This window comes from Phocoena sinus, chromosome 14, assembly GCF_008692025.1.
Source record: "Phocoena sinus isolate mPhoSin1 chromosome 14, mPhoSin1.pri, whole genome shotgun sequence".
Lineage (NCBI taxonomy): Eukaryota > Metazoa > Chordata > Mammalia > Artiodactyla > Phocoenidae > Phocoena > Phocoena sinus.
The window spans coordinates 57,656,424-57,778,319 of NC_045776.1; the positions used below are offsets into that span (position 1 = coordinate 57,656,424).

The 121,896-nt window shown below is 39.1% G+C and overlaps 1 protein-coding gene and 1 long non-coding RNA gene across 7 annotated transcripts; one reads left to right on the forward strand and one right to left on the reverse strand.

Moving 5' to 3' along the window:
• Nucleotides 1-22,361: 22,361 nt before the first annotated feature.
• ARHGAP28 (Rho GTPase activating protein 28) lies at nt 22,362-92,393 on the forward strand. 4 transcript variants are annotated; one of them, XR_004345534.1, is made up of 19 exons: nt 22,386-22,559; nt 26,770-26,987; nt 32,417-32,509; nt 37,594-37,686; nt 45,277-45,366; nt 53,247-53,331; nt 55,363-55,505; nt 57,763-57,928; nt 58,056-58,147; nt 60,458-60,535; nt 65,342-65,504; nt 70,271-70,353; nt 73,121-73,318; nt 73,642-73,755; nt 80,889-80,945; nt 83,337-83,461; nt 86,445-86,509; nt 88,585-88,735; nt 89,719-92,393. XR_004345534.1 is itself a non-coding variant. In XM_032603660.1 (18 exons), exons 1-18 carry the CDS (start codon nt 22,391-22,393, stop codon nt 88,677-88,679), a joined length of 2,127 nt encoding a protein of 708 aa, XP_032459551.1. In that variant the 5' UTR covers nt 22,386-22,390; the 3' UTR covers nt 88,680-92,393. The 4 variants fall into 4 exon arrangements, 3 of the variants coding, with proteins under 3 accessions (XP_032459553.1, XP_032459551.1, XP_032459552.1); XM_032603660.1 differs by having other exon boundaries at nt 88,585-92,393; XM_032603662.1 differs by lacking the exon at nt 32,417-32,509 and having other exon boundaries at nt 22,362-22,559; nt 88,585-92,393.
• Nucleotides 92,394-94,306: 1,913 nt separating this feature from the next.
• On the reverse strand, nt 94,307-99,135 carry LOC116764900. Of its 3 annotated transcripts, XR_004353076.1 has the most exons (4): nt 98,934-99,135; nt 98,373-98,433; nt 95,549-95,704; nt 94,307-94,925 (listed from the first exon to the last, which is right to left on the reverse strand). It is a non-coding gene; the product is annotated as an uncharacterized LOC116764900 (long non-coding RNA). The 3 variants fall into 3 exon arrangements; XR_004353074.1 differs by having other exon boundaries at nt 94,307-95,704; XR_004353075.1 differs by having other exon boundaries at nt 94,307-95,704; nt 98,912-99,135.
• Between the last annotated feature and the right edge of the window lie 22,761 nt (nt 99,136-121,896).

Below are 121,896 nucleotides of genomic sequence, written 5' to 3' on the forward strand. Positions count from 1 at the left end.
CTCTCTCAGCTATAGGTTCTTAGGTTAATTCATTAGTTATACAAATATTGCAGTTCCCCTTAGCAATGGCTCTGATCAAGCAGTTTCCAGCCCACTTACAAACTAAATTTGTTCCTTAAATCTGCTTCCAGACCAATGCTTATAATTACCTGGTTCAAATTTGTATTTTAAACACTAAGCAGAACTTAATGAGGATCCTGAAAGAAACACCTCAGTTATTCTAGGTGATTTGTATGGCCTTTAATACTGATCATTTGGGTGTAAAAGCTTTCCTCATTTCTTCCCAAAAGACTATTCTGCTTTGTCCTGTGACCTTGGGCAAGTCACTTAACATCTGCAGCTTCCGTTTCTTTGTAATTAGAATACTTATGAGACATGATAAATGTGAAACTCTAAAATGCTGTAAAGTATAAGGTCCATAATTGGTATGGACCATGGCTGACTATAGAAGCCCTTGGCATGTGAGAGTAGGTAAGGTCTTCTTATGCTTAAAATAAGGACAAATGAAGAAACTTGCTCCTTCAATATTTCTTTGAAGTATTATTTTAAATATTCAGACCATGAATGTTCCTCTTACCTATACCTCTATTTCATTTCATGTTCAGTTTTTCCTCTTCTTTCTATCTTTTCATGCCCAAAGGGGACTGGCAAATTTGGGGTGGGTAGAAACAGTATGGAAGAAAAAAATTGAATTTAGGGCTCTGGTGGTTATGTGCTGAGTGGCAGAGAATAAAGAATTACAGTCTATTTTTAGGGAACTGTTTAAACATCTTCCCCTACTCTCCTTCCTTGTCCCACCTCAATTACACATGAAGCCATGCTGTGAATTGTAAAACACTGCAGTGTGTTTCCGGGCAGTGACATTGAAAAGATGGTAAGTTATCCTCTGTTTGCTTTCATCAGGAGAGGTTCTAAACTGGCTTCCAGTTTGTTCAGGGAGATCCATGAAGGTTCCGAGTAATCAGGAAGGGCATCAGAAAATATAATTCACAATACAAATACAAAATTTGACACCCAAATGCATTCGTCAATATGAGATTATCCTGGATTACTTGCCCAAGGCTCTATTAGATCATTCCTACAATGGGTATAAAGGGGAGAGAGGGGTTATACATTGTATATTCTGTACAATGATGAAATTAATTATATTAATTCTTTATTCATTTTCAGTTAAGAAAAATAAAAATATTAAATAACGAACACTGATCAGCTGTTTTCTTACTTCAATTCAACAATATTTCTCTTTAAGAGAATGTGTATACTGTGCAATCCTAGGCTTAAGGTGCTGCAAAATAGATACACAGAAAATTGATCTTGCTTCTGATAGCTGCCGGGTTGGTCCTGTATTTTCTATGGTATGTCTCACTGCACATGATGAATACTCCTCTCCCAGCCCCTTGGAACCTCCCCACAAACTAACTTTCATAATAGACTAGCAAGTTTTGTTAGAAGCCATCTTTTTTCCTTCATAACGTGGTAAGTAAACTGCAGTGGTTTTTGCTTGATGCTTTTGCCTGACTTCAAACACTAGAAAAATCGTCACTTTTAAAAACTGGCTCATTGGCCTTCGGCATGTAATAGGAAAATGAGGCCATGGTGCTGTGAATTGCAGAAGGGTCTTGGAACCAACCAGTCCTTCCAGGAGGAGCTTGACCCTCCACTGGTCAGTGACATTGTGTTGCTGTTCTATCTGTCAAAGGTCATACCTTCGCGCCAATAATTTTGTTCTGGAGTCATTGTCTAACTTGTGATATTAAAAATTCACGATTTTCAGTTTTCTTGTACATTCTTTAGATTCACTTTAAGGGCCTGAAGTCTTTATTTCCAGATCTTGCTGTTTGTTCATTCAACAGAATAATTCAAGCCTCTGAATTCTAATATCACATGATCGATTGAAGTTTTCAGTTATGGTTCTTCCTAGATGTACCAAGGAAGATTAAACAGGTTTAAACAGGCTTTCTGGAGAAATCAACTGAAGCATTGAAATTTTATTTTCTCAGATTGCCATTAGAGTATTTTTCTGCACATTTGGATTATTAAAAACTAACTTTCTAAATCCAAGAGTGGAATTTAGAGCACTTTTCTCTCTAGATAAGTGGACCTTTATACAAAGATTCAGAGTATGAAAAGAGCACAAGCGAGTTTTAGTTGCGCCTCCCATTCTTCCTGAAGTCCAGGGAGGAGAGTCATGTGTTAAGAGTTTGTCAGTGTGCCCGGAGGACACAGCCTGTGCTCCTGGGGAAGAAGTGGGGCAGGTATGCTAAGCGCCATGGCTCCTCAGCATACAGTCTGCTCTCTTAATCTGGAGGAGGGGACGGATGTCTCTACTCCTGTCTGAGGTGGCACACAGCAGCAGCCTGCACCAGCGAAAGCACATTTTCTTTTGCTCTGAGCCAGGAGTCAGCACACTTCCTGTAAAAAGTCAGATATAAATATTTTCAGCTTTGTGGTCCATAGCACCTCTATGGCAACTATTCAACTCTGCCACTGCAGCACGAATTGCAACCAAGGGCTACTTGGACAGTGGGAGAGGCTGGATGTCAATAAAGCTATGTTTTGTCCACGTGTGGTTTACTGAGCCTCCTTTTCATTGGGTGACCTGGGTGTAGTCCAACCTTTAAGGTGAGAGGAGACATTTAGGTGTCTGGTTCCCATCCACATAAAGGGTGACCAGACATTTAGAGGTTGGGCCTCCCAAAGCACTTGTGGTAACCAGGCCACTGCTTGGAGCATCCCAAGGAAATTTTTAAACAATAGCCAAGTAACATTTATACCCTTACATTTTCATGTGTAACACTGGAGTCTAAATTCAAACTATAACGTGCGGCACAAGGCAGACTGTCATATCTAAGGCCTGCAGACTTTTCCTGTGTTTGGGGACAGTATGGTAAATGGATGGATAGAAGTGCTTAACAAAATGTATGGAATATGTGAGGGTGAGATTCCAAGTATTAACTCTCAAGCCCAGGTACCAAGAGCAGCATGCCCTAGTGGTAGCCAGCAAGGATCTACTGGCAAGAACTAACTGGAAGGAAGTTCTCAATAAATAGAAACAGTCTGAACACGTGCATGTGCACACACCCATGCACATATCTACATACACATAGAGATACACACACATACTTTATCCATTACAGCTCTTTATCTCCCTTCCCTCTATACCTGATGGAGAAAAATAGGATTTTACTAAGCTTGAACCCTGCCTTCCTGCCTCCTTGGCAGCCTTGCTCAGTTCCCTCGGGCCCCTCCCTTACAGATCAATCTCTCCTTTTCTTTCTTTGTTTCTTTTTTTTCTTTAATTGAAGTATAGTTGGTTTACAATGTGTTAGTTTCTGGTGTACAGCAAAGTGATTCAGTTATACTTATATATGTATATACATATTCTTTTCCATTATGGTTTATTGCAGGATATTGAATATAGTTCCCTGTGCTATACAGTAGGACCATGTTATTTATCTATTTTATATTTAGTAGTTTGTATCTGCTAATCTCAAACTCCCAATTTATCCCCTCCTCATCCCTTTTCCCCTTCAGTAACCATGTTTGTTTTCCATGTTGGTGAGTCTGTTTTCTAGGTTCATTTGTGTCATATTTTAGATTCCACATATAAGTGATATCATATATTTGTCTTTCTCTGTCTTACTTAGTATGACAGTCTCTAGATCCATCCATGTTGCTGAAAATGACATTATTTCATTCTTTTTTTATGGCTAAATCTCTCCTTTTCTAAAAGCTTCCTGTTCTTGCCTTTAAAGATGCTCAGATCATCTTCATTCTAAATCAATAACCACTTATTTGAATACAACATTTTCTATCTGACATGTTAGTCATTTTCTTCAGAAAAGTTAGGTGGTCACACAGGCTCTAAGAAATTCAGTAGCAACCAATTCACTGCCCTCTTTTTAATCTCTGTCTCTTTTTCCCCTCTGAATTCTATGAAATTCTATGAAATTTGTTGTCATTTTTCAAAAACACCTAATTATAACATCCTATAGGTCTTATAAATGAGACTGGCGAAGTAACCTATTTAACGAAGTCCCATCAGACCTTTGGGGAATTAAAGAAGCAAAATCCCGGGTTAGTCTAAAACTGCCAATTTGCGCTTCTCCTTTTCATACACACACACACACACACACACACACACACACACACACACACTTCTGTGATTTTATGTTTCATTCAAAATTAATTTAAAAGTTAAATTTAACAAATGGAAAATGAGAAACAAACATGAGCCAGGGTGGCTGGTTGGTACAGAGCTCTGGAAACTGATGGTGGCAATAAAATAAGGTTTATCTAGGCAGGCTTCAGAGCTTACCAGAAGGGGGACAAGTTTGTATGTCTATGTCTGATAAATATTTATTGAAAGTAAATAGACTCAGGGGGCCTACTTGGTCCCCGCCTGTTTGTTTCTGTTCAGGCATTATGTGAGGCTGGCTTTCTGTGGTTAGCCGTATACACGTTCAAAATCTGTTCTGCTCTGTGGCAGATGGCCTTTATTTTATCTTTGGCATCAGTGTGCCCCACCTGAAGCGAGACTTTAGAAATGGAAAAACCTAGATCACTTTGATGCTTTTTGGAGTTTGTCACTGTGAGACTGGAAAAGAAAAGATGGCTGTCAACTCACAGATCCCTGCTCTCCTGAAGCTCTCATAGCTGAGGCATCTGCCTTTCTTCAGAATGTCATTTGAGGCCAGAAGCATCCTGGCAGTTGTCTCTGGGACAATACCTGCAACTTAAGGACACTGGATTTCCATGAAAGTTTGTGTGGTATTTCTTCCCCTCCCTCTCCCCAGTCTTCTGTTTCCTCTTTGCTTCCATAATAGCATAGCTTTGTTATCTTTTAGGAGCTGGCACTGCCTGGAACCGATTTCTACAACTTGGAGGTCTGTGAGAGAAAGGAAATTAGAGAATAGTGATTAACTTCAGATAATGGTTTTTAAAAACAAGTTGGTTTTTTTTTTTTTCTTAATGCAACCTTGAGTTTAAAGGAAAAGCCTTAAATTTGGAAGGAGGAAGAAGATACGTACTTATTTTCCTTAATGAAATTCAAAATTTTCTAGAACACATAAAAAATTATAAAATTATTAAACTTATAAAATAATTTTCCACAACGTGTTTCTTCAATAAAACAGTCACTTAGAAAAGGATTTCCATATATACCTACAATTCATCTATCTTTATGCACTTAACACTTGCATCAATGAAGCAGGCATCATGCCAGGACCTGTGATAGACGGAGAGATGTCAAAATCAATCTGATATAATTTCTAATTTCAAGTTTAAAATCTAATAGTTGAGGTGAGTCCTTTCTTCAAGTCAGTGTAATACAAGATTGTAAGTGGCATATGCTGGCAGATAATTTTCCTCTGGTAAGATCAGGGATAATATCAGAGACAGTGGTACTTCAATTCTTAGTCTGTAAAACATCTCATTTTTCTCTCAGTGATGTGTACAATTTTCTTCTTTGGTAAAGTGTTCAAATCTTCTTGCGACCTATCTTTGAAATCTTCACCTAACCCAAAGTCACAAGGATTTTCTCTTTACGTTTTCTTCTAGAAACATAAAGGTTTCTAAAGGTTTTAAAAGGTTTTAGGTTTTACATTTTAGCGCTATGACCCATTTTAAGTTAATTTTTGTATATAGAATAGAGGTAAAGATGGAAGTTGTTTCTGTTTTTGTTTTGATTATGGTTCTTTATTTGTTCCAGCACAACTTATTGAAAAGATTATTCTTTCCCCACTGAATCCCTTTGCACCTTTGTTGAAAATCAATTGATAACATGTTTGTGGGTATATTTTTGGACTCTGTTCTGTTTCATTGATCTGTGTATCTATTTGATGGCACTACTATATTTCTTCCTACTGTAGCTTTGTAAGTCTTGAATTTAGGTAACATAAGTATTCTGATTTCCTTTTCCCACAGTTGTTTTGGCTATTCTAGGTTTTCTATATTTCCATATGAACTTTAGAAAGCTTGTCAATTTCTACAAAGAAATCCGACTGGAATTTTGATTGAGATTGCATTAACTCTATAGATCAATTTGGGGAGAATTGACATCTTAAAGTATTTAATCTTCAAATCCATTTACAAGTCACGTCTCTCCCTTTATTTAGGGCTTTAATTTCTCTCAGCAGTATTTGTAGTTTTCAGTGTACAGGGCTTGCCCATCGTTTCTCAGATTTATTCTCCTAAGTAGTTCATATTTTTAATGCAATTATAAAAGATATTGTTTTAAAATATTGATTTTTAATTGCTCACTGTTAGTACATAGAAATACAACTGCTTTTTGTGTATTGATATTGATTTTTACCTTGTGACCTTGCTAAACTTATTTGTTAGTTTTAGTAGCTTTTTTTTCTGTATTCTATAGGATTTTCTACATAGACAATTATATCTGTATTTAAATATAGTCTACTTCTTTCTGCACTGGTTGAATCTCCAGTACAATCTTGAATAAAAGTGGTGAGAGCAGTCGTCCAGATCTTCTTCTTGATCTCAGAGGGAAAGCATTCAGTCTTTCATCGTTAAATATGCTATTAGCTGTTTTTCCTATCTCTGGATATATGCCTGGGAGTGGGATTGCTGGATCACATGGTAGCTCTATTTTCAGTTTTTTAAGGAACCTCCATACTGTTCTCCATAGTGGCTGTACCAATTTACATTCCCACCAACAGTGCAGGAGGGTTCCCTTTCCTCCACACCCTCTTCAGCATTTATTGTTTGTAGATTTTGTGATGATGACCATTCTGACCAGTGTGAGGTGATACCTCATTGTAGTTTTGATTTATATTTCTCTAATAATTAGTGATGTTGAGCATCTTTTCATGTGCTTTTTAGCAATCTGTATGTCTTCTTTGGAGAAATGTCATGTACATCTTCCCCCATTGTTTTGATTAGGTTGTTTGTTTTTTTGATATTGAGCTGCATGAGCTGTTTGTATATTTTTGAGTCTTACTTCTTCTTGATTGACTTTTCTGATATTTGAAAATGATTCCATTAACTTCTAGTGGTATTTTTTGCTCTGTAATCAAATTTTCCGATGTTAATATAGCCACTCAGCTCTCATTTGATTTTTTTTTTCAGCATGGTGTTTTTTCTGTCTGTTTGCTTTTAACCTATTTGTGTCTTTGCATATAAAGTGGACTCCTTGGCAACACTGGGTTTTGTGTGTGTGTGTGTGTGTGTGTGTGTGTGTGTGTGTGTGTCTTATTAATCTAATCTGACAATCTGCATTTAATTGGGAGGTTTAAACCATGTACACTTTAACGTGATATGATTGGGTGTAAATCTACTATTTTTATATATTTTTTGTGCTTTTGTTTTTTATCCTTTTTTTCCTTTTTGGGGGGCTTTTGGGTAAATCAAGTATTTTTTACTTAATTCTTCGTGTATTTTGGCAATTGCTTTAACTACATATTTTAATCTTTAACTTATCATAATCTACCTTCAATTAATGTATATTATCATTTGATTATATATTATATATTAATATTATTAACATGAAATGTTATTTTTGTTTCAAACAATCAATTAACCTTTAAGGAGATTTAAGTAATAAGTTAAAAAGTTTTGTGTTTATCCCTATAGGTACCATTTCTTATGCTCCTTATTCCTTTGCATAGATCCATATTTCCATCTGGTATTATTTTCCTTCTGCTTGAAGGATTTTCATTAACATTTCTTGCAGGAAAGTTCTACTGCTAATGAATCTTTCAACTTTATTATGTCTGAAATAAAAACTTAGTTTCCCTTGAATTTTTGAAGATATTTTCACTGAGTATGTAATTCTAGATTGATAGTTTTTTCTTCAAGTATTTTAAAGCTACTGCTCTGCTGTCTTTTGGATTGTATTGTTTTTAACATGAAATTTGCTGGTATCCTTTTCTTTGTTCCTCTTTACACTGATATTTTTCAGTGTCTAATCTGTCATTTATTCCACATATAATATGTGAATGTTTTATTTCACATATTATATGATTTATGTATAGAAATTTCATCTTTTATATTTTCTACTTCTTTCTGCATTATGTTCATCTTTTATTTTAGGTCCTTAAGTATTTTGAGTATTTTTATTATAGCTGTTTTAACATTTTTTTCTGCTAATTATATTATTTCTGTCTTCCTACTGACTGATTTTCTTCTGGTTATGAGTCACTTTTTCTTCCTTCTTCATATATCTTAATTTTCCTTAGATACTTGAACTTGTTAATTTTAGGTTGTATATTGGTATATTTTGTTGTATTTCTTTAAAGAGTGTACAGTTTTATTTTGGCAGACAGTTATTTGTTGATTTTGCAGAGGGGTGGTGAGTGCATTCTAGAGTAGCCTCTAGCTAGGGCAAACTTTACGACATGAGACTTCTAAGGTTTCTACTGTATGTCCTGCGGATTCTATCATATCCCTACTCTGCCTGGTGTGAAGTCTGAAACTTTGTCATGGTTGAAAGCAGAAGTTAACTTGATAACTTTTTAGTATACACACCAATGTACATACACACATTCCTGGCTTTGTTTGAACTCTGGAAATTTTTTGGGTTATAGCTCCCTGGTTCTTTCCTCAGGAGTCAATTTTTACCAGTTCTTGCAAAGTTTTAACTTATGCAGCCCTGATAGGTGTTTAACCAGAGTCAAGAAAACCTCTATGCCAATTCCTGGAGCATTTTCACTTTGTAGATCCTGCCATTCTGGATTTGCTGTCAGAGGTCAGATACTGAACTAGTAAAGCCATTCATCTCCAGTGCGGGGAGATCTTCAGAGCCCCACCACATGAAGTGTCAGCCAGTGTGAAACTAGTTATTTGATTCTCTTTTGGTGAAACTTACAGCTCTTTTCTTTGTCATGCTGTGAGAAGGACTTTGAGGACCCTAGTCCTGAAAGTTGTTTTTATGGCATTTAGAGAGTGTGAAGTGCTCTGACTGCTGGCTCTTTGATTTGCTCAAGGAATTTATCTGGTGATGAACAGTGTTTTGAGTAAATTGGAGAGGGTGAGGTAGAGTACTAATTTAAAATGACTTCACTTGGATGATGGTGATGATGATGATTACCAATAGCAACAGTAACAAAAATGTGAATTTAGGGCTATGACACCTGGGAATTGTCTCTATATGCCACAAGGAAAGCTGAGTAAAATGGGAGTCTTAGTTTCTACTACCTTGAATGGTTTTAAAATAGAATGAATTATTGACACTATTTCAATAAATTTTAATATATTCTAATATACCAAGCAATGGATAAATTAAAAATGTGATTTATGTTTTTGTTTTTTTTTTTTTGCGGTACGCGGGCCTCTCACTGCTGTGGCCTCTCCTGTTGCGGAGCACAGGCTCCGGACGCGCAGGCTCAGTGGCCATGGCTCACAGGTCCAGCCGCTCCACAGCATGTGGGATCTTCCCGGACCGGGGCACGAACCCGCGTCCCCTGCATCAGCAGGCGGACTCTCAACCACTGCGCCACCAGGGAAGCCCAGCAGTTGTTTTTTTAATGTGTGTTTTCTGTCTATATTTTATATACAGCTTAGATAATTGGTGTATTTGGTCTGCTATACTTGCCAATCTTATTAGTTCACTTTCAGATTTTCAGAGAACTTTGCTTTTTAAAAAATCTTTATTTTGTGGGACACTTCTGCATGTAGCGTTCTTGTTCTTTAATGAAAACTGACTGGGGACATAATTTCCAACATATTTTACGATAAAAATATTATCCACTTGATTTTTTTATCATGTGCTCTTTAAGAAATACATTAAGGGGACAAAGAGGATAATCTCTAACGTGAAAACGTGAATCTTTATTTATTTATTTATTTTGGTGAGTGGGTGAAGAATAAAGCATAAATGAATTACAAGACTGGTGGTCAGGGGAGAAAGAGCATGGAATAAGGCATCAGGAGGCCAAGTTTGCAGTTCTAGTTCTCAGTAATTAGCGGTGTGATTTTGGGTGAGTTGCTTGACCTCTCTGAGCTTCATTTTTCTTATCTTTAAAATGTGGTGTTTTATTTGGCATTTCTCAGATTCCCTCTTAGCTCTCCAATTCTAGGATCCTCTGTTTCATTGGAAATCCTAGTTATGGCTCTCCAATTCAAAGCTGTTTGTAGGGAAGTTAGGAAACAGCTGTCTTAAAGTTAGACAGTGAAAACAAATGGAATACAAAATGGTTATTGCTCAAATGGACCCTGTGGAATTAAAGCCATCATGGAGTGAGTCTGAGTGTGGAAAAGTATATTGTGAAAGAAGAGAAATCAGTTTGGATAATTATTCATCCAAATGGCCAACTCCTGTCAGAATATGATAAATTGGATTTATATTCTACTTTGGATTCTATACCAAATAGTTTAAAGCTGAGCTGATTCCAGTGCCCTGTGAGGAAGAAGGTCAGTCCCACCGCAGGGAAAGCCTTGTCGGGATGGACCGCAGAGCTCTTTAAGGCCACATGAAAGGTTCAATCCACATGAGAATGACCATGTGGGACTGCCTGAGACTCCCAGAGATCCTATTTGTGCTTCTGTCCTGCTATTATTGAATTTTTGGAGCTGGAGAGAGGCAACAGACAGAGGAAATTGAAAAACAGTACAAGGATGCAGTAGAAGAACATTTTCACATTGCGTGGCTGAGCATTAATGGCTGGGTAATAATGATAATAAATACAGACCAGAGATGTGAAGGAAACAGAGGTTGAGTGGTTGCATTCCAGCAAATCATCACAGCACCAGAGAGGCACACAGGTAGCTGGAAAACAAAGGCAGACCCTCAGTAGACATCAGAATGGGGGACTCATCTGTTTAATTACTTTGAAAGTCAGACATAGCAATACCAGCCACAGCAGGCTCCTCAAAACTACGTAATAAAAATATATACTGGGGCTTCCCTGGTGGCGCAGTGGTCGAGGGTCCGCCTGACGATGCAGGGGACGCGGGTTCGTGCCCCGGTCCAGGAGGATTCCACATGCCGCACAGCGGCTGGGCCCATGAGCCATGGCCGCTGAGCCTGCGTGTCCAGAGCCTGTGCTCCGCAATGGGAGAGGCCACAGCAGTGAGAGGCCCACGTACCGCAAAAAAAAAAAAAAAATATATATATATATATATATGTATATATACTGCTATTTGGTACTGAAAAATAGAGGGAATATGTAGCTTACATTTGATATTAAAAGACATCCTTTAAAAATTACTTATCCAGGTTACGTGGAGAAGAGTAATCTCAGAAGCACAAAACATAAATCACCAAGACTCTTATAGTGACATGTGTCGCTGAATGGATAAAGGATAGAATTCTATTAAAGAGCAAGGGAAAGCTGCTTTTTGCTCATATTCTGTTTTATATATTCTTTCCTGGGCATCTCCTAATTTAAATAAAAATATGAGCCTCTGAGCAATAATTAGGTGTCACCAAACTAGTCTTCCACTCATAATTTTAACTTATCTTTAAGGATAATGTGACAAGAGTCACTTGTGGGATTGACTGAGCTTCACCAAAATCAATATATACTTCAAGCTCATAGACTGCATACTAGTTTTAAAACAGACAGAACATAAAACATTCACACTCGGTGATTTCCTCTGCCTGCATAGCAGACATTTCATCCTGTCTCTTGTTTAGATGATTATTATTTGAGCAGATAGGACTATTTCCCATCTGTGATTGTTATTCTTTGCTCAAAGCAGCCAGTAGCTTTTCATAGAAGTATCTTTCCTTTCTTTCTAAACCCCTGGGTATTTTTGCAAATTTGATTCTTTTTTGCATTTTCCTAAGTTTGCCTTTACTTTGAAATTCCAAAGTACTTTTCTTTGAAAAAAAAAAAAAGGCTTTATCTTTTTAAAGAAGTTTTGGGTTCACAGCAAAATTGAGGGGAAGGACCAGAGATTTCCCATACGCCCCCAGCCCCACACGTGCACAGCCTCTTCCATTAACGACACCCCTCTACCAGAGTGGTACATTTGTTACAATTGATAAACCTATATTGACACATCATAATCACCCAAAGTCCATAGTTTACATTCTGGGGATTTGGACAAACGTGTAATATCATACAGAAAAGTTTCACTGCCCTAAAATTCCTCTATGTTCCACGTGTTCATCCTTCCTTTCCCCCTCCCACTTCCCCTGCTGCCCCCAAGCCCTGGTAACCACTGATCTTTTTACTGTCTTCATAGTTTTGCCTTTTCCAGAATGTCATGTAGCTGGAATCATACAGTATGTATGTAGTCTTCACAGATTATCTTCTTTCACTTAGTAATATGCATTTAAGATTCTCTCATGTCTTTACATGGCTTGATAGCTCATTTCTTTTTAGCATTGAATAATATTCCATTATCTGGATATACCACTGTTTATCCATTCGCTTACTAAAGGACATCTTGGTGGCTTCCACATTTTGTCAGTTATGAACATAGAACTCTTATGAATATCCATGTGCAGCTTTTTGTGTAAACATAAGTTTTCAACTCCTTTGGGTAAATACTGAGGAGAGAGCAATTGCTGGATTTACAGTAAGAGTGTGCTTAGTTTTAAGAAACCACCAAACTGTTTTCCAAAGTGGCTGCACCATTTTGCATTCCCACCCGCAGTGAATGAGAATTCTTCTGGCTCCACATCCTCGCCAGGGTTTTGTATTGTCAGTGTCAAAGCACTTGTAATTATCAAAATTAAAAGAAAGAAAGGTGGGGCTTCCCTGGTGGCGCAGTGGTTGACAGTTCGCCTGCCGATGCAGGAGACACGGGTTCGTGCCCCGGTCCGGGAAGATCCCACATGCCGCGGAGCGGCTGGGCCCGTGAGCCATGGCCGCTGAGCCTGCGCGTCCGGAGCCTGTGCTCCGTAACGGGAGAGGCCACAGCACTGAGAGGCCTGCGTACTGCAAAAAAATAAAATAAAATAAAAAATAAAAAATAAAGAAAGGTGATATTTTTCTCATACAATTAAAAAATTGAGATATAATTTATATAACATAAAATTCACCCTTTAAAGTGTACAGTTCAGTGGTTTTTAGTATATTCACAAGTTGTGATACCATCACCACTAATTCCAGAACATGTTCATCATTCCAAAAAGAAACCCCACACCCATTAGCAATCACTCTCTACTCCTCCCTCCCCTCCACCAAAGTAGGGAAAATTTAAGAACCATGCTATTTTGGTTTTGTCATGTGTATGTTTGTATGTATCCATATAAGTGATGTATTACACTTAAGTGGTAACTGTTACAAGCATTGATTTTAGTTAGTGGCTTTTCTTGGTAGAGCAGTAGACAGAACATAACAGGTTACTTTCCTTCAAAGTCAAGCATGTGGAGTTGCTTTGCAGTAGAAGTAGAAGTACAGAAAAACCTGCTGTCCTCCTCCCACCTCCAGGAAGAGGTTCTGTCATTCTCTCTTACAGAAGAGCTTGTGGCCCCATTTGAGCCCCCTCCTTTGTAAATACTGGAGTTCAGTGTATAATAGTTGGAAGTTATTATTTCCTCATTCTCACTTTTCCCATTTCTAGCCCAGTGCCTGTACTCAGAGGTGATACACGGCTGCATAAGGATTTAATTGCTGCTGTGAACCTCAATTGGTTAAAAAGAATTCTAGCTTTCAAAACCATTTCAGATATTCCCTGCTGAGCGACTGAGGTTTGTTTGCTGTTTTAAGCCTCCCCTTAATCTACAAACACATTTTTCTGTATCTTTTTCTGCCAACAGAGAGGTTCAGGCAGACCTGTTTACCTTTTGAAGGAAAAGCTTCATCAGCTTTCTCCTCATTCCCCTAGGAGGGCTGAGGAAGGCCAGGAACAGAAGAGAAAACTGGGCTGGCAGGATGCGAAGGAGAGGATGCCAGAATGATAGTGAAAGACCGAGTCAGGGAGCCTGAGAAAGAGCGGGAACCTCCTCTGTGTTCTTGCGTCTATTAATCTGAAACCATAGTTTCTTTTTTTTATCACCATTGCCTTTCAAGTGCTTTTTCCAAGACATCCAAGTTGAGCTTGTTTATAAGCATGTTAGAATCCAAAGATATTGAGAAGCCAGAGCCCGAAAACAAGGGATTTGTCCTCTTTCTTTCTCATGCTGAGTGGCCTCCCCAGGAAGCTAAGAGGGCAGACAGCAGCATTACTGGGACTGTACCCAGAGTCTGTTCCAGAGAGCCAGAGGTTTCTCTTGCAAGAACCCTGCTGCACAGGCCCACTGCGGTCAGGGTCCAAGATGATTTCTCTAGATGGTCATGCTGTGCCTCATTTAGTGATAATGACAGTGGGGAATGCAGTCTTATTCTTTCAGAAAGAGAAGGGGAAATCTTTGATTTTGATACATTCTTCCTAAAATGTTTGGAATATGTTTGATTTGAGAGCAGTGTGAATATATTCCCTGCATATTCAGGCAGGGAGATCTTTAGCAGGAATGAAGCTTAACTCCATAGTGTACTGATCAAGACCATACCAAGACTGGGGTTAGGCGAATAATTTGGTCACCTTTAAAATGGAAAATCATTACATTAGATCCCACCTTCCTTTAGGAGGCAGGTTACTGACTGTCTAATCTTACTTGAATAGTCTCCTTAGTGGGGTGGAGATGGTGTCGCATCTTACCCCACCCCAAATGACTTATTAAAGTATTTCTTCTAGGTATATCACTTAGGAATCATTTGGACTGCAAGTAGCAATAACAATAGCAACAGAGATTACTGTAGTTTTTAAAAATAGGAGTTTATTTTTCTCACATTTCTGGAAGTCCAGAGAATAGGCAGCATCTGATGTTATTTCTGAGACTCAATAATATCAAGGCTGATCACTACAATTTTCATGGCTTTTTCCTCATAGTTGCAAGATGGCTGCTGAGGCACCAGTCATCTTGTCTACATTCCAGTAAGGGAGAGGTAGGAAGAGAAAGGGGTAGCACCTATATGAGGAAAATAAAAGATTACACTGAAACCATGGAGAGGGATTTTTCTTATGTGAGTTGGCCAGAATTGTGTCAGATGGTCGCTTCTGGCCTAAGGGAGTTGGAGAAACAAGGCTTGGGAATGGGGTTGGATCAGAGATGAGTTCTGATAAATGCAGTTTTATTTATCTCATTATATTCCTAGTAAATTTTAGTGCTGCTGTGATATTTTACCACCCATTTTAGCCTGACCCTAAACCTAGCCATAGGCATGCCAACAAATTAGTTAAATTATAGTAATAACACATGGGATTACTATGTGCCATGCATTTTACATATATTTACTCAGTTAATCCTCATAATAACCCAGGGCATGTATGTGATTAATATTCCCATTTTACAGATTAGGAAATGGAGGCCCAAGGGTTCAATTCCTTTCCCAAGGTTGTAGATCTAGGAAGTGGCAGAGCCCACATTCAAATCTGGACCAGCTGTCTTCAGAGTTTTTCTCTAAATCACGATACTATATTCCTGGTATAAAAATATGTAGAGCTATACACAGATACGCAAATACCTGAGGAGACATTTGAAATTAAGAAGGATTACTGTAGGGAAAGCATTTGGAAAGAATTGAAAACGTGTGAATTCATATCCTGGCTTCACTGTCCCTAGTCATTCATTCAGCAAATATTTCTGAGTTCCTGCTATTGGCCAGATACTGTGTAAATAAGACAGACACGGTTCCTCTATATTCTAGTGGGGAAAATAGTTCCCAAAAATGAAGTAGGTGAATAGATAAAGTTATGTTGTTGATGAGTGAGAAGAAGGAAATGCAGAAAGCTGAGATGGTGGGTAATTGGAGGAATGCTATGTTAGGGTGGCCGGGAAAAGATCCCCTGAGGAGGCGACATTTACATTAGGAGCTGAATGATGAGAAGCATCTTGCCATGGAAATAGACAGAATGTTCCAGGCAGAAAAAAACGGTAAGAGAAAGGGAAGGAAGAGCTTGACTTTTTAGATAAACTGAGAAAAGATTAGCAGGCCTGGTGCTAGTGCTAGGGGAGAGTGATATAAGGTGAGACTGGATAAGATGTTTGAGGACAGAACATGCTGGGCTATGATGTCATAGAAAAGAATATGCATTTTATTGTAATTGTGGTGGGAAGTTAATGTGTCTTCACTTTACTCTTTGTAACTGTTTCCCTTACTGTATACTGAGATGTATACTACTTGCTTTGACTACTTCAGGAGGTTAAGAATCAAATGATGGAATGTGTATGATAGTAAATTGTTTCATGTGAAATTCTTTATAAAATAAGAAATAATAAAGACCACAGAATATTTCATAGCAAGAAGTATGTTTTTTTGAAATATTCTGTGGAATATACTCAGAACAATTGAACTTGTGGTTAGACAGAGCAAGCAGTTCATTAGTAGATGCAGCATTTTAAAAATATCTGATGTGTATACAGTGTTCTGTGGGAGTTCCATTTCCAGTTAGAACACAGACTAGGTTGCAGCCGATTATCTTTCTCACTGTTGCAACTAGAGAAGAGACGATGCGTGTAAAATCATATGTTTTAAAGCTGTTTATAATGGAGAGCTGTGGACACAAAGAAGTCTAAAGGAACTCAGTTCCAGGGAGGGAAGAGCTCTTCCTAGGTGGCCAGAGCCCAGCAGTCACTTCAGTGTGTGTCTCTCCCTGAGTCTGTGTACTGCTGGGCAGAAGATCACACCTCCCTTGGCAGAAGGACTGTATGGGGAGAGGAGACACCCATGGGGCTGCCTGCACTGGCACAAAAGGTTGGAATCTGTCGAAGCCCCAAATGCAGAGCTAGTTCTCCAAGTCTGACAACTCTACCCCTTGGGATTTTGCTGAGAGCCCAACAACACAGGAGGCTTGCGGCTAGGCTCTAAAGTAGAGAGCAATTTCTGTAGTCCTGTGGTGTTTATCCGAAAGCCCTGTTGAGGGAGGGACCTATAATACACTCAGGACGGATCAACCCCCTCAAAACATTTGGAATCAGAGGTAACCTAAAACTGATCAAAGTTGCAACTCAGCCCAGACCCACCTCAGCTCCTTAAATGGGTTGAAGTGATCTGTACCTCATTTCAACTACCAGACAGAAAGCTTACCCTTCTTGGGGAAATTACTATTTACTCCAGTTTTCTAGAGTTCTTTTAAAAACAAAGTCAACAAAAAATTGTGAGATTTGTAAAAGAAAAGGAAAATATGATCCATAGACAATTGACTGTTTTTTTTAATCAATATTAGCAGATGCACTGACAGCACAGATGTTGGCACTGAGACAAGAACTTTTAAATAACAATAATAAGTATGTTAAAAAGACAGATAAAAGGGATAAAAGATGAGTAATGTCAACAGAGAGATAGAATCTTTAAAAAGAACTAATAGGACATTCTTGATATGAAACAACATGGTATCAGAATTGAAGCATTCATTGGATGGTCTTAACTAGCACTGGGCACATAGAAGAAAAGAAAAGTGAACCTGAAGACAGGGTAGTAGAAATTCCCTAAACTGAAGTACAAGGGCTGAGGGTTGGAGGGGAAACAAACGTATCATGAAGGACATTTGGGACAATATTGGTTGTGTTATTGGAGTTCCAGAAGAAGAGGAGAGAGAGAGTTGGACAGAAGAAATACTTGGAGAGAAAATGGATGACTACCCTAAAGTTGATGAAATACATCTACCCACAGATTCAAGAAGCTCAGTAAACCTTAAGTAGAATAAATACAAATAAAACAATCTAGGCATTTTATAATTAAGCTTCTAAAATCAAAAGATAAGGGGAAAAATCTATTAAAAGCAGTTAGAGAGGAAGAACACTATATTTAGAAGTAAGAGTTATAATTGACTTTTCATCATAATCAAGAATACAGAAGACAATGGAATGCCGTCTTTAAAAGGATTATAAAAACAACAATAAATCTGCCAGCCTAGAGTCCTATGCCCAGGAAATATATTCATCAAAGATGAAGGTGAATTCAGGACATATTCAGAAAGAAATATGAGGGGATTTGTTGCCAGCAGATCCATAGTACAAGAAATGCTAAAGAAAAAGAGAGGAAATACCAAAGGAGGTTCTCAAAACCGATTAGAATGATCTGTTATGGATACATGGACATGCAGGAAGGATGAAGAGCACCAGAAAGGATAAACATAAAAGACTACTTATTTAATTTTTAAAAAGATTATTGACTTTTTAAAAGAAACAGAAATAATAACCATTGTGGGGTGTAAACATGTGAAGAAGCAACATGTATGACAATAGTAATATAATAAGGGGTGGAGGGAGAATTAAACTCTTATACGTTATTTGCATTGTTCTGAAGTTGTAGCATCTCCAGTAATCATTAAAATATAAGGTATTTCTAAAAACATTATGGAGGGGAAAATGGAATAGTAAAATCTTTAAAAATTTTTTTTTTATTAATGCCACTTTGAATTTATGGTAATTATCATCCACTTAAATCTAATTTTAAACCTAATGGTGTTTTGGGACTTCCCAGTGGTTAAGACTCCGTGCCTCCACTGCAGGGGACCCGGGTTCAATCCCTGGTCTCGGGAACTAAGATCCTGCATGCCGCATGGCGTGGCTAAAAAAACCCCACAAACCTAATGGTGTTTTCCCAACAAAAGTTGCTATATAATGCTGTGTAACAGTTGCATTCTGTTTTTCATGTAGTGTTTTCCTGGTATTGTTTTGGAATAAAAAGTAACAAACAGCTGATGAAGCTGAAGCTCTGTTTATCCTAATATGGTGAGGTTTGAAGCTGTGAGGCTCATCAAAGTGGTGGATGAGCCCAAGCATCACAATTATGTAATACTTTAAGACTGGAAGGTCACGGTCCCTACTCTACCCTGGGGTGAAGGGGGAAATATTTGGATCCCTAACTAAAAAAGTGAGAACTCTTCCAAATGCACTTATCCCAAAAATGCTGTTTGACTTACTTGCCAAAAAAAATAGTTGACCATTGCAATTAAAGGATTCTTTGGGTGGATTGTCTCAGATGAAACCAGTGTGTTACGCAGATGTTCATGACCTGTATTTCACCTCCAATCCTCCCATTCCCAGCAGAAGTTTATGAAGATCTCTTCTCTGAGATTCTACCAGTATTCCCTTTGCATGAGTAAGAAACCGTGCTGTAACTAAAAGGATCATTATTAGCCCTAAATATATATGCCCCTCATCTTCTAAGGTTCACTTAATATTTCCCAAATTTCTCACTTTTTCAAACATTTTCAGTTCTTAGGTATATCTGCATGTTTTCTTAATTTCTAAGAGAAATGGTGCTTTTCCATGCAGCCATTGAGGTGTTATCTCTGTATTGGCATGGAAGAGATACCTATGACATGTTTTTGTTTTCGTTTTTGTTTTTGTTTTTTGCGGTATGCGGGCCTCTCACTGTTGTGGCCTCTTCCATTGCAGAGCACAGGCTCCGGATGCACAAGCTCAGCGGCCATGGCTCACAGGCCCAGCCACTCCGCGGCATGTCGGATCTTCCCGGACTGGGGCACGAACCCGTGTCCCCTGCATCGTTAGGTGGACTCTCAAGCACTGTGCCACCAGGGAAGCCCTATGACATGTTTTTGAGTGGGGAAAGCAAAGCAGCTTATCGAACAATATGATATGATACAGATAGGAAGAAACCTTCAGCTTCCGCTTTATAAATTGTGTATTACTTAAACTTTTATGCTTATAATATACTGCCTTATAATTTTTAAAAACTTAGTCCATGTCTTCTGTTAAGACTGTTAATTTTTTACAAGTTATATTCATTTTAAGAATAAACCTAAAAAAAACCCCAAAACTGGAACTAGAGAAAGTTTTGGGCATCTATATACTTTTTCCTGAATATGGTACACGGAGGGCAGTAGGCTGTGTGAGCAGTGGTAATTGATTACAGTTTCACAGAAGTAGATGTTTATATACTATAATTCTATGCATTCATTAGTGGTTTTCAAAAGAGAAAAGGCTGAAGAGCCTAAAAATAGTAAAGAGAGCAGTAACTGCCTTCATGACCTGTGTTGATTTCCTATGTATTTCAACCACTAGAATGTGTCTGTCTTGTCAAACTGTAAAGAATTCAGTGAAGAACTCTCATCACCCATATCAAAGCATCATAAAATTATTTTTATCAGCAAAGAATAAAAAAAATAAAAGTGGATATCTAATATTTTCCTGAAATGCCCTGAGTTTTAAAAATAAGTTGGCTAACTCACTGCAAAACTAGAACTACTTACAGTCTGGTACATCTCAGGATCAATGATCAAATTCTAGAAATTTATACTAAAGATGATTGAGAAGTCTAGGATTCCTAGAGGTATAGACCATATGAGCACATGGAACTTTTTTCTTATTCCCCTTTCTTTTTGTACTGTTATACATATCAGTGTGCTTTACATATGCTCTAGGACACGGCTAAGTTTGGTAGTAATCCACTGCTGCTCTGAATGTCAAAATTGAATTGTCCTAAGCGAGTCAGAATGCCACGGTTGGACGTTACTATGTCATTGCTCTTTCTATCTGGATTTCTTGTTTTGGATAAAACAGCTCTGACCACACATTGGTTAAGTAGTCTCAACTTTTTGGTTCAATTCCACCTGGACCCAAGGAGAAGAAAGCAAGTGTGGAGTTCTTTGACAGGAGTTGCATACACACTCCAACTGGAAAATTAAAAAGAAAAAGAAATCATGTAAGAATAAGAACAGAAGATCACACTGCATAGAGTAATTCAGTCATTCTTTCTGGTTGAGGATTGAAGTGTTGTATGTAATCAAACATTCTGTTCCTAAGGAGTGTAATATTTGTCAATCATATATCATAGAGTCAAACATTAAAAAATTTTTCCAGCTTTATTGAGATAGAATTGACATATAACATGGGGTAAATTTCAGGAGTACGACCTGAAGATTTGATATGTGTATATATTGCTAAATGATTACCACAATAAGGTTAGTTAATGCATCCACCACCTCACATAAAATATTTTATTTTTATGTAAATCTCCAAACTCTCTCAGAATTCCAGCATTTTGGCATCTGTCTCCCCTACTGTGTCTCTTGTTTTTCAGACTAACATCTGTTGGATGTTTTATGTCCTAAATGCTTTACGTGTGCTAACTCACTTAGTCCTCGCAGCAATCCCACGAGGAAAGCATCCCATGGAGCTGCTCTGTGCCTTGTTCAGCTGTTGTCTGCTAGGCTAACAGTGGTCCTGCTGGGTGGCGATACCTGGAGCTTCGCTGCCCCCCTAAGCATTTGGGCCTTTCCCTTGGTGGTGATCTGGTTCTCCTTGAACTGAGTCAGTGCCCCACTTCCCCATCCTAATACAGAGTTTTTCCGTTTAGTGTCATGGATTATTTCCTCTCATTAGCTCATTTTCTCAACAGCCAACTTTTAAAAAATGTATCTTTAAATTTAAAAATATTTGTTTTTAAATTCTGGTACAATGTGCGACATAAAATTGACCATATTAACCCCTTTAAGCCTACAGCTCAGTGGCACGAAGCACATCCACACTGTTGTGCGACCGCCTCCACCTTCCAGCTCCAGAGCTTGCTCATCTTGTAAAACTGAAACTCTCTACCTGTTGAACAATAACTCGCCATGCCTCCTTCCCCGCAGACCCTTACAACCACCATTCTACTTTCTGTCTCTAGGCGTTTGACTCCTTTAGGTCCCTCACATAAGTGGAATCATACAGCATTTGTTTTTCTGTGACTGGCTTATTTCACTTAGCCTGATGTCCTCAAGGCTCATCCATGTTGTAGCATGTGTCAGAATTTCCTTTCTTTTTAAGGCTCAATAATATTTCGTTGTATGAATAGACCACATTTTGCTTATCCATTGGTCTGTCAGTGGATGTTTAAGTTGCTTCTGCCTTGTGGCTATCGTGAATCACTGTTATGAACATGGATGTACATGTATCTCTTCAAGACTCTGCTTTCAGTTCTTTTGTACGTAGAGTCAGTGGAATTGCTGGATATCACAGTAGTTCTGTTAGATTTTTTGAGGGACTGCCATGCTGTTTTCCACAGAGGCTGTACCATTTTACATTTCCACCAACAATGAACAAGGGTTCCAGTTTCTCTACATCCTCACCAATGCTTATTTTGTTTGCTTAATAGTACCCACCCCACTGGATGTGAGCAGCCAGCTTTTTTCACTCTTCTCTGACATCACCTTAGATACTTTACAGGGGCTAACTTTTACTATATATGTTTTGACTAACATGAACAGCTTCCCACTTTATGAGTGTGTGAAAGGTATAAAAAGTATTTTTGTGGTAATTTCTGCATGGCCACAAAGTCATTATGAATGATAGAGAATGAAAAGGATGGGGCCACCGCAGACTGGAGGTTATTCCCTCAAACCTCTCTCTTTCACACTAACTCCATCTCTCCATTGATATCACACCTAAATTTAATTTTGTGATTTGTAACATGAGACACTGATTTTCGTTAACAGATACTATTCTTTTCTCAGAAAATCCATTTCTCGCTGCCGAAGAATTAGCAGGATGCTCTCCAATGAATCCTTACAATCCCCGGCATTCAGCCGCTCCAACTCTCAAGCCTCCATAGACAGCGCCTCCATGGAGGATTTCTGGCGGGAAATAGAAAGTATCAAAGAGAACAGCCTGGGAGTTCAGGAAGAGCAGACACCAGCTGAGGCCAAGCCCCTGGATGGTGAGGTGCTAGATTGGTCTTCCCCTGTGCTGTCTTTCTTTGTATGCTCTCTTATTCTGTTGGCAGGTAGAAATCATTCCACTAGTAGTTTAACAAGTGAACCAGTAGAATTTGGCAAATCAGCTGCCTGCTCCCACTCATTTATATCTGCTGGTCTGGCTCAGGGTGGCTTCTGTGTAAGGTGACATGACCTGAAGGAGGGCTGTCAACACAATGCAAATTGATCCTTTACATATCACCACTTAGGGATGCTGTACCCGTCTGTTGACTTGATTCATAATCATCTAGCAGATTGAGTATTCTCATTTTGATGGCTTTTATATTTGTATACTTGACCATTAATTACCAAAAGAGAGAGACAGACAGAAAAAAAAATTACCAACATAATTCTGGACTAAAAATATTTAGCTATGAAGCATGTACTAGCATTAATGTATTTAGAGAACGGATAATCTAGTACTTCACCAAGTAAGAGCCGTGTCAGATATGTCAATTATACTAGTTTCCAGTGAAATTAAACAAGAAGGTTGAGGACCCAAAAAGTATAATTGTCCGTAATTGTCAAAAAGTACAAAATTACTCACCTGAGATTAAAAGCATAGGTTATCTTCTCCAGGTACTACCTATCGACAAGTAAATGCATAGGAAGGACTGAAGGTAGTTTAGCAAGTATCTAAGAATGTTTTCATTAGCCAGTGATTAACCTCAAGACAACTATCAAGATAAACTGAAACTTTAAAAAACTTTTTTTTCTTTATTCCCTTTCTACAAGCCTATCCTTCTTAGATCTGAAAAACAATAGTTCAGATGTACCACAATTAGTATATTTCACTTAGCATTAGAAATAAAAAGTCCCACCACAGATTTAATGAAAATCCATTCAAGGGAACTGTCCTGCATCAGAGAAGGATATTTTTATTCCTTCTCCTTACATACTTACATTTTGCCTTTTCAGATCCAGAAAGACACATAAAGGAAAATACCTCTTATTCTCCACTTCTTTTTTCTTACTAGCTAGCTAGCTATCTATATTAAAAATCATGAGTTCGTACTGATAACCTCCAATCCCAATCCAACGCCACAAAGTTTGTTGTCTTCCATTTTTCTGTATTTATAACCCCCTTCTCCAATAATGACAAACCTGTTCCTCAATGTACTTTTCCATTTGCTCAAGCCTAGAGTATACAGAAAATATTCTCAGGCTTGTTAACATAAACTTCTACAAAAAGCATACCTACTAACTGGAGTTCAAAATTTATTTGACTGATGTTATTTTCCTTGAAGCATATGCCTAGATCTTAAGTGTGCAATTCAGTGACATATGACAAATACTAACCCTGTAACCTCACACAAATCGACATAACATTTCAGTCAACTCAGAATTTCCTCATGGTTTTTCCCAATCTCATCATCCCCGTGACTTGCTGTCCCTAGCCAGAGACAACCAAGGTTCTGATGTTTTTGCAGCATATAGTTTTGGGTTTGGCTTCTTTCACTGAACATAATATTTTTGAGATTCATTTGGTGTATTACTATTTCATTGCTATTTATTATGGGATAGTTTGTATTAGTTTCCTAGCGCTGCTGTAACAAAGTACCACAGAACTAGGTGGCTTAAAACAACAGAAATCTGTTCTCTTGTGGTTCTGCAGACTAGAAGTCCAAAATCAAGGGGTCAGCAGGGCCCTCCTCTCTCTGAAGATGGTAGGGAAGAATCTGTTCCATGTCTTTCTCTTAGCTTCTGGTGTTGCCAGCAATCCTAGCTGTTCCTTGGCTTGTAGACAACACTTGCCATTCTCTGCCTCTGTAGTCACGTAGCCTACTCCCTGTGTTGCTGTCTGTGTCTCACCTCCTTTTCTTATAAGGACACTAGCTATATCGGATCAAGGGGCCTCTCTACTCCAGTATGACCTCACCTCAACTTAAATCCTAATTATACCTGCCAAGACCCTGTTTCCAAATAAGGTTACATTCACCTGTATTGGTGGTTAGAACTTCAGTGTATCTTTTTGGGGACCCAATTCAACCCATGACAGCAGGATTCTGTTGTATGAATATGCCATAATTTGTCTATACATTTAACTGTTAATGGTTGTTTGCAGTTTTGGCCATTATGAATAAGGCTGCTGTGAACAATCTTGTAGAAGTCTTTCGGTGGAGATATATTTTTATTTCTCTTGGATATATGTATTTTTCATAGAATATGTGTAATTACATGAGAAACTGCCAGCATTTTTCCAAAGTAGTTGTACCACTTCACACTCCTCCCAGCAGTATCTGACAGACAAGTCTAGCTGCTTCACATCCTTGCAACATTTGATGTTTTAAGACTTATTAACATGAATGATTCTAGGGATGTGTGGAGGTATCTCATTGTGGTTGTAATTATACTTCACCGATGACTAATGATGTCAAATGCTTTTTCCTGTGCTTATTGTCCATTCATATATCTTGCTTTGTGAAGTCTTTTCACTATTTCTTTTAATTGGGTGTCTCTCTCTTGTTCTCTCACCTCTCTCATTTTTTAATTGTTTGCAACTGGTGTGCAGTACAATTGATTTTTGTACTTGACCTTATATTTCATTACCTTTCTAAATTGACTTACCAGGAGTTGTCTACTACTAGATTTCTTAGAATTTTCTACATAAACAAAGAGATCATTTGTGAATAGAGACAGTTTTACTTTTTCCTTTGTGACTTCACTCCATCCCACAAATTTTGATATTTCATATTTTCATTATTATGCAGTTTAAAAAGTTTTCTCATTTTCTTGTAAAGCATGTGGGAAGGCTTTTGTTCATGTACCAGTGATAGAATAACATAAGCAGAGTCCAACACCTCTGGACTGATGATTTGATAGTGTACTTGCAAACCAGTCAATTCTGCTCTCTCAAAGAAACCTTATTCAGGTAATGCCTGTTTAGCATAGTTCCCAGAATGTTATAGTGTGTACAGTGGATTTTCTGTTACATGATGTTGTTATTCTGAATTCTTTAGTATTTCCACACATCTAATTTATAATAGCGATTGATCTTCATCATGATGAATTTTAAGTTTTTTAGCTGCCTTCTGAGAAAAGGAAAGATTACCTACTGTTCAAAATAAGGAGAAAAGTGAGAGAACGAATATCTGTTGAACACATACTCTGTTCTAGATTTTTGCCATCTGTCACAAATTCATTGATAAAATAATCCTCATAGCCACCTAATACTTTGGTGATTATTACCTCCATTTTGCCAAGAGGACACAAGATCTAGAGATACTTAAAACTCTCCAAAGTCATTCAGTTAGTAAATGGCGGTTGGGATTTGAACCTGAATTTGTGTGATTAAAAAATTCTTTTGTGTGCCATTAAACCACATTTTTTCTGTCATGGTTTTAGTTTAGATATTAATATTTTATCATTTTTTGAAATTGGCTGTTCAGATATGGCTTATATTTAACTCTCTGGTAAGGAAAATTACCTTCCCAAATCTGCCAAATAACCTTACTCTACTAGAAGATACTTTAAAAATTTGACTTACTTAAAAAAATACAATACAGACCTTTTATTCATTCCTATAGGCCATTCCCACAATTACTATGGGAAAAAGAATGGTCTTTTAAAGTTTTTTGAGGTTTAATTTACATACGATATTATATTAGTTTCAGGTATAAACATAATGATTAGATATTTGAATACATTGTGAAACAGTCACCAAAATAAGTGTAGTTAATACCCATCGTCACACATAGTTACAAAATGTTTTTTCTTGTGGTAAGAACTTTGAAGATCCTACTCTCTTAACAATTTTCAAATATGCAATAGAGCATTATCAACTATAGTTACCATGCTGTACATGACATCCCCATGACTTATTTATTTTATTTTATAACTGGAAGTTTGTACCTTTTGACCACCTTTACCCATTTCGCCCACCCTCCACCCCTGGCCTCTGGTAAGCACCAGTCCGTTCCCTATATTTATGAGCTCGGACATTTTGCTTTGTTTTGTTTTTAAACTCCACATATAATGAGATCATACGGTGTTTGGTGTTTTTCTTTCTCTGTCTGACTTATTTCATTTGGCATAATGTCCTCAAGGTTCAGGATGGTCTTAATATATTGTATAGTGATTATTTCTTACTTGCTGATGTGTACAGACTTACAGATATGCATGGCTTCCAGTCTCAGAATATTCTAACCTTCTCTTGGTAAATTCATCTTACAGAAGGAGAACTTGAAGCAGAGTGGTTGCAAGATGTAGGTTTATCAACCCTGATCTCGGGTGATGAAGAGGAGGGTGGCAAAGCCTTGCTCTCGACTTTGACTCGAACCCAAGCAGCTGCAGTGAAGAAGAGATATAATACTTACACTCAAACCATGAGAAAAAAGAACAAGCAATCCATCAGGGATGTCAGAGACATCTTTGGAGTCAGCGAATCTCCTGTAAGTAGTGAACAGGCCTCAAAAGGTTTGGTTTGCTTGAGGGGAGGGAAGGGGAATGTGGAAAAATTATCAGAAAAGGCCAATCATCTTCTAGCTTTAAGAGAAAAGTAAAGCAGACAGCAAACTGCAAAATTTTTGCAAATTTGAAACTTAAGTGATTATTTCTTATTCCCCATACAGCAGTCTCCCCGCACACAAAATTTATTCCTTTCTTTTGAAGTTGATCACTTCTTTGGTAATGGAGCAAGTCTTTGTGGATGAGATACACGGAGCCTTTACTTAAACCTCAGCACTGAATGGAAACTCTGTGGACAGGCAAAGGAGTCCCAGAGAAGTGGGCCCAAGTATTATGTGCAAGTCTGTGTAGTTTGTTTTAATTGGGGGTGGGGATGGGAGAGTGGTTAGGGTACCCTTTATGTTCAAAGAAATTAAAATGATGAAAAGTGAAAGATACAGCATTAATCAGATAGGCCAGAGAATGATTCAAAAAACCATGAGGGAAGCATCACACGTTTTCTGAGAAATGGCTTGTTGAAATGCCAGCATACCCTTGGCTATTCCACGGCCACAGTTTTACTTCTGAGGCTGAGTCATGTCCTCCTATTTCTGTGGTTGTTTTACTGGTAGCTCTGCTTTACAGTTCACTCATTCATCCATTTATTGCATCATTGCAGTGTTGCATTGAAATAATTGCGTCATTGATGCAACAGATAATTACTGGATACATTCTCTGTGCAATTCTTATATCAGGTTCTATGCCGATAGGATTCTTGGAACTTTGGGGTAATTCATATATAGGAAAAGGGGAACTTGATATTCTGCTGCAGTCACAGGTAAAGTTGCCTGGGGCAAGTTGGTTAATCACTTTGATTTAGGTTTCTCATCTGTTTAATTGTAATATCAATAGTGACATAAATTAAAACTTCAAGGATATTGGGTAGCTGGCATAACTGAAGACAGTCTCTAATTTGAGTTAGTTTAGGTTGTCTGTAAGTCAAATCTTCTCTTAGATACATTAATCACAGTGGGGTGTTGCCAGGGCAGCTCACATATACAAAGTTAAGCTTTGTATTTGTGTTTACAATGTCCTAGAAGAGCGCTGTCCTTTAGAACTTTCTACGGTGATGGAAATGATCTATTTCTGTGCTGTCCAATATGGAAGCCCCCATCACATGTGGCATTAGCACTTGAAACGTAGCTAGTATAAGTAAGGAACTAAAAATTTAATTGTATTTAATTGTAATTGATTTGAATCTAAAATGTCACATGTGGCTTGTAGCCAGTATAATGAACACAGTTCTAGAATCCTCTGCTGTATATAACAATATATACTCAAGGTAAGCCATTTTGAGTTCTACGCTGTTTGAACTTTCAGCCTAGTTGAAACCTGGGTCTTCTTGGAAGGTGAGATTGTCTCAAACTGTTAACTGAGTAAAGGTGATGCCCGCAGCTTGAGGCTAGGGCTCCAGCCACATGAGTCCTGGACAAGATGCCTATCAAAGAAAAGGTTTACCCTGCAGGTTTAAATTCCCTGGGTCATTTTCCAGTTATCTCCCAGATCATCTTGAGAGAATCCTAAGAACTTGGCCTACATGCATCCTTTCCCCATTTCTGTTTCCAGCTACTTCAGACTAAGATTTTTCCTCTTCCCTAGCAAACTGCAAAATATGGGTCTACAGCTTCTCCTGAATCCTCCAGTTACTCAAGAAAATGCATAACTAGTCTCTCTAGGTTTCCCAAAACATTGCGCTATAGTCACATAGAAGCAGTGCTTCTCCCATTTCTTTCACTCGGACCCCGAAGGGAATCGTAAGGTGGGCACTTAACACATTAGGGCTTAAGTATAAAATGAAATGAAGAGTCTTACTTTTCTGTAACATGTAAGTGCAATAAACTGGTGTTTAACTCCAGCAAAGGCAGAGAGAGGGCCGCATTCTTGGTGGGCAAGGGAAGTAGCCCCGGGGGCTCTTCCTCCTGTCTACCTTCCTCTTCTCCCACATACCCCCGAGTCTTGCTGCGGAAGCCCCAGTTCTAGAGAGAATGGGGAATGAGGCAGGGGGAGTGGTCACAGGTAAAAGAATGACCATATATTCCAGGGAGTAGAAGTCTTGTGCTGTCCTGAGAAGTGGGGCATCTGGAAGTCAGGGAAAGCCTGGCATTGTATTATGCTGCTTAAAAATTCACATTGTTCTTTGTCAAAAATGTAAAAAGCCATATAAAGCCAGCCTTTTAAAAATATGGTATATTTACAATATGTAAGTCCTAATAAACATTTCCACAAGATTGTTTTTTCCTAAAAACTTCAGGATCTGCTTCTGCAGGTAAATAGACTTGGAGGTTCTTAGAAATGTACCTAAACTTTTAAGTTTCCAATTTGAATTTGACGTCATGAATACCAGTTCCTCCCTCCTCCTCCTTCTTCTCTTCCCCGCTCTCCCTTCCTTATTCTCTCCTATTCTTTATTTCTGTCTTTGTCATCGTTTACCTACATTAATAGAACAATTACATAAAGTTTCCATTCCATTTTCTTAATGAAGTTTTAACATTACAAGTTGCATTAGGTAATTTTGCATTAATCTTAGAATTATGAATCTGACCCATTATACTCACCAAATGAAGATATAAATAATTTAAAAAATAAATATGTAGATTATCCTAGTTTTTTTCTTAATTTTTTGCATATAGAATCCCAGGTTCAAAATCATTTTTCTTCAGAATTTTGAAAATATTTGTCCGTTATCTTCTCTCACACACCATTGCTGTGGGGAAGCACAATATCTACATCAACTTCATTCCTTTATATACAAATGTGGAAGCTTTGTGAATTTCACTTTTTATTGTTGGAACCTTGAAATTTTAGCAGTTTTCCTTTTTAAAAAAATTCATCCTGGTCACTACCAAGTGAGCTCTTTCATTCTTCAGCTTGTTCATTCTGCATATTTTCTTCTAACGTTTAAAACAAATATTTATTCCCTTCATTTTCTCACTGTCTCCTTCTGGATGTTAGATGATTGTTGTTAGATGATTGTTGTTAGATGATTGTTTCATTGTTTTGATTGAATCTCAATATCTCTTAAATGTCCTATTTTCCAAGCTTTGTTTGTGTGTATGTTTGCTCTACATTCTTGGCTGGCCCTTCAACTTCATCTTTTATATCATTAATTTGGCCTTGGTTGTATTAACACTTTTACCTTTCATTAATTTTTAAAACTTTAATAGTCCTCTTATGAACTTGCTGAAGCCCCTCCTTTCCCCTAATTTTTCCTTTATTTTGTGATCTGTTCTTGTTTCTCAGCCGCAGTAGCCTCTCAGCACTCTGAAGGTATTAAATTAAACCTTAAATTCCAAGGTTCTCTTTTTTTCCTTGAATTATCTCTTTCCTTCAGGGTCATCTGTTTATTTTTGGCATCATTACATTGCTATTGTTCAATTAACTTTAATCTTTGGATATTGATTTATATTCATTAATGGAGAACTAGATTGACTGATTGATTAGTATAGGTAGTGGTCATATATTTCTTATGCAGTTATGTAGACCCGTTTTCTCCCAAAAACTCTCCCCCAGAACAGGAGTCTGGGCCTGTGTGAGTGGTGAAGTGTGTCAGTGTCAACTGTCACACTTCACTTTAAGAAATAAATATGGTATCAATGCCAAAGTAACAAGATCCTGCAGAATCATAATTTGTTTCCTTTTCAGGCAAACCCAACTTTCCTTTTTATACTCCTGTCTATATCCTTTTAGAAGGCCCCAATAAAGTGCAATTCAACATTCTTTCTATCCAGGACCACCGCACCCATACTAGGACAGCCACTACCACTCCCAAGGCAGGTGGTCACTCTGTCACCAAGGGGACACTTGGGTTTTATCCTGGAATTACATTTAGCTGCTGCCTGCTGTTCTTCTAAAGAGCTGTTGCCTTCTGAATTGGGCAATGCCTTCCTGCTGTTTTTATTTTCATTCTGGATATGTGCTTTTTCTGGATCAGCATTTACCTTCCACACATTTTTCTCTTATACCTTTTTTCAGGCCGAAGTTTTTCTCTACCCTTATCAAACCGCTCTTGCTTGCTGTTTATCTTCCAGAAGCATCCAACAATTTCTGTTCTGCTAATGGAAATGTTTAGTGGTTTCTAGATCTACTCTTTGAGAAAGGTATCTCTTTGACATTTTGAGTGATTTGCAGGGGGAGGAGAATGTGGTATGTGCATTGTGATATCTTGATCCAATTTTCCTATGTTGATTTTTCAGTAGTATTTGTTCCTTTCAAAAAATGTGTTTTTTCCCTTATTATAGAAGTAATACATCGTCTTTAATGGAAACTTAGAAAATATGGACAAGCGAGGTAAAAGATGAGAATTTCTATGGGCCCAAATAAAATTTTATGATTTAATTAAATATCCAATGAATATAATTTTCAGTGAAATTCTAACCATAAAAGAATAGAATATTTAACCCTTGTTTTGGTAGAGCTCTTATACACTAAATCACAGATATTAAATCACCCTTTGGATACATAATGCAAGGTCTACAATCCGTTTCATCTGAGCAGAAGTTCAGTGCTCAAACAGATTTTTTCTAATATTCAGAAGATGTGAATCAGTTATTACCTTCAGTAGCACATTTAATTGAGCAAAATAGTCAATCTAATATATTTCCAGTTTCATAATTGATAAACAGTTAAAGGTGGGACTAACTCATAATTAACTGTATAAATATAGGCATACAGTCCTTAAAAAAATGTTATATCACACATATACATTTGACTGCATGGCCCAGAAAACCCAAGAAATCATGAGTTTATACAAATATGAATTTGTTTTTTCTCTCTTTCAGAGGAAACTGATCTTTGCTTTAGCGTAGATCCAGCTTCCTTCCATCTTTCTATTTTATCTTTCACATGTGGCCTTCATTCTTTTGCTTGCCAAGGGGGCTGGGCCACTCCTGCCACCATGCCCATGTTCCTGGTGGTTCCTGGAGCTTGTACAAACTGACTCTATCTCTCTGACTTCAGTTTCCCAGAAATCTTACTTGGTAGAATTCCAGTTACCTCTCATTGCCTAGAAATGTTATACAATCATACTTAGCTGCAAGAGAGCCTGGGAAATTGATATTTTTTCATTGTATACAAAAGTTCCTGAAAAAAAAAAATCAGGATCCTATTAAGGAAGACAGGTGACTGGGTTTGGGGCAGGCGGTTGACAGGATCTTCCACACGTACCAGTGTCTGTCACCGGGCCTGGTGTGTGGTGAGCTCCCAGGACTGGCTGCTAAGTGGCCAAATGCAGTGATCAATGCATAGGCAGTCATGTCTATGGGTGTCTCAACATGTCTGTATGAATGTGCACATCGTATGCGTAACACGTGATTAAATGCAGTTACCCTTGGGAGAACATGCCTGAATAAAAATGCACTTTCATTTTTCTCAATAGCCAGATGATTTTTGTTGTATCCCAGCTCCTCTTTTGGATGTGAACCCAGATGAAGAAGGGATGCCAGCAGTTCCCTGCAGAAATGGTCAACTGGTAAGACAGAGCAAGGGGATCAGGAGAAGTGGTTAATTCAAGGCAGCCTGGAAAGTTTAAAAAAAAAAGAAAAGCCTACTTACCTTGTAACAATGAAGAAAAAAGGGGACTCAGACTCAGGAATGAATAATTAAATAGTTAAATCTGCAAATTCTATGGGGCCTGCTTGTACCTACAATAACAAAAACAATCACAGCTGCAGCTGCAGCCACAGCCAGAAGTCAGTACATGTGGGAGGTCATCAGCTAAACTATTGTTCTCTTTGCTGAGTGCATAGTGGAAAATTTTATGCTACCTTCTATAAATCTTTCAAAATTAGTTTAATTGTCACTGTAAGAAATATTTTGACATTTAAGTTACTTTCTAAATGTAAATATATTGTGAGACGCAGCACTATAGCATCTTGAACGTGTAACAATAAGTGGAAAAAGTGCACAATCTTGCACAGGAGGTAAACACGTTTTATTTAGAGCCCACCTCACCCAGTTTAGTGAAAATTTCAAAGAGTGATGATCTGAGTTCCAAACTGTCAGTGAAGCTATTTCAGTGAAAGAGATGAATCTCATGCTGTGATCTGTACCTCCTGGCATGAGGCCTGAGTCCTCTTACTGAAGTGGTGACCCTTCACCCTGAGAAGGACATGGGTTCCTGACATCTTCCTCCACCTGGACTCATGGCAGCAGAAAATTTACAGTAAGAGACCTTCCTCTATCATGCTTCTATGTGTTTCCTTCTCTTTAGCTCTTTATTTTCTTTCCTAGCAGAGGAAGAGGGATTCTTTGTTGTTCTAAGAGTAACCCCTGTACCATTCTTGATCTGATTGATGATGATGATAATGATGATGATGTTTAGATTCTCTACAGTTTACTTTCATCTTGCATATATTTTATGTGGGGCACTCTGTCCACATCTTGCAATTGTCTCGATACAGGCTAGCCCCTGGTCCCTTCCAAAATTCTGCTCAAGGGTTTGGATGTGGCCAGTTTCTGTTCTGGCTGCTCTTCTGTTGCCTGAGGGTAGGTCAAGGTCTGGAGGTGGAGGGTGGTCAGCTGGGGCTGTGAGCAATCCTATTTTCAGATTTTTGTCTCTAATTTTTTTCTAATTTCATTGCATTTCTCATAACAGTGTGAACTCTGTCTAGTCAGAGGTCTTTACATTTTCTGTTGAGTTGGAAGATTTTTCCCTCGGTTCAGGGAGTCTTCTGTACCATCCTTCCGGCCAGGACACTTGATCCAGGCATTTGTTCCTCTCTGCTCGCCCTCTCCCCTTCACAGCAGCCACTACCTCTTGTCTCAGCTAGAGGAGGGGCAAGTCAGAGTAGACATGGGGTGTTTTCAAAGAACGATTTCTATGAGCTTTTCACCTCACCTGCCTCTACCTACTGTTTTGATTGCCTCCTCTTCACCCTGGGGTTATAGGGATGGCTCAGCACATGACCCCTGACACTGGAAAAATGAGACAACAGCAATTTATTACATGTTCTCACAGCCCAGGGAGGGAGGACACCACACACCATACAGAGCCACATGTGGGGTGCACTTGGGAACAGAGTGAACAACCAGGCTTTGTAGTATCAAGAGGGGGAGTGCCCCCTTGGTTCTCACAGAGGATGGATTGGCTTGTTTGAATAATTCCATGGGTGGACAGGAAACTGAAACCCACTACTCAGGGATAAGCAAGAACTGTATCTGGCCCCCTGAGTAAGGAGTGTTGTCTTACTAGGGGACCTTATCTGAGGGAGCAAAGTGGGAGGGGAACTTGGGCTTAGACCACTTACGGCCCTCCCGCTTTTACCGGATGTCAAGGCAACGTGTAAGAGTGAGTCTTATTTTAGATCTTGTTGCCTCATTGACACTCCACGTCCAGCCATGGACTCTCATGATGAGTCTATGCTTATTTTGTTTCTTTTCTCTTTTATCACTATCCCTTTTATTTCAAGTCTTTGATGGTCTTGTCATCTTTTAAAGGTTAAAGGCAAGTGTGGTGACGAAACACATGAAGAAATCTCCCACTGAGGTGAACGAGAACGATTAAGTTGTATTCCAGCCACACCCCTGAACTACTCACCAGTCTATAGAATGAGAAAGCAGTACTGCTTTTATCCCTGGAGGAGGATGAGGGCTAACCCGCCAGAATGACCACAGAGAAGAGTAGAAATACTAATTTCCATAATCACATATATTACAAACTGTTACATCTTCTTAGCAGATTGCATCTCTTATCCTTTGAGCAAATCTGGCAAGAAATATCTCTGGATACTAAATTTTAATAACTAAAAAGCTTAAATCCTAAACTGATTAGTATCTGTGTGCTAGGCTGTTGATCATTTTCTTTCAGAAATTTGTAAATATTAATCTATTTGCTTTTCATATAGTGTTAATGTTGAGAAGCCTGATGCCTCTCTAAATCATTCCTTTATTTGCATCCTGCTCTCATTTTTATATTTCTGGAAGCTTTTAGGTTTATCTTTGTTGTTAGAGACCTGAACTGCCATCAAGATATGAAATCTTTTTTTTTTTTATCATGATCCAGCACTCAGCTTTTTGTTTCTGAAACATGTTTCCTTTCAGTTCTGAACATTCTTTTCCCATTATTTCTTTTACTTCATTATCTCCATTTTCTCTCTTCTTCTTTTCATTTCTTACATTAAACTCACACAGCTCTTAAGTTGTCTCTTATATTTCCCATGTCTTTGTTTTCCGTTTGTTCTGTATGCTAGCAGATTTTGTCTACATCATTTTGTGGAAACCTAATTCTCATTTTTGTCATGAGTGGTTATAATTGGGTCCCTGTTGATTTTTAAATTCAGCGATCATACTGTTAATTCATAAGAACTCCTCCTGTTTTCACTGATTTACCCTTTATTGTTATAGTTAGTCCTGATTTATGATTGCAATAGTCTCTCAGATCTCTCTGAAATTATTAAATCATTATAAGCCTTTTTCTCTTCCCTCAATTATCTTTCTCCCAGAATGTATATCGCTATACTTATTTTTCAAAATGTTGATTTTCTCCACAGCTGACTTTTTTATAGTGTTGATTTTTCTCCAGTGGCTGATGATCCTTAGTGATGGTCTGGATTGACTAGTTAACGACTTTTAGGATATGTCATTGCTGTATGATTTCTCTGCCATTATATAGATATTTTCCCAAAGGGCTCTTTATTGAATAAGAGGGCTGACTTTGGGTCCTGTGTAAGCAGTAAGGTATGTGAGCAGTCTGTGAATGGACGTTATTTTAATGGCACACATGGGTGAGTCCGTGCATGTGTGCATGCGTAGACACACGTACATACACACGTACACACACAAATACATGCATGCATGTACCTTCAATGCCAAAGGGAGAGTGGCAAATGACATCATTCCCAGACAAAACTCATGTTCTCCTTTTATTCTCCCATCCATGTCTTTCATGAAGGTCCAGAGTGACCTGATGTTGAGGTCTGTTTTGGTCCCAACCCAGGGCATCTTCCCAAGGCAGGTAGTTCACTTCATTCAGAGTGCTTTCCTTGGGTCCATACGTGGCTGCTGTCTGCTGTTCAGTGTAAAGGGAACTGTTGGGAGTTCGGTCAGGCCCTTCCATTAAGGAAACACTTTACAATAAATTATCCTAGCCATTGCCCTGGGGCCCCTTCTTGTCCTGTGTGGTTTTCACTCTAAGATTGGTTGTTTGTCTGTTTGCTTTTTTGTGGATTTGCCCTTTCTTTGTCTTATGCTATCCTTAGGCTGAGAATTTCTTTACAATTATGAAATAAATTGCTTACTTTTTATTTTCCAGGAATTTCTGACAATTTTTAATGTGTTATTAGAACACTTTGCTGGTTTTCAGTGCTCTTGGAGCTATACTTAAAAAATACGCCCTTTCTCTAATTCTGAGTGATTGAGAGTGGTACGCTCTCTGACCTCCATCCTGACCTAAGTTTTCTTGTACTGCCTTTTCAGCATTGTTTCCCCATCCAAAGAGATGTGTGTTCTTCATAGCAATATAATACATACACATTGGGGGAAAGTTAGAAAATATGGAAAAGCCAGATGAAAAATGTTTCTAAGATCTCATGTAAAAGTTTATTTCATTAATACCCAGTATGCTGAATTTTGCAAAAAGTTGCTTTAATCATGGAGTAGAATATTTGCATCTTATTCTGGGAAATGCCATTATATCACAAATGCTGCTAAAAATCTTAGAGCATATGCACAAGGCCTACAGTGCAGCACATCACAATTAGAATAGTCTCAAATTCATTTGCTGTGTAGTGAAAATCAGAGCTTTTCCAATACTCAGTGATGGGAATGAAATATTTGGTTCAGCCATATGTGTTTGTGAGATAATCAGTCTAATGTTTTTCCAGTTTCATAATGAAAAAAAACCCTGAATACTCTTGCTTTTGATTTTTAAATCACTCCAAAATACAGTCATAAAGTCTGATTTTGAAGTAGCATAGTTTAATCAGTAAGCTTCCTGACTTAGACAATTAGAGGTTTATTTTCCTTACAAAATAAGACGTCTGTGGCTGGCTTGACTAATATCCCTCTTTCCATTCTGTTTTTTATCTTTCCATTCTGTTCCACTCAGCATACAGGCTAGTATTTAATGCTTACAGGATGTCTGGGCATCACAGGTACCATGCCCATGTTCTGGGAGAAGCATCAACTAGCTGATTCCATGCACTTCAACAAGAAAACATTAGCCTTCCTGGGTACTCTACCAAGTAGGGTTTCACTCGAATCTCTTTGGACGGAACCATCACATGATCACACTTAGTCCTTTTAGATAGACACGCAGCATCTTGGAGCAAGATCATGATATTCATATGTTAAAGAAGAAAAGAAAAGTGGGTTTTGGCAGGCAGGTAGCAGTGTTTGCTTTTGAGACTCATTTCTATTGCAGTGCATGATATTTATGAGGCTCAATATCCTTTTGGAGGAATTGGTGAATGCTACCAATTGCACTGTAGTCATTAACTCTGTGTATGTCCACATGGCTGTGCATTTATACAGATTCTAGTGTAATGTATAATTGAGTAAACAATCACATAGTGAAAAATATGCCTGGATAAAAATGACTTTCATTTCTTTCATTAGCCAGGCGATACCTGTGACAACCATCCTAGTCAGTTGGACGACACCCAGGAGGAAAAAGAGCTGCCGGGAGTTATCAAAACAAGTGGTTCCTTGGTAAGTGATAGCAGGAGAACTGGAGGGATGAAAAAAGAAGCCATTCCTTCAAGACAATCATGCAAAACTTCAAAACAACGCAACATAATTCAGGTGGCTGGACAACTACAGCTGTCAACATGCCTATCTACTTTGATTTGATTTGTAGGAAGCCATTCAGCAGTAAATGAACCCGAGTTTAATAGTTAAAGCCACAAACAACTACATGCTCTATTAAAACAGATACAAACCCAGAAAACCAACGATGGTAGGCATTTCTTTATGACAGATTTAGTTCCTTTCCATTTTTCGTTTATTTTGAAAAATTCTCATAAGAGTGTTGGTTCCATTGAGTCACAGCTCCACCAGCTATGGACATCAGGTCACAGGACAGCAGTAGGTGTCCTCAGGTTGTCCAGTGCTTCCCTGGTGCAGGACGAACACCAGGCATCTTAGTTCTGACCACACTCTTCACCCTAGGTGTCTAGCACCCTCCCCTTCCCCATCCCCCTGCTTTTCCCCAGAGCCACTTCCACTCCCCACTTAACCAGAGGAGGGCAAAGTCAGGCAAACGTTGGGAGAAAGATCCAGCTTCTGTCAGTTTACAAACGGGAAAGATTGCTTTATTTATGGTTTAGCCAGAGCCTGTTCTCACGTCTGTTTTTACTTGCACTTCTATCCTAAGCTATCTTTTCTCTCCCTTGGTGGAGCTTATGTACTCTACCTTTCCTTTAATTTTTCCATCCTCATATTCCCTCCCCTAACTTCCTCCCAGGTAGAAAAAAGCAAAATGGTGAATCCAATAGGTTCCCTCCTCCCTACTGAGATGGTGTTGGGGAGGGACTGAGTTTCAAGGGCTCTGCTCATATTGACCCCAGATGTGGTTTCTCACACCTTCAGTTGTTTTCCCTCATGATTTGGAGGAGATAGTAATTGTCTATTTCAAAAGTGTCTCCATTTGATTAGGAGGGAGGCGGATTTTGGAAAAGAATTTACATTATTCCTGGAATATTTCTCTCTGACCACCACTCGTGTGAATGTTGCTGGGATTCTTTTTTCTTTTTTTCATTATGTTTTGTTGACTCTACTAGGTTTTAGGAGAGAAAGGCTTGGTCATTGACTTAACTCTCCCATTTTATTCCAGAATATAATCCCTATTGTTTACAGAAATAATACATAACTCTTTTTTTTTATTAATTTATTTTATTTATTTTTGTCTGTGTTGGGTCTTTGTTACTGTGCGCAGGCTTTCTCTAGTTGTGGCGAGCGGGGGCTACTCTTCATTGCGTTGCATGGGTTTCTCATTGCAGTGGCTCCTCTTGTTGCGGAGCACAGGCTCTAGGCACGCAGGCTTCAGTAGTTGTGGCTCATGGGCTCAGTAGTTGTGGCTCGCAGGCTCAATAGTTGTGGCTCATGGGCTCTAGAGCGCAGGCTTAGTAGTTGTGGTGTACGGGCTTAGTTGCTCCCTGGCATGTGGGATCTTCCCAGACCATGGCTTGAACCCGTGTCCCCTGCATTGGCAGGTGGATTCCTAACCACTACGCCACCAGGGAAGCCCCAACTCTTTCTTTTTATATTAAAATTATCCACAGTTTTTTCTCTGCTGGTATTTCCAAGCTTTAGTTCCCTCGCCTTTTTTTTAAAATAGCATTTATTTATTTGTTTGTATGTTTATTTATTTATTTGGCTGTGCCGGGTCTTACTTGTGGCACGTGGGATCTTCTTTGCGGCACGCAGGATCTTTTAGTTGCAGCATGCGAACTCTTAGTTGCGGCATGCATGTGGGATCTAGTTCCCTGAACAGGGATTGAAACCGGGCCCCCTGCGTTGGGAGTGCAGAGTCTTAGCCACTGGGCCACCAGGGAAGTCCTAGTTCCTTCGACTTTATCACACAAATCCTCTACTTTTGAAAACAAATCAACTTTCTGTTTCAAGAACATAGTTGGAGCTTTCCAGTGATAAAATTTTGTTTGGTCTTTTCTCATCTTTTAAAATGGGCAAAAGATTTGAATAGACACCTCTCCAAGAAAGAGATTTGGATGGTGAATCATCTTATGAAAAGTGCTCAGTATCATTAGTGATTATGGAAATGCACATAAAGCCATGATGAGATAGCTCTACATACCCTGTAGAATGGCTGAAATTTAAAAAGCTGACCGTATCGACTGGTGCTAAGGATGCAGAGCAACTGGAACTCTCATACATTGCTGGTAGGAATGTAAAATGGTCCATCCACTTTGGAAAATAATTTGGTAGTTTCTTAAAATATTAAGCACATGCCTTCCATATAGACCCAGCCATTCTACTCATAGATAATATATATTCATACGAAGACTTATCCACAAAAGTTTATAGCTTAATAGCCCCAAACTGGAAAGAACCCAGTTTTACCTGCAGCTAAATATATGAACAAATTGTGATATATCCATACAATAGAATATTTCTCAGCAATAAAAAGCAATGAACATTTGATATACAAAGCATGGATGGATCTTAAAATAATTATGTCATGTGAAAGAAGCCAGACAAAAAAGATTCAATTTATATGAAATTACAGAAAATGTAAATAACCTATAGTGAGGGAAAGAAGATCAGTGATTGCCTAGGGGTTGGTGAGGAGGAGAGGGAAGGAGGGATGACAAAGGGGCATGAGGACATTTGGGGAGTGCTGGTTTTGTTCATTGTCTTGACTGTGGTGATGGTTTCATAGGTCTATGTATTTGTCAGAACTCATCAAATTGTATACTTTATAATCTATCTCAAGAAACCTTTACCAAAGATTCCATATAATATTTTATGATTTCTTTAATATCCAACACATTTATTTTGCAATAAGCTACTTACAATAAAGGAATTGTCTATTATAATATAGATGATTGTCTATTGTCTATATATTATACATGGTTGAATCTTGACTCTAGATCACAAATGCAACTAAATCTGGGCATTTACAAAAGATTACAGAAAATTTACAACCTGTACAGAAAGCTTACAACCCAGTCTACAGTCCTTACAAACTACTCTACAAATCACTTGTATAGATAAAAGAAACATTTTCCTTATGTGTAGTCAACATAAATGAATTAGTCATTAGAGGTGTTAGTTAACTCAAAGACAAAGTAGTTGATCTAGTTTATTTCCATCTAGTTTATTTCCAATGTCTTAAGTCAAACTCAAATAGCTACATTTGCTATTGATTTATAATTCACTGCAAAATACAATCATACCTTCTGTTAAAAATGATCAATTGCATCTGTGTTTGCTTTGTAGTAAAGAAAATCTAAGGAACCTTGGTTTAAACAAGTAGGAGTTTGTTTTAATCACAAAGTGAGCAACTAATGGTGGATAAACCAAGGCTAGTACAACTGCAGTGCAATGCACTGCCAACCTTAGCACGAAACTTCTAACTTTTTCCTTTCACGTTGCCACCATAACATGTGGATTTAATCCTTAAACTTACAAGATGGTTAGCAAACTCTGGATCCCATTAGGAACACGTGCCAACTGACTGTTCGTTGTTAACAGAAAACCTTAGCTCTCCTGGAGAACCTGCACAGTGGCATTTCTCATATTGCTCATTGACCTACTCTTGCACTCTTACATGACAATCTGGGTTTCTTTTCTCTTCTTTGGTTGCCTGAACCTTATTCCTTTATAAATAAGCTTTTTGTGTTTGCCCTCTCTACAACTTTTTTGAATTTATTGCTGGAATTCTGAACTTTCACAAGAATCAGCCCCTTATTTCATTCATCTTGGTGACTGCTCAGTGAGTTCTTTCTGAGAACTGATTTCTTTCTTCAGTTTCTGGACATTGTCTTCTATTATGTCTTAAGTTATTTTTTTCTCTGCATTTTCTATGTTCCCCCCTTCTAGAACACATATTAGATGGTTCCTGCTTTGCTTGAATTGAATTTCAGTATCTCCTAAATTTTCTCTCCTGTTAATCTGTTTGCTCTGATTTCTTCATCTTTATCTTCCAGATTAGTAATTTTTTTCTTGGTCATGATTCTGTTTTTTTTTTTAAGCTTGTCTTACTCCTTGTACATTTCAGCAAACATATTCTTATTTCCCAAGAACAACTTCTTTCTCTCTGATTTACCCATTATGGTAGCTGTAGGTTCTTGATTTATAGCAGCAATAGCCCCTTGAAGATAAGAATTATATTATATGGAAGGAATGAGATTATTTCTGTGTCTTTTTTATTGATATATATATATATTTTAAAGTGCATGCATTTTAGGTATATAATTCAGTTTGAAGAAGTGTTTTCACTCATATAACTACAGTCAGTCAAAATAGAAAACATTTCCATCACCAAAGAAATTGCTCTCAGGCCTTTTCCAGTCAGTTGTCCTCCTTCTCCTGCAGAGGCAAACCCTATTGAGATTAATATGCACTCTTGTGTCTGGCTTCTTTCACTCAGAATAATTTTTAGATTTATCCATTTGTTGCGTGTATTAGAAATTTAGTCCTTTTATTACTAACAATAATCCATTGTGTAAATATACTATTATTGGTGTATCTATTCACCTGATGATGGACATGTGGACTGTTTCCAGTTTTGCGCTATTACGAATAACGCCGCCAATACATTCATTTAGTATAAAGGATGTATATTCTCATTTCTCTTTGGTAAAGATGCAACATAATTCAGATTGTTGGCAAACAAGCCACCCTCAGCCCCATCACCCATAACCCTTAAACTTAAACTCAGCTAGGAATAATTCAATAAATCAGAAATAGCTAAATTCTGTCTTTTAAAGAAAGCATCTACAGGCAGAAACAACAGAAACTAATTTTTTGAACGTGTATCCTAAGTGAAGGATGTTGTCAACTAAAGCTTGGTCCTTGTGGGTGAGCTCATATGGAAAAATAACAGATTACCATGTAAATTGTTTTTCATTATTTTCAGTATCAACTAAGAAACAAAAATTTAGTTTTTCCCAGTTATTTTCCAAATGTGAACATCCTGTGTGGAGAACATGCTAGCTTTTGGAATGCATAGCAGTAAGTAATACAAGCAGTGGAGTCCTGCCCATGTGCAAGCACCATCTGATTAGGGAAGCGCACATCTCCTGTTGGGTGACAGCAAGTGTCCCCAAGCTTACAGTGCAGGGAGAGCTTCTCACCAAGACTATGGATCCTGGATGTTTTTTCAAGTCCAGCTCCGCAGTCCCTCCACCGTACCCCTGTCTATCAGAATCCTGTCACAGCAAGAGGGTGGGATGACCCACCAACGCCTCCATCAGGGCTGAAAGTGTTCAACAAGGCAGAAGACACCAGCACATTTTCAGGTGGAACTACCATCCCTGGGCCCCTAAAGTTGTCTGCAATCATAATGCAAGTCTTTATTAATTTTGATTGATCACTGGAGGGAACTGCTATATGTTTCCTCTGCAATTGAGTAGGTTGATTTTACTAAAAGGCCAAAATTGTTGATTGTTTGTTTTTTGCGAGTGACTGGGGTGTACTTAACTTTAAGATGCATAGAGGGGGCAGGTGGGTTAGTGCAGTAAACACTCCCCAAATGCAAAACTGATGAAGGGAATAAAGAATTCTTCATCCAGGCAAAGCCGATTTCATTTTCAGTCACCCCTCCATTTCTTTTGTTGTGGTCTCCCAAGTTCCTTCTCTTTTAGACCCCTTCCTCCTTCAGTAACCATGGGGGATTGGTTCTAGGACACCCCAGGATACCAAAATCCATGTGTGCTCAAGTCCCTTATATAAAATGGTGTGGTATGTGCATATAACCTACACACACCCTCCTGAATACTTTAAATCACCTCTAGATTACTTATAATACCTAACACAATGTAAATGCTATATAAATAGTTACTGGCATATGCAAAATTCAAGTTTTGTTTTTTTTGAAATTTCTTGGATTTTTTTTTCAAATATTATCCATCCGGGTTGGATGAATCGGCAAATGTCGAACCCGTGGAGACAGAGGGTCAACTGTACTCAAATTAGGAGCCCACCCACCTCAAGGCAGTTAGTTCATTTTATTTAGGCAGAATCGGGGGGGGGGGCGGTTCTAGGGTTATATTTAGGGGCTGTCTGCATGTTTAAAGAGGGATGGTCTACTTGACCTCTATCGATATTTTGTAAACAGCTCTTAACTATTTGCCTGTGGCCCTTTCCTACTCTTTGTACATTCTGTTATTTTTCTCTTCCCTCTCTAAAAAATTTTCTTTTATGCTGTTTTCAAGTAGAGGTTTTTATTTTACCAAATCAATTCTATTAGCTTTTCTTCTAGAAATTTCTATCAGCTATGGAATTCTTTGCTGGTTTCCATTGCTGTTAACAATCTGTTTCTTTAAAATATATATATATATATATATATATATATATATATATATATGTTTTCTGCCATTTTTAGTGATTTGGGGTGAGGGGAGTTAGGTGATTGTCAGCTTGCCATTTTGACTTAAATTTCTTGTGCTAGATCTTTTGTTCTATTTGTTCCTTTAAAGAAAAAAGAGTCCTATGGGTTTTTTTGGGGTACGCTGGCCTCTCACTGTTGTGGCCTCTCCCATTGTGGAGCACAGGCTCCAGACGCGCAGGCTCAGCGGCCATGGTTCATGGGCCCAGCCGCTCCGCGGCATGTGGGATCTTCCTGGACTGGGGCATGAACCCGTGTCCCCTGCATCAGCAGGCGGACTCTCCACCACTGTGCCACCAGGGAAGCCCAAGCGTCCTATGTTTATTTTATAAAGTAACACATACCATCTATAGAAAATTTAGAAAATGTGGTCAAGAAAGATGAGTGACAGTTTTTTAAAAAACAAAATATCATATGTTTTTATAAGTATCGAATATATTCGATTTTGCCATAAGGTTCCTTCAGTAAAGAAAAGAATATTCATTTCTTAAATTTCAGTAATGCCCTTGTACACTAAAGCAAAAATCTACTTCAAGCTTTATAAATGAGAAAACAATTTGGTACTATTGTTATTGAATTCTAATCACTGTGAAAGATAGTCCTAGGGTCTGTTTAAAAAAAATAAGATTAGACAAGTTTGTGTTTGGCTGCATGTAATAGAAAAGTCGGAGTTGCTTTGCTTCACGTGGAGATGCTTAAGAGGGGGTGGTCCAAGTGTGGCAGGGCAGCCATGTAATGCCCCTTAGCACAGACCCAGCCGTCTCTGCCATCCATCATCCTCACTGGAGCAAGATCCCTGGCAACTCCAGGCTGTCGCCTTTTGGTCAGGAAAGCCTTAACGTTTCTGGAAGCACTCTTCTTAATATTACACTTACACCTCATTGACCACACTTGTCACATGATCACTTTTAGCTGCAAAGAAGCCTGGAAATCAAGTTCTCTGGTTTAACACCTCACTCCCTGGAACAAAACCAAGATATTGTTAAGGAAAATGGAATTTGTGGCAGACAAGAGCAGTGTCTGCCACAGGGCCAGGGTCTGTCAGAGGGCCAGGCATTTAGGTGGTTTGCAGTGATGAGCCCTGAAGGGCTGGTGCAATTGCCCATGCCCTGGCAGTCATAACTCTGTGTATTGCCACACATATCTAAATACGTACGCATAGTGGAATACACAAACGTGTTAGAAAGTATTTGCCTGAATAAGAATGGTGCTTTCATTTCTCCATTTAGCCAGATGATGCGTCTTTCAACATTACTACCCTGTCAGATGGGTCCCAAGATGAAGAAGGGAGTTTTGCAGTTCCCAGGAGTGGCCCCATGGTAAGTCATCGCATGCCCAGATGATTGCATGTCAGGGCAAAATTGCAAATTCAAGGCAAGAAGAAGCAATTTTTTTCAAACAGATGAGAAAAACTTGAACTAACACTGTGAGGAAACCACAGCTGCCAATAGACCCATCAACCTTATAACAATTAGGAAGAAAGAGGCTCAAAACTGAGGAATGAATAGATCAGTTTGAAAGAGGACTCCATAAATTAATACTGACGCAGTGTTCTTTAGGAGCGTCAAGTATGGATCGATTTGTTAACTTTTGTCCCCTTGTCTGAGTTCATACAGATGATCTGTCCTAACTCTGCCATCTTAACTCAGAAGTCCTTTTACCTGCAGGATAAATTAAAATTTCCTCCTCCTGATATTGAAGGCTCCCTACTATTACCTGTGTATCCAGCGTTGGATCTCAGGACTCATCCAAACAAACCCTCCACTTACGACAGATTCACTCACGTGGCCTTGAGTAGTAGAACTTCTACTTTCCTTTGTCTCAAACTCTCGTCATTCCTCCCCCCGCCCCACCTCCACTGGGAACCCCCAATTGGTGTTTCTGTGCAGGAGCCCTGGCAGGGTGTGGCATAATGGACCAGAAGTGAGAGACCCTGTTAGATAAAGTAGTGGTTCTCCACTGGCAAGTTGATGGAAGGCTAAAGAGCATGACAAGACGGGCAGATGGAGGGGGCACATTCAGTGTCCTCCTGGGCAGTAGTTTCTCGTCTGTTGTCGAGTTTGATATACCGGATAGTTGATATGCACAACGCACTCCCAGGTCACCCCCATTGTTCAGGGAGATAATGCTGTTAGCCCCATGTGAATGAGTTTTTCTGTTGTGTTTTTAGATTTTTGGTTATGAGGTGGTTTTGTTTTGTTTCATAGTGATCATTTAAGAAGCATAAAATAATGTGAGTGATTTTTGTCAGTAGCACTCACTACAGGTTATAGCACTGATAGGCTAAGGGTTACCCACAGTTTCTGACCTACTGGCTTTAAATTCAGCTGTTACTTTCCCATTTAAGACCACGCATTGGAATGCAAATAAGTGAGAATATCTCTATTTCAGAGATAATCTCCAGTTCACCTCAGTTAGTGATGAAAACAAAGTAAGTCATTTGCAAACTGGTAACTCCTAGAAATGGGGAGTTTCCTACAGTAGACCTTACATGGTTGTGCTGTCCACCCACCCCACACCCTGTGACCGAGGATTCTTCTTCTAAGTAAGGCCTTGCCAGGATCCTTCATTTTCAGTCTCAGCTGGAGGTACCCATGTGCCCAAGACTCAGCCCTAAGTCTTAGCCTCACCTCTACCTGTCTTCTCTGACACCTGTTGACTTTATCTTGTACATAGTTCTAGAGTATGTCTACTCCCCTCTTTTCCTACAACTACTTCCTTAGTACAGAAACTCATCATCTTTCTGTGTTACTGAAGCAGCCGCCTAAGTGATCTCCAGGACTTTAGCTTATACCCTCCATCTCATCCTCGCCGTGGCTGCAAGTCATCTGTCTAAAATGCAAGTCTTGCTCCATGCCTGCAGCAGTTCTCCCCACTTTCTAGTTAGTGTTAGTGTTAGGTAGTTAGAAAGCTCCTGTCTCTGACCTCTCGTCTGTCCGCTAGCTGACTTCACCTGTTCTATAAGCCAGCAAGAAAGTACTGTGTGTAGTTCTGTGCACACACCAAGCAGAACTTGAAGAATGGTGTTTGCACCGTTGAGTTGCTAAAGAAGAGGAGGTTGGGTAGGCCTGTTTTCTAGGCTTTTCCATGGCAGCTCTGTGACCACAATGCTTGTGACGTTTTTCTGTTTCTTCACTCTGCTGATTCATTGATTTATTCATTCACCAAATCTTTATTGAACACGTGTTGTCTACAGATAGGATCCTTGAAAGTTCGACAGTGTAAGAGAAAGAAAATGATCTTACATGGCAGTTATAGGTAGAGCCTCCTGGGGTAAGTTAGTCTCTCAGATTTCGTTTTTGTTTTCATTTTGTTTTTCTGAAAACTGATTGATAATGACATAAGTAAAAGTTTCAGCAGTGATGACACTCAAAAAAATTTCATTGGAACCTGTTTCTAGTGTGACTTACTTTGGATTGTTTCTCATAATATCTTTACTTTGAAATGTTAAACAAATTGGTTAGTTGCTAAAGTAGCCCACAGATGCCAACTTAACTCTTTCTGCACCTGTACTGAAAATCATTCTAGAACTTCTTACCATGATGTAAACACATGTTTGACTTCCCTGCTTCCTGATTATTAGGAGCCATGGGCACCCCGGTTTGGTTCCCCAGTTTCTTTTACATGGTGGGATTTCCAGTGATTCAGTGCAGTGGAGGCAAGGGCTTCAGGGGTCCTGGCCATGATGCCTATAAAGGTAAATCTCGCCGGCCTGTCAGGGAAAATCTCACTGACTATTTACTGTTATCTCCAAGACTCCAGAGGCTCTTGACAACTTTCACTATTGGCATTTATGTTGTGGAATGGGATAAAGTAGGTAACCTAACTTTATCTTTTCCAAGGGGATAACCTTGGTTTGACCAACATCTTGTTTTTTCATTCTTTCATCATTTTTACTTGTTTGATTTGCACCTTTATGATAAGTGAATTCTCTACGTATACAGGGTCTATCCTAATTACTATGACTCTATGTTTTGTTTATTTTGTTACAAGTTTGCCATCATTGTTTAGAATCAAATTTTGTTTAGAATCAAATTTTTCTTTCCTCTTCTCAGAAATTTTTTTCTTTCAGATGAACTTACATTGAGGCTATCACTACCCATTAAATAAAAATCTTGTTAGTACTCCACTAAGAATTTCATTGAATTTAAAGATTGTTGGAGAGAATTCACATCTTAAAATATTGAATCTTCCCACTGAGAAAAAATTGTGTCTTTCCATTCATTTGTATCTTCTATCCTTCAATAAAATTTCATAATTTCCTCTCATATTTTTTCCTACACATTTTTTCATTTGTTAGTTACTAGGAACTTAATAGCTTTCATTGGTATTTTAAATGGTAGGGGTTTTTCATGGTATCTTCTTGTCTGTGTTTGTGGATATACAAGGAAAGTATTTTTGTTACTCACAAAAGTCTCTCATAGTTTCCTTTCTGAAAATTCTTTTTTTATTTCTTAGAATTTTTCATTTGATTTTATAATTTGTGCAGACATCGTCTGAAATACTGAAAGTTTTATTTGCCCAATCTTTAAAATACACTTAGCCCTCTTTATTTTTAGGTTCTGCATTCTAGGATTCAACCAACTGCAGGTTGAAAATATTCAGAAAAAAAAAAATCCCAGAAAGTTCCAAAAAGCAAAACTTGAATTTGCTGTGCACCAGCAACTATTTACATAGCATTTACATTGTATTAGGTGTTATAAGTAATCTAGAAATGATTTAAAGTATACGGAAGGATATGCATAGGTTATATGCAAACGTCACAACGTTTTGTATAAGGGACTTGAGCATTTGAGGATTTTGGTGTCCTTGGGGGTCCTGGAACCAATCCCCCATAAATACCAAGGGACGATTGTAGTTATTCATCTTATTTACCTATCTTATTCAACCAACCTCAAGCACTTATAACATTGAATAATAATTATGGAGATCTTTTGATACATTTTTGATTTTCTCATGAATTCTTCTAAGTTTCACTATTAAGAAGAATATTTGTTCTGGGTTTCTGAGCCTTGTAGTTACTTTTATCAGGAGTAGAGATTGAGTTATATCAAATGATTGTATCATCTATTAAAATGAATGTATTGTTTTTCTTCTTTAAAAGGCAATTACTTTAGGAAATTACATTGATAAGTTTTTCTAATGTTGAACTATAATTTCATTGCTTAGTTAAACCCTACTTGTGTTATATTATTCTTTTCTTATGCTACTGAATATGATTTGCTACTATTTTAGCATTTTTAACCACTATTCTACTAAGTGGGGTTAGCCTATAATATATTTCTTTTTGTTATTACCAGAGTTATGCTAATCTTGGTACAAACATGTTGAGAACTTTGAATCTTTTTCAGTATTTTGGAGCTATTTATTAAACTTTGGTGTAAACACATATAATCTGTAAAAACTATTATATACAGTTTTATGCCAAGGTCTGGCATCACTGTAGACCTAATGCTTTGATTAATTTTTCAATAGATGGTTTAGGGATTATATTCCTTTCAATCCCAACTTGTATGAATTTGGTAATGTGTATTTGTTCTAGCAAAACATCCAGTTCATTTAAAATTTCAATATATGTTGGCGTGTGTGTGTGTAAACACATATGTACACAAATATATATATGTACATACACACATTTGTTTAGGTGCATAATTTAAAAATTTTCTGTGAAGGTAGCTATTAACTCCTTTTTTCTTCCTAAAATTTATGTCTATCAGAATGTAAATACTTGCCTGTGTTGGCAGTATTTTTTTTTAAAGTCACTACCTTTAATTAATTAAGCCTACTTTTTCTATCGTATTAATTTATTTAATCCTTATTAAATTTTTTCGTTCATTCTTGGATCTACTTGGATAATTTTTCCTAGTCTCTTGGGTTATAAACATTTTTCTTCTTTTTTTTTTTTGAAATATATACTCATTTTAATGTCAGACACAAAAATTTCAGAATATCCCTTTTTAGAAGAATTTGCTCGGAACTTATCCATTACATCAACAACTTTTTTTTTTTCCTGAATTTTATTTTATTTATTTTTTTTATACAGCAGGTTCTTATTAGTCATCAGTTTTATACACATCAGTGTATACATGTCAATTCCAATCGCCCAGTTCATCACACCACCACCCCCAGCCCCTTGCCGCTTTCCCCGCTTGGTGTCCATTTATTTTTAAACTTTATTATACTTGTGTTTAAGGTTAAGAAGTAATCTGAATAATACTTTGGCTGTTCACATGGATTTTTGGAATTTATTACTCTCATTGTCTTTAATATTTAGTTTATAATTTCAGATGTCATAGATGGCATCGGAATGCCTTTAAATTCACATTTGGATAGATTTTGTAATTTTTATTATATTTTTTATTTCAAAATTGGTTACGTATTTGTCAGTGAATGTGGCTTATATACGTTCATCTCTGGGGAATTTGGCCTAGTGGATGCAAGAGGTGGATTTATCAGTTCTGATCTCAGATGCAGAAGAGGAATATGGGGAGCCTTATTGTCTGTAATGACTGAAGCACAGGCAGATTTAGTGTATAGAGTTATAACACATAGATTGAAACCATGAGAAAAAACCAAGCAGCCTGTCAGGAAGGTCAGAAACATCTTTCGAGTCGGTGAATTTCTCCTGTAAGTAATGAACACGGAAAATATTTGGTATGGTGTTTCTTTAATGTGAAGGAAATATCAGATAGTTGAAGTCTAGTTTTAAGAGAGCTCAAGCAGATAGTGCTAACCTTCTAAATGTTGGAATTTAAAATAATAATCCTTCAACCCTTACTCTCCAATCCCAGTGCAGTAGGATTTGGGCAGCAGAGCAAGCGTTGGTAGTTAGGAAGCTTTGCCTCTCCTAAAGCAGCTGAGGCCCCAGTGGGAAACTCTAGTGGTTGGGCATGTCGGGAAATGGTAGGATCCATTATGGACAAGCTAGGGAAGTTTGTTTTAAATGGGAGTGGCATTTATGTTTGAAATACATTAAAATCACTAGTGAAAGTATTTTAAAGATTCTAATATTAATATGTTTAATGAGTAAGTGGATGTTTTAAAATTATGAATACCAAGCACTGAGCCTTTTCATTCAACCTGTTTCAAAACTCATGGTCCCTTTATTGGCAGAGAGATCTTCCTTTTCATTTTCACCAAGTCATTCCCCTGCTTTAACACATGAATGTTCTTTTATTTGTTGTCTTGTGTTTTAACCCTTATGAGTCTAAGTCTGAGAATCTCTACCTGGCTTTCAAAACCTTCTTGACTAACATATTTCTCATATTTTTCTAATACCTTGTCTCAACTCCTGGCAAATCAGGCTCTCCTTGATCCTCTCATGAAGCCAAAATGCTTCAGATTTCCATACCTGAAATTTATAATTCCATGTCTGGCCTGAATGCTTTGCCCTCCTCCCTGCCTTTGTAAGTCCTTTTCATCATTCCTTGTTTCAGTGCAAGGTCAGCCACCTCTTCAGTGAAACCTTTTGGGTGGCACCTCTTTCCTCTCCTTTACTCTCCAGTAAACACTAGTAGTATAGAAATTAGCTCTTAAGAGTGGATTGTCTTTTAATAATGTTCCATAAATGTTACTCTCTTCTCCTCATTATAAATAGCTAAAGAGCAAGGGTCACGATTTAAATTTCTGCTTCCCCCAGGAAAGTCCCAGAATAATTTATATTACAAAAAGTGGGACCTCATTCAATACTATAGACTGGCTGGGGGCCAGTTAAACCAGACAGCAGATGGCACTTCTCCACTTTACAGATTACGAAATTGACATTTAGTCCATTCAAGGATCCCAAGCCATCAGCTTCAAGCCTTACATGAGTGTTTCTCAATTTTCAGGAGTGTTCTCTTCTATAGATGAGTTATTACAAAGTTTAATAAAGCATTTCTTTCTAGAAAAACATAAGGAAACCACTGAAAAGTGTTCCACATCTTTTTAAGGATTTCAGTGTATAGGTAATCTTTAATCTGTAGTGTTAGTTTTTAGAGCCACCAATTACATAATTGAGCATCTGTGTTTTAATAGTTGGCAATATATTCACATTCTGTTTACACAATAAGATATGTTATCTCCTTTGGAATAAAATAGGAAAAAGAGAACGCAAAGCTCAGCATTCGAGATTCCCTTGTGCAATTTGTAGTACATAATAAAGGATCTTTCATGAAGCAGGTGTTCAGTTCATATTGCTAAATAAATATGAGTGACATCAGGCTCTGGGGGAAAAAGAACAGACTTATGTGTGAAGAGCATAAAAAAGGTTCTTGATGGAATAGCAGATTTTCACCCTCACACATACTCACAGCTGATAACTTCCACGTTAAAATTTATATTGGTAGAAATGGTAGAATTTGTGTGTAAGTTTTTACTAGTACCCATCCAACCTGAGTTAGAGCTCTACAAAGCTCTACAGAGCTCTACAAAGTTAATTACTCAACTTCTGATAACATTGCAGGGGAGTGCAGTGCTTTGGCAGGATTGCAGTGAAGAAAGTAGGAAATTAAGTAAGAGAGGACACTGAACTAGAAAACGTACTTAAATTGTTGGTAGTTATTATCACTCTGTACTTCCTAGCAAAGAAGTTAATGTATGAGTATATTAATAGTAGCTAGCCCTCATTGCAGTACTCACTATGTGCCAGATATTATTCCATGTGATTTATAGTCATTTAAAATCCAGAATAACTTGTTGAAATATGTTCTATTATCATCTTCATTTTACAGATCAGGAGATTAAGCAATAGAGAGTCCTGTAACTTGCTTGAAGTCACACGAAGTGGAAGAACCAGGATTAGAATCCAAGCAATCTGGCTCCAGCATCCCTGTCACTAACCATCTAGCTATGTCATGACTTAGAGTTTACGACCAAAATATGTGACCAGCTGCATCAAGAATAACAAATATAATAATCATCAAACTATGTGACATCAAGCATTGTAATTTTTACGTTAGGAACTGTATGACAACAAACATTTAAGAAGATGTGGTTATTTTGACCTTGACTTAGTTCTCTTTTGAGAAAACTGTGTGAGCTGTACAGGTGTGAACTGAGTGAGAAAACAAAGGAAATCAGATGCAAGCCCTTCATGGAATCAAGAATTGCTTTTTGTGAAAAGAATTCAAATATACAGCAGAACATAAATCAGGTTGAAACGTAGGGTAGACTGTATTTATGATAAGCTGTTTTGTGTTCGTCTTCCCTTGTTTCACAGTCTATCCTGGAGACTATTCCAGATGTGCCAGCTCATTCCAATGGCTCAGCAGACCCTGGACAGTCGGTGCAGAACGCAGTGACTGGTGAGTGACACAAACTCCTACTGAACTCAAGCTGTGTCTTTTTGCTTTTGTGCTGGCACTCAATTCAGTGAGAAGTGAATTTCTGAAAGCAAAATGTAAGTGTTTTTTCTCCCCTTTTTGATTCTGTCACCCGGGCCTCTCCTCCCATCACCTCCAAACAGCCCATCTGTCATACCAGACGAAACTAACTGAACCACATTGGAAGCAGAATCTTTTCCACCTTTACTCCCACGGCATCATTTAGAAACTACTCACTTAGGCAGTGTCTTTGATTTGGGGCCTCTCTCACAGGTAATCTGGATCTGCTTAACAGTGTCAAGCAGACCAGGAAGCAGACCGCTTCCAAGAACCTCTGATTATGCTCAAGTAAATGCAGCAGCAGAGCAGCTTGTGATATACAGAGTAACAGGGTTAGCTTTTAAATGGGCCTCTTCCACTTGAGCATTGGATACTCTGCATGGGCCCAGTATGGAATCTCAAATCCTCCTTGTTAGAAATAGGCCCCTTTAGGCCACACTTTTGTGATCCCTCAAAATTTTCCGTAAATAATGCACCGTCTTCTCAGATACAGCAGAACCCCATACTTGCAGCATTAGCTTCAAAACTCAAATAAGTTGGGGTGATGAAAATGTTCTAAAATTGATCGATGGTTGTACAACTCTGCAAATATCCTAAAAACCGTTGACTATACACTTCAAATAAGTGAATTCTAGGCATGTGGATTACATTTTAATAAAGCTGTTTCCAAAAAAAAAGAAAAATCGAAGAGAATGGATTTGCTGTAAATTATTCCACATCATTCTATTTGCTGCCATATTGTTATTCAGTTCAACTCATACCACTAAAAGATAAAAGTCTACCTGGAGTAGTCTGGTGATTTGGAGTATCGGCCTGTATAATCAACACTGTCCAAAGAATCTGTCCATAGGTCCTTAAGAAGTTAGCATTTTATTTAACAATTAATCTTACTCTGATTTGCATGCAAGCCTCTGTATGACGAGTGAAAATCTTAACTGTGCCCTCATTATTTTCTGAGTACTTACTGTATCTATTTATTGTGTTTTAATTCAGTAAAACTGTTTAGAATTTTAAATTTGTTGGTTTACAAATTTCTCTGTTAAACTTTTAATTGAGATTAACTAGGTCTTCTGTCATTTCTATCTTTTGTTCCTTTTGTTCTGTTTGGTTTTCATCTAGTCACTGTCTATAGAAGAGGGTAAAAGAGATGAGCTCTTTTTTTTGTAATCAAATAATTCTTTTCATGACATATGAACAGTTTTGCCAGGCAATGAAACAAGATGGAAAGCCAAACTCTTAGTCAAAAATCAGATTTAGGTTTACTCAAATGATTTCACTTGTTTTTGGTAAGGAATCTATTGTCTTAATTTCAGACTTGAGAGAAACATGGATACGGGACAGTACTTGTCACCCATTTAGCTTTGTAATGTGCATCATACGAGGTCAGGTAACGATACAAAATCACAAGAATCAGGATTAATTCACCTGAACAAATCTAGCAGTGAAGAGCAAACTGAATTTGAACAAATCTTAAGAGGCACAGTTCCACAGTTTGGGAAAAACCCAAGAGGAATGAAAGTAGGCAGGAATTTCCTGTGGGGCCTCCACCCTTTCTCCCTCTGCTTTAAGCTTTTGCTTCCCCAATAGCAGCAACGTTGGGTCTGGATGGACTTAATTTTAATATCATGAGAATATATAGAAATATTTCATTTTTGTCTTTCTAATTAATCTTCAATGCTTTTCATGAGACATAAACATCTAAAATTAAAAACATCAGGTTAAATAGAAAGTTTGCTTGGATAATGATTATAGAAGTTTGTTCATGTGGAAATCTGATGACACTACATTAATTGCTTAACTGAAATCATTCTGGCTGAGTCTAATGCTTTTCCTGGATGTAAACATTCTAATGTGCTTATGGATTAACTTGTAAACATTTTGTGCTTATTTTACAGTAAATGGTATTGATTGATTAAATGGCATATTAAATATTCCACATCCTCTGTTCTTTAGATGATGAATATCTGGAAAGGGACATTCCACTACAAGCTGAAGAGCTGTCCTTTGAAGTATCTTATTCAGAAATGGTTACAGAGGCTCCAAAAAGAAATAAATTGAAGAAGTCAGATTTTAAGAAAGAAGACTATGTTTTACCTGTAAGTAAAAACCTTTCATGATTATTCCACTAGCTTCCTGTGACTTCTCTGTGGGACAAACTAGGATTTTTTAAAAAATTTCTTTGTGTGTGCACAAGGGCATGGGGAGAGGCCAGGCATCAGTGTTGCATCACACCAGGGACATTATTTGTTGTGCAGTACACAGCCTGCCTGGCTGTACCTGGCAGCCCTGGGTTGAGGAAGAGTTGCTAGGGTATATGCTTGAGTACTGCTTTATAGATGAAATAGGATTTCCACTTGGCTTGTGTGCTTTCATGCACTTTCTATCCTTACTTTACTTATAGGTTGATGCCAGTTCTAACTGTAACTGTATACCTACTTGTGCATTAGAAGCCACATGTCAGAAAGTCAGTCATTAACAATAAGAAGTGAGAGCTTATAGGGCAGACACTAAAAACTCATCAAAAATAAATTCAAGAATTTGTAATATTATTATGGGATGGTAAAGTAGAGCTACATAGTTCATTAGCCTGAAAGCCTCATTATGTATATCCAGGATAATTATATTCTGAAAGCCCAATACAGGAAATATGCTACACTGATCTATTTGCTACTCAGTCAGTGCATTTGTGAAGAGTTCAAGATGTGGAGTCCTGAATATTCTGTGCTGATCAGGGCTGGAGGCATGATGAGCAGGGCTCAGGCAGTTTCAGGGCTAGAGGAATGAGTCATCTAGAATCAGGCAGAGGCTTTGCCCCAGGTGGCCTGGACCATTCTTGTGACGGAGGGGAAGAGGACAGGGCAAGAACTGTAAGACCCACCAGGAACCTTCTATGGGCCAGACACTGCAGTAGGTATTCTAGTTCTCATCATCCTAGTGATTGCTCCCATTTTACAGTTAAGGAAACTGAGGCCCAAACAAGCTAAGTAACATATCCAAATCTTCACAGCTAATAGGAGGCAGAAACAGAATTTAAACCTACACGTGTCCATCTTCAAAACCCCTCCTGGACCCTATGCAGCCTCTATGTCGGAGGGCACAGTGGCATTCTGGGACAAAAGAGGGAACCCAGCTCTGGGACTCTGGTTGCAGGGGGAGTCCCTCTGAATCTTTGGAGAGAATTGTCCAAGAGAGGATGCTGACCCCCAGTCTCCTCATCATGTCTGTCTCCTCCTGAGTTTGGGCTCACCTTGGGTGCAGGGCAGCCTCCCATGAAGAGCTCTGCATAGGATGTAGCACGTAGTGTCAATAATTGCTCAGTAATGATTGCAGTTCTTGTTGTGTTGCTGTTCTTGTTATGTGTTATTGTCATGTGGAGCCTTGGTCTCAGAAAGAAGGTAAAATAACCAAGTGTTTAGTAGCACAAGGTATACCTCAGACCACACCCTATGTTTTGTTGTTTAGCTTTTAAATGCTTGGAATTTCAAAGAACAGTTGTTGAATGAATGAATGAATGAATGAATGAATTGGAAGATGCTTTAAAAATCCCAAGGAAGCTCTAGTTTAGGGAACTCCTATGGAGAATGTATACTTACAACTTTGTAATTTAAATAACTATTGTATATTTCTACTTTAGCCATTTTCTTTCAATACCAGGTTTTCTGAGAGCAAAGTATTTGTTATGGATTTTATATATATACTTAAATATAAAATTTATATTTTACTTATTATGTAATTATATATTAACTTATATAATACTTATATTTTATTATTATTACTTATATGTAATATTTCTGTTATTTATTATAAGAACAATCTCTTTTTTTTTAAAGGTCTTACTTCTTATAGTCTTCACAATATTTCTGGACTGTTGAAGGGTTTTTTATTGTTCTTTTAGTGTATTTTATTTCCTTGTGTGGAAATGGAGAATATAACAATATAATTGGCTTCAAAATGATAGTAGAATTATTTGGCACTTTCTGTGCATTTTTCTTTTTTAAGAATATTCTGAATTACCTACATTTGATTTTTAAGGTAGAATAACTATTGTCTCAGCAAGCAGGTGCAATCAGTTTCAGTTGAGAAATTACCTACATTCTTTACATCACAGTTGTGATGATGACGTTATGGTACACTTCAGATCACTGTTTTGTTTCAATTTAGTGTAGTAGTGATCTGCAGATGTTCTAAAAATCATATTCATAATCTTTCTGGGATGCAGCATGCTCCTCAGAGATTTTTTTAATGAATAGCATGTCTTGCTGTACAGACTTAGAATGTCCAGGTGGCATTTGAATGAAGGTATAATAATTTTCCTTTGCCATAAAAAATAAATATCCTCAATATGTATTTTAGAAATTTATTGTTCAGAAAACCAGATTTGGCCTAACTGAAGCAGGAGATCTGTCTGCTGAAGACATGAAGAAAATCCGCCATCTCTCTCTGATTGAATTGACGGCCTTTTTTGATGCCTTTCGTATTCAACTAAAAAGAAACAAAACGGAGAAAGTAAAAGGACGAGGTATTAAGACTTATTCTGAAAACAAAACAAAACAAAAAGACTTATTCTGGCTTTAAGACTTTGATACATGGGAATAAGACGGTGCTTTTCTGATTCTTTTTTCTTTCTCACCTATTTTACAATGAAGACAGTGGGATTTTTGGAGTTCCTCTTACGGTCCTGCTGGAAAATGACCGAAGGAAAGATGCTGGAGTGAAAGTTCCCCTTGTGTTACAAAAAGTGAGTTCAATGTAAATAAAGGGGGAGTTAATAGAGCCCTGTGCTTGCAATGTGCTATTTGTAAACCCACTAATGAATTTTCCTCTAGATTTAAAGACACTAAAGCCCTATTAGGACTTGGGCCTTGGTGATTTCCGGGTTTCCTCCATACATCCACATGACATCCACAAACACTTGGGCATACCTGCCTTGCTGAGAACTTCTGGAGCCTGTTTCATTGTCTGATCATAAAGCATCAGGTGATGAGTGCAGATGCTCTGTCACATGGCTTCCTTCATTTATATTTCTTTGAATATTTAAAAAATGTTATTTGTGTGTATGTATGTGTTTGTGTGTGTGTGTGTGTATTTGATTATTCTGTCCTGTATAAGAGATGACTTAATTATTAGCAGTCAATTTACTAATCATACAAGTATTTGCTGAGATATATCACAGGTTGGGTGTTTTTAAATGTGTATGTATAATTGTTTAAATGAATTTTCCAGACAAAGCTAAGTAAAGTCTAAAAATCAGCTTATTCTGGTGGTGTTTGAGGTATGACTGAGAAGGTACGATCCATTTACACAAAGAAGAATTTTGGTTTGGGAGGTTTTGAAACTGATATTACCTGAACTATTGTATGTGGTTTCTCTGTGACCATCACTGGTTAATGGCTCATTTGCTTTTGTGTCACGTTTTTTTATAGCCAACAATTTACACTGGTTTAATTATGTATTTATTCAACAGTGACATCCGGTGGCACAAGTAAAATTCCAAGCCCTAAACACAAATCTTGTTGAATTTTCAATTCAATTTTTAAATGATATGTGAAAATACTGAGTGAGGAAACATACTTACTTTATTCACAATAACAATTCTATGTCTCTTTACTATCTTCCTTAATTTTGCTACCAATACCTCAAATTGAGCTGCTCCTCAAATCAGGTGATTGATTGGCTGCCAATAGGATCAGGGAGGATGGCAACCAGGGGGCCAGAGGATGCGGGCGACACCCAGTGTGTGCGTCTGTAGGGCACCTCTCCTGCACCTGGCTGTCTGTACCTTGTCACGTCTGTACAGCACCGAGCAGCCCCAAGAGGTCGGTGTTATCATCTCCCTTCTACTGGTGAGGCAACGGAGGCATCGTAGGGTGAGGTAACTTGCCCAAGAACATACAAGAGGTAGATGCAAAAAGGGACACAGTATGTATACCCAAGGCCAAATCCATGGTGACTCTAAGATTTCCTTTCGTTCCTTGAATTAGAACCAGAATAATGCCCTTTGTCCTCCAGTGAAAGGACAGAGTCTGAAGAAAATGCATAAAAATCTAAGACTGAGAAGATTCAACACAAGAATTTATATTGTTGAGTAGGTGCAAAATCCTAGCACATGGAAGGTGCACAATAAGTGCTAGTTAAAACTAAATCTGGGTTTATCTCGTATTAGCATCTCAGTAGATGCTAGCTCTAGTTACTGCTCCTCATTTAAGACAGCTTGAGGCATTGCTCTTCTACTCCTGTGGGAGAGTCTTTTCTTATGAACATGTTTCTTTCTCCTAAATATCTACTTCTCTTCATACCTACAGGAGCTACCTTAGCTCCAGGCACCATCATTTCATGAAGGGAAAATGGCAGAGACTCTGGATCCTGCTCTTGCTGTGTGAACGTGGGCAGATCCTTTCTCCTTTCCGTGCCTCAGTCTCCTCAGCAGTAGAATGGGGATTCCACTAGTACCCGCCTCATAGGATTATTGTGAGGGTTAAATAAGTTAATGTACGTAAAGTGTTGAGAATGTTATCTGACACACAGTAAGTGCACAATCAGTGTTAGTGTTTATATTATTTAATAATAAACCATCATCATTACCATGAGAGCTCATGAGACCTATAAGCCTTTACAGTATGTAATCCCTTGGTCAGATTTCGAGAATCCCTATAGTTTCTTAGCCAGAATAGTGCAACTAATGATAGTAAATTTAGGATCTTTTCTTATTGGTCAGTCTGCAGAAAGAGATACAGTAATCAGATCTTAAAATAGTTAAGTGGCAGTGTAGTTTCTTGGTTAAGAGCACGAGCTTGAGAGAGTTGGTGCCATTACTTTTGAGGTTGACCCTGGGGAAAGTGGAAAACAGCTCTAAGTCTCCATTTCCTCATTTGCAAATTGGAGGCTAATGTCGACCTCCTGGGATAGTGTGAACATTTAACTAGGCATTCAAGTACCAGGCATGTATATATGCTTGGTAATGTATCGATTGTTTTCATCATCATTATTATTTCAAATGTTTGTAATCATATGGAGGTATTTATTTTTGTAATGTATCATTGCTTTCCAGTTCTTTCAGAAAGTTGAAGAATCGGGTCTGGAATCTGAAGGGATTTTTCGACTTTCAGGATGTACTGCTAAAGTCAAGGTACCAAACATTTTCTCTCTTCCTCATTAGAGATCTCAGCTAGCTAGACCCAAGTTCACACAGGCATCAGGTGTGTCCAGTTGTTTGTTGTTGTTTTTTGATACTACCACTTGGCCCTATAGAGCTTTCCTCAATACCTGTGTTCCATGATCCTGAGTTGTGTATTCCTTTAAACTAAAACAACAACAATAAAAAGCCAACAACAATGAAAGAACACATCAATTCACTATCAAAAACTGCTGCTTGTCTTTAATTTGGTAAAGTTGAAATGTCCCATCATTGTTTTTTGTGTTAAACAGTTTAGCTTTTTTGTGTTCCTCTCAGTCATGGAATTCACTAAGCCAGTATTAGATGATCCCTGATTTCCATTGTCAATTGCTTCAAACTTAGAAACATTCTTTGGCTTTCCTTTTAATGGAAGTCCTTATAAGAATTGGTAGGAATGGCTGTAACCACTAGAACACTCACTTAGCAGTTCTAAAACCCAATTCCATTTAAGGTAATGTTAGTTTCTACATATAAAACCACCCATGCAATGTGAATTCCTTTACTTTCCTACCTCTGTATGGTGGGAAACTCTTCAAGTACAGCAAAAAAAATAGAATTGTTAGAAAAGAAAAGCTTTTCTCATAAATTTCCAGTATGATATCCCACTTTGTGTGCCGGTGCGCCCCCACAATGAAGCGTCCCTCCCTGCCCTGTACATTCCCCTGGTGGGTGGGCATGGAAACATGAGCAGTTCTCAATAATGAATCCTTGAGAAAAAAAATCTCAGGGAGAGGGAAAAGTGAACTTGGTTGTGTTTGAACTAGTAAAAGGAATCGTGTAGGGGCAGGAAAGCATCTCTTCACTAATTCATCTGGGCACATGTTTTGGGAAATTCTAGTTGTATCAGAAGTCTCAGAGTTTTCATATAGACGTATGACGAGATATTTTTCAAAGGGGAAACTGAGAGTAAATAGGCTGTGTCTATTGGAAGCTCCAGGAAGCAGGTGTTGGGACAGAGTTAGGAGTAGAAGACGGTTATCGAGGGACCGTGCTTCTCAAGGATCAAGGGGGAGGAGGTGGGCTTGGGCGGGCTGAGCCTCAGACCAGGTGCAGGTGGGACTCTCTCCCTGTGCCCTGTCAGCCCCACGCTTCACTGTCACTGCTGGGGCTGCCTGCAGGGAAGGGCCTGAGGCCAGTCAGAAGGTGCCAGCACCTGGGGAGTCAGCTACCTGCATTTTTGCCGATGAACAGCCAGTTCTTTTTTGAAGAACTGAGCAGTGCTCTGCACTTTGCCAGTGACAGAGGGATCAGCGCATTTGGGGGGGCTGTGACTTCCCTGGGAGTAGAAATTACTAAATACTGGCACAAGTTCGTTTGGAAGGCAGGAAAATTCCTAGTGGATCCTTAAGGTTTGTCCTCTCTGAATGGGATCTACTTTTTGTTTCAGGTTCTCACAGGTATGTTTTTTATATATACTTCTAAATAAATGTATCCTAAATCTGAGGACAAAAGCTGTTACTAGTTTTGGTTAAGTCTTTGTGGTTATATCTGTAGAGTCAGAGAACCAAAATGAAGTCAGGAAAATGAATTTCCTAAACAGAATTAGACTCCATCCCTCTAAACCTCCCTCTATAATAGGGAAGTTGTATTCGCACATATTCTTACTGACTCTTACTGTGTGTGTGTGTGTGTGTGTGTGTGTGTGTGTTCGTGTGTGTGTAGGGGGAACATAATGGATATGACTTAAAATTCTATTTTTGAAAATAATCAAAAGGAGACAACATTACACAACATTTCTTGTGTGTATGAATTTTAACATCATAGCACAAGTTGCTTTTCTTTAGCTAATCTTTGACTGAAAAATACTTATCAAAGGCCAATAATTCATTTAACGTGTTCTAATAGGCACATGCATTCCTGAACCACATTTAGGTAAACGTCCCTTTTGGCCCTTAATAGGTTTTATGTAGTTTTAGCCTATTTATTCCATCTCTTATTAGTCCGAAAAATGTAATCCAGATGTTTTCGTGGTTTGAGCTCCAAGAAAGCCAATGTGAAAGAACTCTGGGCCAGTGAACAGAAACGGGAGTATTGCAGTTAGAAAGGCATTGTAACTTGATATAGTAAAGGGGCCTTTATTTCTCTTCTTTGTTCAAACTTTAAACTTTAAAAAAATTTTTCATCTACGAATGTGCTTGGGGAAAGAAAGTTAAAAAAAAAAACAACATTGTAATTATCCTCAAATTGTGCCAAGTGGATGATGCTAACACGAAGGTATCATTATGAAGAAGCCAGCCTGGGTTGTGCTTTCAAGTCCTGGTTAGACTCACAGGGGAGTAGCCCTGGGGGACGCTGCTGGTTTTAGCCACACGGAGCACATAACTGCCCAGCCCATTCCTGGATGTGAGGCCTCAGATCATTTGGAACCAATTTAATGCTTTGGTGTTTCCAGTGATTTTCTTTTCCAAAAATGACAGAAATTTGAGCCAAACACCGGGGAATATATTTCATGGAAGAAGGCAGACTGGTTTGACATGCACGGTTTTCTTTTTTGACTCGTGTCAGTTATTCGGAGGCTGCTCTAAATGTTTTATAGTGATGTTACCTGGTCTGCTGGTTTCCCTTCCTGAACTGGTTTTTGAAGCTGAAAGCAGGTTATTTGCATTTTTATAAAATTACCTCAAAATTGGAAGCAGGTTATATATTTGCTCAGAGGAGATTGAAGGACATGGCTCCTGACCCTTGCCTGGTGTTCTCATTAACAGTGGACAGAAAGCATGACTTTTTTTTAACATGTACACGTCTCTGGCAAGGAAGACTCAGCCCCTGGTTCATAGGGCTTCATGTTTAGGACCACTGTGGACATGTCAGCTCTGCTCCTACTTCCACTGTGCTCTGGTCCAAACTTCTCCGTTTGTCTCACGCTGGCCGTCTAGACAAGACGAGGTGCTGTTATTACCAGAATATCCACACCACATACACATGGGTTTCCTGTAGTAATAACACTAGAGGTTGTAGCAGACCCAGACGAGGGGAGGGTAAGTGCAGCCAGCATTTCCTGAGCACTCTCTGTATGCAGGCCCTGCCCCCTGAGCTCTACATTGTAGTATCCAATTTAATCTCTGTGAGGTTGTTCTAATATCCATCTTTTCAAAAAAATATGATTGCTCTTGACTTTATTTTATTTATTTATTTTTTAAAATTTTGGCTGTACCACACGACATGTGGGATCTTAGTTCCCTGACCAGGGATCGAACCCACACCCCCTGCATTGGAAGCTTGGAGTCTTAACCACTGGATTGCTGGGGAAATCCCTAATATCCCTCTTATGGAGCGAGAAATCTCACAGGCCTACAACTAGGCAGTTGTGGAATTAGGATAAACACCTAAAGAATGTGGTTATAGAGCCTGCCCTTGACCCTGGTGCCATGTTGCCTCTTAGGTTTCAGGTAGCTTCCTGTGGCACAGGTCTGTGGGCAGTGGATTTGAATTATTCTGCTCTTGCCAATACTTCCTGCCCACTTGCAAAACAGTTTCCCCTTTGCCTTATGGCAGTGGTACCAGGCAGTGGACGGAAAACATTTACTCCTCCCCCTCTATTTCCTGTTAACAACACCTCCATCTGCCCATTACTCCAGCTAGCAATCTGAGAGTCATCCTGGACTGTTATTTCTCCCTCTGAGTCTCATGTTCAATCCATTACTGATTCTTGAGAATTTTCCCTCCTAGGCGTTTCTTAAATGCCACCTCTTCTTTCTATCCTACAACTGCTTATCCAGGTTAAGTCCTCGATGATCCATCACCAGAAATGGTGCCCTAGCCTGATAACTGCTTTCTGCATCTCTGGCCTGCTTCCCAGCCAGTGCCGAGCTCCGAGCTCCCCCAAATCACTTTTCCACCTGCCTGTCAGGAAAGATAAATCTCACCTTGTCGTTCTCTGGCTTCTCTTACATATTCAAGGCTGGAAGACTTAGGCGTCTCATGAGAATAAAGCAAAGGCCTTAAGGATTTTCAGAGTTTTCCCTTTTTTTTTTTAAGAATCCTTTTTGAAGCAGTTATTGTCAGTTGGAAAACTGACTATAACTGCCTGGTATTACTGGTAAACTCTAATTCAAGGGAGCAGTAGAATGGGGGGCACTGGTCATCAAATGAATTAATAATGTAAAATGTATAACCCAAGTAAAACTTAAGGACGATTAGTGATTGTTTTAAAAAGTATTTACACAGTGTTCCCAACCTTACGAAGGATTGGGCAAACATGCAGACATGTGGAAGACATGTGTACGTCTTGGCATAAAACTTTGCTGTAACTGCTCCAGGAAGATATCATTGGTGTGCATGTTGCAGTGAGGTCAGAGTTCCTTTGTTGGGATATTTCTCATTCTGTATGTGAACTAGCCAAGAGGCATACATTCTTGATCTAATTTAGAAACAGAAGACAGGGTGGCAGAAGGAAGGCATTATTGAAGAAAAGGGGGAGGTGGAGGCTTTGTCAAAATCTAGCAGTGCATTTATGATGTGGGCATAGGCAGTGTTCTACCAAAACCATATAAATGAAACTATGATCTGAGTAAAGAACTTCTGTATTTGTATAGATGGCAAATTATTTTAAGATTAACATTATTCTAAAAGGATTTTAGAAAACTTAAAATTAAGATATATTCAGAAATAGCCATTTCAGTTCTTTAATCATGTTGAAAAAAGATAAGCTTAGTAGATATTGGCTTTTCAATCTAATTACAAAAATAGTTTATGTAATGATAGTTTTTAAAGGGGGAGGATCAGGTGGTAAAACTCACTATCTTCCTTGATTTTCAGCAATACCGTGAAGAACTGGATGCCAAGTTTAATGCTGATAAGTTTAAATGGGAGAAAATGTGCCACAGAGAAGCTGCAGTAATGTTGAAAGCATTTTTCAGAGAACTACCCACCTCTCTCTTCCCTGTGGAATATATACCTGCTTTCATCACTCTAATGGAAAGTAGGTGGAAGAAGTTAAGTGTGAATGGACTAAGTTACAAGGTCAATAAAGTGGCACAGAGCAGAAGAAATATGCATAATCAGATGTGATCATAAATGTCTAGATTTGCTATTTCCTGGTACTGCTTGATGAGCTATTGAGTTTGATGGTAAACTGTCATCTCTTCACATGTTTATATTTCTGAGTCTGGTTGATATGATTTAGAGGGTTTTATAATCATTAAAAGGCAGAGAGGGTTTCAGAAAGACCTGGCTCTTGAGATTTGAATTCCTGCTCAACCATCTGTTAACTATGCAGTCAACCTTTCTGAGCTTCACTGCTGCACCTGTAAATTACAGATAATAATTACTTGTCAGGGTTGTTGTGGGTATTGAATGAAGACATCTAGGATAGTGTCTGGTGTATAATAGTCCTTCAGAAAATATAAGATCTCTCCCTTCTTTAAATCCGAGGTCCTGGGTCTGATGATGTAGCATGCAGTAAGAAGGTGTTTTGTCTCTGAAAATTACAGTATCACATAGTGTTTCTGAAACTTAAAAAGTCACATAGATGAGGCCTTAACTGAGGTACTTGGATAAAAAGTATAGAAACTGGACAGTGTGTGTTGCATTTGGCAGTCAGAAAGTAATTTCATCCTAAAGGTTGAATATTGAAGAAGGTGTGATGAGAGAAATTTAGAAAAGTAGGATGAGGCTACATAGTGTGGGCTTTGACTACCAACCTGAAGAATTCAGGAGTCACAAGTCTAAATATGTATAAGCATACTAGGTAAATGGTGATTCTATATGGACAGAAAGGGACCATGGCCAGATTGGGAGGACATATCCCATATAGAGAGGTTGGCCACTGCTCAGCTCCGGATGATGGTTACCATGCAGGAGTGAAAGCCAAAATCCAGGCTTTAATGACGAAACTCTTCATTTGAAAATGTCAGCCACAAATTCAAATTTTAAAACACTACATGAGCGTAGCAAGTATTACCCGTATCTGCCAGTTTATAACCTTCTGCAGGTTGACCAGAAGTATAAAATCCTTAAAATCACAATCATAGAAAATAATAGTCACATCTTAAGTTGTATGACAAAATTTGTCCTAAAAATTAGTTGGTTCTAAATCTTCAAAAATTTTAACTAAACCAGATTCATAAAATAATCCACTATGTCTTCAGAGAAAAGAATATAAGACAAGGCAGTCCTTTTCTAAGCTTTAATTGACATGCTGTGACCAGTATCTCTTTTCTTTGTATGATGTTGTATTTTTGTTTTATGAAAGAAAGAACTAGTTCTCTTCATTCTTTATTTTATTTATTTATTATTATTTTTTTTTTAAAGAAGATGTTGGGAGTAGGAGTTTATTTATTTATTTATTTATTTTTGCTGTGTTGGGTCTTCGTTTCTGTGTGAGGGCTTTCTCTAGTTGTGGCAAGCGGGGGCCACTCTTCATCACAGTACGCAGGCCTCTCACTATCGCAGCCTCTCTTGTTGTGGAGCACAAGCTCCAGACGCGCAGGCTCAGTAGTTGTGGCTCATGGGCCCAGTTGCTCCGTGGCATGTGGGATCTTCCCAGACCAGGACTCGAATCTTCTTTCTTTTTTATTTCAGATATTGTATATTTTCAGTTCTAGAATCTCCAGTTGCTACTTTAAAACTATTTTCTATTTATCTGCTGACATTCCCTATCTTTTCATTCATTGTAAGCATATTTACCTTCATATCATTGAGCATAGTTATGATAGCTGCTTCATAACTAGTTCCAACATCTGGGTCATCTGAGGGTTGGTCTCTGTTGACTGTCTCTTCCCTTGAAAATGGGTCACTGTTTATGTCAAGTAAGTTTAAACTGTATCCAGAACCTTGTGAATATTTTTTTGGAAACTCTGTGTTCTGTAATATTTCTCCAAGGAGTGGGGTTTTTTTGGTTAGTTTTGGTTTTTATTTGTATTTAAGCAGACAATTTGCTATTTAATACTTACCTGTGCTACTCCACATATGCATGGTTTATGGGGTGATCCAACATTTGGGTGGATTTTACACCAGAATTAAGGCCTTCTATCTCTTGACCTTCCCTTTCTGGGATTCCCCATAACTTCCCAGTGGCTGTGGTCCTCCTGAACCCTGCCCTCTCTTTGTTCAGGCCAGAAAGATTGGGGTTTTCTTTTGGAATTTCAGCCACCTCATGCCATTGCTGTCTATGGCCTGACTTCAAACTAAAAGCCAGGAAATTGGACACTCTCCCTGTGCCATTCCCTAATGCCAAGTGTCCAATGCCCTCCTAAATCTGCCTGCTTTTGTTCATTCTCCACTGCCTCAGGTAGTTGTTTTTTGTACACTGTCCAGAGTGTACAGTTGTCTTAAGGAGGGTTGATTGGGTAGGAGCTTACTCAGCCATACCAGAAACAGAACTCCCTCCCTCTATTTCAAAGTCAGAGAAACACAGAATCTTCTGTAAAGTTTGCTGTCCTGGAAAACAGACTGCAGAAGTCTTAACTTCACTTTGATCTGCAGTTTATATACTGAACAATTCATCAAAACAAATGGTGCCACAGAGGATTTTTTTGTTTTAGTTTTTCATTTTTTGGTCTTATGGAATTATACAAGGAGGAGTCAATCACCATGTAAAACCTGTTTGGAGAATCATATTTAAGAAGGAAATCATATTTAGTTTTTCTTAATATCATTATTCAGATGTTGAAGCCAATACACTTCAGTGAAGGGAGAGAATCTGGAAAATATCCTGAAAAGTTTCACAGGACGGTCCGCATTTCTTTGTATGACTTTGAAAGTGAAAAATACTATATTGTCGTGATTGATTTGATAACTAGCCAACCCCACAGGAAGCCCAACATTCTGGGCTGCTGCCATCGGGAAGAATGGCCTTTTTGCCACCTGGAGTAAGCTCTCGTTGTAATGAGATTTTCTGAAGGGAAGAACTGTGGACATCTGTGTGTTTAAGCTGCCCCTGTATTTACTCTAAAACGGAGGTCAGAGAATGTAGTCTTTTCCACTAGTGTAATTACTTTCTCTTTTCTCTTTTCAAACTTGGTCCAAAAATTGCCCATAAAATTAAATGACTAATAGTTCATCAATCAAACCTTAGATACTTTCATGAAAAGTTTAATAACTTTCTGAGATAATAATGACCTCAGGAGTGAAAAAAATGACTCTTAACCAGGGTGCAATAAATGAATTAATTACAAAACTATTAACCACAAAACAGTGTAGGGCCGGGTTTTCTAAGCATAATGAACATGGATTATTTGCCAGTTTAGATTTTTAATCTTAAAGGGAACTTTGTAATTTATCTGGAATTAATGGAAATAGCCTGCATCCTTTCGTCAGATGCAGATGCATCTATTGTTTCCCCCCAGAGGTTTTTTTGGGTTGCATTGGAAAATTATAGACAGCCCTTAGCCTGCAATTTATGCACTAAAATAATGTCTTATCTGTCCCCAAATGCTTTGTACTGAGATATACTCCTGCTAGTGCCTGTTATTCAGGCAAACTCACATCAGTGTGCATTAGCCATTTTCAAAAACAACCTGGACCTGTGTCATTTTTTGTTTACAAATTTGACATAAATTTTTTAAAATCCACATGGGGATTGTGCTGAGACAATATGATGTGAGCCTATAAATACTCCTCCCAACTGTTCCTTCATTACGTGGTTACACACAATAATCATGTACTCCTAACTCGGATGCACACGACCTCCTGTGACCTAGTAGTTTGTCACGAGAGTATTTCCACTACTGTAAAGCTAAGTAACTCTATAGGCAGCTGACTGCCTTTATCCACTGAGTCGTAAATGGATAGATTTTCCTTCAACTTGAGAGCTCCCCGGGGGTTACAGAACGTCATGCTTCCCTGCAGGACCTCCCTACCAAGAGACCATTTTGGGGAGAATACAGAAAGAACAGGCAAAGCCTGGATGCTCTGGAATACCCTACGTTTTCAGCACAGCTGGCTGTGAATTATCCAGTTTTGAATAGATTTCCTAAAATCCTTTCCCTAAAATGGGAAAAGAGCCAATATTGAGAACACACAGTAGTAGAATGCCAACTCTCTGGTGCCATCTTCTGGATCTCCAAAGATCCAACTGTGGTTACCTTCCCTTCATGTCCATTTAAGAGCTAAAATAAACGTCACTGATCATAATAACAAGAGCAAACACCTGTGGAGGTAACTATGTACAGGTACTGGTGTAAACACTCTGTACATTAGCTCATTTAACATTCATAATGGCCCAGTGAGGTAGGTATGATGACGATTCCCATTTTATGGATGATAAAATAGAAGCAACAGGGGTTAAATAGCCTGCCCAAGGTCACTCAGTGACTAAATAGTACATGCAGAATTTGAATCTGGTTCTAGAATCTCTGCTCCTAATTATTATGCTTGGCTGCCTCATCGTACGGAAATAAAATTTATTTTCTCTTGAATTGAGCTTCAAGCCAACTGTTTATAGCATAAAAGTAAAGCAAGATCTATGAAAGTACTTTGAAAAGAGAAATGTTATACAGATCCAGAATAATTTTGAGGATCTCGTTGGCCACCTGCCCCTACAGTGGCATCCTAGGATGCTAAAAAGGAGTTGATAGACTGAGGCTCCTGTCCAAGTGAACAGACGTACATTGTCAGTCACAAAACCTGAGTCTTTACCACTGAAAGCTGTCAGGGCCCTCCTATGCCACCAGATGTTAGCAAGAAATGCTGTCAGAATGCATGAGCGTTGTTCAAAATGCGTGGTTATTTCTGTTTTCTTGTTAGGAGGGCCTCACATCAAAGTACAGTTTCAAGCCTTACACCTCATGATCATGGCACTGCCTGAGGCCAACAGGGACACAGCCCAGGTATGTTGTATCGACCTCATGGTCTGTCATTGACTCTTATTGGTCAGAGGAAATGGCTCAGGTGGAAAAATGAAAACTGAGAGGACAACCTACCAACCAGCTGAGTCTGCTGCAAACCCTCTGCCTTTCCTTGTTCCCACCGCTGTTCTCCTGAGGAAGCCAGGAAAGAATGTGAATCCTGGAATCTTCTTTGAACATTTGTTTCATTCATTCAACCTGTTAAGAGATGTTGAGCATCTACAGTGTGCCAGGCACTGGGCGAGGGTTAGGAGTAGGAAGAAGAAGCAAAGATGGAAGACTTAAATGGAATAATGTCAGAAGTGAATGAAACCCCTGCTTTAAATAAAATTTCTAGAATGTTCATGTCTTACCATAATTCAATTTAAAGAATTATAGAATCCCAGAAGTTTACAGATCACCTGATAGGACCTTGCCATTTTCCAGATTAAGAAAATTAAGCTCAGAAAAGTGATTTCTCCATTAATATAAAATAGAACATTTGGTAGAATTGTATTCCATAGTTCTCCATCCCAAATATCCCTCCTTTTATTTCAAATTCATTTCTCTGCTTTATGTTTGTAAAAATCAAAGTTTCTGTTGCTGTTTTGATAATGATTCTGTATACAATAGGAAATCTGTTATAAGTACAACAAGTGCTTGGAATCTTTTTTTTTTTTTTTTTTTTTTTTTTGCGGTACGCGGGCCTCTCACTGTTGTGGCCTCTCCCGTTGCGGAGCACAGGCTCCGGACGTGCAGGCTCAGCAGCCCCAGATCACGGGCCCAGCCGCTCCGCGGCATGTGGGATCTTCCCGGACCGGGGCACGAACCCGCATCCCCTGCATCGGCAGGCGGACTCTCAGCCACCGCGCCACCAGGGAAGCCCCAGGTGCTTGGAATCTTTAAAATGAAATTGAGGTGAGGATGAGTTGGAAAGAGTTATAATTTTGAGGCCAGTAAACATGATGCTGAAAACAAAGATGAGTCTTTGTGCTACCTCTTGTCAGACATTTCAGTTTGGTGAGGACCTTTCCTCCTCCCAAGTGAAACCATCTATGTCAATTATATTATATCCTCCACCCAAGAATGGGGACTGGCAAAGGCATAAGAATGTCTGTTTTAATACAATTTGGTATTTTTCAAAAGCTGGAAATTTACTAGCTTTGTTTTTTTTTTTTTTTTGGGCTTTGTCTGAACAATGCTTTTTTTTTTTTTTTTTTTTTAATCCAAAGGAATGAATCTAGTATCAGATATCTGAGTCAAAGTGTCATTTCCCCTTTCATATAACTAAGAATGTAGCAATTATCAAAGAATTCAGTACATTCCTAACAGAAGATCCTCTCTGTCTCTCTCTCTCTCCCTCCCTCTTCCATTCTGAATTGTTACTGGAATGAAGATTGAAGCTAGTGTGTTGTAGAGATCAAGATGTCTGGCTCAAGAATTAGGCTTCCTTGGATCATATCCTGGCTCTGCCACTTAATTAAGTGACGCTGGGCAAAGCTACTTGATCCCTCCCCATCTTAGTTTCCTCATCTGTAAAACAATAATAGTACCTACCTCACAGGGTTTGGAATGATGATAAAATGAGTAGAAGTATATAAAGTACTAAGAATAATGCCTGGCTCACAGTAAACCCTCAAGTAAATGTTAGCTGTTATCACTAGTATATGCTGTCCATTTTCTCATTACACATACTATAGCAGAATTCAAACTTGGAAAACCAAAGAGCATCTCCTTTTAGGATTTCAGCCCTCTTGGTGAATTTTAGAAAGTTCTGATAGACATTTATACTTTGGTGGCTCAGCCAAACTTTTATTAAGCTTTCTCAATTTTTTTTTCAATGCTCAGCACAGGTGCATGTAATCATTTCCCTTTGGTCTGCTGAAGATTCCAAAATTGAAAAGCAGTACAAAAATGACACCCAAAAAGTGAAAGTTTTCAGCTTTTTGACTGAGATATTTTTGAAGTGAGGAATGAGATACTCATTTTGTTGTTTTTATTCTTTAATTTTTTTCTTTACTTTACTTTTAAATTTTTTATTGAGGTATCATTGACATATAACATATTAATTTCAAGTAAGCAACATAATGTTTTGATATTTGTATACACTGCAACATGATCACCATAGGAAATCTTGTTATCCTCCATCACCATTACAAAAATTTTTTTCTTGAGAGAACTTTTAAGATTTACTCTTTGTAACTTTCAAATATGCAATACCGTATTATTGACTATAGTCACCATGCTGTATGTTATTTCCCCATGACATTTATTTCATAACTTATTTATTTTAAAACTCATTTTTTTCAATGGACTTTCCATTCCCAAGGAAACAGAAAATAATTTTTAACAGTAATGCCTTAAATTAAGAGTGAATTACTTTCCTACCTTCACGACAAAACTGCATTTCATGTTTATTTGAGCTGTAGTGCTTTCTCTCCCTTGTTTACTGTTTAATTTTAATATTTGTCAAGCTTGTTTAAGATAAAAGAAAATAAGAAAATGCAAACTATTATTTATAGAGATCCCAACATAACAAATTCCATAAAAATGGAGCTACTTTTATGAAGCAGAGAAATGAAAAAACTCTTCACATTTCTCATTAGCACTTTTAAGCAGTTAGAGGGGAAACATGACACATTCAGCCATTCTGTAGCTCTGACAATTTTCCAGAGGCCCAGTGAACGGGTATGGAAATGAGTGATAGTAATCAGTGATGCCTTTTCCTAATTTACAATGACTAGGGTGACACTGTGCTGTTTCCTATCAGGCCCTCATGACATTCTTCAATAAAGTCATTGCCAACGAATCAAAAAACCGAATGAGTATATGGAACATTTCTACTATAATGGCACCAAATCTTTTCTTCAGTAGAAGCAAACATTCTGACTGTGAAGAATTACTCTTAGCAAACACCGCTGCCCACATCATCCGCTTGATGCTAAAGTACCAGGAGATGTTGTGGAAGGTGAGTGACAATGTGACGACTAGGATGTTCTCATGTCTGCTAGCGCCCAGGAGATGTAAAGACCCATGAGCAAGCACTGCCCTCAGTCACAGGGAGAGGTGGGAGACAGTAATCCCAGGTTGCTGGTGGCATCTTTATCATTCCTTAAGGCTGCTCCTGAACACATTTTCCTTTAAACAGGAATCCTCATAGATTTTCCTAATCTTTATGAGGACAGAACCACAGTTCCTGGTTCCTGGATACTGAGTGGCCAGAAGACTGACTCTACCAGGGAGGTTTAACTCAAGTGTTTTCCTTCTAGTCAAGCTCTGTTTCTTCTCCAGGTTCCATCTTTCTTAATCGCTCAAGTCAGAAGAATGAATGAAGCCACGATGTTGTTAAAGAAACAGCTTCCAAGTGTCAAAAAGCTGCTAAGGAGGAAGACCATAGAACGAGGGGTAATAACTAAATAAATGCACAAATATCATGGCCACCCAGGCTCTTATTTCTCACAGTGATGCACAAAGTAGCTTGTAATTTAGAACCAAAATTGTTATATTCTCATAAAGTGTCAGTCTTGTAACTATAAACATTGTGGAAATTGTGTTCATGACAGAGTACTGTGATCTTTACATTTTGTTGAATTATGTGATTTGCAGTTGAAGTTTTTGAATTATCTCTGTCATGAAGATTACTTAAGGGCAAAATGGTTCTTACAAATGCTGAAAGTCAACATTTCAGTCCCTGTGAACTGGATTTAAGGGCAATCCAGTAGTCAATATATCTAATAAGTAGAGATAGAGATTTCTGTAGTGATTGGATACTAAAAGAATATGTAGTCCTCAAGTTGTTTTGTGTAAATTCATTACATTTCAAAGAATGTTTGCCTTAGCGCAGTTGTCTCTGTGGAGATGGATAATGGAAACAGGCTTTAGAATTATCTTTATTGCTTTAATTTGAGGATGATCTTGAGACATAGCATTTGGCCTTGAGGAGGATGTAGAGATACAGGAAACGCACTTTGTCCTTAAAGGAACGTATATCTAGTAGAGAAATATCTGGTAGAGAAATGTACACAAGAGCCATGAATATGCATTCAGTGTGAAACGTGTCGTACAGACAGTGTGCTGGGAATCATGCTGAGGAGAAAGAAATGTGCTCCAACGTGGAAAGTGTGCAGACTTCACGGAGGAAGTGGCATTTGAGCTGCATCTTCAAGGATGGGTAGTAGCATTTGGAAGGGAGAAAGGAGGGGAAAGTTCATTCAGGGAAAGGAATAGTAAATCCCAAGGCAGTAAGGTAGGAGTATTGCTAATTGATTTATCACAAACAGGCTGAATGGCTGTGTTCCCTCATTGATTATAGGCAAAGTGACTTCAGATCAACTAGAACCAGCACACTAAATTTGGGAAAAAAAATTTTGTTTTGAGAAAATATTCACATAATATAAAAGTTACCATTTTAACTATTTCAAAATGTGTAAATTTTAGTATATACTTTTAGTATATTCACAAAGTTGTGCAACCATCACCACTATCTAATTCCAGACTATCTTTACCACCCCCCAAAAGAAACCCCATACCAATTAAGCATTCACTCCCCATTACCCCCTCCCCACAATCCCTGACACATTCGTATCTACTTTCTACCACTATGAATTTACCTATCTGGACATTTCATATAAATGGAAGCATGTAGTATGTGGCCTGTTATGTCTGACATCTTTCACTTAGCATAATGTTTTCAAGGTTCATCCATGTTGTAGCATGTATCAGTATTTCACTTCTTATTTTTCATTTGTGTTGCATTTCTCTTGGGCATATGTTGGGTCATATGGCAACTCTATGTTGACTTTCTAGTATTTTGTTGAGAATTTTTGCATCAACTTTTATAAGGGACACTGGTCTGTAGTTTTTCATTTCTTGCTATGTCTTTGACTGGCTTTGGTATCAGGGTAATACTGGCCTTATAGAATGAGTTGGGAAGTGCTCCTTCCTCTTCAATTTTTTGGAAGAGTTTAAGAAAGATTAGTGTTACTTCTTCTTTAAATGTGTGGTAAAATTCACCAGTGAAACCATCTGGTCCTGGACTTTTCTCTGTAGGAATTTTTTTTTGGGGGGGGGGGTTACTGACTTAAGTTCTTTACTTGTTATAGCTCTATTCAGATTTTCTATTTCTTCTTGAGTTAGTATTGACAGTTTGTGTGTTTCTAGGATTTTATCTGTTTTAGCTAGATTATCTATTTGTTGAAATACAAATTGTTCATAGTATTCTCTTATAATCCTTTTTATTTGTATAAGGTTTGTAGTAATGTCCCCAGTTATACTCTTGATGAATAATTTGAATCCTCTCTCTTTTCTTGGTCAATCTAACCAAGGGTTTGTCCATTTCATTGGTCTTTTTGAAGACCCAACTTTTGTTTCATTATTTTCTCTACTTTTGTTATTCTCTAGTCCTTATTAAAACTCAGATCTGTATTGTTTCCTTCCTTATGCTTGTTTTGAGTTTAGCTGGCTTTTTTAGTTTCTTAAGGCGGAAGGTTAGGCTATTAATTTGAGATCTTTCTTTTTAATGTAGGCATTTACATCTATAAATTTTCCTCTGAGCATTACTTCTCCTCCATCCAGTAAGTTTTGGTGTGTTGTGTTTCATTTTTGTTCATTTCAAGGTCTTTTCTTATTTCCCTTAGGTCCATTGGTTATTTAGGTATGTGTTGTTTGATTTCCATATTTGTAAATTTTCTAAATTTCCTTTTGTTACTGATTTCTAATTTTATTCCATTGTGGTTATGTAACATACTTTGTATTATTTTGATATTTTAAACTTCACTGAGACTTGTTTTGTGGTCTAACATACTGTCTATCCTGGACAGTGTTTTATGTGTACTTCAGAATGGATTCTGCTGTCATTGTCCTATATATGTCTGTTAGATCTAGTTGGTTGATAGTGTTGTCTAAGTCTTCTGTTTTCTTTCTGATCTTCTACCTACTTCTTCTATCCATTATTGAAAGTGAAGTATTGAAGTCTCCAACTATTGTAGAACTTTCTATTTTTCCCTTCAGTTATTTAATTTTGGGCTATATGTCTTACATGTTTTAATCCTCAGTTTCTCCATTACTGCCTTCATTTGTGTAAAATAGATATTTTCTTGTGTACTACTTTAATTCTTTTGTTGTTGTTTTTTACTATATATTTTTGAATCTTCTTTTTAGTGGTTGCCCTGGGGATTATAAGTAACATCTTAATTTATAACAATCTAGTTCATATTAATATACCTTAAGTATATAAAAACTTTCTACCTATATTCTTCTGTCCCCCCACATTATGCTGTTATTGCTGCATATTACGGCTTTATAAATTGTGTGCCCATCGACATAAATTTATAATTGTCATGTACTTGTCTTTTACATTAGATAAGGGAAAAGTGAAGTTATAAACAAAAAGTACATTATATTGCCTTTTATATTCTCCTAAGTAATTTCCTTTACTGATATTCTTTATTTCTTCATGTGGATTCGAGTTACTGTCTAGTGTCCTTTCATTTCAGTTTGAAGGACTCTCTTTAGCATTTCTCTTAAGGTAGGTCTGCTAGCAGTGAACTCTCTCAGCTTTTGCTTATCAAGGGAGTGTCTAAATGTTATAGTTGGCATCTACCAACCCCAAACTCCCAGTCTTCATTTTTTAAGGACTGTTTTGCCAGATGGAATTTTGCTTGTATTTTTTTTTTTCTTTCTCAATTTTAATATGTCACCCCACTGTCTTCTGGCTTCCATGGTTTCTGCTGGGAGATCAGCTATTATTATTGAGGAGCTCTTGTACTTGAATTGATTTTTCTCTTAATGCTTTCAAGGTTCTCTCTTTATGTCTGTCTTTTGACAGTGTGATCATGATGTTTCTTGGTGTGGATCTCTTTGATTTTATCCTATTTGGAGTTTGTTGAGCTATTGGGTTACATAGATCATTGTCTTTCAGCAAATTTGGGGAGTTTTCAGCCATTGTTCCTTCAAGCGTTCTTTCTGTTCCTTTCTCTCTACTCCTTCTGGAACTCTAACTGTGTGTACGTTGGTGTGCTGGTGTTGTTTCACAGTTCCTCTAGGTTCTGTTCATTTTTCTTCTTTTTTTTTTTTCTTCCTGTTTCAAGACTGGGTAACCTCAAATGACCTATCTTCAGACTTGCTGATTTTTTCCTTCTGCTTTTTTTTTTTTGACCACATCGTGCAGCTTGTGGGATCTTAGTTCCTGACCAGGGATTGAACCCACATCCTCAACAGTGAAAGCGCAGAGTCCTAACCACTGGACCACCAGGGAATTCCCTCTTCTGCTTTCTTAAATCTGCTGTTGAACCTCTGTAGTAGGCTTTTCATTTCAATTGGACTTCTTTTAGCTCCATAATTTCTTTTTGGTTTCTTTTTATGATGTATTCTCTTTATTTGATATTCTCTATTTGGTGAGATATCATTCTGATGGTTTTCTTTAGTTCTTTAGACACAGTTTCCATTAGTTCTTTTAAAGTATTTAAAATAGCTTTTTCAAGTACGTCCAATGTCTAGGCTTCCTTAAGGAGTTTCTTTTGAAACTATTGACACTAACATTTTGTTTCCTGCGTATGGGCCATATTTTCTTTTTTTTTTAATTAATTTATTTAATTTATTTATTTTTGGCTGCGTTGGGTCTTCGTTGCTGCACGAGGGCTTTCTCTAGTTGCGGCGAGCGGGGGCTACTCTTTGTTGCACTGTGCGGGCTTCTCATTGCAGTGGCTTCTCTTGTTGCGGAGCACAGGCTCTAGGCTTCAGTAGTTGTGGCACACAGGCTCAGTAGTTGTGGCGCACGGGCTTAGTTGCGACATGTGGGATCATCCTGGACCAGGGCTCAAACCTGTGGCCCCTGCATTGGTGGGCGGATTCTTAACCACTGTACCACCAGGGAAGTCCGGGCCATATTTTCTTGCCATTTTTTTTTGCCTGTCTCATAATTTTTATTGAAAAATGGACATTTTGAATGTTAAAATGTGGCAGCTTTGGATTCCTCCCCCTCCCCCTGGTTGCTGCTTGTTATAGCTGTTATTTATTTGTTCATGACTTTTCTGCTGAACTAATTTTGTTATGTCTATATTCTTTGTTTAGTGTGGCTACTGAAGTCTCTGTTCCATTAGCCTAGTGGTTAGCTGATGTTTGCACAGAGATTGTCTTAAATATCTGAAACCAAAAAAATCTCCCAGTCTTTGCAGATGAGCTCTGTGTGTTTGTGTGCTTGACACACCTTCAGTATTCAGCCAGGCAGTTTACAACTTGACCTGAACCTTCAGTTCCTGTTTGGACAGAGCTTAAAGGTCAGCCAGAGGTGAGAGCTTAAGTTCTTTTCAGGTCTTTCCTGAATATGTGTACAGCCCTGGGCATGCCCATGTCCTTCTAGATTCTCAGGTATATGTTGGAGCTTTTCAAAGACCTTATTCCCCAGAGCATCTCATTCTCTAGGCTTGCCTCCCAAGATTTTTAGTTAGTTATTTTTTCCCCCAACTCTTACCCACTGCATCAGGCAGCAGTGATTAAAACATTTGCCTGTAAATGTTTTCAACATTACACCGCTTTAGCACTGGTCAAGTTCCAAGTTAGGCAAGTTAAAGGCAAGCCAGTCTTCCAGGGAACAGATAATTAGAATTTTTTGTGAATGAGGTCCATTCTGCTCCCTTCAGTACCTATACCAGGAATGCAGGCTGTTATTTTTTTTTTTTTTTTTTTTGCGGTACGCGGGCCTCTCACTGTTGTGGCCTCTCCCGTTGCGGAGCACAGGCTCCGGACGCGCAGGCTCAGCGGCCATGGCTCACGGGCCCAGCCGCTCCGCAGCATGTAGGATCTTCCCGGACCAGGGCACGAACCTGTGTCCCCTGCATCGGCAGGCAGACTCTCAACCACTGCACCACCAGGGAAGCCCCAGGCTGTTATTTTTAAGGCTGTCACTGAACTGTGGAGCTGAGATGGGAAAGTATAAGTTAAAATGCCACAAAGTTCACTCTATCAAGATTCAGCTGTTTTTCTTACTTAAGCACTCCCCAGGCTGCAACTTCTGGGTTAGTTTCCAGAGTTCTGAAGAAGTTGACAATGACAGTTTTTGGCAGTTTGTTCATTACTTTTATGGAGGGACAGACTTTTGGAGTCCTTACTCTGCCATTTTCATTCTGGAAAACTTCAACGGCCTAAGTATGATGTGTGTGGAGCTGAAGCTGGGGTCAGGTCAGTCTTTGTGAGCCAGGGCAAATTAAAGTCTTTCTCAGAGCCTCAATACTCTGTCAGGCAGAGTGAAGTAAGTCAGAAAGAGAGAAACAAATATCGTATATTTACGCATATATGTGGAATATGAAAAAATTGGTATAGAAGATCTTATTTACAAAGCAGAAATAGAGACACAGATGCAGAGAACAAACGTATGGATACCAAGGGGGATGGGGGGTTGTGATGAATTGGAAGATTGGGATTGACATATATACACTATTGATACTATGTGTAAAATAGATAACTAATGAGAACCTACTGTATAGCACAGGGAGCTCAATGCTCTGTGGTGACCTAAATGGGGAAGAAATTTAAAAAAAAGGGGATATGGGTATACATATAGCTGATTCACTTTGCTGTACAGTAGAAACTAACACAACATTGTAAAGTAACTATACTCCAACAAAATTTTTAAAAAATATTTTCAATTTGGGGAAAAAAGTAATGATATCTATTTCACAGAGTTGTCATTAGCATCAACTCACAGAATGTGGGTGTAAAGCACTGGGTCAACTGTATAATGCTATATGAATGTTAGTTGCTTTAATGTTTTAGTTATAAATAGAACTAAGTAAAATTTTAAAAGGCTATAAGTACCATGAAAGCAAGCGCTTACAGATGAAGAAATAGTCTTTCTTCAGTTCTGTTGTACTATACCATGTTTTTACTTCCTGACTTTGATTGGAATAGACAATTCATTGACAGTTTACAAAATTCAAAATATTGGAAGGGGAAAAACTATAGAATAAAAGTTGACCATCTCTGACTTCCCCTCCTGAAGACAAGTAATGTCAACAACCAATGACAGCATGTGTGTGCACAGGAACACACAGGTACATGTATGTCCAGAGAGGCACTATGACATACGAGCAAATATGAATATATGGTCTTCCCCCTTTTTTTTACATGAATGATAACATACTTGAAACACTGTCCTGCATCTTCTTTAATGACTTGTGAAATCATGGTGATTATTCCACAGCCTTCTTCTTTGCTTCTTTTGCATGGTATTCCGTAGACACACTGAAACTTATTTAAGTATTCCCGTATCATCGAACAGCTAGATTGTGTCCAATATTTTGCTATTAAAGTTTATGCATCGGTGAATAAACATGTTCATATGTCATTTCTCACAAATGAAGTCTATTTGAAGGATAAAGTTATAGATGTGGAATTGTTGGGTCAGAGTGCATATGCATTTTATAATTTGATAAATATTGCCAAAATGTTATCCATAAAGATTGTACCAGTTTACACTTCCAACAGCAGCATATGCTTGTTTTCTCAACGTTAATCCTAAAGACTATATGTTTTTTATTTAGGTTATAAGCCCCAAGACTTCAAAGGTACTACAAAAATCACCCTCTACAAGAAGAATGGTAAGAAAACAAATCATTTCCTTTCCTCCCTAATTATTAACTCCTTACACAGTATTCTTTGGCTATATCCACCTTATCTGTGTATAATTTTGCTCATGATACACCTTCAAACTTGACATTTTCAGTGTAGCACATGAAGGAATGTATAAGGACTCAACTAATTGATGACTCAGAATTTGTGGTTAGACATTCTGTTCACAAGAGTGAATACTCTAGAAAGTTAGAGGGAAAATGTGATCATTATAACTGGCTCAATGATATCAGGAGTGTGAAATTTATCTTAAGAGTCTTCTGTGGAGCTGGCAGGGGAGGGACGTGAGATGCCCACAGGAGTGTTTTGGGAGGGTGCTTTTGACTGCAGTGAACCAGGGGCTCCCTGCCCCCTCCCAGCTCTAAACCACTCGCTGCCATTCCCTGGCATGCTCTCCTGCTTCTCGCAGGTAATAGTAGGAAAGTACTGTTAGAACTGACCCTTAAAAAGTAGTTTCCTAGTGCTGCAGTAACAATACCAGGGTGGATTAAAACAATAGAAATTTACTCTCTCACAGTTCTGGAGGCTAAAACTCCGAAATCAAGGTGTTGATTCAGTTGGTTCCTTCTGAAGGTCGTGAAAGGAGGACGTGTTTCTGACATCATTCTTAACTTTGGGTGACGCCAGGAGTCCTTGGCCTTCCTTAGCCTACAGATGATGCATCACTCCAATCTCTGCCTCCATCTTTATATGGCATTCACCCTGTGTGTGTGTGTGTGTGTGTGTCCTGTTATATGGACACCAATCACATTGGATTAAGGGCCTGCCGTGCTCCAATTTGAACCTCGTCTTAGCTAATTACATTTGCAATGACCCTATTTCCAAAAAAGGTCATATTCTGAGGTCCTGGGCTTAGGACTTCAACATATGTGGTGGGGGGCAGGAGGGAGGACACAATTCAATCCATAACACATTTTTTCTAGGGGATATACTGAGTCAATTCACATAAAACTACACCAACAGTATTGTCCCTTGAGAACACAGATTTAAAACAATTACCTGAAGAGTAGCCAGATCCTCAAATAGAAATTTATTTCTGCTTATCTCCAAATAGAGAATTAATTTTTAAAACATTCAAGATTTTGAAACAAAAGGAATTTTCCATTCAATTCTAACAAAAGAGACTGTATTGTTAATTAGACAGCACCATTCTTTGAATATTTCATTTAGATGAGAGCTCTGAGGTCCCCAAGCCAATCAGAGCACCTGAAAGCAAGGACACTCTTCCCCAACAGCTGTCCACACTCCATTCTTCACAGTGTTAATAGGACACTTTGAAGGATCAAGTTTGGTGCCCATCTGGAATTCAATTTGGAGTGACCATTCATTGCTACTGACTAAAGAAAAAGGATATTTGAAAAGCCACATTTTTCAATTAGATCCTTAAATTTTCCAGAAGGTTGATCTTCTTAAAATAAATTGAAATACAGAATCCTACTTCAAGTAGGCTTATTTAGGACATTGTTCAAGAAAATGCACTGATAAAAACATTAGATTTTTGTCGCAACCCAGATTTTTTTTTAAACATCTTTATTGGAGTATAATTTTTTTTACAATGGTGTGTTAGTTTCTGCTGTGTAACAAAATGGATCAGCTGCATGCATACATATATCCCCATACCCCCTCCCTCTTGCATCTCCCTCCCACCCTCCCTATCCCACCCCTCTAGGTGGTCACAAAGTACCAAGCTGATCTCCCTGTGCTATGCAGCTGCTTCCCACTAGCTATCTATTTTACATTTGGTGATGTATATATGTCCATGCCACTCTCTCACTTCGTCCCAGCTTACCCTTCCCTATCCCCGTGTCAAGTCCATTCTCTACGTCCGCGACTTTATTCCTGTCCTGCCCCTAGGTTCATCAGAACCATTTTTTTTTTTTAGATTCCATATATATGTGTTAGCATACGGTATTTGTTTTTCTCCTTCTGACTTACTTCACCCTGTATGACAGACTCTAGGTCCATCCACCTCACTACAAATAACTCAATTTCATTTCTTTTTATGGCTGAATAATATTCCATTGTATATATGTGCCACATCTTGTTTATCCATTCATCTGTCGATGGACACTTAGGTTGCTTCCATGTCCTGGCTATTGTAAATAGTGCTGCAATGAACACAAACCAGTTTTCTTCCCTCATGATTTTAAGGCATTATAGTGAGCCTGTAACAAAAGTAAAATCCCAGATTAAGTTTAGTCATTAGTAAATCTCCTGTTAGGAAGAAAGCAATGTTTCATTCTGGTTAAATCCTGGTCATGTTTACATGTTTCCCTAATTTGGAATGCCACTGATTTTCATGTCTCTTAAGTGTAATCATTGAGTTTAACAGAATGTACCGCATGTTTCCTCCTTGGCAGTCTGACGTGCCAGAGGGAGTCATAAGGATCCACGCGCCCCTTCTCTCCAAGGTGTCCATGGCCATTCAACTCAACAGTCAAACCAAAGCCAAAGACATATTGGCGAAATTTCAATATGAGAACAGGTGAGTAGAAGTGAATATGAGTCTCTGTACAGGAAGATGAACTTTTATCTGATGAGAAACTCCAGGCATTTGAAAATTTGACCTTTTTGAAAACTTAGAACCTGTTACTTTAAGGACTTCACCAGTAAATGAAGAATCAGAAGTAGAGAAAGAAGTTAAGTAGACCATAGAATTATCAGTAACAAAAGTTTTTTTTCAAGGAATTTCTACAATTGGGATTCTAAAATAGGTATCTTCTGTCCCGGTGTCTTCATTTACTCAATTGGTTTTACTTTTTATTTGAATAAAAAAATTAGCAAGTTAGTTTTGTAGATATCTTGATAGATTTCTAGGAATATCATTATTCCAGGCTCTACTGGGCTTTAACATGACTATATCAAGTAGAGTTTATGTAGTTGAGTGAACATCATAGCTGTTGGTCTCCCTAAAACCTACTACCAATAAACCTTAGGATCAGAGTGATGTTGACAAAATATTTTTTGCATATCTGCCTTAAGTCACGTTAAAGAGCATAAATCATGATAATTTTTGTACAGGCATACTTATTCAGGGATAAACATTTGCCCTGAGGTTTTTTTAAAAGACGAGAAGCACTAGTTTAAATCTAACCATGATAAAGCAGGTACAGTTTGATGGTCTCTAGTACAACTGATGGATATCCTTTAAAAGCAACTTTCCAATCGTATTGAAAAGGAGTAGCCATGTTGAGCAAAAAAAGGTTACATATTGCAAGACTTCATTTATATAACATTTTTGAAATGACAAAAGTTTAGAAATGCAGAGTAGGTGAGTGATTGCCAGAGGTTGAGGAGAGTGATCATGGAAACTGGTATTGCCTCGATACCAAAACCAGACCAAAATAATACAAAACAAACACTACAGACTAATATCTGTCATGAACTTAGATACAAAAGCCCTCAACAAATCTAATCCAAAGTATATTAAAAGAATTATACCTAGAACAAGTGGGATTTAGTTCAGGTATGCAAGATTAGTTTAACATTCAAAAATCAATTACTGTAATCCATCATATCAATTGGAGAAAAATCATATGATCATGTTAAATGATATAGAAGCAGCATTTGACAAAATCCATCACCAATTCATGATAAAAACTCAGCAAATTTAGGAAAAGAGGAGATCTTCTGCAACTGGATAAAACTTTTAGAAAATAACATAGGAGAAAACCTTTGTGATAGAGGACTAGTGAAGAATTTCTTAAACTTGACATCGTATGACTCATACGAAACAAAAATTGGTAACTTGGACTTCATCAAGATTGAAAACTTATACACTGAAAGACCCTGTTTAAAAGATGAAAAGACAAGCTAAAGACTTGGAGAAAATATTTATAAAGTACATATCAAATGAAGGACTAGTATCTAGAATGTATAAAGGACACTCATAACTCAACAGTGCAGAAACAAACAATCCAATTTGAAAATGGGCAAAAGACATGAACAGAAGATATACAGATGACAAATATGCACATGGAAAGATGTTCAGTATTTTTAACCATTAGGGAAATACAAAACCATGATGACATATTAAACACCTATGAAAATGGCTAAAAAGTAATAATAATGACAACACCAAGTACAGGTGAAGATACAAAAAAACTGAATTACTCATACATTGGTGGTGGGAATGTAAAATGGTCTAGTCACTCTGTGGAACAGTTTGACAGTTTCTTATAAAATTGAATATGCATCTGTCGTGTGATGTGGCATTCACACTCCTGGGCATTTATCCCAAAGAAATGAAGATTATGTTTACACAGAAACCTGTACACAAATTCTTATAGCAGCTTTATTTATAATAGTCGAAAACTGGAAAAGAAAAAACCCATGTGCTTCAACAGGTAAATGACTAAACAGGCCGTGGTCCATCCATATCACATGTGCTATGCAGCAGTAAAAATGCAGCAGCCTGGGTGAATCTCCCAGGATCTATGTTGACTGGAAAAAAAAAAGCCACTACAAAAATGTTCCATACTGTGTGTTTCCATTTATATAACGTTTCTATAAATGACAAGTTTATAGAAATGTAGAATCCAGGGATAAGGGGTGGAGGATGGGGACAGGGGGAGGGAGGTGGGTGTGGCTATAAGGAGAACAAGAAGAGTCTTGTGGGGAAGGAAATGTTCTGTACCTTGACAGAATCCATGTGGTGCTTCTGGTTGTGACATCACACTAGGGTATTGGAAGATTTTACTATTGGGGAAACTAGGTAAAGAGTACACAAGGATGTGTCTGTATATTTTCTTATAACCACATGCAAATCTACAACTATCTCAAATAAAATGTTTAATTAAACAAAGAGGGTGCACGTCCTTCTCCCTCACAGCAGAGAGCCGAAGACCATGTTTTTGAGTAACCAAGCTGACAGTTCTAGTGGGCAGGAGCTCAGCAATGGTCTTTCCAGACTCTTCTGTCCCGGCAGCCTAGTCTGGGATGGAAGATTAAAATTGGACAATTATTTTCTCTGACTTGCTTTCATTATAGGGCAGAGACATGCAACAAAGTCAACGTTAGTTTACAAAGCACTGGGCAAGCTTAGAAATGTGCCATGGGCTGAGGAAAGAATCTCATTCAATTTTTGGCAAATACAGAAATGGAACCTGATGGCTTTTGAACTGAGAGTAATGTGGCCCATGACAAGGCAATATTAAACATCCAGCTGCTCCTTGGCCAGCCTTGATGTGTCAATAAGGTGTCCTCTCTTAAGAGGAGCTGACAGTGGTGGATGGAAGGGCTGGGGTGGCCGTGAAGCCTGGCGGCGTCCAGCTTCCTCTCTGCCTCAGATGCTTGTCTGTGTCAAACAAACAAAAAAGATTTTATCATCACTTCAGTCATAATAATGATTTGTGTGGTATATTTCACCCAAGGCAGAATGATTGTTTGTTGCCATGATTATTTAATCCACAGGTTTACCCCAGATCACAGAGGAGGGTTTAAATTATATTGCTTTCTTCTTTTCTCAGTCATGGTTCATCGGAAGGCATTAAGATCCAGAACCAAAGATTATATGAAATTGGAGGTAATATAGGTAAGCATTCTTTAATGTTTTTACTCCTACATTCTCTAATTACTCTAAAAGAAATATGCTGCTATTATTGTAAAACTGTACTTTACAAATTTCTTTAGATAGAAAATCAAAATCACTGTGTCAGATTTTTTAAATCTCACATAAGAACAGTATGACTTTCCTAAAATATTTTCAAAATTTAAATGTAAATAGTTTAGTCGATGTGGAGTAGATTTTTGAGTCTTTTAAATGTGACTCTGAAAGTTGGAGAGCCTGGAGATTCATGCAAACGAAAGGAGAAATTGTGGCACTTTCATCATCTCGACATCCTTTGTGTTGAACTTCCTGCTCAACTCTCAGTCCAGATTCATTCTTCCTATTCCCCTGAAGGGGGACAGAAAGGAATGAAAAGAAAATTCCGTCCACGTGCCTCTGTGTCCTTACCTTCCTCTTGCCCCCATTCACAGTTGGGATGAAATACCTGTGCTCCTGTTTAGGGCGGCGCCTCCCTCCTGTGGGCGAGGGCTTGGTCAGTCTCCCATCCTCTCCTCTGTCATCAGCTTTTCCCTCCCAACCACACCATTTCTCTCTGCATAAACAGTTTGGTAATTTTTCTCATCTCCACAAAACTCTCTCTTGACCCCCTTCAAGTCTACTCCCATTTCTCTGCTCCATTTATAGCAAAAACTCCTTGGATCATTTGTGTATATACTCCAGTTTCTTCCTCTCCTTCTCTCTTGAAGGCACTCCAGTCAAGCTTTACCCCTCAACACTTCAGAATTGCTCTTTGGTCGAGGTCACCAGAAGACTCTTCTGTTGTGAAATCCAGTGCTTCATTTTGTCTTTACAACTGCCTGGGTTGATCTTTCCCTTCTTTAAGAAAACACTCTCTTCACCTGGTTTCAAGGACCCCCTAAGCTCCTGGCTTTCCCCCCACTTCACAGGCTGCTCCTTCTGAGTCTCTTCGGCCTGTTACTTCTCATCCTCTCGACCTCGGAGCACTGGAACTTCTGTCTGCACTTACCTGCCATGGTGAACTTAGTGCATCTCATTGCTCTGAAGGCACCTGGATGCTGCCATCTCTCAACATCATGTGCAGACTGCCCTGGACACCAGCTTTCATATCCAGTCCCCAGCACGTCTTGCCCTGGGCCTTCACATCTGCTTTGACTTTTGCCCTGGATGCTTTCCATTGGATGGTTCCCTCCTCACTCCCTTACCTCTGTCAGCTGTTGGCCGCTGTATCAGCTTCTCAGTGAGACCTTCCTGGATTGGACCCTCTTTCTGCGCCTTCCCCAATTTCTTGTTCTCTCATGTTCTTATCACCATCAGACTTACTTTCTAACATACTTGCTTATTTGCTAGTTGCCTTTTACCACTTTTAGAATGTAAGCATCCCAAGGGCAAGTATTTTTGACTGTCTGATGCATTGCTGTAGCCTCAGCCCATACAATAGTGCGTGGCACGTAATAACTCAAGAAATATTTGAGAAATGAATGAATGAATCAGGCAAGCAATTAAATATTGCTACTTTTGTTTGAGACTTTAGTATATATACATTTCGAACACACTGTATGTAAGAATTTTCAAATGTATTTGCCCCCATGGAATGATCTTTTTGTTATCAATTCCAGATCTCCTGCCCACAGGAAAAATGAAATGACCTTCCCTAAAATGAACTTGATATTAGTGTCTAGTCCTGGTCAAGTTTCTATCTATAAAACCGTTAGAGGACATGTATTGTCCTCACTAGTGCTCATTATCATATAAATGAATTGATACCTGAAACAGGTTCTTGTCTTATTTTTCTAATTGATGTAGTGAGTCTAGGGAACAATTTGCTTGTGATTAGCGTGTCTGTTTGCTCCCCAGTGTCACGTGGGATTTATTTGAAGTACTTCACAGTCAGAAAGAAGCAAAGAAAAGAGGGGAGGAAGGCTGGCTTTGCTAGGAAACTTTAAAATGTATTCATTTTTGGCTGAGGGAACTATACTGGCCTTATTTGAGCCTTGCAAACACACATACATGCACACATGCACACACATGCACGGAAGTGTGCACTTTTGAAAACATACTCTGATTTTTCTTTCTTTTAGGACAGCACTGCTTGGATCCAGAGGCTTATATATTGGATGTATATCATGTAAATCCCCAGGCAGAATGGGTGATTAAACCCCAACCAAGTGTTTGAAATACCCCCCAAGATGGCAGCTATCGTGCATTACCTGCCAAGAAGTCCTACATTTGGTAGGGAAAAAACAAGACTGCTTTTGACATGTTTGTTCCTAGAACCCTCTTGGTGTTTCTCAGCCCAACTGGTGTCTCCCACTGGTGTCAACACGAATTGTGGAAGAGGAACTGGTTGACCATTTGAGCTGAAGCTTTCTCATGATGGTTCTTTGATAAGAGTGAAGGAAAGAGGATGTGATCCTTCCAGAAGAAAGGCCAATATAGAATATGGAACTCTAATCATTTCTAATACTTTGACTTCACAGCAGAAATGAACTTGGTCCTCTACCTGGGGATAAGAAGCACTTCTTGATGTAGCAAATGCTACCAAACACAAGAGGTGGAAAAGACTTTTTTTTTTTTTTTATACTTATGTTATATATATATAGACATTTTTGAACAAGGATGCCAGAAATAACAAAAATTTCTGCTCTGAAAAATAATTTAGATCTACTTTCCAAAGAGAATCAGTTTCCAGAGTCACACAAACAATGTTTATGCTCTGACTTGCTTCTGAATTGGAGGAGGAGAACCTTCTATTTAAAAACCACTGTGTTGTTATGTATGCTGTACTGTATTGTGGCTGTCTGCATTCTGGTGCAAATGAACATTTCCCTATCTTGGGCTGTTGAAAACTGACATTCTTAAAGCTTGTTCTCTTATGAGCACAGGTCCCCATAGTTAAGGTTAGGTTGACAAGGGCTGTTCCTGTGCTTCCATAACCTTTGGTGTAGTCAGCGGTCACAGGGCCCCTATTTCCTCATCGTGAAAATGGTGCTCAGTGAATAGCTTTCCATGTGCCAGGCACAGATTTCCTTTCCTCATCAAACATATCATTTTTTATATTTCACAGCTGTAGAGAATCACTTCTGCAGCCCCAGTTTTAAACTGCAGAACTGCCTTTGTCCAACTGTTCTTTCTTCAAGAGTGCTGAAAAGTACTGTTATATCCAGATTTTATATGCTGTAAAAACAGGTTTTGTTTCTGTTCATCAATCATAGACTTGGCCAAGCACTGTGGATTAGCATCAGGCTTTAAAATCAGATGAATGTTTGGTGAGCTGAAAACTGCCTCGCTATCAAGATCCCACGGAGCCATTTTCCAGACCTGCAGTTGGTGAGAAAGCACAATTCATGATTGTAATTGAGAGCAAATCTGAAATTTGCTGGGGGGTTGGACAGCCCTGCCTTTCATTTGGAGACCGCAGTATAGTTGTTCTAGAGTTGGTTAGAAATGGGGACAGAGGTCTCATTTATCCCATGTATGTGCTTTGGATTAGAATCTACTAATTAGATTGAGATTTTGATGAATTTACACCAGTTTTAATGAGATTTAACACCCAAATGACTCTCTCTTGAAAATCAAACAATAGACAAAGTTGCTCACCAATGCAGAATACATTTAATCTACTTACCAAGTCTCAAAACAAAATGTGATAATAATTTAAGCCTATACTTTTACATGCTCATTATGCCTTGATATCTATAAAAACATAATTTATATTCAACATGTAGATGATTGCATTTCTGGCCATTAGAATTTTGTTATATTTTTATAGAAAACTCAAATATCCATTCATTTTATTTGCTTATTTGAGAATTTTTTATTTCCTTTGCCTGAAAACCCATTAGAAGATAAACATATGTTCTGTTGGTTTATATTTATTTATTCCTACATTTCATCAGTTTTCAATGTATGGCTAATTGACGGCATGTGAGTTTACATAATGAACTTTGAGGGTCTGAGAAAATGCCGTTATCATTTTTGCAATTCAAACAACAGGAGTAAACTTACTTCATGTAGTTGCTAAGGTCCAAGACATAAGATGGCTGTAATTTATGCCCACATACATGGAAGAAATTCTTCAAATTAGCTGCCTTACACTTCTGTGTATGTATTAAAACAGTGACTGATTTTTCTCACTGAATTTCCTATCATTTAGAATATATTCTGTTGTGTTTAGACAATTCACAGATCTATCCATTTAATTTTTTATTTGGGAATTTTTTTATTTCTTTTGACTGAAAACACATTAGGACAGATGCATAAGTTCTAAAGGTTTTAAGATTTACTTCATTAGTCATTAGTTTTAAATAAATGGCTAACAGATGACAGATTAAAAAAAACTAAGTTTCTGAATTTCTTATCCACTTTTGTGTGGTTTTAGATGTCAAAGGCTTAGCCCAGTCAATAACTTTAATCACTTCAGTGCATCCAAGGTTGTGTGACAACTTTCAAATAACTATATGATATGGAAGCCCACGTCAATACCAATATCATTGGATATAACCTGAATTTTTAGTCATCAAGTTAACAAACTGATTAGAGAAGAATTTCCAGTAGACACACAAACTAATTTTTGTGTGGTTAAAGAAGTTCTTTTTACTAATTTTTACTTTTTTTTTTACTAATCTTATTCTTAATGAATAATTTTATTCTTAATGAATAAACAAACCCCTACAATTAAAACTCAAAATTGCTGGTCACCTAAGTGTTGAAAAAACTGTCTTTGCCTATGAAGAGTTGTTTTTTAAAATAGTTACAGTAATCTGTAACAGTGAATAGTGTAAAAGCAAACATGAGTAGTATATCTGCAAACAAAAGAAGAGTCAGATACTGGGCTTCTAAATTCTTTTCTTGATAGCTTCCCACCTCATCTCTTCCCAAGCGCTCTTGGTGTACAGTTAGGAAAATTGTATCTACGAAAACATAAGAGAAAGTTAACGTTTTAGGAACAATTATTCAGAAAAAAAACCGCTAGAACAGGCTCATTCTTTCCTCCATTCTACAAAAGAAGATCCCTTTGCTAAACAGCTCACTTGGGGATATGATTCTTGGAGTCATTGAACAATGAGTTTAGTGAGTTCAAGGAGTGACCTTTGAACAAACTGGAATATTAATCTCTTTACAATGTATATACAATATAAACTACCTCACTTGTCTTTCTTGGGAGAAAAAAATAACAGACGTTAACAATTTTTGTTACAAACTGTTCCTGAATCTTATTATTTAAGTCACTTCAGTTAGCTTTCAGTGTACATTTAATAATATACATTTAATGATGTAAAATATTGTTAGCAGAAGCTTTAAAACCAAATACTCTGTAACTATGATGTGGTGTAGACGCTGAGAGAATCTGTGTCCCTTAGTCATTGTCTTGTGTGTTTAACTGTGCTGAATCACAGGTTTTCAAATGTAGGAATTCACTTCATCTTCTTTCATGCATTTTCAACCGCTTTCCCCACATTGCACTTGACTAAAAGTAGCGTGAGATTAAACTTCTTTCTATCAAGCATATTTCAACAGTTTTTCATAAATGTATCACATGTCTGAAAGGAATATATATTACGGGATTGAATAGTTTCTGTTTTCTGACAGGCACTTTCAACTTTTTTTTTTTTCATAAATATGTCACTTAATAATATGACGTGGATTAAAATGTTTCTTTCAAACATTTTCAACAGTTGTACACACACACCTTAATTTAAAAATAACATCTTTTAGGCATTTTCCAACTTTTCTAAAACTATGTGCTTTGATTGAAAAATCATGCTGTCACTAGGTTGCCAATTTTTTATGTTGTCGCCCATCTCAAAAGTTAATGTTCTTTCATCCCATCAGTTTCATTGTTAAGTATAATATGTATGTTACATTTTATCCATAAAAATAAAGAGGAAAAAACTAAAAACATTATCATGAGAATTCTTATATTCAACTAGTCTGAGGTTACCATGGTGCTGGTGAAAGAAAAGGAGCTTTAAATTCAAAAGGTTTGTGTCTGAGCCCAGTCTCTGTCACCTTCTAGCCAGATGGTGGTCTTGTGCAAAAATCACGAGGCACTAAGGTAATGATGGATGTTTGTGCAAAAACTATTTACTAAACTTGAGTTGGTGCTTTCTAATCTGCGCTTTAAAAAAAAAAAAAAAGAATCTTTTCAATAGATACAGAAAAGACATTTGGCAAATTCAGTACTCATTCATGATTTTTTTACACTCAACATTTTACTGTATACCAAAGCAAGGAAAAGAAATAATAAAAGGCATAAAGATTAGAAAAGAAGAAATAAAATAGTCTCCATTTGCAAATAATATGATTATTTATGTACAAAAGCCTAAGGTATCTTCAACTATTAGAACTAATAAGATAATTTAGCAAGGTCATGGAATACAAGATTATTATATAAAAATCAGTAGTATTTTTTATGCTAGCAGCAAGCCATTGGAAAATAAATTTTTAAAACTTCCATTTAGAATAGCATCAAAAAACAAAAAAATACTTGTGAGTGCATTTAACAAAATATATGCAAAACATGTATACTGAAAACTACTACTATACTAAAAGCAAAATATTTGTGGTAGAAATGAAAGTAGCTGAGTAAATATATAGATACAGTATGTTTCTAGATGGGAAGAGGTAGGTGGAAGAGAATTGGCAAGATGTCAGTTCTCCACAAATATATCTGTAGATTCAGTGCGATCCCACTGAACCCGGGCCCCCTCTATTGGGAGTGTGGAGTCTTATCCACTGCACCACCAGGGAAGTCCCTCTCCCCCTGGCTCTTGACTGTGGAGTGGGTGCTCTCCTCTGCTGGCCATCCTGGAAGGTTTTCACCCTGCTTGAGCCCAGTTGCAACCTCTTCCACTACATCAGTTTGGAATCCTGTTGGCTGTAACAAGTGATGAAGTACATTAGCTCAATTCCAAAGATTCTGCAAAATGGGGTTTGACAGCAAAGCATATGAGCAGATGGAAAAGACTCCGGAGTTCCCAGGGATGCTGGGGGCTTCCACAGACCTGCTTCTCTTATCATCCCAGCAGTAAATGACACCTTTCCTGACAGGCCAGACAGAAGTTGGGAGCAGGTGGAGGGCAGTCGCCAAAGGTTCATCTGAGTTTTATCAACTAACAGTCACGTGCGGACTCCTACAGAGTGTCATCTTATTTGTGACTTTTATGCTCTAACACTTCATTCTCAGCTGCTGCTCTGCGTTTGTGTAACATTTTTATTACTGCACAGCAGCGCAGCCCTTAGCTCCATGTCTTTAGATGACAGATTGGGAACAGGCTTTTCTACCATGTGGCCCTCACTATGTCACACTGCAATGGGATAGCAAAAAGTTAGCCATAGAAGGAAATAATTGATAAATTGGATCCACAAAATTTTAAGAAACTGAAAACATAGATTTAGTGAAAAATATATAACACACTGGAGAATAAAAAAGGGAGTCTGGGGTGCAATTGTAATTGGTCATATTTTTTCTATAATCGAGGAATTCAGCTAACCAGCATTTTATTGAGGATTGTCACATCTAGGTCCAAAAGTAAAATTGATCTATAATTGTCTTACAATTCCCTTACCTTGTTTTGGAGCCAGGGTTGTACCAGATTTGTTGAATGGGTAGAGTAGCTTTCCTGTTTTTGTCCTCGGCTTTGCAGCAGTGTGTGAGGTGTTTCAAGGACTGGGAGGGAGGGGTTGCAAAGGGGCAGGAGGAAACTTCGGGGGTGATGGGTATGTTCATTATGCTGAATGTGGTGATGGTCGCAGGAATGGATACATACGCTCAAAGTCATCAAACTGTACACCTTTAAGTATGTGCTGTCAAGTTTATTGTATGTCAGTTAGTCCTCAGTAAAGCTGTAAAAGAAACCACCTGCACACACTTAGGCCTGGGCTCTGCGCTTGGGCCCCCAAACATGGTGCCCTGGATTCCCCTGTGACTGGACCCTGGAAAACGGCCAGGCTTTGCCCACTGCCATTGCCTGGAAAACAGCACCAGGCAGGACACCAGGGACAACATTTAGATCGTGAGACTGTCCAGAAGGACAGTCAAGCATATCTCCTGTGCAAAACGATGATTTCCATTGGAACAACTTCTGGAAAGAGACCGAATCTTCACATGCTCCTTTCTAGGAGTCGGGAGAGTCCGCGGTTCCTCCCGCCAATGACCTCAAGGTTGGTTTGGAGGGGAGCACAAAGTCTCCACGTTTCTTCAGCAGGTTTGGCTGCCGTTGTTGGGCTTCCAGGGGCCATGTCACAGCCAACACTGGACAGTAGTGACAACAGAAATGACTTACAGAGGCTTCCGGATTCCTTGGACACAGCCTGTTGGGACATGCAGGAGGAAACCAAGACGTTTTACTTCAGCCTTCCCCGGGGTTCCAGATGGATGTGTCGCTGGGCCAGTGTTCCTCTCAGGAGCACTAAGGATCTGAAGTCACAAACCCCACGTTCTTTAAGAAGGAATTACCAAAGCAGCCTTCACTAATTTACAGCGGGAAAGAAGCAACACACAGGAGGAACCCTTATATGATCTGCCTGCAATGGTGGAGGCGTTAAAGGGGATAAACTGTGTTACATTTAATGCCTAGAGAGGGGCTGTTGGTCATTGCTATAATTCTTGAGATATTTCTTAGTCGGATAGTATCACTTGACAGATGTCTTACAACCATCAGGAAATAAAGGCAAAAACACAGTCTCCTTTCAAAGTGACTTAGTGGTCAACGTGGTCTCCAGAGAAAACGGCCCCCAACCGCCAGGATAGCAGGCAGGAGATCAGGAGAGCTTGGGCCGCCTGGACAGACCTCAGGCCCCAAGAAGGCTAATTTCTCAAAAATGTTTCCCTGACAAAAATCAGCATTCATACATTTAGGCCTAAAGGTAGGAATAAAGGGAGTTTTCCCAGTTTGTGTTCTCCTACATCTCGACATGGGTAGAGTTGCTAGACAGAGCCTTGGCCTTCCACTCGGCGGAGGAGGACATCGCTGAGCCCAGCACGGCAGGGACCTCTGCAGCCCGTGTCTCTGAAACCAACAGGGATGGTCCAGTGCTCACCCGGGCAGAGCAGGGCCTGCAGCTGCCCACACACATCGTGTGGATCGTGCCCTCCGAATTGGATAGTTCATGGATTCCTCCACTGAGGGGATGTGGTTGCTGCTTCCCCGGGTGGGGAAGGAACCCTCTCCACCTTCCTTCAGTGAATCACAGCTCCTCAAGATGAAATGACAAAAGTCAATCAGCCAAAGAAGACATATCGGGAAACCAATGTGCCAAATGACATTCCCAGAAGCCTCCATCCTAGGCTAGCCCTCTCTCCCCTAACGCCCACCACAATAGAGCTCTACCTGCCAATTGCATTAATATTGTTTCGTGAGGAAATGACACGCCTGCCTGCAAAAGAGCAAAGGCTTTCCGGAAAACCCATGGATTCAGCAAACTAACTCTCCGAACCCCACCTGGAGAAATCCCATCAACTCTTACCTTTACTACAGAAATCCTTTCCAGCCTGTGTCAGCTACATCAAGCTCATCACCAGTTCTGAATAAACCGTCACTGATGGCGACCAAGGACAGTTACCTGAGGTCTGTCAAATCCACAGAGAACTGAAGTCCCCGGTCACCACCTGAATCTGACCTCACAGCAAGGGGACAAGCTGCTACCAGGCCCTGCATGGTGGTCTGTGCATGAAGTGAGGGAACTTGTGAAGGAGGCCGCTCCTCAGACTGTGGCACTCCTGGAAGAGCTCTGCAGTGGACATGGAACTGTCGAAGGTTCCTGAGGGACTGATGTGATGATGCAATTCATGAGACTGAGCCTAAGGTAGCACGAATGCTGGTCCCCACATAAAGAGACATGACAGTCGACAAACTGTGAGTCCATCCAGACTGTATGTACTTCTCAGGCGCACGGATGCCTTCTTAATGTTCAAGTGTGTGTGCTGCCCCAAGCTGTCTTCCTTTAGCAGAAGACCACCCCTCCTAAAAATTGTAAGACTGACGTTTAAAATCTACTTCTCTAAAAGCTTCTCGAGGTATTAGTATACACAAATTTGCGTTCTATATATCTTAATTTAAAAAAATTGTACAGTTTACAGATATACTTTGTTCAGGAAAATGGAAAAGTTTTCTTGATTTAGGTAAATACATTTAGAACAGCTAAATCCCAAAGAGTAAAATATCAGGGATGAACATTTTCCATACGTAAGTCCACAAAAAAGTTTCCTTAGAAGAAAACTTGAAGAGGGAACTACATCGTGCTTTCTCAACCTGGTACTGTTGGTGTTTGGGTCTAGATCATTCTTGGCTGTGCAGGCTGTCCTGGGCATGGTAGGGTGTTAGCAGCACCCCTGGCCTCTCCCCACTAGATGCCAGAAGCCCCTCCCCTTCCTCCTCAGTTGTGACAACTAAAAATATTTCCAGACCAATGTCCCCTAGGGGGAAAACTGCCACTGGTTGAGAACCACTCAATTAGATGTACCTTCTCTTTCGTGAACATTCTCTCTGTGTGGTGCTATAATGCTCCATTCATGTACTATTTGTTTCCAGAAAGGGAAGAGCCATATAAAGTACTTCCTTTGCTGTTATTAGTTTATATCCTTTCTTTTTAAAAAAAGAAAAAGCTTGTAAGCTTGGGAAAAAAAAATGAAAAAAACTTAGGTTTGCCTGAGTTCAGAGCCTCTGCCATGAGGCTGGAAAATCTAAAGACAGGTCATTGTACCCTAGTTTCTGGAAAGGCTGTAGGGGAGAAACATTTGCAAAGTATTTTTCATAAGAGGCTTTGTGAGCAGCTATAACAATGAAAGCCCCAGATGCTATCAGATGAAGGGCTGGTCTTACAGATCAGTCCTGTGAAACTCAAAAAGAGAGATGCAATTTCTATTTCAGAAAAAAAAAAGTAATTTCGGTGTCTGGATATCTCATGGGTTTAATGACTGACTTTCAGGACACTCAGGAACTTCAAGTACCAAACATGGGCTGTGGTCACACATGTCTGCCCTGGGTGTCCCACCCTCCTCCTCTGAGAACAGATGTGTGTTCCTGACATGCATTTGACATGTAACTTGAGATTCTGCTTCCACGTCTGCCAAGTTGGGGTCTGGGCTGGGAGCAGGGGAAGGACACCGGCTCTGAACTGTCAGACTCATGAAAAGGCATTGCATTATCAGCTCTGTAACAGTGAGGAGACCTCTCCACTCCATCAGCGAATAACTGGCAGTTGGTGATAGGTGTTTCTACTGTTTCTCAACTGCTCTGACACTGGGGTGGGGCGGGGGGACCCCATCCAGATTCAGCACCCACCTTGCCATTTACAATCTCTAATCCCATGGCATCCACTTCGGTGCTGCTGATGCCCAGGAGGACACCATTCTCTGAGGAGGTACGAAACTCCAATGTAATGTTCACATCTGATTGCACTTTTTTTTTTTTTTTTGCGGTACGCAGGCCTCTCACTGCTGCGGCCTCTCACTGCTGCGGCCTCTCCCTTTGCGGAGCACAGGCTCCGGACGCACAGGCTCAGGGCCATGGCTCACGGGCCCAGCCGCTCCGCGGCATGTGGGATCCTCCCGCACCGGGGCACGAACCCATGTCCCCTGCATCGGCAGGCAGACTCTCAACCACTGCGCCACCAGGGAAGCCCTGTAGCCTCTTTGAAAAACACAAGGAAGACCCCCAGTTGGGGGGAACAGTAGCATGTTCTTTTCTTAAGGAAAGAGGAAATACAGGCTTGGAGAATTAAATGATCAATTTAGAACCTTAAGCAGAGAGATGTCTCATTGCCAAAGCCATGCTCTTTTCACTGTCAAGCTCTGCCTGCCTGGCAAATGGTTGCGCAGTGCTAGGAATGGGTATGCCCATTGTTCTGATGGCTGCATCCTTACCTTCAATGAAGTTTAAACTGGCCTCCCTGTAGCTTCCATCTGTTGGGGCTGGCCTTGCTGTCTGAAGCAAGAGAATTAAAAAGGTAGATGACACCTCGAGTTCAGAGGAGACATTGCCTGCCCCCAAATCCACATTAATCGGGAGAGCCTCCCCAGGAGCGGCGGCAGCCCCGGGGCCCCCACTATTTTCAACTTGCCCTCAACTGAAGATCACAAACGGCCTCCTTTTGCTGCCCGCAACCTGTCCCCGCATTCCTGAGTCTCAGAGAATCTCCTGTTAGAAGGTGCCCATCACGCCTCTAGCAACTGTCCCAGGTGAGCCTAGCCCGTTCCAGGGCTGCTTCACTAATGGCACACGCTCGCCTCCCCTCCTGAGTGGCTTAGAGCCCCAAGTCCACTCTGGATAAACAGAGTAATTTTACTCCGCTTTCTAATTTACGAAAAGAGATCATGAAATCACGATTTCCAGCTTCTCTGCAAATACCCTCTGGCTTTCGAGCAATCACTTAATCACTGAGCATCACTAGGTGACAACGCACCGTTCCCAGCTTCTCTCCCCACCTCTCAGGCCTCGCAGGGTCCTTGCTTCTCGGAGCAGATGCTCTTTGCAGCGTGGGGTGGCCGCGGGTTTCTGCTTTCTACCGAGCTGGACAGCCTGGGTATGACTGACCCCGCCCCCGGAGCTGAGACCACACCACCAAACCGTCAACGGTCACCAACCGTCCTACCAAAGTCACAAAAGGCCGGGCAGTCACCTCTGGGCCCCGTCGCAACTTCCCTACTCCGCCCCCCGCCCCGGCTGCAGGTCGACTCCGCCCACTCTGCCAACCACCACGCCCACCGCCAGGCTGGTCCCGTCCCTCTGTGCACCTTCCCGCTTCCCCGACCCCGCCCCTCTGAAGAAAGCCAACCCCGCCCATCCCACCCTGTCGCCACGCCCACTACCAGGTCGGCCTCACTCCCCTCAAGCCATCCGTGGAGCTCAGGCCACACCCTCTGACGTGATAGCTGCGCGCGGTCCTCAGTTCCGGGGCGCACATCCTTTCCCGTCACGTCTAGCGCTCGCGGGCCTGACTGGCGTGATGGACGACGCTTTCCGCCCTTCACGGCGAAGCGTGCGCCTCACGACGCTAACCTGGAAGGTGAAGCTCTGAAGAACTTTGCCCCGGGTTTCCCGGTCTAAGGAGAGGAAAGGGCCCCAGAGAACCATGAAACTGCCCAAGCCGGCGGGGCCGAATATTCCATCAGGAGTCCAAGGCGGGCGAGGGCCGGGCCTCCGACGGAGAACGGCGGCTCCTGGGACTCCCGAGACCCGAGGCCGGGAGCGGCCCGTCCGAGGGGGCGGCTCGGCCGCGGAGGGGGCCCAGGCTCCGGCCACTACGGCCCGGTCTCCGCGCCGGCCTCCGGCCGGTCCCCCCGTGTTTCCTCCTCCCGGTTGTTTGCACCGTCCCTTCCGCGAGTAAATGACACCCACGGCCCCGTGACAGTGACCGGGAGGCGTGCACGCGCTGGACCCGGGCTGGGCCAGAGCTGCGGACCCGAGAAGCCGCCGGGGCTCGAGGCGGCGAGGCTTCCAGGTGAGACCCGGGGTCAGGGAACCAAACCCGAGCCGAGGCGGGGCTGCTCCGTGGGTGAGTGGGGGCCGCGCCCGGTAAGAGTCCGGTGCTGGTGGTGGGAGCTCAGGTTCGGCGTGGTCTGGCCGATGCCCCGGGGGACACGGTAGGGCGTCACCGGCGCTGCCCCGGGTGGACGCTGATGGCTGCTGAGCAGAGAAGTGGTCCCGGAGAGGTGACCTTTAGAGTCACCCTGGCCTTTGCTGGTGACCTCAGTGCAGACCGTGTCAGGGGACCTTGGGGTGGACGCTGCATTGAGGGAAGAGGGAGAAAGGGAGGCGGGGGTGGAGACAGCCCTCTAAGAAGCGCAGACTTCTTAGGACGGCTCCTCCACTCCCACATCTCAGCACCTCTGCGCCAGCTGTCCCTCCTGCCTAACAGCCTTCCAGTGCCACTCTAACCTCCTGCCCCCCAGCAGCAGACCCGTGCTTCATGCTCAGCCGTCAGACCTCAGCATCTCCATCACGTCCTCGGAGAAGCTTCCTCTGGCCCCCCAGAGGACCAGGTTAGATCAGTCCTCCGAAGTCCCTTCAGGCTGCTAGGGCAAAAATGCCATAGCCTGGCTGGCTTATAAACAACATCAGTTTACTTATCCTAGTTCTGGAGGTGGAAGTCAGATCGAGGTGCCAGCATGGTTTGTAATCATATAGTTTTGAGATTTCTTTTAAAAACTTGATATATATCTCATTCATCCTACACCCTACACACTGGATTGTAAACTCTGAGGATGGGAGCAAATACCTGTTTTGCTTACCGTTGGATTCCTAACGTCTAACATGGTGGCTGGCGCGCGGTAGTTGCTCAATATGTAATTATCGAGGAAGGAATGTTGTCTTTAACACCTTGGAAGTATAAGATTTTGTGGCTCCTTTCTTTTTTTCTGTTGTTCATTATCTACATTTGATCCCTGATATCCATTTCTATAATAAACAAAACTCCATCAGCATGACCTTGATTAATAATTTGGCCTAAAAATTCTCCCCTATAGATTACTTTTGGTCTAAGTCATCCAGGGAAAACTTCGTTTGTCAGGTCAGTGCTGCCACTCAGGAAGTAGGTAGCTGTTTCCAAAGGTTTTTAAAACAACATTCGGATTACTTGTGCCTCCTTGTTATTTATTAGGTGTGAAAAGTTTCATAAAGGATTTTGACACTGAGCCTCAGCTTCCTCCTCTGTAAGGTGAAGAACCTTACACTTACTCTGCCTGCTGCCGGAGATCAGTATGGTAACATGAGGTCATATACGTAAGAGCACTTTGAAAATTCTAGAACTCTTTCTAGAACCCTAAAACTCTAGAAACTTGAAGAAATATTTTTGTTATTCTTCCTTTTCAGTAATTGATCCAGGCCCCACTTCTCCAACCTTATGCGTTGTTTACAGCTCACATTACCCATATGGAAGAATGAAAACACACTTTTTTGCTATCTTCCCTTTTAAACTTTGGTTTCTTCTTAAAGACACCTGGTGTCTCCTGAAAGGTTTCTTAAAGGTATTCAGAGTTGCAAATAATCCTTTTATCATCTGTGCAGGAGCTAAGCTCTCTAATGTTTTATTTGCATCTTATAGTAAATGTAATGCAAACCACATTTTCTAGTTGCTGCTCAATGGCAAGAAAACAATTCATTTGTGGATTGGAATCTTTAGGTATAAAATGTGCCATTCTTGACTATAGTATCTAAAAGCACATTAAACTTGAAGTATTTCAACAGAATGCAGACCAGTGCTCACCTAAGACAACCCATGAGAAGTCTTTCTAATCAGGCATAAATATTGCATAGATGGTCTCATTTACATGATATATGCAGTACCTATAAATTTGTCACAAGCCATACAGAAAAATCCATTTCATTACTTTATAATCTCCCTTAATCACTATAATCATACTTAGTATGGTAATTAAGAGCGAGGGAATAGGGAGAGGTATACAGGTATAAGCACCTCTATTCAGGTTTCACTCTGCTACCTACCAGTTGTGTAAGTAAGTGCAAATTATTTAACTTCTGTAAATGTCTTAACCCAAGGCTGGGAGGATGAAGGTGGCCAGGTGGAAAGCGCTGCTGTCCTAGAGGAAATGGGGATAGGGGTATGGGATGGAAATCACCTAAGCAAGTTAGGAGGGGAGTTTGCTTGCACTAGTGTGGCACAGGGTGAATGGGGTAAGGGAAAAGGGAAAAGAAGGATCACTTTTTGGCTAAGCATTCAGCAGCAGGGAGAGACTGGAAGCAATAGGGATTAGACTGAGGCCTAGGCAAAACAGGTGACAGTATTTTCCTAACAAAAACATGAGAACTTGTGGACAAGTACAAAGGAACTTATGTGGATAGTGTTACTAAATATCTAATTTGAATAGCTGAAGAAAGTATGGTGTTTATGGTAGCCATACAATAGGAATGATCATTGGGGTGGGCTTGACGAGATGGCCTTTCCTATCCCTTGGTCTCTGTCATCTTTTCCCCATTCCTGGAAATCAACAAATCTTACTTTCTTCCTTTCTCCATCTTTTCTCTCTTTCTAAACAAGCCTTAATAAGGAAATTAAGAATGTTTTTATTATTAGCTTTTATATCTTAAAGAGTGGGAGAATTGAATATTTTACATTTTTCTTCAAATGTCAACTAAGCTATTATTGTATAGACTCTCAAATGATATTTTCCCCTTTGATTGAAGTCCCCTCACTTCTTTCTAACAAAATGTAAACATCCTTTGTTACTGAGCAAGGGCTTACTGCCCAGTGTGCATGGAAGCCAATACTATTGCACCAGCCTTGAGGAAATAAGAGCTTTATTACTAGGTCCACCAGCAAGGAGAACAGGAGGCAGGGCTCAACTCTGTCTTCCTGATCTTGGGTTTGGTCAAACTTTTATGAGTTTAGGAGGACAGACTGGTATGCAATTTCTTGCAGTCAGATATATTGCATCAACTATTGTTTAACTTAACTACTTAAGATTGGTGAAAAGACAAACATTTAAAGATAAATAACAATGCAGTTAATAAGGAGTCCTTTGCAATGCAATAGATGCCCCAAGGTAAACCATGATTAATTGCCAGGTATATGTGATAAAATAATTCAGAAGTGGGCAAGAAAGGTAGAAGTGGGCTGGGAAAAATTCACATAAGAGGGGGAATTTAAGAATGTCACATGTAGAGAGATGAGAAGAATACATTTTAGATGGAGAAGTATAACAGGCAAGAGTAATGAAGTGGGAATGAGCCAAAAGCAAAGATCCAATTTTGGCTGGGACAGAGGGCCCGGGAGGTAAGGAGTTTGGGATGGTCCTCTATAGACTGTAGGGGATGGAACTCTAAGAGGGTGGAATTTATCTTACAGAGCCCTTGAGAGGCAAGAGGGGGCATAGTGATATAGCAAAGGAGCACTTTAGCAGTGCAAGCAGGCTGCATTGAGTAGACAGCCCCCTCAAGCTGGAAGAGACTGACACCAAGGTGGTTGGATAGATGAAGTCAGGAGGTCATGACTTGGTCTGTTTTGTTCGTACCCCAGGACCAAGAATAGTGCCTCTCATAGTTATTGCTGTATATGTATTTATTGAATGAGTGGAAAAAGACAAAAACTAGCAAATGGAAATAAAGTTGGGAATGCAAAACACATTTTGAAGGGAAAAGCAGTAACACTGGCTGACTCGTTGGATATAAGTATTAACATTATCCTGACATTTCTAACAATGGGATAATTTATAACCTATTGAAAGAATAGTAGCACCAATAAAAATAGGGAAATCCAGAGATGAAATTAATTGTGTGGGCTAGAGGTGGGGAGGAAATAGGCATGTTTGGACAAGGTGAGTCTGAGGTGCTGGGTGACACATCCAAGTGGAAATGCCTCGTAGCAGCAGGAACTGCATTTTGAAGGACAGGTCAGGACTGTGAATATTGATTTTTTGAATCTTTTGGAATACTTTGCACCTTGGATATGTTTGAAACCTTATATGTAGATGAGGTCAAAGTTAAAGACAGGAGAAACAGAAAGACAAAGTCAATATTGGAAATTTGGGGAGCATCCACATTTAGGGGATTGGAAGTGAAATTTATTAACATTTATCTGAGAAAAACACACACTGAATGTCTGCAGAGTGTGAAGTCAAGCAAAATGGAATTTTAGTATTTAAAGACTATTTTGTACATGATTAAAAACATAATATTAAGAGTAACAGTGATTGATGACCTGAAATGACTGAAATGAGTTCTCAATGATTTAAGATCAGACTGGTAAGAGAAAAAACTATATAACAAAAATCAAGAACCATGTTTTATTTTTTGTGGGGAAAGCATAGCATAGCAATAAATATTCTCTTAGCCAGCCTTATATTCACCTCCCCCGCTTCTACGCCCACTCCTTCCCAAGCCCTCAATATTCATTCCCTGGCATATTCTCCTGTTTTCTGCATGGGCGTGTTAGACAGGTCTAAGAAGAATTGTATTTAATTTTAAAAATTTCCTTCCAGAGTATTTTGGGTCAGATCATATAAGCCTTCTGTCTTTTCTTACCTGCTATTTGTACAGGTTTAAAATGACTACCCTGAGGCCTAGCCAGATCCTCAATCAATTAAAAATTCATTTCTCATCATTTCATAGACAGTAAGTTAATTGGAGAAATCTGAAACATATGGAAATTTGTAGTTAATACTGACATAAGCAGAGATTTCAATTACCTTGAATATTTCACTTAATGAAGAACTGCAAACCCCCCAGGTCCCTGGACAGTCATTTAAAGTGATTGCAGGGACGGTGTCTTCCCTGCAAAAATGTTCAGTGTTATAAGCATGCTTTGATGTATCAAATTCAAATGCCCATGTGGAATTTAAATTGAGCCTGTTAATAGCCATAGGACTGAAGAGAGAGGATTTGTGTTGTCAACATGTTTTGTTTGTTGTTTTGTTTTTGTTTTGTTTTAAATTAACTAATTTTTTTTTGCTTTACAATGGTGTGTTAGTTTCTGCTTTATAACAAAGTGAATCAGTTATACATATACATATGTTCCCATATCTCTTCCCTCTTGTGTCTCCCTCCCTCCCACCCTCCCTATCCCAACCCCTCCAGGCTGTCACAAAGCACCTAGCTGATCTCTCTGTGCTATGCGGCTGCTTCCCACTAGCTATCTACCTTACCTTTGGTAGTGTATATATGTCCATGTCTCTCTCTCGCTTTGTCACAGCTTACCCTCCCCCCTCCCCATATCCTAAAGTCCATTCTCTAACAGGTCTGTGTCTTTATTCCTGTTTTAACCCTAGGTTCTTCATGACATTTTTTTTTCTTAAATTCCTTATATATGTGTTAGCATATGGTATTTCTCTTTCTCTTTCTGACTTACTTCACTCTGTATGACAGACTCTGGGTCTATCCACCTCATTACAAATAGCTCAATTTTGTTTCTTTTTATGGCTGAGTAATATTCCATTGTATATATTTGCCATCTTTATCCATTCATCCGATGATGGACACTTAGGTTGTTTCCATCGCCGGGCTATTGTAAATAGACCTGAAGTGAACATTTTCGTACATGACTCTTTTTGAAATATGGTTTTCTCAGGGTATATGCCCAGTAGTGGGATTGCTGGGTCATACAGTAGTTCTGTTTGTAGTTTTTTAAGGAACCTCCATACTGTTCTCCATAGTGGCTGAACCAATTCACATTCCCACCAGCAGTGCAAGAGTGTTCCCTTTTCTCCACAGCCTCTCCAGCATTTATTGTTTGTAGATTTTTTGGTGATGGCCATTCTGACTGGTGTGAGATGATATCTCATTGTAGTTTTGATTTGCATTTCTCTAATGATTAGTGGTGTTGAGCATTCTTTCATGTGTTTGTTGGCAGTTTGTATATCTTCCTTGGAGAAATGTCTATTTAGGTCTTCTGCCCATTTTTGGATTGGGTTGTTTGGTTTTTTGTTATTGAGCTGCATGAGCTGCTTGTAAATTTTGGAAATTAGTCCTTTGTCAGTTGCTTCATTTGCAAATATTTTCTCCCATTCTGAGGGTTGTCTTTTGGTCTTGATTATGATTTCCTTTGCTGTGCAAAAGCTTTGAAGTTTCATTAGGTCCCATTTGTTTATTTTTGTTTCTATTTCCATTTCTCTAGGAGGTGGGTCAAAAAGGATCTTGCTTTGATTTATGTCATAGAGTGTTCTGCCTATGTTTTCCTTTAAGAGTTTGATAGTTTCTGGCCTTACATTTAGGTCTTTAATCCATTTTGAGCTTATTTTTGTGTATGGTGTTAGGGAGTGATCTAATCTCATACTTTTACATATACCTGTCCAGTTTTCACAGCACCACTTATTGAAGAGGCTGTCCTTTCTCCACTGTACATTCCTGCCACCTTTATCAAAGATAAGGTATCCATATGTGCGTGGGTTTATCTCTGGACTTTCTATCCTGTTCCATTGATCTATCTTTCTGTTTTTGTGCCAGTACCATACTGTCTTGATTACTGTGGCTTTGTAGTATAGTCTGAAGTCAGGGAGCCTGATTCCTTCAGCTCCGTTTTTCGTTCTCAATATTGCTTTGGCTATTCGGGGTCTTTTGTGTTTCCATACAGATTGTGAAATTTTTTGTTCTAGTTCTGTGAAAAATGCCAGTGGTAATTTGATGGGGATTGCATTGAATCTGTAGATTGCTTTGTGTAGTAGAGTCATTTTCACAACGTTGATTCTTCCAATCCAAGAACATGGTATATCTCTCCATCTATTTGTATCGTCTTTAATTTCTTTCAGCAGTGTATTATAATTTTCTGCATACAGGTCTTTTGTCTCCTTAGGTAGGTTTATTCTTAGATATTTTATTCTTTTTGTTGCAATGGTAAATGGGAGTGTTTTCTTGATTTCACTTTCAGATTTTTCATCATTAGTGTATAGGAATGCTAGAGATTTCTGTGCATTAATTTTGTATCCTGCTACTTTACCAAATTCATTGATTAGCCCTAGTAGTTTTCTGGTAGCATCTTTAGGATTCTCTATGTATAGTATCATGTCATCTGCAAACAGTGACAGCTTTACTTCTTCTTTTCCGATTTGAATTCCTTTTATTTCTTTTTCTTCTCTGATTGCTGTGGCTAAAACTTCCAAAACTATGTTGAATAAGAGTGGTGAGAGTGGGCAACCTTGTCTTGTTCCTGATCTTAGTGGAAATGCTTTCAGTTTTTCACCATTGAGGATGATGTTGGCTGTGGGTTTGTCATATATGGCCTTTATTATGTTGAGGAAAGTTCCCTCTATGCCTAATTTCTGCAGGGTTTTTATGATAAATGGGTGTTGAATTTTGTCAAAAGGTTTCTCTGCATCTATTGAGATGATCATATGGTTTTTCTTCTTCAATTTGTTAATATGGTGTATCACGTTGATTGATTTGCGTATATTGAAGAATCCCTGCATTCCTGGAATAAACCCCACTTGATCATAGTGTATGATCCGTTTAATGTGCTGTTGGATTCTGTTTGCTAGTATTTTGTTGAGGATTTTTGCATCTATGTTCATCAGTGATATTGGCCTGTAGTTTTCTTTCTTTGTGACATCCTTGTCTGGTTTTGGTATCAGGGTGATGGTGGCCTCATAGAATGAGTTTGGGAGTGTTCCTCCCTCTGCTATATTTTGGAAGAGTTTGAAAGGATAGGTGTTAGTTCTTCTCTAAATGTTTGATAGAACTCGCCTGTGAAGCCATCTGGTCCTGGGCTTTTGTTTGTTGGAAGATTTTTAATCACAGTTTCAATTTCAGTGCTTGTGATTGGTCTGTTCATATTTTCTATTTCTTTTTGATTCAGTCTTGGCAGGTTGTGCATTTCTAAGAATTTGTCCATTTCTTCCACGTTGTCCATTTTATTGGCATATAGTTCCTTGTAGCAATCTCTCATGATCTTTTGTATTTCTGCAGTGTCTGTTGTTATTTCTCCTTTTTCATTTCTAAATCTATTGAATTGAGTCTTCTCCCTTTTTTTCTTGATGAGTCTGGCTAATGGTTTATCTATTTTGTTTATCTTCTCAAAGAACCAGCTTTCAGTTTTATTGATCTTTGCTATTGTTTCCTTCATTTCTTTTTCATTTATTTCTGATCTGATCTTTATGATTTCTTTCCTTCTGCTAACTTTGGGGTTTTTTTGTTCTTCTTTCTCTAATTGCTTGAGGTGCAAGTTTAGGTTGTTTATTCGAGATGTTTCCTGTTTCTTAAGGTAGGATTGTATTGCTATGAACTTCCCTCTTAGAACTGCTTTTGCTGCATCCCATAGATTTTGGGTCGTCGTGTCTCCATTGTCATTTGTTTCTAGGTATCTTTTTATTTCCTCTTTGATTTCTTCAGTGATCACTTCGTTATTAAGTAGTGTATTGTTTAGCCTCCATGTGTTTGTACTTTTTACAGATCTTTTCCTGTAATTGATATCTAGTCTCATAGCGTTGTGGTCGGAAAAGATACTTGATAAAATTTCAATTTTCTTAAATTTACCAAGGCTTGATTTGTGACCCAAGATATGATCTATCCTGGAGAATGTTCCATGAGCACTAGAGAAAAATGTGTATTCTGTTGTTTTTGGATGGAATGTCTTATAAATATCAATTAAGCCCATCTTGTTTAATGTATCATTTAAAGCTTGTGTTTCCTTATTGATTTTCATTTTGGATGATCTGTCCATTGGTGAAACTGGAGTATTAAAGTTCCCTACTATGAATGTGTTACTGTCGATTTCCCCTTTTATGGCTGTTAGTATTTGCCTTATGTATTGAGGTGCTCCTATGTTGGGTGCATAAATATTTACAATTGTTATATCTTCTTCTTGGATCGATCCCTTGATCATTATGTAGTGTCCTTCTTTGTTTCTTCTAATAGTCTTTATCTTAAAGTCTATTTTGTCTGATATGAGAATTGCTACTCAAGCTTTCTTTTGGTTTCCATTTGCATGAAATATCTTTTTCCATCCCCTCACTTTGAGTCTGTATGTGTCTCTAGGTCTGAAGTGGGTCTCTTGTAGACAGCAAATACATGGGTCTTGTTTTTGTATACATTCATTCGATCTGTGTCTTTGGCCGGAGCATTTAGTCCATTTATATTAAGGTAATTATCAATATGTATGTTCCTATTCCCATCTTCTTAATTGTTTTGGGTTCATTATTGTAGGTTTTTTCCTTCTCTTGTGTTTCTTGCCTAGAGAAGTTCCTTTAGCAGTTGTTGTAGAGCTGGTTTGGTGGTGCTGAACTCTCAGGTTTTGCTTGTCTGTAAAGGTTTTAATTTCTCCATCAAATCTGAATGAGATCCTTGCTGGGTAGAGTAATCTTGGTTGCAGGTTTTTCTCCTTCATCACTTTAAATATGTCCTGCCACTCCCTTCTTGCTTGCAGAGTTTCTGCTGAGAGATCAGCTGTTAACCTTATGAGGATTCCCTTGTGTGTTATTTTTCCCTTGCTGCTTTTAATATGCTTTCTTTGTATTTAATTTTTGACAGTGTGATTAATATGTGTCTTGGCATGTATCTCCTTGGATTTATCCTGTATGGGACTCTCTGTGCTTCCTGGACTTGATTAACTATTTCCTTTCCCATATTAGGGAAGTTTTCAACTATAATCTCTTCAAATATTTTCTCAGTCCCTTTCTTTTTCTCTTCTTCTTCTGGAACCCCTGTAATTCGAATGTTGGTGCATTTAATGTTGTCCCAGAGGTCTCTGAGACTGTCCTCAGTTCTTTTCATCCTTTTTTCTTTATTCTGCTCTGCAGTAGTTTTTCCACTATCTTTCAGGTCACTTATCCGTTCTTCTGCCTCAGTTATCCTGCTATTGATCCCATCTAGAGTATTTTTCATTTCATTTATTGTGCTGTTCATCGTTGTTTGTTTCATCTTTAGTTCTTCTAGGTCCTTGTTAAATGTTTCTTGCATTTTGTCTATTTTATTTCCAAGATTTTGGATCATCTTTACTATCATTATTCTGAATTCTTTTTCAGGTAGACTGCCTATTTCCTCTTCATTTGTTAGGTCTGGTGGGTTTTTATCTTGCTCCTTCATCTGCGGTGTGTTTTTCTGTCTTCTCATTTTGCTTATCTTACTGTGTTTGGGGTCTCCTTTTTGCAGGCTTTAGGTTCATAGTTCCTGTTGTTTTTGGTGTGTGTCTCCATGACTAAGGTTGGTTCAGTGGGTTGTGTAGGCTTCCTGGTGGAGGGGACTGGTTCCTGTGTTCTGGTGGATGAGGCTGGATCTTGTCTTTCTGGTGGGCAGGACGATGTCTGGTGGTGTGTTTTGGGGTGTCTGTGGACTTATTATGATTTGGGGCAGTCTTTCTGCTAATGGGTGGGGTTGTGTTCCTGTCTTGCTAGTTGTTTGGCGTAGGATGTCCAGCACTGTAGCTTGATGGTCGTTGAGTGAAGCTGGGTGCTGGTGTAGAGATGGAGATCTCTGGGAGATTTTCGCCGTTTGATATTATGTGGAGCTGGGAGGTTTCTTGTTGACCAGTGTCCTGAAGTTGGCTCTCCCACCTCAGAGGTACAGCACTGACTCCCGGCTGCAGCACTAAGAGCCTTTCATCCACACGGCTCAGAAGAAAAGGGAGAAAAAGTAGAAAGAAAGAATTAGTAGAAATAGAAAGAAAGAAAAAGATAGACAGGAGGGAGGAAGGGAGGAAGGAAGGAAGGAGGGAAGGAAGGATAAAAGGAAGGAAAGAAGATAAAGTAAAATAAAATAACATACAATATAATAAAGTTATTTAAAAAATTAAGAGGAAAAAAAACCAAAAACAAACAAAAAAACGGACGGATAGAACCCTAGGACAAATGGTGGAAGCAAAGCTATACAGACAAAATGTCACACAGAAGCATACACATACACACTCATAAAAAGAGGAAAAGGGGAAAATATTATAAATCTTGCTCCCAAAGTCCACCTCCTCAATTTGGGGATGATTCGTTGTCTATTCAGGTATTCCACAGATGCAGGTACATCAAGTTGATTGTGGAGCTTTAATCCGCTGCTTCTGAGGCTGCTGGGAGAGATTTCCCTTTCTCTTCTTTGTTCTCACAGCTCCCAGGGGCTCAGCTTTGGATTTGGCCCCGCCTCTGCGTGTAGGTCGCTGGAGGGCGTCTGTGTTTTCGCTCAGACCGGACGGGGTTAAAGGAGCCGCTGATTCGGGGGCTCTGGCTCAGAGGCCGGGGGGAGGGAGGGGCACGGAGTGCAGGGCGGGCCTGCGGTGGCAGAGGCCAGTGTGACGTTGCACCAGCCTGAGGCGCGCCGTGCGTTCTCCCGGGGGACTTGTCCCTGGATCCCGGGACCCTGGCAGTGGCGGGCTGCAGAGGCTCCCCTGAAGGGGGCTGTGGAGAGTGACCTGTGCTCGCACACAGGCTTCTTGGTGGCGGCAGCAGCAGCCTTAGCGTCTCATGCCTGTCTCTGGGGTCCGCACTTTTAGCCGCGGCTCGTGCCCGTCTCTGGAGCTCCTTTAAGCAGCGTTCTTAATCCCCTCTCCTCGCGCACCAGGCTGTGTTGTCAACATTTTTAAATTATTTTTTTTTACAACTCTCTTGAGGTATATTAAGTACAGTTAAACAGCAGGTATGTAAAATGACTGGTTTTGATATATGTATAGACCCATGAAACCATCACCACTAACAAAATAGTCAGCAGTTCCATCACCCCAAAAAGGCTCCTCATGCCAATTTGTAAATCTATTCCTCTCTCCTTGACCTCAGTCATTTTCTAGATTTTTATATAAGTGATATCATACAATATGTATTTTTGTGTAAGGCTTTTTTCATTCAGCACAATACTGATATTTCTAAGATTCATCCATGTTGTTGATATATCAATTGTTTATTCCTTGTTATTTCTATGTAATATTCCAGTATATGAATATACCACACTTTATCAGTTCTTATATTGATGGACATCTGGGATGTTTCTAGTTTTTGGCTACTACAAATAAATCTCCTAAGGATGTGTATCTACAAGTCTTTGTGTAGATATATGTTTTTATTTCTCTTTGATAAAAACCAAGAACAGAATAGAATGGACATGTGGTGGGTGTATATTTCACTTTTTAAAGAAATTACCAAACTGTTTTCCAAGGTGGTTGAACCATTGTACATTCCCACCAGCAGTGTACAAGAGTTACAGTTGCTCAGCATCCTTGTGAACACTTCGCCATTCTAGATGGTATATAGTTGAATCTTTTTGTGGTTTTAATTTACATTTTCCTAATGACTTATGATGATGAGTATCTTTTCTTCTGCATTTGGTCATTCATATTTCTTCTTTTGTGAAGTATCCATATCTTTTGCTCCTTTGTAATTGGGTTGTTTGTATTATTGTTGAGTTATAAGAGTTCTTTATATATTCTGGATACAAGAGCAGGACTGCTCCTGATGAATTATCTTTGTTTTCTTTCATCTGAGAATGTCCTTATTTCGCTTTTATCTCTGAAAGATACTTTATATTTTCACCGGATGTAGAATTCTGGGTTGATAAACCCGTTTCTTTTTGTACATTAAAGATGTAGTTCTGCTATCTTCTGGCCTTTGGGATTTCTCCTGAGAAATTCATAGATATTTGAATCATTGTTCCTCGGTATGTAATATGTACTTTTTTCCTCTAGCTGATTTCAATAATTCTTTAATTATTTTTGGATTTTAGAAGTTTGATTATTGTTGTTGAGGCATTGTTTTCTTTGAAATTTTTCTGTATGGAGTTTGCTGAGTGTCTTGAATCTGTAAATTTATGTATTTCACTAAATTTGGGGGACTTCTTGCCATTCTTGATGAAAAAATTTTTTTTGTTCCAACCACTCTCTCTTCTGCCTATGGGACTCCAATTATGCTATGTTAGATCTGTAGAAGTTGTCTACCTGACACTCTGGGTTTTTTTTCAATCTTTTATCTCTCTGTTATGTTGGATAATTTTCATTGTTCTATTTTCAAGTTTGCTGACCCTTTCCTTTATCAACTACATTCTGATACTGAGTCCATCCAGTGATTTTCTTCACTTCAGATATTGTATTTTTCAGTTCAGTAATTTTCAGTTGGTTCCTTTTTCTATTTTCCATTTCTCTGTTGAGAATTTGTATCATTTCATTCATTTCAGATGTGTTTACCCTGACCTTATGTAGCATAGATATAATCACTGCTTTAAGGTTTTTGTCTGATAGTTCCATTTTGAGGTTGGCATTTTTTTCCCCTTGAGAATTCGCCCTATTTTCCTGGTTGTATATATCAATATGTTGAAAGATTTGAGTTGTATCCTGGACATAACAAATGTGAATGTTATGTATTATAGACCCTGGGTCCTATTATACGTCACTGAAGAATTGTTGATGTTTTGTGTTTTAGTAAGAAATCGACTAGATTATGTTCAGACCATAAGTTCTGTCACACTTTCTGTTGGTTATATATCAACTAACACACACACACACACACACACAAATGCATACCTTTCACTTGACTTCGGGAATTGCTATAAGCGTCAGCAATAATTCACTGATTTGTCTAGTCACTTTATCAGTTTAGGATTCCTCTCCTTTTTCTCCCCAACTTTACTCAATTCCAGTATAACAACGAGAGGAGGAAAAAGTGTTCTCTTTTAGGTTAGCCTATTAAGAAGTGCTTTCTTCAGTTCATTTCTGATCTCACCTAGAATATTGAAAGATTTTCACAGTCTTCTGAGTTTGAACATTTTTTTCCAGCCAGACTTAGTGAGTTTAGCCTGCCAGATGATTTTCCACATTTTGCCTTTCTCACTCGTATTTTTCTTAAACTCCATGATCAATTTAATCAAACTTCAAAGGTACAGAATTACATTTTTAAAATTTTTTATAAATTTATTTATTTAGGGCTGCATTGGGTCTTCATTGCTGCGCACGGGCTTTCTCTAGTTGTGGTGAGCGGGGGCTACTCTTCTCTAGTTGCGGCGAGCGGGAGCTACTCTTTGTTGTGGTGCACGGGCTTCTCATTGCAGTGGCTTCTCTTGTTGTGGAGCACGGGCTCTAGGCACGTGGGCTTCAGTAGTTGTGGCTCGTGGGCTCAGTAGTTGTGGCTTGCAGGCTCTAGAGTGCAGGCTCAGTAGTTGTGGTGCACAGGCTTAGTTGCTCTGCGGCATGTGGGATCTTCCTGGACCAGGGCTTGAACCCATGTCCCCTGCATTGGCTGGCGGTTTCTTAACCACTGCGCCACCAGGGAAGTCCCAGAATTACATTTAAATCAAACAGTATTAATCAGACTCATTAATTTCCTAACCACACCTAAATCCTGCTTACCTTTCTAGTCTGGTTGCAAATGGTTACACGCCATTTTGGTTACATACCACATGTAACCTCTGGTGTGTCTGTTCCTCACAAGCTCCCATCTGCTCCCTTGACTGATGTTCTTTCCCTAATTGTTCTCTTCTGAGCACCTAATAGCGACACAACTCAGTGCTTTTCAATTTTTATTAAAGCTTTTTACTGTGTTTTTATTCATAACAGTCACATTTGGACTTTGAACACATGCTAAAAATTAAATTGTTGATGAAATGCTTGATGTTTATAATGGTTCTGACTAAAAGAAACTGCCATAAACTTTACTCTTTCATGTCAATGAAATTCCTCTAATTATGTAAACAGAGACCACCACAGCTTTTCAATATTCAAGATGGGAGTTTGTGTTTTAATACTTTATAATTAAATATTACCCACTACATATACTCTGAGAAGAAAATATCATTTCTAAATTGTGTTACTCAGAGAGAAAAAAATGATTTCCATTATGTTTTCACCCAAGTCCTTGCTTCAGACAACTGTGATGGGTCCCATTGCTGGACCCTGAGAGAGTTTGAAAGGAACATGAGCTATGTCTTTGTCACAGTTTGAAAAAATCATGATAGTTTAGACACTTCAGAATATTAAGCTGAAAATTTCACTACATATTGATATTATGAAAACTGTTCAGCCTATAGAACTTCTTTTGGGAATATCTTGCAAAAGAGGCTTATTCTGCCGTTTGCTCTATGCTTTTTAGATGGCTCAGAGGAATTACATTTGCAAAGAACTTTTGAAATTTATAGGAAGAACTACACTGCTGAAGTATTTTTGGAAAAAAATGATAAACTAATATTCAACTCAACAATTATCTACTAATAATCTCCAATAGGTCCTAATTATTTTAGCTCCAGGAGAAATGCCCAAGAAATATCCAACACAATATAGACCTTCCAGGAGCTCTGAACCAATTAACAGATTGTTGAGGAGCACATACAATCTGAGGGGGAAAATGAGCATAAATAAGAACCATTAAAAACAAAAATACTAATTTGAAAAGATACATGCATTCTACTGTAGCACTGCAATATAGCAAGGTTAGTAGCATTATTTACAGTATCCAAGATACGGAAGCAACACAAGTGTCCATCAACAGACAAATGGATAAAGAAGATGTGGTACATGTACATACAGTAGAATACTATTCAGCCATTAAAAATTTAAAAAGAATGAAATTTTGCTCTTTTGCAACAACATGGGTGGAATTGGAGGGTATTATGCATAGTGAAATAAATCATACAGAGAAAGATAAATACTGTTTGATATATAAATGACAAAGCTTGCAGTAGTGAGAAGGGTCCTGGGCCAGTCCTTAATCCAGCCAGCTGGCTGAGACACCTCCATTCAGATGTTCTCACCATTCTCTCAAATTCAATACATTCAGAGCTTAAGTTCATAATTTTTCTCAATTTACCTCCTGTCTGTGGAACCACCGTTCTCATTGTCCAAGCTCCCGATCTTTTACTGCCTAAAGCTAATGTACTGCTGGAGCCTCTAACATTCCTATACACCTCTCTTGTCCTTTATCACTGCCCTGGTATCAGCCACCACTCAATTAGTGTTGCTCAACTGGCTGACTCAGCCTGCACTCTCCAGCTAGTTTATGATTTCAAATGCACCGTTTCATCACACCACTCTCCTAATGGAAAACCCTGACACTTCATAAGGCATTGCATCCAGTCTTCTTCCTACCTCCTTAACTTTTGGGCTCTCCATGATTAGGCCCCATCCACTCTCTTCTCTCTCCACCTACCCATTCTCCCACCTGCCCCCCATTATTCCTAACAGTCCCCTTTCTTTCAGCTGGGCAGCTTAGACCCATGTGTCATGGTTCCACACCTCCTCTCTAGACCCAAACAACACCATGCATAAGAAAGCACTTTGTAAATTGTCTGTGGCCCACAAAAGCTGCTGTTGTGCATTCTGCAAAGCCTAGTTACAGCTGCCTCTTTAAACCTTCCCAGACCTGTCTTTCTCATGGTACCACAACTTAGCCCTTGATTTATAGTGTTCTAAGGTGAGAATACACATGTCTCCTGGCCCATCAATTCTAACAGAGCATTTAATCTATTTTATCTCAATTTCTGGTTTGGATACTAAATTGGCACTTAATTCATAAGGCTGTGTTGAATATGGTTGTTCCATATCCAGTCACATGTACATCATCCCTAATTATGATGCATCCTTTTAGAGATCGTTGTACAGACAGACAATATAGGAAAATCAATAAGGTATTATATAAATCAGGCTTCATGAAGGTTATACCAGCTGTGTTAAATGCATTGGTTAGTTTTCTTTTTCTTGTTGCTGGTGTTTAATAAAGCTTGTCTTTAAACCAACTGATCCTTGCACTTTTTTTTGCCAGCAGGTGTGACTAAGGATTACATTTCACTGAGGATGAAGGTCAGTGTTATTGGCTTATCCAGATGTTCTCCTTCTTTTTGAGTCAATTTTAGTAATATTTCCAAATATATGCCTTTCCATGGTTGGTATCATAACCACACCTTACAGGTAGAAGATTGAGGCTTAAAAACAGCACTGTAGGGCTTCCCTGGTGGTGCAGTGGTTGAGAGTCCGCCTGCCGATGCAGGGGACACGGGTTCGTGCCCTGGTCCGGGAAGATCCCACATGCTGTGGAGCGGCTGGGCCCGTGAACCATGGCTGCTGAGCCTGCGCGTCCGGAGCCTGTGCTCCGTAATGGGAGAGGCCACAACAGTGAGAGGCCTGCGTACTGCAAAAAAAAAAAAAAAAAAAAAAAAAAGCACTGGATACTATGGGAAGAAAGTATGGTTGTTCCTCAAAAAATTAAAAATAGACTTAGACTAGTCTACCGTATGATCCAGTAATTCCACTTCCAGGTATATACCCAAAAACATCAAAAGTAGGAACTCAAAGAAATATTTGTTTACCTATATTCAAAGCATTATTCACAATAGCCAAAAGGTGGAAGCAACCCCAGTGCACACTGATGGATGAATGGATAAACAAAATATGGTATATACACATGATGGAATATTACTCAGCCTTAAAAAGGAAGGAAACTAACACATACTACATCATGGATGATCCTGTAGGACATTATGCCAAATGAAATAAGCCAGTCACAGACAGACAAATGCTGAATGATTCCACTTATATGCGGTGACTAGAGTAGTCAAACTCCTACAGACAGAAAGTAAAATGGTGGTTGCCAGGAGCTGGGGAGAGAGGGGAGCTGGGAATTAGTGTTTAATGGGTACACAGTTTGTTTCGCAAGATGAAATGAGTCTTGGAGCTGGATGGTGGTGATGGTTGCACAACAGTGTTAAAGTACCTAAAACCAGAGAACTATACACTTAAAAATGGTTAAAATAATGGTTAAATAACTTAAAAAATGGTTAAGATAGTGGTAAAAATGTTTTAAAAATATATTTATTTTTGGCTGTGTTGGGTCTTCGTTGCTGCTTGCGGGCTTTCTCTAGTTGCAGCGAGCGGGGGTTACTCTTTTTTTTTTTTTTTAAACATCTTTATTGGGGTATAATTGCTTTACAATGGTGTGTTAGTTTCTGCTTTATAACAAAGTGAATCAGCTATACATATACATATGTTCCCATATGTCTTCCCTCTTGCGTCTCCCTCCCTCCCACTCTCCCCATCCCACCATTCCAGGCTGTCACAAAGCACCAAGCTAATATCCCTGTGCCTTGCGGCTGCTTCCCCCCAGCTATCTACCTTACTACGTTTGTTAGTGTGTATATGTCCATGACTCTCTCTCGCCCTGTCAAAACTCACCCTTCCCCCTCCCCATATCCTAAAGTCCGTTCTCCAGTAGGTCTGCGTCTTTATTCCTGTCTTACCCCTAGGTTCTTCATGACATTTTTTTTCCCTTAAATTCCATATATATGTGTTAGCATACGGTATTTGTCTTTTTTTTTCTGACTTACTTCACTCTGTATGACAGACTCTAGGTCTATCCATCTCATTACAAATAGCTCAATTTCATTTCTTTTTAAGGCTGAGTAATATTCCATTGTGTATATGTGCCACATCTTCTTTATCCATTCATCCGATGATGGGCGCTTAGGTTGTTTCCATCTCCGGGCTATTGTAAATAGAGCTGCAATGAACATTTTGGTACATGACTCTTTTTGAATTTTGGTTTTCTCAGGGTATATGCCCAGTAGTGGGATTGCTGGGTCATATGGTAATTCTATTTGTAGTTTTTTAAGGAACCTCCATACTGTTCTCCATAGTGGCTGAACCAATTCACATTCCCACCAGCAGTGCAAGAGTGTCCCCTTTTCTCCACACCCTCTCCAGCATTTATTGTTTATAGATTTTTTGATGATGGCCATTCTGACTGGTGTGAGATGATATCTCATTGTAGTTTTGATTTGCATTTCTCTAATGATTAATGATGTTGAGCATTCTTTCATGTGTTTGTTGGCATTCTGTATATCTTCTTTGGAGAAATGTCTATTTAGGTCTTCTGCCCATTTTTGGATGGGGTTGTTTGTTTTTTTGTTACTGAGCTGCATGAGCTGCTTGTAAATTTTGGAGATTAATCCTTTGTCAGTTGCTTCATTTGCAAATGTTTTCTCCCATTCTGAGCGTTGTCTTTTGGTCTTGATTATGGTTTCCTTTGCTGTGCAAAAGCTTTGAAGTTTCATTAGGTCCCATTTGTTTGTTTTTATTTCCATTACTCTAGGAGGTGGGTCAGAAAGGATCTTGCTGTGATTTATGGCATAGAGTGTTCTTCCTATGTTTTCCTCTAAGGGGGGTTACTCTTGGTGGTGCACGAGCTTCTCATTACGGTACCTTCTCTTGTTGTGGAGCACGGGCTCTAGGCGTGTGGGCTCAGTAGTTGTGGCACACGGGCTTAGTTGCTCTGCGGCACGTGGGATTGTCCCAGACCAGGGCTTGAACCCCTGTGCCCTGCATTGGCAGGTGGATTCTTAACTACTGCACCACCAGGGAAGCCCCAGTAAAAATGGTTTTATGCTATCTATATTTTACCAAAATTTTAAAAAACAGTGATGGATTAACAAACTAAGCAAATGCTTGGGCCACCAAAAATAGGTTTTGAAAATAATCTGCTGTTTCAATAAAAGCATCATGGGAAAAATATGATCTTCAACAAATTATGTTGCATGTCTTTTAAGATGTAGATTTAAAAAATTTTTTGAATTATTTGGTAGGGAGGGAAGGGGTATCAATCTTTCTAGGCCCTTGGAGCCTGTAGAGTGGGATTGCCAGATTTAGCAAATAAAAAATATATGATATCATGGAATAGTTAAAAACATGTTCATTGTTTATCTGAAATTCAAATTTAACTGGGTGTCCTGTAGTTTATCTGGCAACCTTACACTAAAGACCTGAATCCTGCCTTGCTGAGAGAGGTTAAGGAACCAGCATAAGGCCCTGCAGTGAGAGTCAGAGCCAGGTGTCTGAGCTGCAGCCCAGGTTCTTAACCATCACGGGGAGACAGCCAAACCAAGGGTGGCTCTATGTGTGCTCTGTAAAGGCCAAAGGGGACAGAGCTGGGTGCTCCCTTGAGGGGGTCTTCTAAGAGAGGCCTTGGGAATAGTTATAACCACAAAAGGCCCAAACTCTGTTTTAGCTTTATTAATAAGTTGGGAGGGGGAGAGAGGGGCAAAAGCCCATGGCAACTCTACAACCTGCTGTCTGTCCTGGTTTGGATCTTTTCCTCACCCAGTGTGATGAACCAAGGTCTAGAATGTCTGAGCCGTCATCTTCCGCTGTAGATGGTTTCCATAGAAACATGAACAGAAAGGCCACCCACGGCACAGTGAGGAGGCCCCTTGTGCATTTTCACTGCTGAGATGGCAAATGCCCTTTTCCTAATCCAGCTGTCAAGTGAGCTGCCTTACATCTGCAGTTGTCTGAATTCCTTAAATTGCCAGATGCTATAGAACAGATGGCACTCCCACAGTTGGCTGCTACCTTTCCTAATATCTTCATGCAGTTGTTTACTGGGAAGGAATTGCATCAGCCAGGAGGTGCAGATAGCCACAAGGGTTCAGAAACATGAGCAAGGCGCAGAAGGACAGGGCCCAGGACCACATTTGTCTTCCTTGTTCATGAAATTAAAATCTCTCACAGAAATAGAAATTGAACCTATCACCTTCCATATTATAAAAGCAGGTCATTTCTAAGAGTGGTAGAGACCTCTCTTCAAGTAATCATTTGCAAACTGCAATCATTTTTCTGAAGCAAATGGAATAGTAGCCATTTTTTTTAAACATCTTTATTGGAGTATAATTGCTTTACAATGGTGTGTTAGTTTCTGCTGTATAACAAAGTGAATCAGTTATACATATACATATGTTCCCATGTCTCTTCTCTCTTGCGTCTCTCTCCCTCCCACCCTCCCTATCCCATCCCTCCAGGCTGTCACAAAGCACCTAGCCAATATCTCTGTGCCATGCGGCTGCTTCCCACTAGCTATCTACCTTACGTTTGGTAGTGTATATATGTCCATGCCTCTTTCTCGCCCTGTCACAGCTCACCCTTCCCCCTCCCCATATCCTCAAGTCCGTTCTCCAGTAGGTCTGTGTCTTTCCTCCTGTCTTACCCCTAGGTTCTTCATGACATTTTTTCCCCTTAAATTCCATATATATGTATTAGCATACGGTATTTGTCTTTTTCTTTCTGACTTACTTCACTCTGTATGACAGACTCTAGGTCTATCCACCTCATTACAAATAGCTCAATTTCGTTTCTTTTTATGGCTGAGTAATATTCCATTGTATATATATGCCACATCTTCTTTACCCATTCATCCGATGGTGGGCACTTAGGTTGTTTCCATCTCTGGGCTATTGTAAATAGAGCTGCAGTGAACATTTTGGTACATGACTCTTTTTGAATTACGGTTTTCTCAGGGTATATGCCCAGTAGTGGGATTGCTGGGTCATATGGTAGTTCTATTTGTAGTTTTCTAAGGAACCTCCATACTGTTCTCCATAGTGGCTAAACCAATTCACATTCCCACCAGCAGTGCAAGAGTGTTCCCTTTTCTCCACACCCTCTCCAGCATTTATTGTTTATAGATTTTTTGATGATGGCCATTCTGACTGGTGTGAGATGATATCTCATTGTAGTTTTGATTTGCATTTCTCTAATGATTAGTGGTGTTGAGCATTCTTTCATGTGTTTGCTGGCATTCTGTATATCTTCTTTGGAGAAATGTCTGTTTAGGTCTTCTGCCCATTTTTGGATTGGGTTGTTTGTTTCTTGTTATTGAGCTGCATGAGCTGCTTGTAAATTTTGGAAATTAATCCTTTGTCAGTTGCTTCATTTGCAAATATTTTCTCCCATTCTGAGAGTTGTCTTTTGGTCTTGTTTATGGTTTCCTTTGTTGTGCAAAAGCTTTGAAGTTTCATTAGGTCCCATTTGTTTATTTTTGTTTCTATTTCCATTTCTCTAGGAGGTGGGTCAAAAAGGATCTTGCTTTGATTTATGTCATAGAGTGTTCTGCCTATGTTTTCCTTTAAGAGTTTGATAGTTTCTGGCCTTACATTTAGGTCTTTAATCCATTTTGAGCTTATTTTTGTGTATGGTGTTAGGGAGTGATCTAATCTCATACTTTTACATATACCTGTCCAGTTTTAACAGCACCACTTATTGAAGAGGCTGTCCTTTCTCCACTGTACATT

Bases quoted from the DNA above. Each gene is read 5' to 3' on its own strand.
- ARHGAP28 (XM_032603660.1), top strand. From the start codon at position 22,391: ATGCTCTCCAATGAATCCTTACAATCCCCGGCATTCAGCCGCTCCAAC. The intron at 55,506-57,762 runs GTAAGTAAAAAC...TATGTATTTTAG, and splicing joins AAGAAGACTATGTTTTACCT to AAATTTATTGTTCAGAAAAC. The intron at 80,946-83,336 runs GTAAGAAAACAA...CCTCCTTGGCAG, and splicing joins CACCCTCTACAAGAAGAATG to TCTGACGTGCCAGAGGGAGT.